Source organism: Dipodomys merriami, unplaced genomic scaffold (assembly GCF_024711535.1).
Source record: "Dipodomys merriami isolate MVZ:Mamm:240054 unplaced genomic scaffold, mDipMer1.0.p SCAF_21, whole genome shotgun sequence".
NCBI lineage: Eukaryota > Metazoa > Chordata > Mammalia > Rodentia > Heteromyidae > Dipodomys > Dipodomys merriami.
The window spans coordinates 31,595,754-31,717,649 of record NW_027203493.1 but is presented as its reverse complement, the minus strand read 5'-3'; the positions used below and the strand labels follow the sequence as shown (position 1 = coordinate 31,717,649).

General features: G+C 38.8%; 2 protein-coding genes and 1 non-coding gene across 4 annotated transcripts; 1 reads left to right on the top strand and 2 right to left on the bottom strand.

The window, feature by feature from the left end:
- Positions 1 to 10,428: 10,428 nt before the first annotated feature.
- LOC138834093 (coatomer subunit beta) lies at positions 10,429 to 56,290 on the bottom strand. Of its 2 annotated transcripts, none has more exons than XM_070032846.1 (22): positions 56,185 to 56,290; positions 55,293 to 55,441; positions 51,645 to 51,874; positions 50,520 to 50,689; positions 48,502 to 48,616; positions 45,089 to 45,181; positions 42,274 to 42,411; positions 39,443 to 39,562; positions 38,193 to 38,300; positions 37,963 to 38,109; positions 36,238 to 36,383; positions 33,659 to 33,755; positions 30,798 to 30,958; positions 27,980 to 28,100; positions 23,756 to 23,983; positions 23,135 to 23,314; positions 19,887 to 20,031; positions 17,579 to 17,698; positions 14,214 to 14,359; positions 13,653 to 13,742; positions 11,468 to 11,623; positions 10,429 to 10,808 (listed from the first exon to the last, which is right to left on the bottom strand). In XM_070032846.1, exons 2-22 carry the CDS (start codon positions 55,381 to 55,383, stop codon positions 10,749 to 10,751), a joined length of 2,862 nt encoding a protein of 953 aa, XP_069888947.1. In that variant the 5' UTR covers positions 55,384 to 55,441; positions 56,185 to 56,290; the 3' UTR covers positions 10,429 to 10,748. The 2 variants fall into 2 exon arrangements, with proteins under 2 accessions (XP_069888947.1, XP_069888948.1); XM_070032847.1 differs by having other exon boundaries at positions 56,153 to 56,267.
- LOC138834252 (small nucleolar RNA SNORA73 family) lies at positions 38,629 to 38,832 on the top strand. Its single transcript, XR_011374023.1, has one exon. It is a non-coding gene; the product is annotated as a small nucleolar RNA SNORA73 family (small nucleolar RNA).
- A 7,110-nt stretch (positions 56,291 to 63,400) lies between the features above and the next one.
- Positions 63,401 to 77,122, bottom strand: Psma1 (proteasome 20S subunit alpha 1). The gene is made up of 10 exons (XM_070032845.1): positions 77,021 to 77,122; positions 75,833 to 75,877; positions 75,206 to 75,307; positions 74,982 to 75,085; positions 73,100 to 73,188; positions 72,322 to 72,392; positions 71,509 to 71,638; positions 69,722 to 69,801; positions 67,079 to 67,189; positions 63,401 to 63,772 (listed from the first exon to the last, which is right to left on the bottom strand). Exons 1-10 carry the CDS (start codon positions 77,021 to 77,023, stop codon positions 63,716 to 63,718), a joined length of 792 nt encoding a protein of 263 aa, XP_069888946.1. The 5' UTR covers positions 77,024 to 77,122; the 3' UTR covers positions 63,401 to 63,715.
- Positions 77,123 to 121,896: the final 44,774 nt, after the last annotated feature.

The following is a 121,896-nucleotide window of genomic DNA, read 5'->3' as shown; positions in this document are numbered from 1 at the left end:
TTAAATGTGTATCAGCACCTGGCTTAGGCTGTTTATAGTTGTGTGCACTAGTGTTTAGGGATTAATACTTATCACTTCTCAATTTTGTTTTCTTCATTGGAGTAGAATTCATGGCTTATCTTTTTTTTTTTTAATAGATGTGGGGGGGAGCACTGTCCCTGAGTTCTTTTGCTCAAGGCTAGCACTCTACCATTTGAACCACAGCTCTACTTCCAGGTATGTCTTTCTTATTACTCTCTTTCTTTTTCGTTGGTTGTGAGGCTTGAACTCAGGGCCTGGGTACTGTCCCTGAGCTTTTCTTCTCAAATCTAGCACTCTACCACTTTGAGCCACAGTGACACCTCTGGTTTCCTGGTGGTTAATTGAGGATGAGAGTCTCATGGACTTTCCTGCTTGGGCTGGCTTCAAACTCTGATTCTCAGATCACAACCTCCCAAGTAGCTAGGATTACAGGCGTGATCTATCGGCATCTGGCCTTATTTTTCTCTTCCCTCCTGCCCCCTCTCATTTTTTGCCTCTTTTCCTTCTTTCTACTCTTTCTTCTGTAAACTTGCAATTCATTTTCCCACTTATCTCTTGAGCAAACTATTCCCCTCACTTTTTTTTTTTTTTTTTGTCGGTCGTGGGGCTTGAACTCTGGGCCTGGGCGCTGTCCCTCAGCTCTTCAGCTCAAGGTGAGCGCTCTACCACTTGAGCTACAGCGCCACTTCCGGTTTTCTGGTGGTTTATTGGAGATAGGAGTCTCACAGTCTTTCTTGCCCGGGCTGGCTTTGAACCGCGATCCTCAGATCTCAGCCTCCTGAGTAGCTAGGATTACAGGTGTGAGCCACCAGCACCCGGCTATTCCCCTCACTTTTTGCTTGCCTTAGAATTCTAATCTTCTCTACTTAGAGTTAAGCTCTCAAGTCACCTCTCCCCATTACAACTGAGCTATATTGAAGAATCTTTACAAATCTTAAACCTGTAAATCATAGCAAAAGATCACCACATTGAACAAGGAACATTCTTTTTATTTTTTATTTTTTGGCCAGTTGTCGGGGTTGAACTCTGGACCTGGGTGATGTCTCTCAGATCTTCAGCTAAAGGGGAACACTCTACCACTTGAGCCACAGCACCATTTCCAGTTTTCTGGTGGTTAATTGGAGATAAGAGTCTCACAAACTTTCCTGCCAGGGTTGGCTTTGAACCTCGATCCTCAGATCTCAGCCTCCTGAGTAGCTGGGATTATAGGCCTAACCCACCGGCCAACATTCCATTCTTGAAAAACAACCACACAGGGGAGGACAATGAAAGAATCATTAAAGCATTGATGAGGAAGATTACTGATGAAATAAAAGAGCAGATCCTCGAAAATCTAAAATACCAAAAGAAGGTGGACAAATAGCAAGACGAAATAATAAAAAAAGTGAAGGACAGGAGAGACACTATCAATGAGCTACAAAGCATGAAGAGCTTTATGAAGGACATGAAAAAATGACATCAATAAAGAGCTAGGAAGCATGAAGAGCTCTATCTCACTATACTAAACAGTTGAAAGCATAGGCAATAGAACAAAAGAAGTCAAAAACAGGGCTTCAGGGGTTGAAGATAAAGCAGAGGAATTAGAACAGTCAAAGGCACTCAGAGCATACCAAAAAAAAGACACTCAGAGCATACCAAAGGGACATTCAAGATCAAATCTAAGTATAACTGGAATATACAAGGGAGAAATAATAAAAACTAAAGGCATTAACCTGTTCAACAAAATAACAGAAAACTTCCCCAAGCTCAAGTAAAAGATTTAAGTAACTAGTGTTCTGATTAGCTGAACTAGTGTTCTGACTGGCTGTTTTGTGCCCATATGCCACACTTTATCTCAGGCTGAGTAACTTCAAAATAGCACAACACTAGATATACAGTAGGTATTATCAGTCAGAACCAAGCTTGCACCTTCTACTGGGTAATGGGAAAAAAATCTTAAGAGGCTGACTGCCAAAACCAGTACATTCTTTTCCAGGACTTTTCCTGAACTTAGCTTCTTCTATTCAATAGTACTCTATGGTACATGATCTAGAAGATTGCATGAGGATTTAAATTGTACAAGACATATAAGCTAGGGGTGTCACCTTTGCTATCTCATGAAATATTGACACATTTAAATTGGTGAATAAAGAACAATTTTGTAGCAAAAGTACATATACAATAATAGAAAACCACCAGGAACACACAGAGCCACAAAAATAAGCTATTAGATAGATCATGAACATTAAGCTAGCCAAATAGTCTCATAATGCTTCTTTAGTGTTTTTAAATTTTTGTAGCAGGTACTAAAATACTAAAAACATTTATAGAGAAGACACATAAAATGAACAAAATTTTCTATCAATTTATGTTTCCTTGGACTTGGGAAAGAGATCACCATTATCTATTTATAGCCGTGTAGCTGTGGAATACTTGTGCTCTAGCTGGGGTAGTTGAAAACCACACTCCTAGTCTAACAGAAAGAACCACACCTTTATTCAAAGCAAGGGGTCATTTTTTTTAAAAGGGTGACCTTAAAAAACTTGTAGAAAGAGAACTGACTATGATCCATTAAGCTCACTTTTTTTTTTATACTGCTAGGGTTTAAGAAATGATTTGCACAGCTTGGTAAAATATAGCCATTTTGCAGACAGACTCAGTCAACTGGGCATTTCCTTATTGGCTGGTTGGTGAAGTCCAGCAGGGTTAGTCTCCACCCTCCCAGGGGAATGCAATGCTTTCTCATAAGAGATGCTAGCTCTCTGGGTGGGCCCAGAACAGGATGAGGTTTCAGCTACTTTGAAGCTGAAGAGATCGAGATCACAGATATAACTGTTTTAAGAGCTGGAATAAGGGACTACACAGATGAAATATCTTAGCCGCACCTAGTAAATAGGGTGGGGGAAATGCCATTAATTTTCAAGTTGTACTAGTGGTATTACTAGTGATCAATTTTCTATTTACTTGGAAAGATTAGCAATATGTCTAAAATACATCCAAATTCATTTTAATGTAAGAGACATATTCTTTTTTTTTTTTTTTTTTGCCCGTCATGGGGCTTGAACTCTGGGCCTGGGTGCTGTCCCTCAGCTCTTCAGCTCCAGGCAAGCAATCTACCACTTGAGCCACAGTGCCACTTCCGGCTTTCTGGTGGTTAACTGGAGATAAGACTTTCATAGACTTCCGCGCCCGGCCACAATCCTCAGATCTCAGCCTCCTGAGTAGCTAGGATTACAGGTGTAAGCCACTGGCCCCCTGCTCGAGACATACATTCTTACAGAATACTTTCTCACAACTATTATTTTATAGGCACATGTTCATGGTGTAATTTGATTCAGTCTTTTGTGGTTTTTGTTTTGTTGTTGTTGTTGTTGGTCATGGGGCTTGAAACTCTGGGTCTGGGCACTGTCTCTGCGCTCTTCAGCTCAAGGCAAGCGCTCTACCACTTGAGCCACAGCACCACTTCCGGTTTTCTAGTGGTTTATTGGAGGTAAGAGTCTCACAAACTTTCCTACCCCAGCTGGCTTTAAGCATGACCCTCAGATCTCAGCCTCCTCAGTAGCTAGGATTACAGGCGTGAGCTACCGGCTCTGGGCTGGTGTTTTTTTTTAACTAGAGATTGAACCCAAAGCCTTTATGATGTGTTGTACTGCTGAACTATATCCCTAGCCTTGCTTATAATCTTTGTGCCTACATGCTTAATTCACTTGGTCATAGGAAAATGATAGGGTTTTATGTAGCCTTCTTAGGCTAGCCTTGAAGTTCCATCCTTCTGCCTCACCCTCCTGAGTATAAACAATGAACATAGGCTTGATATTTGATGAGATATGAGAATAAAGGATAACTGATGGGTTTCTAGCCTAAGTATCTTACAGTTTCCTTTTTCCTTCCCTCCCTCCTCAGCATAAATGACTTACTTCCCCCATTCCTTTCCCTCCCTTCCTTTTTTTCTTCTTTATCTTCCTTCCTTCCTTTCTCCCTCTCTCTGTTTTTTTTTGAGAGCTGGGGAGCAAATCTAAGGCTTCATGCACAAGAGTTCTACCACTGAACTGTACTTCCAGCCCCATTTTATAGTGTTGATTTGAGCTATCTGTGAGAATGATTTAAAATTCTGCTGGAGAGGTAGCTCTAAAAACACAAGGCTTTCTTTTCCATATGGAAACCCTGAAGATTAACTAAACTGCTATTTAATGAGATGGGTTCAGATATACCTGCCTATTTTTGCAAAGTTACTTAGAATATTGGGATTAGAATTGGGTTAGATTTAGGTAGACTCATTCAGAGCTATTTCAGTCCACAGTGCTACATTCCATTCATATATCTTGTTGGTTTCAGTTATTCCAGAATATATACAGTGTAAGTTTTCTTAAAATCCCACAATCATAGGTAGAACCCCAGTTAGAAGGCACAAATCCTACTTGCATTCTTTTGTCATAGCAGACTCTTCGAAGAAATCCTGTCACTGCCAGAAGGATGTGGCTAGATATAAGTAATTTCTCATCAGTGAGTAGCCCTAAATATTATATTGTTTTTATAATCCCAATACGTTATCTTTAGTATTCATTTTTTTAAAGAACCATTTAACTATCATTGTAAAATTAAATAAGGCCTATATGTTCATCATAGGCAATCTACCATATGAGAAATGTGGGTTGTGATGCATAATTTAGCTCAAATAACAAGTTGATAGGTAAAATTCCAAGAGCTTATTAAAATAGAGTTAATACAACAGTTACAAAGTTTAGGGACAATTATACCTCAATTAAAGAATTCTCAAGAAATTAAGCTTCTTTTAATCATATTCCTTGTGTTAAAAAAAAAAAAAAAAAGGAAGCTATGAGGATCACCGTCCCAAGCCAGCTCAGGTAGAAAAGTCTGTGAAACTCTTTCTTCTAATTAAGCACCAAAAAGCTCAAAGTAAAGCTGTGCGGCTCAAATGGCAGAAGGCTAGCCTTGAGCAAAAAAGCTACGGGTCAATGCTCAGGCAGGCGCGCGCGCGCACACACACACACACACACACACACACACACACACACACACACACACACACACACACACACACACACACACACACACACACACACACACACACACACACACACACACACACACACACACACACACACACACACACACACGAACTCAAGGAGGCACACATTTGTAATCTCAGCACTCAAAGAGGATTGAGGGCTTGAGGTCAGCCTGGGATACTTAGTAAGACCAAGTTGCCAGGTGCCAGGGACTCAACACCTCTAATCCTAGCTACTCAGAAGGCTGAGATCTGAGGATTGTGATTCAAAGTTCGACAGGTAGGAAAGTCTGAAACTCTTACCTCCAATTAACCACCAGAAAACTGTAAGTGGTACTGTGGCTCAAATGGTAGAGCACTTGCCTTAACTGATGAGCTCAGGGACAGTGCCCAGGCCCAGGCCCCATGACTGACAAAAAAAGTTTTCAAGGATATAAGGAAGCCAGGTGCTGGTGGCTCACACCTCTAATCCTAGCTATTCAGGAGGCTGAGAACAGAGGATTGCGGTTCAAAGCCACTCCGGGCAGGAAAGTCTGTGAGACTCTTATCTCCAATAAACCACTAGAAAACCAGAAGTGGCGCTGTGGCTCAAGTGGTAGAGCACTTGCCTTGAGCTGAAGAGCGCAGGGACAGTGTCCAAGCCCAGAGTTCAAGCCCCCCAAAAAACCGACCAAAAAAAAAAAAAAAGAAGGATATAAGGAATTTTGAGGGAGGTTTATAAAAAAGCTTTGTTCATATGACCATATAAGCTGATGCTAAACGAAATGAACCCCAAGATAGGGACACAAGAGATTTTATCTTTCTTGCTGTTCTTTTTAAGGTACTTATAATGTACTATGTGATTTTTGTTTCTTTTGTATGTTCTTCCCCCATGGTATAACCCCTGTTGTCACTGTATTGAATTCTGGTGTCCTGCATCTTGTATACACATTTTTCTAATTTGGGGAGGGGAAGAGAAATAACAAAATGCTGAAATAAGGTTACAGGATGACTCATTGTAACAACGAGATATATAAGACACTATGTTGAAAATGAACTTTACAACTTTTGGTGGTGGGGAGGGAGGAGTTGGGGAGGTGGGAAGGAAAGGGATGGTAGGGAAAAAATAACGGAGGGGGTAACAATGCTTGATAGGAAAGGGACTCATTACCTGGCTCATGTAACTGTAACCCCTCTGGACAGTATACTTTCTCTCTCTCTTTCTCTCTCTCTCAAAGAATTTTGAGGGAGATTTATGAACAGTGGGAATAGGTTTCAGGATGAAAATGGATGAACACTTATTAAGGAATATCTATCATGCTCTGAATAATATTATTGTATTTTTCATCAGTTTCATGAATTAGACATCATAGCATCTCACAATAAGGAAACTGAGGTACAAAGAAATGATATAGTGGTAAAAATATGTGACTAGATGCAAGAACACCATGGCTTTATTTCTGGGTTCATTTCTCATATTTAGCCCAGAACTTCTCCTGAGAATGTAATCATTTGTGAGTGATGGCATTAATAAGAATTTTCCTAAAGAGTCATTGTAAGGGTTGCATCATGGAAACAACTCTGAAATGTAATGCCTGGCTGTCACAAGCAAGCAGCCAATAAGTTGTACTATTTTTGTTTTGTGCTGGGGATTCAACCCAGGGTCTAGTGTATGAAAGGCAAACACTCTCCTATTGAGCTATATCCCAGATCCAATGTGTTAGCTTTCTTTCTTTTTTTTTTTTTTTTTGGTCGGTTGTGGGGCTTGAACTCTGGGACTGGGTGCTATCCCTCAACTCTTTAGCTCAAGGCAAGTTCTCTACCACTTGAGCCGCAGCACTACTTCCAGTTTTCTGGTGGTTTATTGGAGATAAGTGTTTCACAGACTTTGCTTCCCAGGCTGGCTTTGAACCACAATCTTCAGATCTCAGCCTCCTGAGTAGCTAGGATCACAGACATGAGCCACCAGCACACAGCTTATGTTAGCTTTTATCATTAGAGTGGCCAAGAAAGGATTCTAAACTGAACTTCTCTACTATAACTGGTAACTTTTATATCTCCTGGAGATACAGAATATTTCCTTTAATTGTGTATAGAATCTGAGAGATGACAATAAAGCAAGAAGTTTGTCTGACTAACCCTAATTTGAGGACAGCATTCAGAACAAAGGATAAACTATCATGTAGAAAATCCTGACAAGACGCAAAATACCAGCACTCATCTTGCTATTTGAAGTTTTTTATTTTATTTTTTTGAGACAAGGTCTGGCTATGTAGCCAAAACTCATGATCTTCCTGCCTCACCTTTCAACTACTGTTATTAGCCAGGCCTGGTGGCTCATGCCTGTAATCCTAGCTACTCAGAAGGCTGAGATATGAGGACTGCAGTTCAAAACCAGCTGGGGCAGGAAAGTCTATGAGACTCTTATCTTCAATAAACTACTCAGAAAAAAGCCAGTAGTGGCACTGTGGCTTAAGTGTAAAGTGCTAGCCTTGAGCAAAAGCAGCTCAGGGACAGAGCCCAGAGCTCAAGCCCCAGGTCTGGCAAACAAACAAACAAAACCCACAAAAACCAAAACCCAAATGCTGATATTATAGGTGTATGCCATGGTGCCTAGCTAAGTTGTTTTATAACAAAAAGGTAAAAACAGCTCAATGTATCTTAATGTATATTTTTATTATTTATGAATTACTTTGCTAATAAAAAATGACCTTACCATTTCTTCTAATAACTTTAAAATACTGATGTCTAATTTCCAAATGAAAATAACTGCATAGAGCTCCCTCTAGTGTCATGAGAGTACTGAAATATAATTTTGTCCTAATATTTACTAGTTTATTCATTCAATACATTAATACATTATTAACATATTAAGCTTGTTGTAGATAATATGTAGTCTCTAACAAGACATTATGGTCCTAATTAGATGGTATCTTCTTGTGTGAACATCTAACACTTCTCAGTGTATGCATATTTCATTCAAATAGAGAGGGCACAGAGAAAAAAGCTCCTCTAAATAAAAGTTCTGCTAAGCAGTTCATCTCACAACCATCACACACATATAGCTAAAAGTAAGCAAATGAAGTAGGCAGCTTCAACTGCAATTAACTTCTGACAACTGCATTAACTTCTTTCCCTTTTATTTTTCCATCTATATATTATTATTATTATTTTAAATTACATTCCTGGGGCTTGAACTCAGGGCCTAGGTGCCGTTCCTGACCTCTTTTTTGCTCAAGACTAGCACTCTACCACTTAAGTCACAGTCCCACTTCTGGCTTTTTTTAGTGGTTAATTCAAGAGTCTCATGGATTTTCCTGCCCAGGATGGCTTTGTTATCCTCAGATCTCAGCCTCCTGAGTAGTTAGAATTAATTTTTTCAAAAATGGCAATGTGCAAAGCCCAGGTACTTATGCTTGTAATCATAACTTCTCAGGAGGCTGAGACCTGAAGATAAGGTCCTTAAGTCTCTTACCTCCTATTAATCACCAAAAAGGCTGGAAGTGGAATTGTGGCTCAAGTGGTATAGTGCTGCTAGCCTTGAACAACAGCAGCAACAAAAAGTTCAGGGATAGCTAATCCTAGCAAAATCCTAGGACGTGGGAGACTGAGGCAGATAGATCTGGTTTGTAGAGAGAGATCATGTCTCAAAAGGAAAAAAAAAGCAACATGAGACAATCTGATAACAACAAGAACATGAGGCATTCTAGGACATATATAAGTATAATTCCTTGAAACTTTAAATTGATTGTGAATACAAGACTACTACCCATATCCTAAGTACATAGGTATTCTAAGAAAGGATTCTTTGGTCAAGCAAGCTTAGAATATTCTGGATTAAACCAAACGAAACTATCTTTACTGTAGGATCTTTCAGAATCTGCATGTAATATGCTAATATTCACAGTGAATCCCCAGTATGAGACACTAAGCAGCTGTTCCCAAATTTACTACTACGAGATCCTTTTTATCCCAGAATACCTAATGATATCTAATTAAACTAATGTTCAACTGAAGAATGTGGGAAATAATCTAAATCCAAATAAAGTTACATTAGTTCCTCTTCTTCCATCATGTCTCTACCCTTTAGATTCAATACATTCCTCTTATCTTTCCTACTTGGTAGCCACTGGTTTTGTATTTTTCTGGCTTAATGATTTTAAAGTGGCTTCGAAGTTTATGACATCATACAAGATAAATCTCCTTACACACAAAATATCATTCTATTCTCATTGAAATAGAAGATGCTGCTTTCACTTTTTCACAGACTTTAATCTATGGACTTATGGGAAATTAGACTGAAGTCCTAGATGGAAACAAAGAATAATGGCTTAAGTTCCGATTCAGCTGAAAGATCAGATTACCTCAATCATTTCTGGCCAAAAAAAAAACAGTGCAAAGAAGGTGGGAAACTCTATTCAGAAACAGACTTGAAATCATAATGGAGAGGGAGGTTGATGTGCCCAACTCTAGTAAAGTGATCAAAAGATAATAAGTAAGGAAGAGGTAATTTGGAAATAAAATAGCTTATTGAATCTTCTAGAGTTAATCTTCCCAGATAGCTTTAGTAATTGGCTGGGACCAATTTGATTTCTAACAAATACAGAACACTCAAAACTAAATGGGAATGACAAAAATATCTATTTTGGATTATCTGCTTCATATTATGACTTAGGATCATCAAGAACAGTTTATCTATTTCAGTCAAGGTTCAAAAAATTTCTTTAAACTAAAGGTGATCTTTTTTTCTTTCAAGTTTTAAAAAAAATTGTTGTTCTGTTTAGTTTGGTACTTTCTCCCTGGAGTTAAGTTTGAGAAAAGACCTTCACACAGGCATTTTAGAGGGACTGATGCTGTAGTATTAAATAAGTAAACATTGATCAAGTAAATCAAGGCTTGGTTCATTTCATATCACTGAGTTTATAAATTCTCTTAATAGGGCTGGGAAGGTGGCTTAGTGGTAGAGCGCTTGCCTTGCATGCCTGAGGCCCTGGGTTCGATTCCTCAGCACCACATAAGCAAAAAAGAAAAAAGCCGGAAGTGGCACTGTGGCTCAAGTGGTAGAGTTAGCCTTGAGCTGAAGAGCTGAGGGACAGCGCCCAGGCCCAGAGTTCAGGCCCCATGACTGGACCCCCCCCAAAAAAAATAAATAAAATTTCTTAATAAAACTGAATATATTAATGATTTAAAAAGTAACTTAAGCTGGGTGCCAGTGTGAAGCACTGGCTGAGATCTGAGGATCACTATTTAAAGACAGCCAGGGCAGACAAACTGGAGAGACTCCTATCTGCAATTAGCCAGTAAAAAAGCTGAGTGAGAATGAGAGGCCCCTGGGTTCAAATCCTGGTACTTTCAAATAAGAAAAAGTAACTTTATAATAGGGATCTAGAACTCAATTAAAAGAAATCCATTGGTCCATATTAAAATTAAGTAATTATTTATTTATAAAGTAACAAAAATTTATGAATAAATCTGTTTATTGTACTGTGAAAATGGTCTTGGTATAGGCAAAAACATTATATACTTTGAGGAGAGCATTAAGGACTGTTAAGACAAAAGACAAATTTTGAACTCAATCTTGATTTAAGGGAAACACTATAAATTATAGGCTAGTCTGCATTTAGCATGAACTCAGCTTCTATATATAACATAAAGCATCAAAGAGTACAAAAGATGATGGAATCCAGTAAGCCCATACCTAAATTTTAACTATAAAGCTTCAAGAAGTTTTTGTTTATTCTTATATACTTGTTTTCTTCTGAGACAAGTTGATTTTATCTCCAAGACTTAAGGCCATTCCCTGTAAAGAAGAATGCAAATATTTATAATTATTGAAAGTATGTATAAGCAGTACATTATTATTATTCCAATTTAACTAAGCCTCTATTCAACGTCACTACATCAAAAACAAAACCTAGGGTGTACAAAAACAGACTTAGCAAAACATTATTAAGTCCATTTTAGTGATAGATTAACATCAGTGCTTTAAAAAACAAAACTATGCAAAATCTATCTGACAAACATCCCACAGCAATCAATCTGGTTTTGGGAAAATTTTCCAGAATAGCCAGGTGCTAAGGGCTCACACCTGTATTCTAACCACTCATGAGGCTGAGATCTGAGGATTGAAGTTCAAAGCCAGCCGAGGCAGAAAAATCTTCAATTAGCCACCGAAAAATCAGAAGTGGAGCCATGGTTCAAAATGCCAGAGCACTAGCCTTAAGCAAAAAACTCAGGGACAATACCTAGACTCTGGGGTCAAGCTCCATGATTGACAACAACAACAAAAAACCAGACTCAAGAGATAGCCATTTTAAGGAAGCAAAAGTAGTATTTTTATTAAATAACATTCATGCACAAAATGTAAATATGACAAAAGATATTATAGAAATAGGAAAAACATAAATTTTTTCCCTTTTGTTTAGTTCAAAGATGCTCTCAAAATAAAGGTATTGTTACCTGACTCTTTGCACGAATTCTTATATGGCCAGTAACAGCAGCATCTGGTCCTTGGTGAATTGGCTTTTCAATGCTGACATTTGCAAGTGCATCCTCTCCAAATATGGAACGAGCATAAAGGTTGGCTGCCATAAAGCCACAGTAACCAGAAAGGGCCTGGGAGGAATTTGTGATAAATCGAATACTTTACTAGCGAACTACCGACTGACAAAACCAAATAGCATAAGAGAATTGCTATTTAAAATATTAGTTACACCAGCCTCTGGTGGCTTACACCTGTAATACTAGCAACTCAAGAGGCTGACATTTGAGGATCTCACTTGGAGGCCAGCCTGGGCAGATAAAGCCACGAGACCCATATCTCCAATTAACCAGCAAAAAGAACAAAGTGAAGTTATGGCTCAAGTGGAAGAATGCTATCCTTGAACAAAAAAGCCAAGAGACAGTAAAAGGCCCTGAATTCAAGCACCAGTGCTAGCACAAAAAAATAAATGTTTCTATGTACCATTTTTCTAATTTTATTTTTATCTCTAAGTAGTTGCACAAATGAAGTTGCCATTCAACAAAGTATATGTATCTCGCATACTGTGGCAGTTACAGGATCATATTATAGTTTGCCAAAATTCTACAAGGATGCATATAAAAAGTATGGATTTCACTGTGTATTATAAACCAATAAACCTGACTTTAAAAACTGTATTTTTTCCAATTTGTATTTGCATACTTTATGATTGTTTAGCTCTTATGCCAAACTCCTTTTTGCAGACTTAGTATTTACTAAATAAACTAACATATGAATTAATCGTGTGTGTGTGTGTGTGTGTGTGTGTGTGTGTGTGTGTGTGTGCGCGCGCGCGCGCATGCCAGGCAAGCACTTTATCATTGAGTTATATCCTCAACCTGACAGGACAAATTTCATTAATGATATGAATATTGTAACACTAACAGAGTTTTATAAAGAAAAAATATTTCTGAATAAGCCTCTATCTGAATCAAGAGAAGGCCAAAAAGAAAAAAACAAATTTGAGAACTCAGTTGAGCCACTGCACCAAGAACGTATAGGATTAATATACTTGAATAAAAAGTTAAGTAGATTTAAACATTTTAAAAGTAACTACTTTTAGGGCTGGGAAGGTGGCTCAGTGGTAGAGCGCTTGCCTTGCATGCTTGAGGCCCTGGGTTCGATTCCTCAGCACCACATAAGCAAAAAAGAAAAAAGCCGGAAGTGGCACTGTGACTCAAGTGGTAGAGCGCTAGCCTTGAGCTGAAGAGCTGAGGGACAGCGCCCAGGCCCAGAGTTCAGGCCCCACAACCGGACCCAAAAAAAAAAAAAAAAAAAAGTAACTACTTTTAGTGGGGTGCCAGTGGCTCATGCCTGTAATCCTAGCTACTCAAGAGGCTGAGATCTAAGGAGCACAGTTCAAAGCCAGCCTGGGCAGGAAAGTCCGTGAGACTCTTATCTCCAATAAACCATTTAGAAAACCGGAAGTGGCTCTGTGGCTCAAGTGGTAGAGTGCTAGCTTTCAGCTGAAGAGCTGAGGGACAATGCGCAGACTCAGAGTTCAAGCCCCACAACCGACAAAAAAAAATTAACAAAAAAAAGTACTTTTAACAGAATGAATTATAACAAGTAGATACTAGAAGAAACATAAAAAAGACAGAAAACGGGCTGGGAAGGTGGCTCAGAGGCAAAGTGCTTGCCTTGCATGCATGAGGCCCTGGGTTAGATTCCTCAGTACCACATAAGCAGAAAAAACTGGAGTGGCATTGTGGTTCAAGTGGTAGAGCACTAACCTTGAGCTAAAGTGCTGAGGGACAGTGCCCAGGCCCAGAGCTCAGGCCCCACCACCACCAAAAAAAAAAAAAAAAAAAAAGCCAGGAAACTAATGTAGTACTCAATCAGGTATAAGGATATTCTAAGCCTGGCACTGGTAGCTTGCTGGTGGTTTATAATTGTAGTCCTAGCTACTGAGGAGGCTGAGATCTGAGGATCACAGTTTAAAGGCAGCCTGCACAGAAAAGTCTCCATGAGACTCTTATCTCCAATTAACTACTCAAAAAGTGGAGCTGTGGCTCAAAGAGGTAGAGAGCTAACCTTGAGCAAAAAGAGCTCAAGGACAGCACCCAGGCCCTGAGTTCAAGCTGCATTCTAAAAACAACAAAAAATTTTCCAGTCAAATTTTACCTTCTCTGGAGTGAGGCACTTCATGTTGGTTGACTTTAGTATGTGCTGTAAATAGTCATTTAGATCAATCATATTGGTGTTAACTGTTACCTGGAGAGGAGAAAAAAATGTATTAAGATCATAAATCATATGATGAGATATTATGAATCACTATTTTATCCCAGAACTTCCAATTATTTATGGGAAGAGTGAACAACAAAAAAGTAGATGACATCTACAAAATCCAACTTGCAGGCTGTTACCAGGAATCTGGTATCAGTGCTTTCAGATGTAGGTAACTTCATAGAAGATGAACACAAAATATACAAAACAATTCAAATAAATCAAAGCTCAAAAGAACAGACTTCCTCAGTGGGTCACAGAGTCTGCAAGGCCTCTTTTGGACATTAGATTCAATGGTAAATTATTGTTCATCCATAAAAGTATAGAAACATATCTATAATGTTTTAAATATTAACTACAGAACTGCTGCTTTATTCTATTTGCCATAGAAAATTACATAACTACTTGCATGATTTCTACATAAAGCTAATTTATAAGAACAGATACTAAAAGACTAACTTTGTTTTCCCATTCAAATTCGGCCCACATCTGACGGAATTCAGCATCGGTGCAAGTTGCTGGCTGGATATAGTCCATAATGTCAATGTGGATATCACTGAGAACCACACAATTTCTGTCACTTGCTGCTCCAGAGACATCATAAACTGTAATATACATGTACAAAAAGGTCCAAAATCACAAATGAAAACTTCAAGTAATTTTTAATATGCCCAAATAATAATTATGATAGCAACAGATATTTATATAATACTGCAAGTTGGGTGCTAGCCAAAATGCTTTTCCAGTATTTTCTACCTTACAGATGAAGAAACAATAGTAGAAAAGTTAAATAAAGTTGCTCAAGGTCACATAAGTGATAAATAGTCAGGCTAGGATTTAAAATCAGACACCTGTTTTTTTGGTATTAAATAAATTTAGTAAATTTAATACATTGAATATTTGTATAGCAATTGTAGTGTGCTAGGTGCTGAAGTGAATACACAAATAGCACCATGCTCCCATAGTAGGTGATCTGCTAATGTATTTTTTTTTCTACCTCATACCTGCCCTCCTTTTTCTAAACTAATTTTGTTTTGGTTTTAAATTTTTATTATTATTATTAACCTTTTTACATGGCACTGAGGAATCAAACTCAGGGCCTCATGCATGCTAAGCAAGCACTCTACAATGAAGCCACATCCCTAAACCCTAAACTAGTATTTTTTAAGTAAATATTGCTGAGCTTAGTACGTATATTTTTTGCTTCTACAACTCTTCCACAGTAGAAAGTTACAATCTGATTGCAGTTTACCTTTTCTCTTGCTATTCTCCCATTCCTTCTATATTCTGTGAAAACAGAAGGTTATCAAGAGTATCTTCTTTTAGTTTCTTTTTTTTTTTTGGGGGGGGGGTCCAGTCGTGGGGCCTGAACTCTGGGCCTGGGCGCTGTCCCTCAGCTCTTCAGCTCAAGGCTAGCGCTCTACCACTTGAGCCACAGCACCACTTCTGGCTTGTTTTTTGCTTATGTGGCGCTGAGGAATCGAACCCAGGGTCTCATGCATGCAAAGCAAGCGCTCTACCACTGAGCCACCATCCCAGCCCTCTTCTTTTAGTTTTAAGCTGTTTCTAAAAGTAAACATCTTTCATAGCAGAGAAGTGCTACCTCTTCTCTTCAGAACTTACCTTCCTGACAGCTGTGATTCCTGTTTCAGTTCAAGAACTAAATTTTTCATTAGTATGTCTTTACCTTTCCATTCCCTTAATAAATTGTGTTTCTTACACTCAAAAAATATACTCAGGGGTCTCTTTTCTTTATTAAAAACAAAAGAAACTTCAAAAAAACAAAAACAAAAGTCTTAGCTGCAGCTGGTGATGCAGGCCTGTAATTCACAAGTTCCAGACTGGCTTGGGCTACTTCTGAGATCCAGTGAGAAAAAAGGAGTTCTATCTCATCTTTAACCTCTCTTCTAGCCACTGTTTCCTCTTATTACTATCAAAGCCAACGTCTTAAAATTGTCAACATTCACTATCTTTATTTCTTCAACTATTTAGCATTCAAGCCACCACCACTACCCAAGACATGCTACACAATGTTTTAAGATCAGCAACTCATAAATGCGAAGGATTCTCTTTCATACTGTAGGCTACCTGACTTTTGAAGTTTCAGATACTTCTTTAAGATTTTACTCTAAGCGTATTACAGAATCCCTTTTCTTTTCTTAATGTTATCTCCTACCCTGACCAAATCTTTAGTATTACCATTGTCTTGGACTCTGTTTTCAAATGTCCTCTTTGTGCTATTTATAACCTTCTCTGGGGGAATTATTTGGTTTCTTTGCTTTTATCTATTTTGTGATGCTGGGGATTAAAACCAAGGCTTCATGAAATTTACCACTGAGCCATTCTCATGTCCTTCCTATTGTTCTCCCCCTCCCTTCTTCCCTCCCTCTCTCTCTCTCTTTCCTTCCTTCCTTCCTCTCTCTCTGTCATGCTAGGAATAGAACCTAGGGCCTTGCACATGCTAGGGAAGCACATTACAATATAACTACAATTCAGACTGCTTCTTTAGCTTTTAAACAAATTATTATTTGAATTTCTTTTGCAAGTTCCAGATTCACATCCAACTGCCTTTGGCTATCTTTAGACACGTGCCTAAAATTTTCTTTCAAATTTTATTTTCTCTTTTATGCTTCCTGTTTTGTTGAATCAAATAAATAACAACAGCCCAATAAATTCAATCCACAAATCAGAGGACTGCTTTAGTCATTTCCTCTTCAGTCAATGATGATTTTCTTAACATTGGTTACAATAAACTCTTCTTGCATTCTTACCACTACTCTATGGGTTTCAGCCTTCTCTTACTTCTCACCTGGGCTTCTGCAAAAATCTACTATTTAATCTTCCTGTCTCTTCTATATTGCTATACAGTAGAAAAATTTAATCACGTAGGCTGCTCATTTATAATTTCCCAATGTCTCCCCTTTATTTCCATGGACAAAGTCTGAAAACCTTATTATGGCAAATAAAATATGGCTCCCAATGACCTTCCTAATTTCAATTTCCTCTCACTATCATCCTCTAATCCATTCTAAACTCCAGGTTCTCAAACTACTTTCATTTGTTACTGCTGTAACCTTATTTATTTGTAGACATCTACTGATTTTTAAAAATTTTAATTAAGAGCATGACCTTCTCTATGCAGCCTTTCCTGACCTTTTCCTCTGAGAACTAGCCAAATTCCTCACTGACTTCTACTCTGCCTAGTATAAAAGCACTTAAGAGTTGTGTGCTGTGAAAAAAATGCAATACATCCCTGTGTAATACTGCACACTATCTATTTTATAAACTATTTTCCCTTACTTGATTATCAACTATCTGAGGCAGAACCCTTTGTTCCTCAACATTGTACATCTATCCTTATGAAGGAAATTTTGAGAAATTATGCTTATTGACTGAACGACACCGCACAAGTTAATCTCTAGAATATGCTTGGCCACACATGCCAATGCAAGTTTTATTCTCAGCTCAAATGTTATCCTTTGATAAGAAAATCCTTTTCCTTTATTTTTTCTATATGACCCCAAAGTACATGGTATATTCACTAGCCTTTATCACAATGAATTGTAATCATTTATCTCCTACCTACCTCCTCATTTTAACTTGTAGTTTCCTGAGAAGAGTGACTCTGTATAGATAATTTTTGTATTTACTGAGTTATGCACCTCCACTTTTATCTAGAACTGAGTATAATGTTTGGTACAACATAGTGCCTCATAAGTGATAAATGGATTCTTGTTTTCCTTCTCATGCCCATAATTAATCACTATAAAAGTACTTTGATAAAAACATTAAAAAAAGTCACAAACCATAAAATAATACCTTACCTATATTGCCAAAAATTATTCCATTTTCTGTTGATGCTACCTTGACATTTGCTTTAATATTTGCAAAATCATGAGGAGCAAGAGTCAAAGGAGATGGTTTTTCCACAAGTTTCAGATCCCCTAAAGGAGAAAAAAAATTGGCATCTTTAAAATAAACATACTAACATAAAACATTGAAAGTATAAAACAGTTTTTAGCTAAACAAGAAACATTGAAAGTATGTGATTCAAATACTATGAGGACAAAATAATTTAATATCATTATTTATATAAGTCTGCACATTTTCTTTTAGAGATAATAGGATTTCAGAGTAACTATGAGCTTGTGAGAGAGGAATACTTTTGAGTCTATCTTTTTATTTTTATTTTTATTTATTTATTTATTTATTTTTGGGTCCGGTTGTGGGGCCTGAACTCTGGGCCTGAGCCCTGTCCCTCAGCTCTTCAGCTCAAGGCTAGCGCTCTACCACTTGAGCCACAGCGCCACTTCCGGCTTTTTTCTTTTTGCTTATATGGTGCTGAGGAATCGAACCCAGGGCCTCAGGCTTGCAAGGCAAGCGCTCTACCACTGAGCCACCTTCCCAGCCCCTATCTTTTTATTTTAATAAATGAATATAAACTTCACAAAGATCTTAAGCCTTAACTTCATTACAAAGAAAGATAAGGATTTGTATATTCTTTTTTTTTTTTTTTTTTTTTTTGTCAGTTGTGGGGCCTGAACTCTGGGCCTGGGTGCTGTCCCTCAGCTCTTCAGCTCAAGGCTAGCGCTCTACCACTTGAGCCACAGCACCACTTCAGGCTTTTTCTGCTTATGTGGTGCTGAGGAATCAAACCCACGGCCTCATACATTCAAGGCAAGCACTCTGAGCTACCTTCCCAGCCCCAGGATTTGTATATTCTTAAAGATATAGTTCATCATGCTATGCTGAAGAAGGTAAAAGTACATTTTCTTTATTGTGCTGATACTAGGGCTTGAACGTAGGGTCTGGGCACTGTCAGTTGGCTTTTTCTACTCAACGCTGGGCCTCTACCACTTCAGCCAGCCTTATTTCCAGCTTTATGCTAGATTAACTAGAGATAAGAGTCTCATGCTTTATCTGCCTGAGCTGGCTTTGAATGGTGATCCTTAGATCTCAGCTACCTGAGTAGCTAGAAATATAGGTGTGAACCACTGGAGCATAGCTAAAGAGTTATTTTGGTATAGTTTTACTGTTATTGTATACATCACTTGGCGTTTTTTGAGGGCATTGTACCATTTCTATAAACACTTCACTTTTTTTGTTGTTGTTGTTGGTTGTGGGGCTTGAACTCTGGGCCTAGGCTCTGTCCCTCAGCTCTTCAGCTCAAGGCAAGCGCTCTACCACGTGAGCCACAGTGCCACTTCTAGTTTTCTGGTGGTTAATTGAAGATAAGAGTCTCACAGACTTCCCTGCCCAGGCCGGCTTTGAACTGTGATCCTCAGATCTCAGCCTCCTAAGTAGCTAAAATTACAGGTGTGAGCCACTGGCACTTGGCTTTTACATTTTAAAATCTAGATAAAGTAGTAGTCAGAAAAAGTCTGACTTTTGACTTTTTTTTTCATTTTTGTTTTTACTAGCATATATTAGTTGTATCAAGAGGTTTAACTGTTATTCCTATGTATGTATACAATACACCTTCATTTGTTTTTATTAATAAGAAAAAAAATCACATGCTGCTAAGTATAATAATTACTTTGGACACATATAATAAGACGCAATATGCATTCAGAAAATACCTAATTCTGCACCAAGGGAAAAAAAATTTTAAGTGAGTATCTTAGTAAATATGTAACTTTAACAGCTCTTGTTATATATTATAAAACGGAATTGGGAATTAAATCCATTTGAATGTGCCAAGATCATAAACAAATCAGTGTGACAAAAGTTTATAAAGAGCCAGGTGCCGGTGGCTCATGCCTGTTATCTAGCTACTCAGGGGGCTGAGATCTGAGGATTGCAGTTCAAAGCCAGCCTGGACAGGAAAGTCCATGAGACTCTTATCTCCAATTAACCACCAGAAAACCACCAGTGGCACTGTGGCTCAAGTGGTAGAGTGCTAGCCTTGAGCTGAAGAGCTCAGGGACAGGACCAAGCCCAGAGTTCAAGCCCCATAACCAACCAAAAAAAAAAAAAAAAGTTTATAAAGCTGGACTTGAAGGTACTTAAAACTTGATTCAAAATATCACAAAATACACAATTTTTATACCGAAATTTGTGCATTTCTCATAATCAATCTATCATTAAGATTTACTATACAAAATACCTTTCCTTGATGATAAATATTCTTACCTAGAGTAGCTAACTCTAATGTGCAGTTCTGCAAAGTATCGCTGGTTTGATTCACAACAAGAACATCCAGGACAATATCATACTGATTGACATGAACATAAGCTTCTGCATATACAGGATCTGAGAAACCTGTCAACTGGGTGACCTGGAAACACAAAAATGGAGACATAGTCAAATGAATTATAGAATTTATCTAAACATATACCTAGCCAAATGATTAATAATTAACAGATATATATCATATTGAGATAAGACTTCATAAAATGAATTTGTAATTCAGGAATGAAAAAAGGAAACTGGAACAATTAGAAAGAAATTTAGCACTTAAAGTTATTCAAACAATATAGAACTTAAAACACTAATTTAAAAGGTGACATCCAAGCCAGGTGCTGGTGGATCATGCCTGTAATCCTGGCTACTCAGAAGGCTGAGATTTAAACCATTCCAAGCAAGAAAGTCTGTAAGACTTTTTTTTTTTTTTTGGGGGGGGGGTCTTTTACTACAACTAATGTATTCTTAAAAAATAAAAGCAAACTCCAAATAGTATGAAGCCATATGTTGTAGGGCATGCCTGTAATCTGAGCACTCAGAAAGCTGAGGCAGGGAGATCTTGAGTTCCAAGTCAATCTAGGCAATATTCTGCTATTTTGTATTACATAGCAAGAGCTTGTCTCATAAAACAAAAATAGCAAGGGAAAGGAAAGGAAGGAAGGAAAGAAGGGAGGAAGAGATAGAAGGACAGAGGGAGGAAGGGAGAGGGAAATGGTGTGGTCATTCTCCAATAAAATTTAAAAAGGAATCATCTTCTGAGGACTGAGAGCATGGCTCAAGTGATAGAGAAGCTACCTAAAAGAAAATCCCAACAATGCAAAAGAAGAATTGCCTTATAACCAGCAATTTTACTTCTGGGTATATACTTAAAATCACTAAAAGCAAACACTTACACAGGTATTTGTGCATCCACATGTATAGCATTATTCACAATAACCCAAAATGGAAGAAATCCAAGTGTCTATCAAAGCATAAATAAAATGTGATATACACAATGTATTTAAAAGGAAGAAAAATGTGAAACATGCTATGAGTGAACCTTTAAGAGATTCTGTTAAATGAAATAAGCCAGTCAAAAAAGGATGAATGGTAAATGGCTCCACTTATATGAGGTACTTAAAATAATCACAATCATAAAAAATCCCTGCTAGAGACAGGAAGGAAGTGCAAATGAGCATGCATTGTTTAATGGGTGTAGCGTAGTTTCAGTTTCACAAGATGAAAAAAGCTCTATAACAACATAAAGTTAATTTATGCCATGAAACTATACACTTAAAAATGGTTAAGATGGCCAGGCGCTGGTGGCTCACGCCTGTAATCCTAGCTTCTCAGGAGGCTGAGATCTAAGGATTGTGGTTCAAAGCCAGCCTGGGCAGGAAAGACTCTTATCTCCAATTAACCACCAGAAAACTGGAAGTGATGCTCAAGTGGTAGAGTGCTCACTGTCAGCTGAAGAGATGAGGGACAGTGCCCTGGCCCAGAGTTCAAGCCCCACGACCGACAAAAAAAAAAAAAAAAAAAAAGGAAAAAATGGTTAAAATGCTAACCTTTATGCTCTTTTTGTTTTTTTGGGGGGGGTCTGGTCGTGGGGCCTAAACTCTGGGCCTGGGTGCTGTCCCTCAGCTCTTCAGCTCAAGGCTAGTGCTCTACCACTTGAGCCACAGCGCCACTTTTTTTTCTTTTGCTTATGTGGTGCTGAGGAATCGAAACTAGGGCCTCATGCATGCAAGGCAAGTGTTCTACCGCTGAGCCACCTTCCCACCCCTAAACTTTATGTTCTGTAATTGTTACAATTCAAAAAAAAATCTATTGCTATCAATTTCCAATTATAACAGAAAATATTTCAGTTTTGCTACTATCTTGAACATAAAAATCGATTTGAGATTGTTTACTCAGTTAACAAATGAAGGACAACCCTAACTCACTGATTCATCTGGGATCTTTGTGTAACAGCTTTCCAAGTGCTGGGATTACAAGTGTGAACCACGATACCTGGGCTCTGATCCTTAAATTTATATATATTTAAAAGAGTAGACTTCAGTTCCTAATAAAATCCTGTAGGGAACTTAATATACTAAAAATATAAAACTGACTATAAGGGGCTAGAAATGTGGCTTAGTGGTAGAGTGCTTGCCTAACATGCATGAAGCTCTGGGTTCAATTCCTCAGTACCACATAAACAGAAAAAGCTGGAAATGGCACTGTGGCTCAAGTGGTAGGGTGCTTGCTAGCCTTGAGCAAAAGAAGCTCAGGGAAAGTGCCCAGGCCCTGAGTCCAAGACCTGCAGAAAAACAACAACCTCCCCCCCCCCCCAAAAAAAAACACCAAAATAATGGAGCTACTCAAAAGCAGGTAAGCAGGGACAGAGCTGAGATCTAGGTGTAGGGAAAGAGGCCAGAACCCTGAATATTCAGCTTCCCTTTAAAACCCTAACTTCTGAGGATTTCCCTAATTCTAATTTTTTTTTTTTTTGGTCAGTCATGTGGCTTGAACTCTGGGCCTAAACACTGTCCCTCAGCTCTTCAGCTCAAAGCTAGTGCTCTACCACTTGAGCCACTGCTCCACTTCCTGTTTTCTGAGTGGTTAATTGGAGATAAGAGTCTCATGGACTTTCCTGCCTGGGCTGGCTTTAAACTGTGATCCTCAGATCTCACCCTCCTGAGTAGCTAGAATTACAGGTGTGAGCCACTGCCACCTGGCCCTAATTCTAATTATTAAGTTTATGATAGATATACAACTGGCTCACATAAAATTATCTAGTAGATTTACAGTAGTATCATATATAAGTACTTTGTCAGTTTTTCGAAATTCAATTAAGCCTTTGTTTGTTGGAGACAAAGTCTCATTATGTACCCCACACTGGCCTGGAACTCACTACCACAATCCAGGCTGGCATCATACACATAATTTTCCTGACTCAGTCCCCCAAGTACTGGGATACAAGCATGTGCCATTACACCCAGCCCATTTTAATTGATTAGCAATCACAGTGACTTGATAAAAACAGATGCTAGAGCTGGGAGTATAGCTAAGGAAGGCCTTGGGTTCAATCCTTAGTACTATAAAAAAATGAAAAACAAAAGATCTGATTTTACGTAACTACTTTCCTTTTAAAAAAAAATAGGAGCAGCAACTTCCTCATTGCTTTCTTAATTAGCAAATTTAAATAATTTATAGCATATCTGATATTTTGTTACCTTGTTAAGTTTAGATGCTAGAGGATCTGCTGCCTCTTTCCTCTGTGTGTTACCCATTGCTGCCAACAAACTCAGCTGAAACTGATCTTCCTTGCAGTTCATTTCATTCTTAGCAGTTAGTTGCATGAAGGAAATAGGGTCATCAGGTTGAACTGTCACATTCCTCTTTTCAGATTCTTTCTGTGTTGAAAAAACAATACATGTTTCTTTATATGGAAAGAATAAACTTTTGCAGGCCTTTAATATGAACAGCTTTGCAAATGGGGAAAGCCCCAAATTGATAACCCACAACACTTTATGGCCTTATTATGTACACCTTACCTTTTTATTTTTTATTTTATTTTATTTTATTTGTGAACATACTGTACAGAGGAGTTACAATTACATGGGCAGGATAATGCATACATTTCTTACCAAGCATTGCAGCCTCCTCCTTTGTTTACCCTTCACATCCCTTCCCAGCCTCCCCCCTCCCCCCCAATCCCAATCCTTCTCCTTCCCCCCTCTTCCCCCCCCCCCCCCATGCACCGATGTTGTAAAGCTAGTTTTGGACATGACAACTTGTACTTCTCATTGTTGCAAAAGGTCCACCTGTATCCTTAAACAACTTGTACACCTTACCTTTTGAGATAGCTTCTCTTCTTCAAGTTTGGCAGATAACATATGAGAAAGAGATTGTCTGCATTCCTTATTGAAAATGTCATTCATTAAAGGTGAACATTCAGACAAAACCTTGAGGCACAGGGATATTCGGTCTACATCATCATCAGTAATTGGCTTCTTAGGAAGAGAGGATTTTCCCAAATGAAGGATAGTTGCCATGAGCAGCATAGCTTCAGCAACAAAAGACTAGAATAAGAGAAACTGGTTATTTAATCATTCTCTAGTTACAGTGATGTCACTTTATTATAATTCACTTCAAGAAATACAGGTAATCTTTTATTTCATTTGGATAAAATTTTAAATCCTTTAGACTTTATTTCTGTAACATCATTTTTAAATTTTTAAAAAGTTTTTGTTGGTCGTGGTGCTTGAACTCTGAGCCTCGGTGCTGTCCTTCAGTTCTTCGGCTCAAGGCTAGTGCTTTACAGCTTGAGCCATAGTACCACTTCCAATTTTCTGGTAGTTAATTGGAGATAAGAGTCTCATGGACTTTCCTGCCCAGGCTGGCCTTGAACCACAATCCTCAGATCTCAGCCTCCTCAGTAGCTAGGTTTACAGGCATGAGCCAGAGGTGCCTGGCTCTATAACATCATTTTGCATCTTCTTTCTACTTTTACTAAATTATCTCAAAATATTTTTTTTTGGGGTCCGGTTGTGGGGCCTGAACTCTGGGCTTGGGCGCTGTCCCTCAGCTCTTCAGCTCAAGGCTAGCGCTCTACCACTTGAGCCACAGCAACACTTCTGGCTTTTTTCTTTTTGCTTATGTGGTGCTAAGGAATCAAACCCAGGGCCTCATGCATGCAAAGCAGGTGCTCTACCACTGAGCCACCTTCCCAGCCTTTTTTAATTTAATTTTTAAATCCAGGATCAACTTCATGAATTTGATTTGACTATTATTATGAAGGACTACTTAGTCCTTTCTAATCTAGACCAATTTTCTGCCTGTTTTCAATCACTCACATTTTATTATTTACTTATTGCTCCAGAGAATTTTTAAAAAATTATCTTTACAGAAATGGTTGTTCAAAGGGTTTCCAACTTAATATGTCAGTTTATGAGTACAATGTATTTTAATCAGAGTCAATCCTTCCATCATTCTCTTCCATTTCTCCCCAACACCACTCTCAAGTGACCTGGTTCCATTTCACATATGTACATTGAGTATTATGGGCATATACTTTAGATCTAACATCCACATAGGAGAGAAAACACGTAATCTTTGTCCTCTGAGTCTTACTTAGTTCATTTAACATAATTTTTTCCAGGTCCATCCACTTCCCTGCAAATACCATATTTTTCTTCTTGAGGAATTATATTCCATTGTATGTTTGTTTATATATATACATAAGTATGTATGTATGTATGTATGTATATCATATTTTCTTGATTTACTCATCCACAGTAGGGCATCTGGGCTGTTTCCATAACTTGGCTATGGTGCATAATACAGCAATGAATATGTTGTGCAAGTACTATATTGTGACTTGTAATTTTTTTGATAAATTCTGACAATGATATTGCTGGATCATATATATATTTAGTTTCTTGAGGAATTTTCAAACTGCTTTCCTAGTAGTTGCACTAGTTTACCTTTCCACCAACAGCACAATAGGGTTCCTTTATTCCTACATCTCCAACATGTTTGTTGTTCATATTCTTACTCGGGTGAAATGGAATCTCAGTGCTATTTTGATTTGCATTTTCCTTATGGCCAGACATGTTCAACATTTCTTCTTGTGTCTATTAGCAATTTTTATTTTGGAGAAATTTCTATTTAGCTGCTTTGCCCATTTATTAATTGGGTTATTGATTCTGGATGGCATTTAGTTGTTGAGCTCCTTTTATATTCTGGATATTACCCATTTGTCAGACGTATAGCTGACAAAGGTTATCTCCCATTCTGTCGGCTTTTTAGCTTAGTAACTATGTCCTTCACTGTACACAAAGTATTTACTTTGATGCAAACCGATTTTTCAATTCTCTTTCCTATTTGCTCAGTCCATGGAATTCAATTCAGGACATTGTTGCCTATGCCAATTAAGTTCTAATACAAACAACAAATATTGGTGGGGAATCAAGGAAAAAGGAATCCTATTATACTGTTGGTGGGAATGTAAATTAGTATAAGGCAATTTGGAGATCTCACAAAAACTAACCATAGAACTACCCTATGATCTAGTGATACCACTCTTGACCATTTAAGAATAGGAACATCAAGAATACAAATAACAAATGCTAAATATAAGCTGAGTGCTGGTGACTCACATCTGTAATCTTAGCTACTCAGGAGGCTGAGCTCTAGAACATCTCAAGTTCAAGTCCAGCCTGAGCAGAAAAATTCATGTGACTCTATCTCCAAAAACTAAAACAAAAAGCAGGGCTGGAGGTATGGTTCAAGGGGTAGAGCGCCAGTCAAGCAAACAAACTGAGTAAGTGGGAGACCCTGTTCAATGAATATGAAAAAAAGGGACAATGTTGGTATTATAAAATGCAAATTTTCCTACTACGGGAAAAGTAATTTTAAACTCTTTTTGGAGGAAGGATTTCTATTATTCTTACAATCTTTAAAAAAAAATCTCCATTACAGTATTAATAACATTTGTACTTAAGTGCTTTAACAAATAATTTTTTCTCTTTTTTTTGTGGCACTGGAGATCAAACCACTGCCTTGTGCATGTTCTGTTTATTTTAGGAACAGATTTAAAAATAAAAATACAACAAACGCATAATTCTACCATACAGAGATTGGGTTGGGAGGGGCATTTCTGTGCATTGCCCAACTCTACCACTTGAACCACAGTTTCACTTCTGGCTTTTTAGTGATTAAATGGAGATAAGAGTATAACAGACTTTCCTGCCTGGGCTGGCCTTGAACCCCAATCCTTAGATCTCAGCATTTTAAGTAGCTAGGATTACAGATGTGAGCCACTGGTGCCCAGCAAGATTTTTTAAGATAAAAGCAAAGTAAGAGTTTTGAGTAAATGAAAGCAGATAAAATTCCTCTTCTTTTCCTTTGAGAAGGAGCCGATTGGTCTTGATTTTGTGATCCTTTGCCTTAGCCTCTTGAGAACTAGTATTATAGTGCTCTTTCACCAATATACTTGTATCTTAAGAATGATTAAGTTGCTTGAGAGGAAAAAAAAACCACATGTAATTACAAATTTATACAAAGAAATGAAGTTTACTTTAAATTGTAAATATGTGAGTAAAACTAAGACTTTCTTCTCATTTAAAAGAACATATTTTAAAAATAATTATGACAAATGGAAAAAGAAAATATAATATTCAAATATATAAGAATGTCCCTTCCCCATTTAAGACCAGAGATCTGAAAGAACACCACAGATTTCTTTTTAAGAAAATATTTCTATTTACAAGAAAAATAACAGTGTATTATAAGGCTTAAAAAATGATATGTAGCCAGGCACTAATGGCTCACACCTATAATCCCAGCTGCTCAGGAGGCTGAGATTTGAGAATAGTGGTTTCAAAGCCAGCCTGGTCAGGAAAGTTCATGAGACTCTTATCTCCACTTACCTACCCCAAAACTATAAATGGGAGCTGTGTGGAGCTGTGTGGAGCTGTGTGGGACAGCATCCAGGCCCTAAGTTCAAGCTCTCCAACAGACCAAAAAAAAAGAAAAAAAGGTATGTGGGTGTGACATGTAGGACAAAGGATGGGAGCTGAGGTGGTTGGGAAGGAAATATGCCTTTTATGATACTTAATATACTAATATTTGATATGCTAACAGTTAATATTAATTGCTAATAGTTGTAACATATAATGTGCTATTACTTATAATATAAACAAATGCTTACAAGCTGTGATAGGGTACGAACTATTGGTGAGAATTATTTAAAAGACACAGGATAAAACAGACAATACATAACTATATGAATATGCTGGAGGACTACAGGCATTCACTTTACTGGTTCTTGACTATTCCTAGCAAATATTGAGTTTGCAAACCCTTATATCTCCTTTAATAGACCAATCACATGATGTTACTATTGCATTGCTCAGCCAACTTTACAGTCGTATTACCCTACTGTTCCATTTTTTTCCCTATTAAACATAGCTCTTTTTTAAATTGGCGTGAACTTCAGCATTAACTTTTTAGCTTTATTATTCAACTACACATAATAGTCAATTATTGTGTAGATGTAGAATAACTGAACTTACATTTTGCTTTTTCTTCTCCTGAACCAAAGCTACATAGCGCAATGCAATCTTAGTCAGGGTTGTAGCAAGGGAGGCAGCAACAAAGAAATCTCCATCCAGAAGGAATCCTCTCAGGGGAGGTCTGCAAGGTGATCAAGAAAAACAAAAACTTCCAACTTCTTGATAAGGAACTCAGTTAACTCTATTCTTAGTTCTCAAAAGGAAAATGAAAAGAAAGATATGACTTTTAACATTTGTCTTCAAATGACTGAAGAGCCAAATGAATGGAAAGGCAAAGTAATTAGGGTGTGTGTACTGAAGGAGCTACTTTCAAATCCTAGATTCTTTGTTCACTAGGTAGGTTATAGACTAAGTCTCAAATTCCTTTCCATTAAATAGAGGTTGTTTTTAAGACTATATGAGCCGGGATGGGGAAAGTGAAAGCAACTAAGGATTGTTCTGAGCAATACAGGCACATCTAAAATACCATAGGGAAACCCTTTGATAGAATTAACACACAGTAAAACAAGCTCTGATTGGGGCAGGTGGGGAGAGGGGTGGTGGTACCAGTTGGAAGGCAGAGAGCTTGAGAAGAGGGTGAATGAAGGTGAACAGAGTCAAAGTAGTTCATTTGCTTGTATAAAAATAGAACAATGAAACTTGTTGAAATTCTTTTAAGGGGGAGTGGGATAGGAAAAGATGAGAGTGGGTTAAGATGAGAGTGGGGTGAGTTTCACATACTAGGATACATTGTATTATGTGGAAATGGCACAATGAAACTCCGGTTATACAGCTAATGTATGCAAAGTTTTTAAAAGACTTATGAGACAGATTCCTTTTGAGTATTAAGTAAAGTTTTAATTATCATTTTCATCTTCACTATAAAAAGATAGCATAATAGAGAATAAAATATCAAAATTTTATTCAACTGATTAGAAATGCTAAATCTTAAATCAGGCACTGGTGCCTTATAGCTGTAATATCAACCACTTTCGGCCGAGATCTGGAATATCAGTTTGAAGCCAAATTAAAAAATAAGTAGAATAAAAAAGAAAGAAGAGCTGGGCGCTGGTGGCTCACGCCTGTAATCCTAGCTATTCAGGAGGCTGAGATCTGAGGATCGAGGTTCAAAGCCAGCCCAGGCAGGAAAGTCTGTGAGACTCTTATCTCCAATAAACCACTAGAAAACCAGAAGTGGCGGTGGCTCAAGCGGTAGAGTGCTCGCCTTGAGCTGAAGTGCGCAGGGACAATGCCCAAGCCCAGAGTTCAGGCCCCACGACCGAACAACAACAACAAAAAAAGTAAGAAGAGCCCAAAGAAACATAGGTCCCATGGTTTCCCTTATTTAAAATAACTAGTATACGTCTAGGACAAGCAGAAAAGGTCAACCGCTATGAACATATGACCATATAAGAAGATGCTAAGCAAAATTAACCCCAAGATAGGGACACAAAAGGTTTTATCTTTGTTGCTGTTCTTTTTAAATGTACTTATAATGTACTATGTGATTTTTTTTGTTTCTTTTGTATGTTCTTCCCCCATGGTATAACCCCTGTTTTCACTGCAGTTGATTCCAGTGCCTTGCATCTTGTTTATACATTTTTTTCTAATTTGGGGAGGCCTTGCATCTTGTTTATACATTTTTTTTTATTTGGGGAGGGGAAAAGAAATAACAGAATGTTGAAACAAGGATACACACTGACCCATTGTAACAATGAAATGTACAAGACACCATGTTGAAAAGGAACTTTACAACTTTGTGGGGGTGGGGGACAGGAGGGACAAGTTGGGGAGATGGTAGGGGAAAACAAAAGGAGGGGTTAACAATGCTTGATAGGAAATGTACTCATTACCTTACTTATGTAACTGTAATCCCTCTGTACAGTATCTTTACAATAAAAATATATATTAAAAAATAAAAAGAAATGCTGTTAAATATTGGGGTGGGGATATTATTAAATGATAAGAATACCTGCTTAGAATATGTAAAGGCCCTGAGTTCCTGGGATCAATCCTCAGAAATATATACCATTAAAAAAAAAAAAAAAAAAGAGCCAGGTGCCAGTGGCTCATGCCTATAATCCCAGCTACTCAGGAGGCTGAGATCTGAGGACTGCAGTTGAAAGCAAGGCTGGGCAGGAAAGTCTCTGAGACTCATATCTCCAATTAACCACAGAAAACCAGAAGTGGCACTGTGGCTCAAGTAGTAGAGCAATAGCCTTAAGCTGAAATGCTGAGGAACAGTGCCCAGGCCCAGAGTTTATGACCCATGACCGACAGAAAAAAAAGAAAGAAATGTCTAATTATCTCTCCAGATCCTTTAAAAAACAACCAAATCTTAAATGTCATCTTTTAAAATGTCATCATTTGAATGTCATCAAACACCAGTAGTGTTTGAACTTAGGACCACAGGCTCACTAGGCTCAAGCTGAACTACTTGAGCTGTATTCCTACAGCCTGGATTTTTGCTGGTTACTTTGAAGATGGGCTCTAGTGAACTTTTTTTGATCTAGTTGGCCTTGAAATCAAAACCTGCAGATCTCAGCCTTCTGAGTAGTTAGGATTACCGACATGAGCCACTGATGCCTGATTACAATGAGCATTTTCTCTGTAATATAATTTTATTAGAACCCACTTATTTCGGTGAAAACAGACAGAAGTGAACAGAGGACATAATTACTAGGGAGAAAATTTAAACATTTTCCTCTTTCAAATATCTTAATTGGCTAACATTTTCATTTTGACCATAAAAGCAAACTAACAAATCATGTGACTATTTTCTACACAAGAATAATAAAGCAAATAGTTCAGGTGGTAGGGCTCAGGTACTGTAAGTTACCTGTCTTCCTCTTTCTTGGTTGGTCTAGAACTGCTGAGAGCACTCTGAGTTGCATAGGTACCCATTTCAGTAACCAATTTCTGAACTGGCCCCACAGTTATTTCTTCTTCAGGTTTTAATTCACCAGCTTCTTTCTTTATTTCTGATTCTACAATTGGTATCTAAAAGTCAATTGAAAATAATGATTTAGTAGTAACATAACAGCAAGCAAAATTACACTTAAACAATCAGAAGGATGACTGTTGTTTTGGTTGAAATTTCCAGGAAAGAGATAGAGAAGAGGAATAAAACCTAAGAAGCATTTACTTTGTGCCAAACACTTCCTAAACATTAGGTAACTTGTACTGAAAGAATTAAAATTTCCATTTAAGAGACTCGCCTTGAGCTGAAGAGCTGGGGGATAACGCCCAAGCCCAGAGTTCAAGACCCACAACCGACAAAAAAAAAAAAAAAAATCCATTTAACAGTTTGTTCAAAGACTGAGGCTTGAAGTTGTTTAATTACTTTGTCCAGAAACATAAAACAAATAAATGGTAGAGTTCAAACCCAAGAAATACAACTTCAAAGTTCTGTTCTTCCCACTACACTAGCCTGGAAAAGATTAATTGAAAGCAGAGTTCCAAATTCCAAAATTCCCATTAGGAGAAGCCTTTTGTATAGAAAATGACTTACCAACTACTCTTTTAAATGTTCAAGGCTTTCTCCTTGCCCCCCAACCCTCCTGGGTACCAGGGCTTGAGCTCAGTGTCTCATGCTTGCTTGACTTTTTTTTTCCAAAGAGAAATGTTCTCTTTATTTGACATATGTAAGAATAACCCCTCTGTAAATCACCTTTATAATAGCAATACTTTTTTTTTTTTTGCAAATTCTTTATTATGATTAAGTGATTACATAATTTCACAAATTTCACAGTATTGTGGGATAGTGATGCAAAAAGTCAAAAATACATTCTAACTCATGGGGCAAATTGTCTATTGTGGTCTATAAAGCTTATGAGTTCTATGAGCTTTGATAATACAGTTATTTCTTCCATATCAGATGATACGTACATTTTTTTCCTTTTGTATAGTCAGCTGTTCCCTCTTTCCCACTTGTTCCCTCCCTCCCATCGCTGCCATTGTGTTGCTGAGTTCATTTTGATCAATGTCCAGTGCACCTGATGGGTCCCATTGTTGTATGTTTTTTCCTGATTCCCTCTAGTTCTGTGTCCTCCTCCTAGTTTCCCTATGGTGTGCACATATATACCACATATGTGACTTCATAACTGGCACTTTACCACTTGACCCATTCCTTTAGTTCCTCTAGTACTGGGGCTTGAACTCAAGGCCTTGTATTCTTTTTTTTGTTTTGTTTTTGTAAGTCATGGGGCTTGAATTCTGGGCTTCGGCACTATCCCTGAGCTCTACAGCTCAAGGCTAGTGCTCTACCACTTGAACCACAGCACCGCTTCTGGTTTTCTGGTGGTTAATTGGAGATAAAGATCACAAGAACTTTCCTGCCAGGGTTGGCTTTGAACTGTGATCCTCAGCTCTCAGTCTCCTGATTACAGGCATGAGCCACGGCGCCCAGCTATTGTATTCTTGTATTCTGGCCTAGCTGTAGATGGCTACATCCTTGAGCAACATCTCTAGTTTTGGCTTTTTGTTGGCCAATTGGAGATAGGAGTTGTTTGAATTTACCTAGGCTGGTTTTGAACTGGAATATCCTCAGATCTCAGCTTCCTGAGAAGCTAGGATAACAGGTGTGAGGCAATGGTGCTTGGCTTAGTTCCAGTTTTTTGCTAGTTAATTGAGTCAGGAGGATTTATCTACCCATGCTATCTTCAAATTGAGATCCTCAGATCTCTGCCTTCTGAGTAGCTAAGACTAGGCATGAGCCAATGGCAAGTCTTGCTTCTTTTGTTGATTATTTTAGAAATGGAGTCTCACAGACTTCTCTGCCCAAGCTGACCTTGAACTTCAATCTTCTGTATCTAAGCCTTCTGCAGCTAAGATTACAGGTATCAGCTACCAGTGCCTGGCTTCTATTTATTTCTAATACTAGTCTATTATCTATTACCCAATTTAATAGTTTAAAATTGACCTTTTTAAAATCTTTGATTTTATTTGTGAAAAAAACTTAAGTCCAACATAAGGTTGTTCAGATGAGGGAATATCGCAAGTTTTAATATATAAATATTAAAAATCCTGTTCTAAGGCATTCTTTCAGAACACACGGCTAAAGCAGAATTTTACCATTTTTCCTTTTTCTTTTTTCTAGTCACAACAATTTTGCTCTAACAAAATCTTAGCTAACAATAAGTAAGTAATATAGACAGGTGGGGAGGGAAGGGATGGTAGGGGAAAAACAAAGGAGGAGGTAACAATGCTCGGTAAGAAATGTACTCATTACCTTACTCATGTAAGTGTAAGCCCTCTGTACAGTATTTTTACAATAAAAACATACATATATAATATATAAAGTAATATAGACAGGCATTATGGTTCTTGTGGGGGCGAGGTATATCTTAATTTCCCATAGCCAGTGAAACTTAATTATCTGGGTAATTCAAATTCATTTATTTTAGTGTTTTGAAAAAGCAAGGGCTAGGCTAGTATGGCTTAAGTGGTAGAATGCTTGCTAGTAAACACAGGACCTGAGTTTAAATACCAGTATCATCACAAAAAATGAAACAAACAAACAACATCCACAAGAACAAATCAACACATAAATGTCAGATGTTTTTAAGGTGGAGAGGTGGTACTAACTTTTGAACCCAGGGTTTCATGCATGCTAGATAAGCACTTTATCACTAAGTTACATATCCAACCCATCATCAGCACAAACTTCCATACAAGTAGATTGACTAAATTGAAATGTACCTCCCCAAGGGACCTGCGGACTTCAGTCATCACACTCTGAATGTCTTCTTTGGTACTGCAATATTCTCCCAGGATCCATAAGGCTCCTCGATAAATCCTAAGACAAAAATACAAAATCTGAAATACAGACTTGGAATATAAGTGTAAAAGCAGAGATTTGTGTGTGAATGTAAGCTAAAACAAGAATACAAGATTCTGTGGTTGTAAGGGACTATGGAGTTCATTTCAGAAAGAATACAACAAACAGTAAGTTTCATTTCTCTACAAAAATTAAAATAAAAATAATTGTTGCCAGGCACTGGTGGCTCACACCTTTAATCCTAGCTACTCAGAAGGCTGAGATCTAAGGATCACGTTCAAAGCCAGCCCGGGGAGGAAAGTCTGTGAGACTCTTTATCTCCAACAAACCACTAGAAAACTGGAAGTGGCACTGTGGCTCAAGCAGTAGAGTGTTCACCTTAGCTGAAGAGCTGAGGGATAGCACACAAGCCCAGAGTTCAAGCCCCATGACCAACAACAACAACAAAAATGTTCTCCTAGGGCAAAAGAAGGGGTTACATTGTTCAAAAAAGGAAATGTACTCATTACCTGACTTATGAAATGGTAGCCCCTTTGTATAACACATTAATAGTAATAATAAAATTATTTTTAAGCCAGGCACTGGTGGCTTATGCCTATAATCCTGCTACTCAGGAGGCTGATATCTGAGGATCACAGTTCAAAGCCAGCCCTGGCAGGAAAGTCCGTGAAACTCTTATCTCCAATTAACCACCAGAAAACTGAAGTGGCACTATGGCTCAAGTGGTAGAGCACTAGCCTTTAGCTGAAGAGCCCAGGTCCAGAGTTCAAGCCCTACCACCAATCCCCCCCCCCCAAAAATTTTTTTTTAAATAGTAATTGTTCTCAGTTGAGCACTGGTGGCTTGTACTTGCAATCCTAGCTTCTCAGGAAGCTGAGATCTGAGGATTGTAGTTTGAAGCCAGCCTGGGCAGGAAAATTTATGAGAAACTTTTTGTTGTTGTTGTTGTTGTTGTTGGTCATGGGACTTGAACTCTGAGCTTGGGTGCTATCCCTCAGCTCTTCAGCTCAAGGTGAGTGCTCTACCGTTTGAGCCACAGCGTCACTTCCGCGTTTCTAGTGGTTTATTGGAGATAAAAGTCTCACAGACTTTCCTTGCCCAGGCTGGCTTTGAACCCTGATCCTCAGATCTCAGCCTCCTCAGTAGCTAGGATTACAGGCGTGAGCCACCGGCGCCCAGCTCATGAGAAACTTTTATCTCCAAATAACCACCAAAAGCTGGAAATGGAGCTGTGGCTCAAATGATACAGTGCTAGCCTTGAGCAAAGGAAGCTAAGGGACAGCACCCACACTCTTAGTTTGAACCCCAGGACTGGCACAAAAAAGAAAAGCAAATTAAAATATGCACCACACAATAAAACCCCAATTTCTTTGTACAATTAACATATGCTAGTAAGTGTTAAGCTGAATAGTCTCTAGTCATCTTTTCTCAAAAGATTTTTGTTGAATTTACTAGAAAAATCCAATTATAGAGGCTGAAGTGGGAAATCTTGCTCATCTGTTTATCATCACATTATCACATTAAAACACTTTGTACTGTCTTCCTATCTAAGCAGACATACTACAAGACTATTATCGTGTATCCATTAGATGACTTAAATAAAGCAAAATTTATTTCTATAATTCTTTATTAGCAATGGCTAATCTAAAGGGAAGTACAGATCTGATTTAGGTTGCATTTTCAGTCTTTTTCTTTAATAAATGCTAAAGAAGACATAAATAACAATGATACCCCAAAATGATGCCACTTAAAAAAATGTGCACCTTAGTTTAAGATTCACAATGTTGGGCTGGGAAGGTGGCTCAGTGGTAGAGTGCTTGCCTTGCATGCGTGAGGCCCTGGGTTCAATTCCTCAGCACCACATAAGCAAAAAGAAAAAAGCCGGAAGTGGCGCTGTGGCTCAAGTGGTCGAGCGCTAGCCTTGAGCTGAAGAGCTGAGGGACAGTGCCCATGCCCAGAGTTCAGGCCCCATGACCGGACCCCCTCTCCCCCCCACCAAAAAAAAAAGATTCACAGTGTTGCCAGGTGCCAGTGGCTCACACCTGTAATCCTAGCTACTCAGGAGACTGAGTTCTGAGGACTGCGGTTCAAAGCCAGCCTGGGCAGGAAAGTCTGTGATTCTCATCTCCAATAAAGCACCAGAAAACTGGAAGTGGCACTGTGGTTCAAGTGGTAGATCACTTGCCTTGAGCTGAAGAGCACAAGGACAGCGCCCAAGCCCAGAGTTCAAGCCCATGACTGACAAAAAAAAAAAAAAAAAAAAAAAAGATTCACAATGTTTTGAAATCAGAATAGAAAAATCTAGCTAAATTAACTAAATTTTTTTCACTTACTAATTATGGATTGAAGATATAGTAATGCTTGCTGTTATTCTTACTTTATCTTAATTTGGCTTGCTTTGAAACATCTCTACATTCTATTTTCTATTAAATTACTCTTTGAAAACAAAAACTGATTAAACACTTACTTGACTATACATTTAAATATATTTTAAACTTACTTGACAGATTTAATAGCATGAAAGACTTCAAGCATCTTCTCAACAATCAGCATTCTCAGGTTATCAAAACGCTGAATGGCCTCACGAACAAACTCCAAGACATCAGCAGCTGCTGCTTCATTATTGTCACTAAGAAATTCCATTAACTAAAAGAACAAAGGGAAATAGGATTTACAGTTTATACAATTTTCAGGAAGAAAATGATCTAAACCAAGAAATAAATGAACAAATTTATCCAGGCACCAGTGGCTCACTCCTATAATACTAGCTACTCAGGAGTCAGCTCAGGCAGGAAAGTCCTTGAGATCCTTATTTCCAATTAACCCCCAGAAAACCAGAAGTCAAGCTGTGGTGCAAGTGGCAGAACACTAGCCTTAAGCAAAAAAGCTCCCCAAGTTCAAACCCCATAGAGGACCAAAAACAAAACAAAAAAAAAACAAGTTTAAAATATTTTTAATTCTCATTATCATAATTTACAAATATATAATAAAACATAAGTTGAAAAATAGTGTTATGCAAACAGAAGTTACAAACGGTTGTATTAAGTAGTAAAGCTTATTAGAAAATTCACTAGAGATCTACAACTTAAAATACTCAATTATAACTAAAATTGGTCATTTTAGAAAAAAATATTCAAAGTTTAAAGGCCAAACTTCAAATGACAATAATCTATTTTTTTTTTTTTTTTTTTTTTTGTCAGTTATGGGGCTTGAACTCTGGGCTTGGGTGCTGTCCTTGCATTCTTCAGCTCAAGGCGAGTGCGAGTGCTCTACCGCTTGAGCCACAGTGCCACTTTCGGTATTCTAGTGGTTTATTGGAGATAACAGTCTCATGGGCTTTCCTGCCCAGGCTGGCTTTGAACCCTGATCCTCAGATCTCAGCCTCCTGAGTAGCTAGGATTACAGGCGTGAGCCACCGGCGCCCGGCTTTTTTGGGGGGGAGGGAAGAGTTAGTCTTGGGGCTTCAACTCAGGGCTTAGGTGCTATCCTTGAGGCCTCTTTGGGCTCAAGGCTAGCACTCTGCCACTTGAGTCACAGCACTACTTCCCATTTTTTCTTAATAGTTTATTGGACAGTCTCATGGACTTTCCTGCCAGGCTGGCTTCAAACTATGATCCTCAGATCTCAGCCTCCAGAGTAGCTAGGATTGTGGGCAAGAGCCACTGGTGCCCAGGTATCTACTCTTGATAGAAAGCAATTACATGATTTTTTTTTTTTTACAACTAATTCAATTTTATTAGTTAAGTTTTGAAAGAAATATATGGAAGAAAAATATGAATGCTACATATATTTATAGCATGATTTTACTTGAAGCAACATAAAAATCAATTGACATAATAAAAAATATGAATGCACCCTCATTTATAACATTATTTTACTTTGGGTAACTGTAATAAACATAAATCACTTAAAATAATACGTGAAGCTATTTTTCTTTTAAATTGTGGTGCTGGAGACTGAACGGAGAAATTCACATATGTTAAACAAGTACTCTATCACAGAGGTACATTTTTTTTTTTTGACCCTGTGTTTTTTCTGCCTTTTTGATAAAGATGTAAGTAAAAGAAGCCCAGAGTTTTTATCCTTCTTAGCTTAAGGGTGAATATAAAAATCACTTCTTACTGTGAGATGTAATGATTACAGGTAAGATTTTAGTTTAACTTTTAACAAATAGAATTTTTCTTTTCTAGAAAATTTAAAAATTAAGGTCTTCAGAAATACATACCACAGGAATAACATTTGCAGCCATATCTGGAAATCGGACAGAACAGGAATGCAATGTTCGTACAAGGAGTTGTCTGTATTTGTCAGTGTCTTCATGCTCAGATACATTATTTGTTTTAATTACTTCCTTCTTCAAGACAATAACCAGCTATAGGATGAAGTAAAAGTAAGTGAAAATTATGTCATATTTGGCCTGACTACTTACAAAAGGTCAACAGAGTTTTACTTTACCTCTTCAACATTCCTAGAAGACACAAGATCCAGTGCTAACTGAAGAGTTTTCTTGCGTACTTCTAAGTCTGGTGTGGTCAATACTCTTAGGATGTCCATTACCAGATCCTGAAAAAAAAAAAAAGCAAAAACTTGAGCAATAACAACAATTTTCTGATCACAAGAAAAAAAATTTTTTTTTAAAGTTTTAGCAAGGATTTATTTTGCTACAATAAAATTCATGTAGGAAGAAATGGAGAAAAAAGAGAAACATTTCCTGCTCCCTATACAAGAAATGGGAGTTAAAGACTTCTGATCATAAGAAAATCTTAACTGCACATTGATGGGTTATATCCATTACATCCTTAATTTTTGATTAATAATAAGATTCCTAGTGGTAGAAGTATATAGCCTGGGTCTCCTGCTGTAATATAAAGTATTAATATCACACAGGCTTCCAACATGGACATCCAGGGAGGTCACTCTCCCTGGGCTCTGTCCTCGTGGCCTAGGGGAGCATAGGGCTCTGCCCAATGATGTATAGTCCCTTTCCACAATGTTGGATATGAAGCCGGGCTTTTTGTCTGCACCTGCATATTCCTACAGCTTCCCAGAGTCCTGTGGACAATGACTGGGGAGATAAACCATGCAGGAAACAGTGTAAAAAAAAAAAAATCGCACAGGCTATATTCAAATTGAAGATTGTATATTATGACTATCAACTTTTAGATCCAACTTACATTTTCTAGGAAATATAGAAGTGAAAGGAACAAACTAATAATACTACAACAGAGTAAGCCACATGCAAAAGAAGAAACATTTTTTGGATTATTGGCCTGGTCTTTTCAATGAATCAATATCATGAAATACTACTTAAAAAGCTGTAATGATTTGTCTGTCTATCTCTCTTTCTGGCTTTCTGAGGGTTAAGTGGAGATGGAATCTTCCACACTTTAGTGCCAGGGCTGGCTTCAAACTGATATCAAGAGACTGATATCTAGAGACATCAGATATCAGATATCAGATGAGATTACAGGTATAAACCACTGGCATCTTGGATTTTTCTTTTTTTGGTGCTTGAGGTTCAAACCCAGAGAGTCACATGTGCTGGGCAAAAGTTCTATATCTTCAACCCTAGAATTATACTTCAGATGACTACAGTTTTAATTGCCAAGTCTTCAAAGTTTTAAGTTAACTAAAATGGCAAGGCTTAGAAATGATCTAAATTTGAAAATATTTCACTTTGGATCTTTCTTTCAGGTAACACTTACCTGGAGGACTCTTTCATGAGCAGGATGCTCTTTTAATTCTACTAATCGGTCTAGAACTATGAGCTTTACATTGTTGTCACTTTCCTTTATAATTAAATCGATGTAACACTGAGCAGCAGCCTGTATATATATATAAAAAAGAAATACATTTTAAGACATAAGCACAGAATCTGAAGATAAGCAAAAACATGTCTCTAAGAAACCAAAATACACTCACTGGCATTACTACATTAATGTTTATGCATTTTGTTCAGAAGAATAAATATCTTTTTTTTTTTAATTTTTTTTATTGTAAAGATACTATACAGAGGGTTACAGTTACATGAGTGAGGCAATGAGTACACTTCCACTTCCTCTTGAACATTGTTACCCCCTCCATTGTTTTCCCCCTACCATCCCCTCCCTCCCTCCCTTCCCCAAGGTTCTTTTTTTTTTTTTGATTGTGATTAAGTGAGAATAAATATCTTTACTTCTTAAATTTAATAAACCTTAGTATTATTTAATGAAAATATGATCCAACCAAAATCTTATTATTACAAAAGATTAGAAGCATTACAAATTAAAAAGAGGCTGGTATAGGCAAGAACAGCTATTTATAGCCAAAAATTAAAGATTGAAACTAAGAAACAAAGAAAAGAACAGCTAGAAAATGCCGATCAATATAGTTGTTAAACCTACTTCAACAGAGGATCAAAGTTTAATATACCCAATACAGAAAAATCAGGGTAGAGGCATTGCTCAAACAGTAGGATCTAATAAATTTAAAGCCCTAAGCTGAGAGGGCACATGCTTGCAAGCATGATGCTTTGAGTTCATAAAGTATTTTAGTAGGTGTTTAGAACAATTACATAAGAAAAAAAAATGTGTATTTTAGAATGACTTTTTTTGTGTGTGTTAGTCCTAGGGCTTGAACTCAGGGCCTGCGTGCTGTCCCTGAGCTTCTTTTGCTCAAGGCTAACACTCTACCACTTGAGCCACAACAGTGCCACTTCTAGCTTTTTCTGTATATGTGGTACTGAGGAATCGAACCCAGGGCTTCATGAATGCTAGGCAAGCACTCTACTACTAAGTCACCCCCCCCTTTTTTTTTTTTTTGCCAGTACTGGCTAGGGCTTGAACTTCATCCCTCTTGCCTTCACTTGGCTGTTTTATTTAGAGCTGGCAACCCACCACTTGAGCCACATCTCTAGTCCACCATCTTGCTGATTAATTAGAGAAAAGAATCTCTCAGATATTTCTGCCAGGGCTGACTTCAAACCTTACTCCTCAGATCTTTTTTTTTTTTTGGGGGGGTCTGAACTCTGGGCCTGGGTGCTGTCCCTCAGCTCTTCAGCTCAAGGCTAGTGCTCTACCACTTGAGCCACAGCACCACTTCCAGCTTTTTTTTCTGCTTATGTGGTGCTGAGGAGGAATCGAACCCAGGGCCTCATGCATGCAAGTCAAGCGCTCTACCACTGAGCCACCTTCCTAGCCCACTCCTCAGATCTTAACCTCCTGAGTTGTAAGTATTACAGGCATGAGCCATCAGCACCTGGCTACAAAATGACTAAATGTAAAAGCAAAGGATAAAGGAAAAGGCTCTCAATAGCCAAAGTGGGAATAATTCGATAAACAAAATAATGATAATACCAGATTATGATCCATAGAATAAAGTATTCATACTGATAGAAAGAAGAAAAAAAGAAAGGGAGGGAGGGACAGAGAAAGAGAGGGAGAAAAAGAAAAAGGGAAATGAAAGGAAGAAAGAAGACAACTCTTCCTTACATAAAATTCCAATTAATAAGTATAGAATGAAGTAGAAAACCAACATTAGAATAACATGCCAATAATTGTTACTGAAAAAACTGATTTATAGGTGCTCATATTAGTTAGGTTAAGTTTGAGGTACAACAGTATATTAGCAGTTTCAATGTCCCTTTAGTGTTTATTGATTATAATGGGAAAAATCTGGCAGACATATTAACAGTCTGATCAAGGTTAACACCACCAGTAGTAACATATATAGAGATATTATGTACTCCCTGATATAATAATATAAGGAGAAGAGTTATGGAAAAATGCCTGACCTCAAAGACTAGGAGAAAACAGACAAACTCAAATTAAAGAATATTTTGTAAACAAAACAGACCAGTATTCTTCAAATGTGTCAAAGCATGAAAAAGAAGGAAAAGCTGAGGAACTCTTACAGAGTGGAGAACTAGGACAACTAAAAGGGATCCTGGATTGGATCCTGAAACAAGAATGATATTAATGGGAAAACTTTGAATAAAGTCTTTAGTTCGGTTAACAATATTTTTCAAGGTTAAACTTCTTAGTTTTGAATATATGAGTTACACACAATATTATGGGAAGCTACATAATACATGGGAACTCTGTCTTTTGTAACTTTTGTAAATTTATTTTAAAAGCTTAAAAATATTTTGAGTGAGAAAAACAATCTGATATTCTAGCATTCCCTGAATATATTAAGACGTTCCTGATAAAGTCTCGATGAAGTAAATTAAAGAGAAAGTATCTCATTATGGAAAATCTTTACTTGATCCTTTTCAGGAGTCATGTGGTTATGTAGGATCTAGACTGATTTTCCCTAGATCTAGTTTTTATTGTGATTAAGCATAAAGCGAGGTCTTTTAAAAATATATTAGTATAATTATCCAAAAATCAGAAATTCTCTGACTTGCTTTCCTGACTCTTTTTATGTTCTTGTATGTATGAAAGCAGGAAGTTAAACAGAAGAAAGGTTGAGCTATATAAGGAGAAAAATCCATAAAATTTGTAGATTCCTCTATATGACACATAACCAAATAGTGAACTGTAATGTCCAATAATACCTTGATGGCAGTTGGTGCACTTGAAAGTGTTACTAATGTCCCAGCAGCTTCATATTTTACAGCAGGGCTAGATGACTGCAATAGGTTATAAATGCACCTAATAAAACGAGCCCGTTCTGATGGATTAGCATGACAGACCTGGAAAAGATAACATTTAAGCTTTAACTGATTTTAGGGACTGTCTTTCTTTCCTTTCTTCTCTTCTTTCCTTCTTTCTTTTCTTTCTTTGCCTGTCTGTCTGCTTTTCTTTCTTTCTTTTTCTTTCTTTGTCTCTCTCTTTCTTTCCTCCTCCCCTCCCTCCATTATTCCCTCCCCTCCCCTTCTTTCTTTCTTGGACTGACTTAGAGCCTCATGGATAACAGGCAAAAGTTCTACCACTGAGCCACAATCCCAGCTCTGATATCTTTTTCAAATGGAATACGTTTATAGATGTCAGCTTATGGGACACCAGAGATTTTTAATTTAAGAGCTAAAAATAATCTTATAAAGACATAAAAGTATTGGCCAAAATAGGAAGAGATAATATGACACAACACAAGTAATTTCAGAAAGAAGTTCTATCTGAAGTAACTGTTACGGCTACTTTTCATTTATTTATTCAACCATAAATTTATATTTTCATTGCACTATAAAAGGTAATAATAAAGATATTTCAGTTGTACATACTAATATTAACCAAGTATACAAATATTTAGTATAGTAAGATAGTACCAACAGTCCTTAAAATACTCAATGTACTCTTAGAACAGTAAATTTGATTTTTATTCTCAGTGTCATATCCAAAAGGAAGACATGATGGTTGACATGTCATCAGTTAATAAAAGGAAAATATAGTTCTTCAAGCAAGATAAATATTTTCTTTGGTTATTATTATTTCTCATTACTATTTCCTATCATTTGGGATTACATTCATTACTAGAAACTAAAAACTTCTTTCCAGTTAAAAATATACCTTGAGACCATTTTTTTGTAGAATAAGTAATTCTCATAACCTTTTAGTATTCATACTAGATTTTTCTAAAACATATACAGCCAAATATCTATTACTTGGGTGATATTTAAAAACTATTTTCTCTTCATAGAACCTAGACTCCACTAAACAATGAAGTCACTGAATAACACAGAAAACCTATTTTTGAGAATCTCAGTGGCATGCTCCAACAATGCACATGATTAAAAAATCTCAGTCTCACTTTAAATTCCAGTTCTAAGAGACTGACACCTTGTGTTGAGTGGGCCCCTTTCCTGCAGAAGACAAGACAGCTGTAAATTGTCAGGGGTATCTGCTACTATTGATTTCATTAGAACACTAAAGCAATTCTTCCAGTGGGCAGAGCAAATTAAAGTGCTGCTAATCCAGGAAGCTCCCTTGAGTCCTGGAATTCAAAGCCATACTGTGACCTTGCCTTAAAGAAATGCTGCTAATAAAGTGCCTTTTATTTTTAAAAATTAATGTTTTGGGCCCTGGATCAATTCCAGGGTCTTGTGCAAGGTAGGAAAACGCTTTACCAATGAGCTCTCTGTGTGTGTGTGTGTGTGTGTGTGCGTGTGTGTACACACATATACATACATATATATATTATACACACATATATTATACACACACATATATTCATACACACACACACACACACACACACACACACACATACACACACACACACACACACACACACACACACATATCCTTAGTTCCTGAGCTTGCTCCTTTTATAAGAACTCAAGTTTCAGGAGAACTACCTTCATCCCTCTGAAGGCAATGTCCCCAATAACCTCCTACTAGGCTTCGCCTCGTAAAAAGTTTCATTACCTCCACATTCCTACACTGAGGTTTATACTGATAACACATGAACTTCTGGGGGTTATGCTCAATCTACATTGCAATCATAACACCAAGTTTGTGTGTGTGTGTGTCAACTTTTGGGGGTTATGCTCAATCTACATTGCAATCATAACACCAAGTTTGTGGTGTGCTGGTCCTAAGACTCAGGCCTATGTGCTACCTTTGAGCTTCTTTTGCTTAAGACTAGAGCTCTATCTACCACAGCACCACTTCTGGCTTTTTCTGAGTAGTTTATTAAAGATAAGAGTTTTATGGAGTTTTCTGAATGGGATGGCTCTGAACTCCTGAGTAGCTAAGATTACAAGCCTGAGCCACCAGTGTCTGGCCCATTAAGATTTTTGAATGAGAGATGTCTCTTTTCTTTCACTTGAAAAATTAGTGGGTACTTCAGAGTTATTATCTGTCCTATTTTAAAAACAAGGAGTACAAAAAGTATGACTTTTGTACTTGTTTTGAGTGTAGTCTAGTGTACAGTTAAGAAAAATTTTTTTTTGTTTTGTTTTGTTCTTGGGTCCAGTCGTGGGGCCTGAATCCTGGGTCTGGGTGCTGTCCCTCAGCTCTTCAGCTCAAGGCTAGCACTCTACCACTTGAGCCACGGCGCCACTTCCGGCTGAGGAATCGAACCCAGGGCCTCAAGCATGCAAGGCAAGTGCTCTACCACTGAGCCACCTTCCCAGCCCCAAGAAAAATCTTTTATCCTGAAGTTTACTTCCCAGTCTGTCAGTGAATTGGGCAGTCTACTATGATTTCTTCACAGCTGTACTGACCAAACCATGAATGTTTAAAGAATTCTTTATATACATTTAGAAAGGAAATAGGTAAATATGTGGACTAACAAAGTCAAAATAAAACCATACTATAAAACATTTCTATAATTAAAATACATTCTCCTAATGACTAACTCTACAGAAGAAACTAGTCTTCTCTTAAAACTCTTGTGTTTGTTTACCCATCAAAAACTATCATTCTTACCTTATAAATCAGTTCAACAATAACTAATTGTAGAATGTCTCCAAATGTTTGAACTTGATCAATACAGGTACTTAGATAATCCAAAGCTCGATCCTTTAAAAAAAAAAAAGGTATTTATCATACTCCCCCTCATTCAACACAATGACTTAATGCAGCTTAAAATTATGTAAATATAAAATAAAAAATCAGGGCAATGAGAAACTAATTGGAGAAAAACAGTGAAGTAAGAGTTATCAGACAAAATGTAAGACAAAAAGTCAAGTACATGGGACAAAAAAAAAATGTTTTCTCTTTTGAGCAATTTCAGATTTATACTAATATAAAAGCCTGAAGTATAACAAGCTGTTTTTTCCTTTCTGGTTTTTTTTTTTTTGTCCAGTCGTGGGGCCTGAACTCTGGGCCTGGGCGCTGTCCCTCGGCTCTTCAGATCAAGGCTAGCGCTCTTACCACTGGAGCCATAGCGCCACTTCTGGCTTTTTTCTTTTTGCTTATGTGGTGCTGAGGAATCGGACCCAGGGCCTCATGCATGCAAGGCAAGCACTCTACCACTGAGCCACCTTCCCAGCCCTGTTTTTTGCTTTCTGGTAGGATTGGAACTCAGGAATTGTACTTGCCAGCTAGGAGCTCTACTACCTGAGCCATATCCAAAGCCCTTTTTGCTTTGGTTATTTTTAAGTCAAAGTCTTACATTTTTGCCTGGGCCAGCCTGAACATGGACATTCTTTCTTAAGTTTCTCAAATATGGATGACAGGCACATACCACCCCACTCAACTTTTTGTTAAAAGGGGATTTTGCTAACTTTTGCCTAGTTTGGCTTTGAAAAATTTCCAATTTCTGTCTCCTAAAGTAGCTAGGATTACAGGCATGAGCCACTGTGCCCAGTCTAGTGTCTAAATTTTTTAGCAACTACCAAAGGGAAAAATACTATGCTTTACGTAGTTCAATATATTCATTCATTGAATCTAAAACCAAAAACTAAAAACCAACAAACACAAACACCAGCTGTTTAAAATTATAGTTATTTATAATACTGAGACCTAGGAGAAAAATCTTGTATGCGTTCTCCTCTATCAGAAGAAGGCCTTAACATTTCTCTGGTAAAAATATTAATAAACAATCCAACTATTTCTGATTACATTCTTTATTATACATAAACATCATAAAACCAAAAGTACAGGTTAATAAAATTCTACAAGAGGGCAAACACTATGGCTCATATTAACAGCTTTTTCATAATACTGTTTAGGGAAATAAATGACAATATCTTAATATCACCTCTTAATCCTTAAGATAGCTAGTATAAAAAATTAAGTTGGCAAGGATATGGAGAAATATGGAAATTTTGTGCACTGCTGGTGGGAATATAAAATGGCATAGCTGTCAAAACAGTATGGTGGATTAGGTCCTCAAAAAAATGAAGAATTGGCCACGCACTGGTGGCTCATGCCTGTAATCCTAGATACTCAGGAGGCTGAGATCTGAGGATCACGGTTCAAAGCCAGCCTAGGCAAGAAAGTCTGTGAGACTCTTATCTCCAATAAACCACCAGAAAACTGGAATCGACATTGTGGTTCAAGTGGTAGAGGGCTCGCCTTGAACTGAAGAGGTGAGGGACAACCGACAAAAAATGAAAACGAGAAATGCCATAGTTTCAGCAGTTCCACTTCTGAGTACATACTCAGGACCTAGAGTAGACATTTGGATAACCATTTTGAGAGCATTATTTACAACAGCCCAACAAACCACAGAAACCCAAATATCTATTGACGGATGTATAAATAAGATATGGGTCATAATAGAGTATTATTCAGCTCTAAAAAGAATGGAAAATTCTGATGTTATAACACAAATGAACCTTCAAGACATTATGCTAAGTGAAATAAGATAGTCTTAAAGAATGAACACAAATGACTCTACTTTCTTTCTTTTTTTTTTCTTTTTTGGTAATGGGGATCAAATCCAGGATATTGCACTTGCTAGGCAAGGGCTTTGCCACTGAGCTACATCCCAGCACCATGACTCTACTTTCAAAACACTTAAGAGTGTTAAAATTATTGAGACAGAAAGTAAAATGGTGACTGCCAGGGGCAGGAGTAAGTGGGAATTCCTTTAATAAATTATTAGATAACACTGAACTTTACACTTAAATATAGTTAAAATATGATGTCACATGAATTTTATTTTTAAATTTTTATTTATTTATTTTTTTGTCGGTCATGGGGGCTGAACTCTGGGCCTGGGCACTGTCCCTCAGCTCTTCAGCTCAAGGCTAGCGCCCTACCACTTGAGCCACAGAGCCACTTCCAGCTTTTTTCTGCTTATGTGGTGCTGAGGAATTGAACCCAGGGCCTCATTCATGGGAGGCAAGCACTCTACCACTGAGCCAACTTCCAGCCCAGAATTTTAAAACAATAAAAAAGTTAAAAAAAAAAACTTATAAAGGAAGACCTGGGGTAATGACATTACTTAAGATTTCAGAGAAATGAGATTCTTTATCTTTCAGTCTTCATGCATTTTCCCAATTTTGATAACAAAAACTAGATAGCAAATGCTTCAATAGATGGACAGAATACTGCTAACCTAAAAGGGATTTATGTATTTTAACTATCAGCAGAGACATATATGGAGTAAGCATCTACTTATGAAAATCAAAAACCTACTAAGGATACACGTGAACATGAAAGGCCAGCCTACTTCATAAACATGCCTAAGGGTATACCCTATACAAAATAATGTTTTTCTCTATTGAGTAATTTCAGATTTATACTAATATAAAGAAAAACAGAAAATCTAAAGTCCTAGAGTATAGTACATAGAATACTAACCATAAAAATTTCAATCCGGGGCTGGGGAAGTGGCTTGGTGGTAGAGTGCTTGCCTACCATGCATGAAGCCCTGGGTTTGAGTCCTCAGTAACACATACACAGAAAAAGCTGGAAGTGGTGCCGTGGCTCAAGTGGTAGAGCGCTAGCCTTGAGCAAAAGAAGCGCACGCACAGACAGTGTCCAGACCCTGAGTTCAAGCCTCAGGACCGGCAAAAAAAGAAAAAAAATTCGATCAGGAAAAATGATATAATGAAGTGTGAAGGATAGCTCAAGTGTAGCATATGCATTAAACCTGCACTAGGCTCGGTATTCAATCCTCAGAAACAAATACCACTCCAAATTCCCAAACTATGAAGAGCCTGTTCTGAAATGCCTCTTTGATTATTTACTTTAAAGCAGCATTTAAGTATTTGAACAGTAGAAAAGGATTAAGAAAAAGAATTTTGTACAAATTTAATCCAAACATCCAAAAAAGCACAACAACAAAAAAAAACCACCAGCGATAGTAACTGAAAACACAATTAGGCCTATGCATTACTTCCTATTTTCACTTACAGTCATGAAAGTATTTTTTAAAAGTACTTTACCTGATCCGCATGAATTAGCATCATAAATGCATTCCTTTTGCAACTGGCATCCTTCTCATTCACCAGAAAATCATGTATCAGTTCAGGAGCATCAGGTATAAGATGTTCAAAATTTCTTTAAATAAAACAGATTATATCCATATTTAATCAAAATCTACCTTGCTATTTTAGCATCTTTCAGAACAAGACCAAAATTTTGACTTTATAACACAACTGATTCTTTGCTTCTGGAATTTTAAATCAATTACAAGTTGGAGATGAAAATAATGTTGTATCTTCATGTATTACCAAATTATCACTTCCATTTCAATACAGAAAAAAAGAATTATTCAACATATATTTATTAATTTTCAAACTGTTTTATATGTAATTTAGGAATAAAGTATTAAAGTCATTATGGCCATTAATTCACAAAGTTTCAACCATTTCTTAATAATGATTAGAGAAAAAAAGTCCTTTGGTTTTCCTAACTGAACACTATAGACACTTAACCATTTATTTACTAACTTAACTTTTCATTTTTATTTTCAATACATAGAACAGATTAGCAAAAATTATTACCTGTTCTTGCCAATTATTAATTTTTAACCAGTTTTGTTTTACCTATCTATATGCTCTGCCTACTTTTCCCTCACTCATATGTAAGTAAACATCTGTCAAGTTGTAATCTACTGTCACTTTATATAAAACACTTAAACTATCATCGTATTTTCAAAATTTAGTAATTCCTAACTTTTAGCCAGAGTCAATTCACTGTTTTAAATTTCCATTTGCTTATAAATGTCACTATTTTTATGTATGGCCTACAGTTTAAATTCTGAAATTTGTAGACTGTATGGTAACAGGCAAACAAATATATTATTAACCAGAATACTATTTTGCTTAGCAAATAAAGCCTAATGTTTTCAATAGTAAGGTAATTATGAATTACTTTTCAATCAAATAGTATAAAGGTGCTTATAAGAATTATATTCTACTTTAAAACAGATCAAAAGTAGTGATCATAAAAACCAAATATCTTACCTCCCTAACTGGTTCAATTGTTCTTGAACTCTAAAATCGGGTTTGTTTTTTTTATTTTTGGTACTAGGGATTAAGCTCTACACATAAGTGGCAAGAACTCTACCATTAGACTCTATAAGGCCTTTTATTTTTTTCTTCCATTGCTTGGGTTTGAACTCAAGGCTTTGTGCTTGTGAAGCAGGTACTCTACACTTTGAACCACTCCATCAGCCCAAGCTTTCTCTCAATCTTTCTCCCACCCTCCCTCTCTTTTTTTTGGTGTCATTACTGGGGTTTCAACTTAAGGTCTAATACTTTCACTTGGTTTTTTCACACAAGGCTGGCACTCTACCATTTGAACTATAACTCCACTTCTGGATTTTTCTGGTTAATTGGGAGATTGTCTCATGAGCTTGTTTTTTCTGTTTGGACTGGCTTCCAATCTCAATTCTCAGATCTCAGACTCCTGAGTAGCTAGGATTACAAGTGTAAGCAACCTGCACTAGGCTCTAAGACCTTTGGAGGATCTCACTACAAAGCCCAGGTCAGCCTTCAACTTGTCACTCCTGCCTCAGGCTCACAAGTTCCTGGGATTACATGTGCCAGTAGTCCAAGCTAAATCTTCAGCTTTCTAAGAACAAGAATTAGTGAAGAACTGCAGCCCTTCTCATTAAAAAAGCCTCTAAGTGCACAAAGAATAACACCACACAGAAACAAAATTCTAAAACATGGTTAAAAAAATCAAGTCTTTAGACTGGTAATACAATTGAGAATGATAGGCAATGCTTTGAACTGTAAACTGAATGATCTTAAATTGCACTCTTGTTGTGCTTCTAGAAGCTAGGGATCAGTGTTGCCAACAGACTTTTCCACATTCGCAAGTTAATGATAGTAAGGAAAAAATACTATGCTGTCAAAAGGTATTTGCAAACATCTTAGATATAATCTGAAATTTGGAACCCTCTGCTCTCACAGACTAAAATGTTTTCACAGAGAAAAGCCACAGGAATATTTACCTGTAGATAGTATAGATAGCCAAAACAGCGTTTCTCCTAACATAGCTGTGTCGATGTTCCAAACAAGCACGAATAGCTGGCATTAATGGTTCAAGCAACTCTGCTTCCTTCAATTTGCAAAGAAAGCGAAGAGTAGATCCTCGAATAAATTCATTAGGATGCTGAAGATCCTAATGTAAAAATTAAAATATGAAATGTTGAGTGTCAGCTTTTATAAAAATCCAATTTTAGGGGCTGGGAAGGTGGCTCAGTGGTAAACTGCTTGCCTTGCATGCATGAGGCCCTGGGTTCGATTCCTCAGCACCACATAAGCAGAAAAAGTCAGAAATGGCACTGTGGCTCAAGTGGTAGGGCACTAGCCTTGAGCTGAAGAGCTGAGGGCCAGAGCCCAGGTCCAGAGTTCAGCCCCCATGACCAACAAAAAAATTTAAATTAAAATTAAAAAATCCAATTTTAAATATAAAACTTAACAACGAAAAATATCAGTTTGAGGAAAAAGACCATTCCATTCCATTGATTAAAACAATTGTTTTTAACCTCTTACCTGCCTTACATACTACATGTGTCATTTGTTATTAACACATATAAAATGCATAAGAAATTCCTAAAAAGAAGCATTAGAACATTTTACAATAACTCTTTACCCTCTCAATTCCAAACATGTATAGCTTTCCTCGCTTCAAAGGTCATGTTCAAAATCTACCACAAAGTTCATTCCATCACTTTTGGGTTTTTTTTGTGGTTTTGTTTTATTTTTTTTTGCTGGTCCTGGGGCTTGAACTCAGGGCCTGGGCACTGTCCTTAGGTCTCTCTGTGCTCAGGGCAAGCATTCTACCACTTGAGCCACAGTGCTACTTCTGGCTTTTTCTGTTTATGTGGTACTGAGGAATTGAACCCAGGGCGTCATGCATGCAAGGCAAGCACTCTACCACTAAGCCACATTCCCAGCCCCATTCCATCACTTTTATTGTGTATTTTTAAGGGGAGATAATACTATGGCTTAACCCAGAAATCAGAACCTTGCACTTAGTAGGTACACACTCAAATATGATACATATTCAATCTAATTTTACAATGATTTTTAAATATTCACAAATGTTCAGAAATAATTATGGTTTGGTTTACCTTTCTGTAAGCATCACATACAAGAATCATTTCATGTAAAAGTCTCCCATCTGGGGTTGTTTTAGGAACAATTTCCCAAAATACCAGAAGTAGTTTTTTGATGGTGTGATCTTGAAGAGGTAGCACAAAGCGAATGATGGTCATCAAAAGCCCAGGAAGCTTTTCACCATTCAGAATCATGATGATTACTTTCTTCAAAGCTTCTGTCTTGGACTTCACATCTCCTTTTTCTGATTCAAATATTAAAAAACAAACACAATTATTCAAAAGAAAGTTCCTCATGTAATTTAAAAACCAACCAATTTGAACCACTACCAAATATCCCCATGCTGCTGATCACATATATGGTATATAACATGTGAGCACCGTTATATATTACAGACTGTGATAGACAATTTGCTCCAGGAAAGTTAGAATGAACTTGTGACTTTAAACGAGCATCATTATTCCACAATACTGTGAATTACCGGAAATTAAGTAATCACTTAATCACAATCAAAAAAAAAAAAAAAAAAGAACCTTGGGGAAGGGAGGGAGGGAAGGGATGGTAGGGGGAAAACAATGGAGGGGGTAACAATGCTCAAGAGGAAGTGTACTCATTACCTCACTCATGTAACTGTAACCCTCTGTATAGTATCTTTACAATAAAAAAATTAAAAAAAAATAAATAAAAAATAAAAACCAACCAATTAAATCATACTTTACTCATACTTTACTATTGGCAATTAATATTTTTGCCTTTCATATTTGATTTTTATAAAAGGCAATAAAGGTATAAATCCAAATTGCAAGGTTTTGCCACTTGGCTCTACCATAAACAAGTTGCATATCTGTGTGTGTGTGTGTGTGTGTGTATGTGTGTGTGTGCAAGTTCTGGGGCTCTCCTACTTGAGTCACAGTTCCACTTCTGGGTTTTTGGTGGTTAACTGGAGATCAGAGTCTCATAGATTTTCTTGCCTGGGCTGGCTTTGAATTATAATCCTCAAACTCAGACTCCTGAGTAGCTAGAATTACAGGCATAAGCCACCAACGCCCAGCTTAAATTGTGTATCTTTGCACAAATCATTTATCTCTAAATCTTAAGATACTTTACATACAATATGAGGAAAAGAATTAGAATTAGTGAGAAGTTACCAGAAAGCAGAATTAGACTTAATGTGAGAAATGATTGCTAACAACTAGAGCTAAGAGGCGATAAAATAAAGAGTTCCTCTTGTCAAAGAGACATAGACTATCCATGACCACTTGGTAGGGCCACAGGAAGGACTTAAGCTTCAAAGGAATCAATCTAGGCAAACCAAAAGTTATTTCTTGCCCTCTAAGGCTCTATGGCCATACTAAATTATTATGGTATTTTATATGTTGCAGAACAGAGAATACCCTCTGGTTATATGTACTAATTAGGCAAAGTTCTAAGTGGCTAAAGTGGTCACTGAGCCAAAATAAATTTGCCAAACCTTTTTATTTTTCTTTTTTTGCTAGTCCTGGGGCTTGAACTCAGAGCCTGGGCACTGTCCCTGAGCTTCTTTTGCTCAAGGCTAGCAGCGTACCACTTGAGCCACAGCACCACTTCCAGATTTTTCTGTTTATGTGGTACTATGGACTCAAACCCAGGGCTTCATTCATGCTAGACAAGCATTCTACCACTAGGCCACATTCCCAGCCCTGTTCCAAAACTCTTGTTCTAGCTTTGTTTTGTTTTGTTTTGTTTTGTACTGAGGATGGAACTCAAGAACTTTGGCCATGCTAGGGAAGCATTCTACTGTTGAACAACATTCCCATCCCTCTTTCAGATTTTTAAATGCTTTTTCCTTACTGTTTAATAACTTAAGCAATACAAAGTCTAAAAGCCATAAAACTGTATTACTATGACCTTAATGGCTTTTTTTCTTGCACCAGTGTTTTGTGTTTTTTGTTTGTTTTTACTATTTTTCACAAACAAGTATATTCCTACAAGATTAGAGGTCCACTACTATAAAAAGTTTAACAGCAACCTTATAAAAAAATCTATACAATTTGTGTTTTAAGCACCTCACTCTAATTCCCATGTATTTCAACAACTCAAATTGAAAAGGTAAGCCAGGTTCCAATGGCTCACGACTATAATCCTAGCTACTCAGGAGACTGAGATCTGAGGATCTCAGTTCAAAGCAGAAAAGTCTGTGAGACTCTCACCTCCAATTAACCACCAAAACACAGAAATGGCGCTGAGGCTCAAGTGGTAGAGTGCTTGACTTGAGCTGAAGAGCTGAGGGACAGCTCTCAGGCCCAGAGTTCAAGCCCCACAACCAACCAAAAAAAAAAAAAAATAGATCTTTTAGGTGCTGGGGAGGCAGCTCAGTGTGATAGTACAATTGCCTGGCTTGAGAGAGGCCCTGAGTTCAATCCACAGTGCTGACAAGAATTAAAAAAACAAACAAAAACCCCAGACCACAATAGACATCTAATTTTAAGTAAACTAAGACTGGACAGCAGTCTACAAAGAGACAAGATTAGACAAGTAAAATATTGTCTCTCTTCCAACTGCAAAGTACAAAGATATTTTCAATATTTAAAGCAAAATTTTCATTCCACTGTTTAGAACAGTGTGTAGCGTTTAATTTATATTTATTTCTCATAGTTCAACTGAAAAATTATTATTTTATAAAGTACAATACTTTTTTTTTCTTTACAGAATCACATTTTATACCTGCAAGGTGGTACAAGGGCTACAATGTCAGCTCTTGGGAGACTTGAACAGGAGAATCATGATTTGGAGGGCAGCCTGGGCGCAGTGAGATCCATGCCAGGATGAACTACCTAGCAAAATTCTCACTCAAAAATAAAATAGGGCTGGGAATGTGATTTAGTGGTAGAGTGCTTGCTTAGAATACATGAAGTCCTGGGTTTGATTCCTCAGTACAGAAAAAAGCTGGAAGTGGTGTTGTGGATCAAGTGATAGAGTGCTAGCCTTGAGCAAAAGAAACTCAGGGACAGTGTCCAGGCCCTGAGTTCAAGCTCCAAGACTGGCAATAAGTAAGTAAATAAATAACTCCCCACCCTCACTCCTTGCTTCAGTAGTAGGGACTAGGCATCAAACCCAGCACTTCTTGAGTGCTAGGTAAGAAGTCAACCACTGAATCACACCAGGTTTTTAAAATTTTAAGACAGTTTAAAATTTTTGAGACAATTTTGCTAAATTTCCCAAGCTGGCCTTGAACTTGTGATCTCTTGCTTTAGCCCTCTAAGTAGATGGATTTGAGGTAGCTCAGATGAGAATCAATATTTCTAATAAGACACATGAAACACAAATACTCTTATATTTACTCTGTCTCATTCCCAAAATATAATTAAGGTTTACCTAGATCATCATAAGTTGAGAGTACAACAATAAGTTACCAGAGGCTGGGATGGGAATGGGAGAAGGCAGAATGGGAAGACTAAAAAAGAGCAAGAAATTGTGCAAGATGACTTTAGATAATAAATATGTACTGTACATAGTATTTTCACTATAAAGAAACCCATGAATGAGTAGGCATGTTTAACCTGATTTAACGTAAACATTATAAAATGTACACATATATGTACACCATTAATATGTTCAACTTAATGTTTTAATATCCTAGTTAAAAATAAGTTCAATTTAAATTAAAAAAGAAAAAGCCTTACCTAAGTCATTTTTTAAGCTAATTTCAGATGGTGGCTCTGAATCCATTGGCACGTTAATTAACGTGTAACACACATTCTCAGCAGCCGTCATGGTTTCTGGTTATAATCAACCCCAAAGCAAGATTCAAGGATGACAGATGCCAGAAAATCTAGAAAAATAAATACCGCGAAATCATCACCTATTGTAAAAAGTCTCACAGTCGTGATCTTTACTGTCTGAAAGTTCCCTTAGCTTGGCATGTCGATTGTAAATTGGAGGGGGGGGAGAGGGGTTCCAATCTGTATTATGTTCCCCCAGAAAAATACATTCGAACGGAAACCACACTTGTCAGCCCCGGGCCGCGGTCTCTCACCCGCCGCCCCTTTCCCGCGGGCCGACCCTGCAATGGAGGACGTCGGAGAGCAGAATGAAGGCCCGCAAAGCGGTGACAACTCCCCACTCCACGCCGCCGGGCCCACTTACACAACGGCGCTTTGCAGGACAACACACACGGTGCACGGCACACCTCAGAGAGGCCGTGCACGCAGACGCGGCCACGGCCGCCCCGGGCTTCCCCGCGGCCTTCGGTGGGCGCTGACGCCGCCTCCCCGGGTGCCCCGGCCCGTACAACGGCACCCCCGCCCGCCCGCCCGCCCGCTCGGCCCTTCTCCCACCCCAGCAGGCCTCGACCTCAAGCGCCAGCTCCCGGGGTCTCGGGAGTGAGGGGATGCGGAGCCCGCCGGCAGGCCCGGCCCGCGTCCGGCGGAGAGTCCGGGCCTCCGCCCTCCGCTCCCCTCAGCAGGACCCGGCGCGAGGCCTAGCCGCTCCCGCCCCGCTTCCCTCCAGCCAGAGGACGTGTCTGTGCCTCGGCGTGACCCACCGCGCCTCTGCCCCGGGCTCCAGGCCCGCTACCTGGCTCCCTTGAGGCAGCGGCGGCGGTAACCGCGGGCCCGTCGACCTCCACTCAGAGCTGCCCCGGCCGCGAAGGCTTCCAGGAGTTCTCGGCTGACGTGGAGGTGGGTGGGGCAACGACCCAGGCCGCGGCCACCTGGCGTCTACGGCGACGCAGAGAGGACAAGCCTGTTCCATCCTGCGGCTGCGCACTACAAGTAGCTCCGCGTGCCCCGGCCCCTCCCTCTCTAGAGTTGGATGGTAACTCACAGCACTGTGGAAGATCGTTTGGTTTTCCCTGTTATGAGTGCTAATTTAAGCACCGTGGTCATTTAAGAGTTAACTGTAAATTGTTCTTCTAGGAAGTAAAATGGCCAAAGGGAAGTAAGGGCTCGAAGAAGGACGAACAATTTTACAGTGCTATTGTGGTCCAGCCCTGGACTTCTGGGAGCTGGAGGTTCAGGGAGCCCTCTTCCTGTTCTCCTACCAATAAACTGGGAAAGTAATTACTATTGGGCAATTAATTTCCCGTTGTTTTTTTTAAAAATAAGATCACTCGATTATCTGAAACTCTATATCAGTTCTTAACATATTCAGTGATTTAAGCCAGCTCCTTTTCAACTGAGCTGGAGTTGCTTGAAGCTCAAAAGTTGCTCTGGTATAATTTCTGCAACATAGTAATGATCTATGATTTGAGCATCCAGTAGTTTGCATCTCTTTTATGCATCAAGGAAAATAGTCATCCTTAAGTGGCTTTACTTATCTCCAAAGCCCTTATAGATAGAATCAACTTTACAAAGCAACTTAAATTTTGCTCGTGTTTCCCTATCTCACTTTTTGTTGCCCACCCTACCCCTCAAGAGTTTTCTAGTCAGTTATTAACTTGAAAACATGAAATCTTAAGCTGTACACGAAAAACATCTGATATAACCCATCTTTATTGGAAAGGTTCAGCTCACTTTGAGAGTCTGAACACAAATAGCTCATCTATCTACAATTACCTTGAGATTTCTCTTATTTGGAGCTCTCAAGCAAAACAATTACTTGAGCACCCAAAAAGAGCCATGTATTAACAATAATCATGGATGACTCCTCTAATCCCATACATGAATTTTTTTTTTTTGGCAGTACCAGTTTTGAACTCTGGGCTCCCATTGGCTTGGCTTTTATACCTGCTCAGCAGCCTTTCTACCACTTTAGTCATGACCAGCTGCCACGCCGTCCCGAGTAGAGTCTGCTTAGCATGGGAAACCATCTATCAGACCATGATAGGGGCCTCGAGACCTATCTCTGAGTTTTGGGACTTCACCGAAGTCTACCTCAGAGAATGGGGCTTTACAGAAACCTATCTCCAAGTTTTGGGACTTCACCGAAGTCTACCTCGGAGAATAGGGCTTCTAAGAGGCCTACTCCTGGGAAAAGGCTGGAAAAACCCCTGGGAAAAGATGTGTTTCTGTCTTTCTTCTCCTCATAAGAGTGCCTATCAATCTTTTACTGTTTCTGCTGTTCATTGTACTTACTCATTGTCAACGTTCCCTTATTCAAAGCTCTTTCTTAAGAGTGTTGACGACTCCAATATCTGATGAGTGTCTTAAAAATATGACTAACTCACCAGAGTTAAGTGCTACCCTGAAACCCCTCTTATGGAGGCTAGTAGACAAATATAAGTAAATATAAAAGTATTGGAGGTTTCACAAAGTCACTCCAGCAGAAGGAATTGTAAGAAATTTACAAGAAGCTGTAGGTGCGGCTAGAACAGAAAGAATGTATGGCAATTGCTGAGATAACTACTTAGGAGAAAGAACTTCCTGGTACTCTCATTTACTAAGAGACTTGCTAGATCTAGGCCTCCGTAACCTTATAATTAAGGCCTCTATAGAAATAAGGTAATGGTGAGATGGTGACAAACGTCGAAACCCATTATATTTCTTAGAGATAAGCCGGAAACAAGTGCCTTTCAGGCGACCAGCTGGTGACCACCTAAGAATGAAGCCTTGCAGCAAGATTGTGTAACCTTTTGCCCCTTTTTCTTATGAAGACTTCTGTTATAAAAGTTTGTTATCCTCTGCATTAAATCGCACTCAGCATCCACTCCTAATGTGTGTGAGTTGTCTGTTTGCCATCTCCCCATCCTATTCCAGGTTCCTCCCCTAGGTATCCTCCGTCGTCCCGACAGAACCCAGTCCGCGGCAACCAGCTCTGCTTTTTGCTGGCTATTTTGGAAATGAAGTCTCACAGACTTCTCTTCCAGGGAAAGTCTCAAACTCAGATCCTCACATATTAGCCTCTTGAGTAGAGAGGATTACAGGCATGAACCAGAATCCAGCCAGCACCAACTATGTTTTGCTTGTACCAGTCTGGAGGCTTGAATTCAGGGCCTGGACACTGTCCCTCAGCATTTTTGTTCAAGGCTAGCACTGTACCACTGAGTCACATCTCTTCTTCTGACATTTTGCTGGGTAATCGGAGAGGAGTATCATGGACTTTACAGCCTGGGATGGCTCTGAACTGAAATCCTCAGATCTCATCCTCCTGAGTAGTTAGGATTACAGGTGTGAGCCATTAACATGCATTAGCATGCATTGCCTTTTTAAAAACTTTTTAAATTGTAGCAATGTGAATACAGAAATCACTTATACTCCCCAACCAGTTTCTACCAATGGTAACAATTTATACAGGAAGCAATTAACCCCTTGCCATTCAAATTTCACCCGCTTTCTATGCATGCATGTTACTTAGTTTTAGTTATAACTTTATCATGTTATCACCAACAGTCAAGATGCATAATGGTTCTTTAGGAACCCCTCAAACTGTTCCTTTTTCAGTCACAATCACATTTCTCTTTAACCCTGGCAGCTACTTATTTGTTGTCCAATTTTGTCACTTATCTTTCTTTTACTCAGAGTAATTCTTTGGGATTAATCCAAGATAGGTGTTTAGGTTAGTTTCTTTTCTGTGTACTCATTTTTGAAATTAATTTACTAGAGGGATTACAAGAGTCAGCTAATGAGTACATTTCATTTCCTTTGGTACAGTATCTTCTGTTCCCTCACTCTCTCCTAGTCCTTCCCTCCTGTCTCCACCCACGAGATTCACTTTCATCAGTGTCCAGGGAGTTCCACTGCTGCACTTTTTCACCCTTTTTTCTTCGTGTATACTCATTTTTAATATGGAATCTTCACAGATGAAGTTACCTGGTTTCTGAATCCATTTAATTTAACAAAAAGTGACAAACCATCAGCAAGAAAAGAAGCCAAAAATATATAAGACTAGACTTACCAATAAGAAAGGTTATCAGAGCAGGACTAACACAAATTCTGTTTTAAACTTTAAGGTATATTACGATCCTCAGTCATTAAGGAAACTATTATAATATGAAATGGCATTTTAGGTCTACACATAAATGTCATTGTTAGTGTGTATGTTATCTATTTTTAAACACAGACTTTCTACTCCAAGGTTGAGATCGGAGGATCTCAGTTCAAAGCCAGCCCTGGCAAACAAATCCAAGTGACTGTTGAGTGTAAATGCCAACTCAGAGTGAGGCTCTGAATTTCACTCCCAGTACTGATACACAAACACAAACCCTTTATACAGCTTCACCAATTCTTCCTAACAAGTGCACTTCTTTCCTTACTGTACTTCATGTTTTGGTACTTTTCACTTTATATTATTATTATTAATATTGTCAGTTGTAGGGCTGGAACTCAGGGTCTGGCTGCTGTTTCTGAGTTCTCTTTGCTCAAGGCTAGAACTCTATCACTTTGAGCCACTGCCCCACTTCTGGTTTTCTGGTGGTTAATTGGGGATATGAGTCTCACTGATGCCGAGTATAGATGGCTCACACCTGTAATCCTAGCTACTCAGGAGGCTGAGATCTGAGGATCGTGGTTCAAAGCCAACCCAGGCAGAAAAGTCTGTGAAACTCTCATCTCCACTTAAGTTCCAGAAAACTCGAAGTTGAGCTGTGGCTCAAAATGGTAGAGCACTAGTAGAATTTCCTACTGGAGCTAGGTTTGAATTTGATCCTGAATTCTCAGCCTTTTGAGTAGCTGGGATTACAGGTATGAGCAACTGTAACCAGGCTGGTATTTTTTTACTTTTGCATTTAATTATGTAATTTTGAATGCTTTGCAAATTGTAACTTGAGTACAAAGACCTTGCTATGTATCAAGAATCACAAAAATTTTGAAGTCTAAGAAACCAAGGCCTAAAAGGAATTTCCCCAATCATGTAATTATCAAACACTAAAAGAACTAGCACTGGAACCTGAATCTTGTCATGTACAACCTTTTAGTTGTTTTTTTTTCTTCCTGTTTTTTGTTTATTTGTTTTTGGTCCAGTTGTGGGGCCTGAACTCTGGGCCTGGGCACTGTCCCCTCAGCTCTTCAGCTCAAGGCTAGCGCTCTACCACTTGAGACACAGCGCCACTTCTGGCTTTTTTATTTTTGCTTATGTGGTGCTGAGAACTCGAACCCAGGGCCTCATGCATGCAAGGCAAGCGCTCTACCACTGAGCCACCTTCCCAGCCCCAACCTTTTAGTTTTTAACCATGTTCAGAGCTACATATATAGATGCTCAAAAAATTCTAAGTGAATTGTTCACCTTTGTCAGTGAAAGGACACAGATGACATTAGAAATCATTCTGCTCAAAATTTCTCAACATTATGGAAAAACAGTTCAACAAATGAAATATAAAAGCATCAAATGAATCTACAATAGTATGGTTGGTTCTCGTGAGAAATAATTTTAAGTCAGCGCATAGGACTAAAAATCATGTTAAAAAAAACTAAAATTGCACCTATGGCACAATACAAACCACTGTTTTTTGTTTTAAGCTGAGTTCCAACAAACTAGTAGCTGCATTTAGAGAACAAGTACAAAAGATAAGCATTAGGGAGTTAAGCTAAGGGCTACACAGTTAAGGGCTACACAGTGAGATCCTGTCTCAAAAAAGATACATAATCTTTATCTTTGTGTGTGTTTTGTAGTACTGGAATTTGAACTCAAGAGACTCAGATTTGCTAGACAGGCACTCTACTACTAAGCTATGTCTTTAGCTAGCGATTTTGAGGTAAGAGTCCTGCTGGGCATATGCCTGGACTGTGATTCTATTTCATGTTTCCTGCTGTAGCTGAGATGACCAGAGTGCTCTACCACATCCAACTTCTTCCACTGAGATGCAATCCCATGACTGCTTCTGCCTAAGTCAGCCTTGAACCTCAATCCTCTTGATATTAGCCTCCCTAGTAGCTAGCATTATCAGTATGAGTCACTGCATCAAGCTAAGTTGGGTTTTTTGTTGTTGTTGTTGGCTGTGGGGCCTGAACTCTGGGCCTGGGCGCTGTCCCTCAGCTCTTCAGCTCAAGGCTAGCACTCTATCACTTGAGCCCCAGCTTTTTCTGCTTATGTAGTGCTGAAGAATTGAACCCAGGGCCTGATGCATACAAGTCAAGCACTCTACCACTAAGCTACCTTCCCAGCCCCAAACTAAGTTTCTTTTGTTTGGGGGGTATTTATCAAAGTTATATACCGTTGATAGAACTCCATTGTACTTCATATACCCACAAAGTATTTAAATGGCAGGTCTGTGAGGCTACTCCATAGCACAGACTAACATCTCATACATTCCAATACTCAAAAGGGGTTCGTCCGATAAAACTGCCAACTCATTTTACCATTTTCCCTTAAGAAGTTACAGAAGGACTTAAAAAAAAATTTTTTAAGCTGTGAGAAGCCTAAAAAATATTTATCATTGTTTGAGGTTATATTATAAATTTTCTCACTTCATACTACAATAATTCCCCCAAGGGTTTCAGTAAAATAGAATTAAGAATTTTTAAGCCATTAGCAGCTAAGTAGTAAAATTAGATATAAAATCTGGGTTAGCCGGGAGCCAGTGGGTCACACCTGTAATCCTAGCTACTCAGGAGGCTGAGATCTAAGGGTCATGGTTCAAAGCTAGCCCAGGCAGGAAAGTCTGAAAGACTCTTATTTCCAATTAACCACCAGAAAACCAGAAGTGGCACTGTGGTTTAAGTGGTAGAGCGTTCACCTTGAGCTGAAGAGCTCAGGACAGTGCCCAGGCCCAGAGTTCAAGCTCTGTGACTGACAAAAAATAAAATCTGGGTTACTACCTATAAATACATACCTCTAGAAAGATGTACTACACCAGAAAATAACTCCTATAAATTGTATAGCAAACAGCAAAATTCTGGGGTTTTTAGAGGATGGGTGGGAAGAGAGCTTGCTTTGCTAGTTTAGCTGTTCTACCACCTGAATCACTTCTCTAGCCTGGCTTTTTGCTGGTTATTTTGGAAATGGGAGTTTTAAAAACTTTTCTGGCTTCCTGCAGATCTCAGCATCCTGACAGTAATGACTATAAGGCTCAACTATCAGCACCAAGCTAAACTCTGGATTTCTTTAAAAAATGATTTCATAGAATTTCATTTTGAAAGGTCTAAGACAAAAATATCCTCTATAGTACCTGAGTACATAGCTCATGGGAATAGCAGAAAGAACAAATGAAAGTGGGGCTGTGTAAGAGCTTTGAGATTAAAATATCCCAGTTGGTATTTTTGTAAAAGTTCCCAACAGACTAAAGTTACATCCATGGCTATCTGCTGGACAGAAATTGTTCAAATGTTAATGATCTTGCCATTTTCTGTTGTGTATTGAGGACTGACCCCATGGCACAGTTCTGGCTAAACATGCACTTTTCCAGAGCCAGATCCCAGCTCAGTCTTACCATTTTTTATAGTAAGTACTTTTGTGTGTGTGTGTGTGTGTGTGTGTGTGTGTGTATGTATATGCATGCGCAAGCACTGGGAGCTTGAAGCCTTGAGTTCTTGTGGTCTACCAATTGAGCCATACTTTCACTTTGGACTTTTGGCTTGATAACTGGAGAAGTCTTGAGGATTTATCTGCACAGCTGGCTTTGAACCAAGACACTCATATCACTGCTTCTTGAGTGGCTAGGATTTTAGGTGTGAGCCATTGGTGTACAGCTTTCTTTTTTGTTTTAATAAGAATAATCTCCAAACTTGTATCTTGAAATTTATATTCTGAAATATTCATGGATTTTCATGTAGCCAATCTCCACAACAGAAAATTATTATAAGGATGTGGTAGCTAAGAGGTATCCTTCTGTTTTACTAAAAATAAAGCAATATAATCTGGCAAATGGCCAGTTGCAATACTGGACTTTATATAGTTGAAGTGACTTAAAAACCCAATACAAGAGGAGGTGAAATAATTTTATTTCACAAATTATTTCACAGTTGTCTTTAAAATCCCAAAGACACTATTTTCTTCATATAAAAACATTGGTATAGATATCCATATTTTCTAGAAAATGATAACGTAGTCCCTCAGGAAAAAAAAATGCACCCAATTATATGGTTTCAGGGAAGTTGCTTGGGAAAAACTCCCTCTGGACTGATTCCTAAAACATGCCATTCCACCACTATGCATTTGTTGGTTCAAAGTACAGATTATTGTCATTAGTATGCACTTCTGCACTCTCATACATCTGATAACACACTTTTATCACTTAATGTTCCATTGGTTCATCAGCCTTTTCTGCAGGTTCATCAGCAGGTTGTGTAGGCTTAAAAGGAAAAAAAACAAGCAAAGATTGTAAAATCAACACTTCATCAATATGTACTCCTAACCATAAATATTATGGTTAGGATAAATATATACGTAAATATATTACATTATAAAAAAATTAGAACACAAGTTAGAAGGTATTTTTGATAACCAGTTTTCATGTATTGTCCTGTTAAAATTTCTGAAGTTTTATAAGTTATACATAATCTCAGTTCTGAAAGTCATTCAATAGTAGTTCTATATATCACACTTTGTCTTGCTCAAGAGTTAAAAGCCTTTTAAAAAATATTTTATTATTATTACTAAGTAGTTGTACAAAGGGATTAAAATTCTGTAAGTCAGTTTATGAGTACAATGTTGCTTCTTCTTTTTTTTTGGTCAGTTGTAGGGCTTGAACTCAGGGCCTGGGTACTGTCCCTGAGCTTCTTTGTGCTTAAGGTTAGTGCTCTACCACCTGAGCCACAGCACCATTTTTTTTTGAGTGGCTAACTAGAGATACTCATGGACTTTCCTGCTCAGGCTAGCTTTGAACCAGGAGCCTCTCAGATCTCAGCCTTCTGCGTAGCTAGGATTACAAGCATGAGCCACTGGCACCTGGTTATAGTTCATTTTTTATATAACATACACTGGCTATAAAGATTGCATTTGCTTGTCTTCCTCCCTCCTTTCATGGGCCTTCCTTTTCCCCCTCCCCCACAAAACATGTTTCCATTTCCTGGTATTCTTTTGATAAACAATATGTAAGTTGGATTCCTCCCTTAGTGTTCCATCCTTTCATCAGTTTGTGTATAAATGCATAGAGCCCTGCACGTTATAATGCATATTTGTATTTTAGATTTAGCTTTCCATATGAGAGAAAATATGCGCCCTTCATCTTTCTGAGTCTGATACTTAAAATACAACTAGCACTTTTAAACATCCTTTACCAACAAACATAGCAAAAACACAAATCAGCTACATATTCCAAAGCATTCTTTCCAGCAGGCTAATTCTTACCAACAACTGCAATAATGAAAATCTTAGCTCTCCAAATAATATTAACAATATCTTTGTCAAGTTAAAAAAATCACTCATGAAGCCAGGTGCTGGTGGCTCACACCTGTAATTCACTCAGGAAGCTAAGATCTGAGGATCAGGGTTCAAAAGCCAGCCTGGGCAGGAAAGTCAGTGAGACTTCTATCTCCAACCCACAAATAAGCTGGAAGTGAAACTGTAATTCAATTGGTAGAGCACTAGCCTTAATCAAAAAAGACCAGGGACTGCATCCAGGCCCTGTGTTTAAATCCCAGGACGGAACCCAAAAAAGAACAAAACCAAACACAAACAACAAAAAACCCTCATGAGGTTGGGAGAGATAGGGGAGAATCATGAAAGGGGTGATACTGATCAAGATGTAGTGCACTATCATGTTGAATTGAAACCCTCTATACAATAACCCTTTGTACTTAAGGACAAACCCCCCTCAAAAAAAAAACAAAACAAAACAAAAACTAACCCTCATTGCTATAAAAGAATTTCTGTATTAGACACTTCTGGTGGTAGTGAAGTTTAAATAAGGGCCTTGTGTATGCTCTACCATTTGAGCCAAGCTTCCAAGCCCTGGTTTTTGCTGTAATTTGGAGATAAAGATGCTAGTGAACTTTTTTTGCTCTGGCTAGCCTCCTAAGTAGTAAGACTTAAAGGAATGAGTCACCCAGTATAAGGCTACCACTTTTTATTTTTAATTCCATAACTATTAAATAAGCTTTCATTGATAGAAAATACGAGCCTGTTATAGAGGACCAGCTGTAATCCCAGCACTTGGGATGCTGAGGCAATAGGATCATGAGTCTGACATTAATCTGGAATATGGTAAGACCTTGGACTCCTCCTACCTCCAAAACATAGGCTACAGGTGTAGCTCAAATGGTAGAATGCACCTAGTAAATACAAAGCCCTAGTTCAAACCATAATTCTCCCCCAAATAAAAGGATTAAAAAAAAAAGCAATAGCCTCAAAACCCAGAAAAGATTACCTAACACTTTAATTTTTCACCAACAGTTCCTGATGCTCTTGTTATTATTTATGAAGACCCAACTTACTGTTCAAGGATGGCCCCAATATGCACTTCTTTCAATGTCTACTCATAAACAATCTGGTTAGCCCTGTGACTTACTTTTACCAACAAAATGTGCAGAAGTGATGCTGTTGGTCTGGCAGTAAGGCCCAAGTGGTATAATATGTGGCTACCAAGTATGAAAAACTGGCTTTAATGTCCAGGACTCAGGAAAAGAAAACAAAAAGTAACATTTGACCAGTCTCATTTAAGAATGCCACTCTAGGGGCTGGGAAGGTGGCTCAGTGGTAGAGCGCTTGCCTTGCATGCATGAGTCCCTGGGTTCGATTCCTCAGCACTACATAAGCACAAAGAAAAAAGCTGGAAGTGGTGTTGTGGCTCAAGTGGTAGAGCACTAGCCTTGAGCTGAAGAGCTGAGGAACAGTGCCCAGGCCCAGAGTTCAGGCCCCACGACCAGACCCCCCCCCCCCAAAAAAAAGAATGCCACTCTCAATTTCTACTTTTTTTTTTCTCACAGCTTTCACTTTTAAGCTTTTGCAAATTCTTAGCTTTTTCCACCTTGTTTGAGAGGTTCCTGCGACTACAGGACAGAGGCCCAGTTACTCTAGCAGAGGACCCAGCCTTCTAGCTACTCCTCTAGAACCTCCTCTAGAATAGTAAAGACATGAGTGGCTGCATTGAATTTCCTGCCCTATCCCAAAATTTGAATACATTTTTGAGATCTCAAGTGAGAATAGCAAAAGAACCACCTAGCTGTGCCTCAGCCACAGAATTTTGAGAAATTCTTGTTTTAATCCCCTAAGTTTTATTTTATTTTATTTTATTTATTTATTTATTTTAGGTCCGGTCGTGGGGCCTGAACTCTGGGCCTGGGCACTGTCCCTCAGCTCTTCAGCTCAAGGCTAGCGCTCTACCACTTGAGCCACAGCGCCACTTCCGGCTTTTTTTCTTTTTGCTTATGTGGTGCTGAGGAATCGAACCCAGGGCCTCAGGCATGCAAGGCAAGCGCTCTACCACTGAGCCACCTTCCCAGCCCCTCCCCTAAGTTTTAGTGGTAGCTCAATGTGTGACAATAAACTCACAATTCTCCACTGACCCTCCAATATTTTAGTTTTCTCAGTTCTTAATTTTCTTATTCCCATTTGAACTATAAGTCTATCTCAGTAAAGGACAAAATTGGTAGGTTCAGACAGTTGTGATGAGAATAACACCTTCTAGAAAAACCCCTTTTGTATTAAGAATGATTACCTGTGCCTTTCTTTGAGGTCTTTCTTCAAGACCTTCCAGGAATGGGGACACATCATCGTCATCATAGATTGTAAACTCCAAGTCTTTACCAACAATTCCAATGGAAACATTCTGAGGGGAAATGACAAAGTGAACAAAATAAGTCACAAAAATGAACATGCTACAATGGGTCAAAATAGAAAATTTTCAGATAGCTCTTGAACTCAAGACTTTAAATACTGTCTATAAAATGGTACAAGCTATAAAGTTTCATATAGGTACTATTTACCCAAAGATCATAAAAATGGCTTTATAATTTTGATTAGGCATTAGTGGCTTTTTTTCTGGATCATATAATACCAGTTCCTATATCATTCAGTCTTTTTTTCCCCCATGCTTGGGATTGAACCCACAATCTCAAGCATACTCTCTAAGTGTTCCACTGATAAAACTATACCCCTTTATTCCATTCTTCCTTTCTTCTTGACAACAATTTGCAACATTCTCCACTCTCCACAAAATCAACAACAACAACAACAAAAAAACTGTTCCTATTTCACTAAGAAAATAGAAGCATTTGGAACAGACAGCATTTCTCACAGCTTCTAAGTTTTACTTTACTTAGGTCTCTAGATTCTCTCCCTTCCTGTTACCATCAATATTAACTTCAATTTCCTTGGAAAAGCTAAAAACTCCATTTGTATACTGTCAAAGGACATTGTTCTAGCCATTTTTACCTAAGTTCATCACTTCACACTGATTTCTTTCATTGACATGCAGTAAATATGATGTAATTTTCCCCATCTTAAAAAAAATCCCAACCAATGAAAAATCCTTACAACCTCTTCAGTCACCAGTTCATTTCTCTGGATCCTCAATAGAAAAACCTTCTCCAGAGAGCTATCTCCAATTCTCTTTCCAAGGATTTCTCTTTATCCAAGTTTTCCTCCTTCTCTAACCATCTCTGAGTTTCCGAGATCTCCCAATCTCTAAAGGCTAAAATGTCTTCAGTTCAGTCCTCAAACTGCTTGCCTATTTTGATTCCTTTAAGAACCGTATCTAGTCTACTCTTTAAATGTCATTTCTATGTAAAGATTTCAAAAATTTGAACTCTAGGCTAAATCACTCTCCATAGAAGTCTAGGAAGTACTGATAATAACGGCTTGTCTATATTGCTAGACAAAGAAACAGCACTTGAAATTTTACATGCCCTAAACTGACTACCTAATCTGCTGTACTCCTAATATAAAACTGGTTCCTCCTTCTACGCTCTTATGAATCACAGCTAATCAAAAATCTTTCCCTCCAAGTAAAGACCTTGGAAGCAATACCTTCCCCAGATTTGTTTGCAAACTTGTGTGCTCTAATTTCAGAACTTACCTTTATCACTCTGCTGCAGGCACCATCACCTCTCACATGAATCACTGTCTTAGTTTTAAAACTGTATTTGCCCAAGCCCCCACTACACAAAAGTCTCTTGTCAAAACGCCCAAGTGTCTTAAAAGCGAAATCAAATTAGGGTACTCTTAACTTAAATGCTTAAACTCTAAGAATAAAATACAACATACCCACAATAAGAGATATGCAATATGACCTCCATTTTATTTCTCATTTTTTTTCCTTCTCTTGATCACCCGCCTCACTACTTAACCTCCTTACTTATTAGAAAACTCTTTATTTCAGGACTTCTGCACCTGCACTCCTAAGAATAATCTGGCTTTAGACATCTGTATGACTCACTTACCTCCTTTAGATCTCTTCTTTAAATGTCACTTTCTTGGTGAGGTCACCCATGATCACTCTATTTTAAATGACATCTTATAACACTTACTCAATTAGTCATTCTTTCACCTGTTAAACTGTTTCATTTTTTTCTATAGCTTTATAATCTATAGTTTATATGTGCATTTTTTCCTATCCCTGCCCTTTTAGATGAATCTATGGTCAATAAGGCTTTTTGTTATGTTTCCACATTTTCAATGCCTATAAAGTGTCTATAAATGATAGGTGCTCTGTACATGTATTTATTAACAATATTAGTACAAAGATTTATCTACCTGGGAATACAAATGGGACTTTTCTGCCCAGGCTGACTTCAAACCGCAATTCTCAGATCTCAGCCTCCTGAGTAGCTAGGATTACAGGTGTGAGCCACCAGTGCCCAGCTTCTACTTTTCTTTAACAGAGAACTGTTCCCTAAAGTTTCTGTTCTGTCTATAATCTACCAGGAAGAAATGTAAGAAAGGCAGAAAAGCAGATGTGTGGATGCATAAAGTAGAATGAAATTTACTGTTTTTTTCCTTTGCTTTATACCAAAAAGAACTGTTTTAAAAAATGACTATTCAAATTTGTATCACTTAGTAAAGAACCTGAAAGGAACATAGGAACCCAAACATTTTCCAAATTAAAAAACATAAGTAAAGATGGGCATGGTGGCTCATGGCTGAATTCCCAGCACTTGGGAGGCTAAAGCAGGAGGATCTAGAGTTTGAGACCAAATTGTGTTACATAGAGTTCTATGCCAGTGAAACCTTATCATGAACAAATAAATATCCAAGCACCATTCCTCCCTCCCCCAAGAAGTATACACTCTACAACTTGTAATATTCAACAGAAGATTAAACTGGTATGTTAATATCTACAATTGGAAAACATGACATATACCTTTGTAGTTAGGTCCTGCTCTGCAGGAAGTGTCTCCCTTAATGCACGTAGACCATGTTTAACCAATTCATTTAAATTACCTATAAAAATACATGAATAATTACTTCTTAATTTCATCATCACATTCAGCCTCTTTTATTTATTATTTCTTTTATTATTTTATTGAAATAGAGCTTTTAGTTTCACACTAAACTTACCAGAATAAAAATGGCTAAAAATTAATGCTAATGGTACAATCTTCTAGTAACAACTAATAACATTCATAACTTATTTTAATGAGTGCACAGGATCAGACCTATAAAGATCCTAGCCAAATTACCATTATTTAAAATGTTCAATTTTAATCCAGTACTTCTAAGCTCATTTGGTCCTACAACTCCATTTTCTCAAAGTTACCTATTTTCATCCTACAACAAAATTTGCTTCAAATAATGTTAATAAGATAATTAGCCAGGGGGCCTGGGAAGGTGGCTCAGTGATAGAGCGCTTGCCTTGCATGCACGAGGCCCTGGGTTTGATTCCTCAGCACCACATAAGCAAAAAAAAAAAAAAAGAAAAAAGCCGGAAGTGGCGCTGTGGCTCAAGTGGTAGAGTGCTAGCCTTGAGCTGAAGAGCTGAGGGACAGCGCCCAGGCCCAGAGTTCAGGCCACACAACCGGACCAAAAAAAAAAAAAAAGATAATTAGCCAGGCACTGGTGACTCAGGCCTGTAATCCTAGCTACTCAGCAGGCTGAGATCTGAGGATCACAGTTGAAAGCCAGATCCGAGGAAAGTCCATGAGATTCTTATCTCCAATGAACTACTCAGAAAAAGCCAGAAGCGGCACTAGCCTTGAAGCTTAGGGACAGCATCCAGGCCCAGCAAAAATGAATAAATAAAGGTAATGATTCTCCACTATATTCATTGATCCTTAGGTGTTTCCTTCACACTACTATATTACAAGAAAACTTATAAACAGTCACAGGTGTCAAGGTCTCACATTTATAATACTAGCTACTCAGGAGGCTGAGATAGTGTCAAGGTCCAAAGACTGCCCTGGGAAGAAAAGCCTGCAAGATTCTATCCCAATTCATCAGCAAAATGTTGTACTGGAGGCATGGTTCAAGTTGTAACGTGCCAGTGGTGAGCAAGTAAAATGGAAGCACAAGGCCCTAAGTTCAAGCCATGGTACGGCTTCCTTTAGCTTAGGTATGAAGTCTTTTACTCATCTATATATAGACTATTTAATGCAGAATGTTTATGTGGCCACAGAAAGTAAAAGTCATAAACATAGCATGTAGTACAGTGGGTCTCAACTCTAGCTGAGGCATACTGAATCAACAATTTTCAAGCTATCTGTCTTTGGGAGAGTAAGTTAGGGGGGGACACAGAAATGTAGGGACAAATGGTGAACAAATGCAGCAGTGATATATCCACTAGAAATTGCTGAAATGAACTATACAATGGATGAAGAAGGGAGGTAAAAACTGGGAAAGAGAGAGGGAAGGGATTACACTGTCCAAAAAGAACTGTACTCCTTACCTGACTTATGAAACTGTAATCCCTCTGTACATTACCTTTATAATAATTTTTTTAAAAAAACAATGCTTAAGGTTGAGGATACATCTGAAAAAATTCTATTGGTAAACAGAAGAAGTAAAAACTAGTAATTGTGAAATTAACAATAAATACTTTAAGGGCTTCATTTAATAAAGAAATCCTCTAAGAGTAGTATTTTTCTTAGGACAATACATTATTCACTATACAAAGACTGGAGGAGGCAAAACAAAATGGAAGTTATTACTTACACTCTATAAACTCAGACATATGTCTCTCCAAGTAAGTACGAGCTGATTGAGAACGAGCTCCAATGGACATAGCTCTGCAGTCAAAATAGTTAGCAGATGGACAGGTTTGGAAAATGTGAGGGCCCATATCCTACAAATAGAAAAAAACAAAACAAAACAATTCTTGACTTTATGTATTTTCTGTGTAGTTGTTTTTGCTTATTTATTTATTGCAAGTCTTGGGGCTTGAATTAAGGGCCTGGGTGCTGTCCCTGAGCCTCTTTGTACACAAGGCTAGCACTCTACCACTTGAGCCAAAGTGCCACTTCTGGTTTCTGAGTATTAATTGTAGATAAAGAGTCTCATGGGGACTCTTCTGCCCAGACTGGCTTTGAACTTTGATCCTCAGCAATCAACCTCATGAGTGGCTATAGCTAGGATTACAGATGTGAGCCACTGGTGCCTGGCTGTTTTTATTTTTTCTTATTTTTGTCGGTCATGGAACTTGAACTCTGGGCCTGGGCGCTGTCCCTCAGCTCTTCAGCTCAAGGCTAGCACCCTAGCTAGCTGTGACTTGAGTCACAGCTCCCACTTCTGGCCTTTTCTGTTTATTGATGCTGAGGAATCGAACCCAGGGTCTCATGCATGTGAGGCAAGCACTCTACCACTGAGCCATCTTCCCAGCCCTGTTTTTGTTTTAAGACAGCATCTTACAACGTACTCAGGCCAGACTCTAGTTTGCAATCCTTCTGCCTCAGTACTGGGATTACAAGCATGCATTATCATGCTCAGCACTATAGTTCTTAAAATAGTGAGAATGCTATATAAACTTACATCATAGCCAGCAATGAGCAGCCCAACACCATATGGTCTTCTGCCATACCGCTGAGTTGGTATCTGGGTCTCTTAAACTAGTTAAAGAACTTGTTCTAAACAAAGAATAAAGTACTATCTTTATTTTAAAATTAAACAAAACCAAGACTGTTAGTATCTTCCTAAATTACTGTGTAGTCCACAAGAAATAAAATAGAACAGTATTTTTTGACCTCATATTATAAAATGCGTAACATTCCACCCCAAGAATACATGTTAGCAAAATGATTTTTTTTTTCCCATGTAGAACCTCATTTGTTTTGGCTTCAGAGGTTCAAAGCACTGGGGGACACCTAGAGCAATAAGAAAATTTAAATTTCTGTGAAAATGGTGTTTGGACAGTTAAATTCCAACTGTTTAAAAAGGCTAATGAAAAACTTCCAATTAAAGCTTTTACAATCTTTTTTTTTTTTTTTTTTTTTTTTTTGGGTCCGGTCATGGGGCCTGAACTCTGGGCCTGGGCGCTGTCCCTCAGCTCTTCAGCTCAAGGCTAGCGCTCTACCACTTGAGCCACAGCGCCACTTCCGGCTTTTTTCTTTTTGCTTATGTGGTGCTTGGGAATCGAACCCAGGGCCTCAGGCATGCAAGGCAAGCGCTCTACCACTGAGCCACCTTCCCAGCCCATAAAGCTTTTACAATCTTATCTATGGTATTATTACTTCCTAATAAACTAACACAAGGATTAAGTACCAAAGACTTTTGGAGTTTACATTCGTAAATGTTAACATAAAAAGGATACTGCTTCCAATTAGAGAAACAAGACGAGACACAGGAAGGGGTCTGTCAAATACAAATCTGGAATCCAAACATTCCTGGCGCATAAAATTACTAAAAGAGAAACAAGAAAATTAGTAATCTCATATCACAGAGAGCTAATTTAATAAAGCAGTTTGATTCACTTTTCTTTTTTCTAAACATTTTCATGGGTTACACCCATATGAACAAACCAGAAAGACAAGACAAGGTCATAAGGATGTATTTTTACATTAAGCAGGGAGGATATGAAGTTTTTCTTTTTGGTGGTACTGGGTGTTTGAATTCAGAGCTTCCCACTGTGAGAAACATAGGTGACATATAGGTATCTCTACTGCTTGAGTCACATCTCCAGTCCTTTTTTTTAACTTAGGTTATTTTTTATAGGGTCTTGCTTTTTCCTGAGACTGGCCAGGACACTGTGCATTCTTGCCAAGCACCCTCCCACTAACATACAAATTTAGCACCTGATGAACAAATGCTGACTAAAGGAACTAAGCTATTTCTTCAGTATTTTTAATTTGCCAAAGCAGTCTAAACCTGACCATTTTGGCAGTCTCTAACCACATGAAGCAACTGAGACCTTCAAAAGTAACTGTGATATACTGTGATATACTGTTAAGTATAAAGCACACAACAAATTTCAAAGTCTTAACACCAAAATATATACAGAATCTCACTAATAAAGTTTTTATGTTTAACTATATGATGGCATGATAATATTTTAGATCTAGTAGAATAAATAAAATGTGACAATATAACATATTTCACATTTATAGCAGACAGAAATCTATGAAGCCATAGCTATCTTGTTGACTTAAGAGATTAAGGTATAACTTAAGAGCTACTTAAAAATCTTACCCTCCGAACCTACCATTTATGTTTCTTCCTTAATCAAATAATTAAAGAAATTAGCTTTGACCACTTTCTGTTCACATCAACATGTATACATGTGTGTTTTCATGCTCTTTCTAAAGATACTTTGTTAAGTGTTCTACCTGTAAGTCTTCGTTCTTATATAAAAGAATAGACTGGAAAAGTGTCTATTTACCCAATCTCAGACACTAAGGGATGGGGTGAGAATTCAGCCTATAATAACAAATCCACATCTCTTCAGTTACATACTGCTTATTAACCAAAAATAATCTTAACATCCTTATGCTAACAAAAATTTCCCTTTTACTCTCCACTTCTGTCTAGATAGACTAGACCTTAAGTTCCTTGAGGACAAAATCTATGTCTTAGTCATTTTTCTACATGTCATAATTACCTACTATTGAGCTTTGCCAAAAATAATTGTTTTCGTTTTGTTTTTTGTGCCAGTCCTTGGGCTTGAACTCAGGGGTTAGGCACTGTCCCTGAGTTTTTTTGCTCAAGGCTAATAATGCTCTACCACTTGAGCCACAGCTGCACTTCCAGCTCTTTGGTGGTTAACTGGAGATAAGAGTTGCAATGACTTTCCTGCCTGTCCTGGCTCTAAACAGCAATTCTCAGATCTCAGCCTCCTGAGGAGCCATCAGTGTCCAGAAAAAAAGTTAAATAATTTCTGATCCAAGGGTCTGGTTCATTCTTAAGTATCAAACAAAAAATGTCAAGCCGTTTTTAGACATATATACAATGTACTAACAACCACACTATTCCGTGACGTCTCTAAAGTGGCAAAAATAATGTAATTTTAGTTACTAGTGTAAAAAATACATAGAAATATTTAGTAGCTAATCCAAACCTTATTGAGATAGTTACAACCTTAATTATAATTTATAAATATTCTAGTGGACAACTTCCTAAAATATCTGAGCTAGACTTTTTCTAGAAAAGTAATCAGTTATGATAGAGATATTTGTTTTGTTTTTCATGATAATACTTACCACAACAGTCTAGCATCTGCAGTAAGTCCCGCAATTGAAATACCAATATGGTTGTCAACATGGAGAATTTTTTTCTGGTGAGCTGCAAGTTCTGATTGTGCCCTCTAAACAGAGACATTATAGGATAGTAAGAAAAATGTACATATTTTTTGTTTATACAGTGAAAATTTCACTTGGTAGTTCTGTTCTCCAAAGGAGTAATATATATTTATTTCTTTACTTACTTTTAATGCAACCAACACTGCATGAGTTTTTGATTTCAGACCAACTGTGGCTGAACCTTGTTTAACAGCTTCCATTGCATATTCAATTTGATGAATCCTTCCCTAAAAAGACAATACAGTTTAAATTTAGGAGACTTTTATAAATTAGAAATGGTTCCAAACCTTAAGTGAGGATAGTTAAGGATCAAATGACTTAATTAAAGCCCTACCTCCTGAGCAGCTAGGATTACAAGCAGGAGCCAGTGTCACCCGGCTTTTTTTTTTTTTTTTTTTTGAGACAGGGTCTTAGTAAGTTGCTCAGACTGGCCTCAAACTCAGCAATCTTCTAGCCTCAGTGTCCAGAGCAGCTGGAATTAAGGCCTTCGATCCTCATTTACAATCTCTAAATCTATTGCAAGTAAGAAAAAAACACTTTACAGACATAGGATATAGGGGCCTGGTCATGGCACACCTGTAATCCCAGCACTTGGGAGGCTGAGGCAGAAAGACCTTGAGTTCTGAGCTATGTTTCAAAATCATGTGGAAAGAGAGAGACTGAAAGGAAGGGGGGGGGGGGAGAGAGGGAGAAAGAGAAAGAGAAAGGGAGGGTACAATAAATAAAAATGGAATGAAACTTATCTTACTTACCTGAGGGCTCCAAACAGTGACATCATTATCATACTGGTTGCGAAACTGAAAGAAAAAAGATCTCTTAATTTAAGAACCAATCCCAATTTACAGCATTAACAAATGTTTCACATGTTTCAACTCAACGTTAAAGCAGTTCCATTAATGCAACTCTGCTGGAACATCACCAGCATACTGCGTGGTACCTACGAGCTGGTGGAAGGGGCAGCAGCATTTTAGGTATCCAATCTTATCTTTCTGCTCTGTCACTCTCTATAGCACTCAACTTGGGCAGTCAACCGGTAAAGTTCGCAGGCACCGACTTTTCTACCTATCTTGGCTTATATGTTGTTCTCTAACAAATCCCCCTGAGACTTTTACTTTAAATTATTCCACAAACCTGTCTCCTGAAGTCTTCTCCATCTTTTTCTCTAAAATGTACTCCAACACTTCCACAGTTCCTTATCTACATATCTACATATTACCATTAGGGATAAGCCTGACTTAGATTTGAAACTAACTTGTGCCAATCAGTATTCATACTGAGTGAATAAACGCAAAGATGTCCTCGGGAAGTTAAGAGATAAATAAAAATAGCTATAGGGACAGAAGTATTAGTGCCCTAATAATGTTATCAAGTTGGGAAGAAAGTCATGGGGTGAGAACTGCAGTGGCAGACCCAAGGGAAGCGAGGGCCGGACACTGCACCTCTGAGCACCGTCCATCACCAAACGACAGAACAAAGTGCTTAGAAGGGGCCTTTTCGTGCCAAGCGCTGGGGGGACGGAGAAGTTAAAAGGACCCACAAAGTAAATGGTCGCGGGTTCCAGGAACCGAGGGGTCCGGTGCACGGTGAGGCCTTTCCTTCCGCTCAGAGCCCACTCACAGGACGAGGGTTCAGCTACGGACTACCGCGAATCCCCGCCAGTGGAGGAACTCTGCTCAGCGACCGCCAGGCGAGTGGTTGGAGGCCCCGCGGAGGCCGCACAAGAGCGTGCAGCAGGCCGCAGCCACTGCCGGCCGCGCCGTGACGGGCCGGGCCTGGCCCGGAGGTGCTGAATCACAGCCCGAGGCTTCCCGAGTCTGCAAGGCTCCCCCGGCCCTCGCCCGCCCCGGGTCTCGTGAGCAAGGTGACAAGAGAGGCCAAACACCGACCCGCGGTCAGCGGACCTTTGCCTTAAACCTCCTAAGGACCGAGATTCAACGCACCATAGCTCCGGCGCCGACCTGGATGCGAGAGCCTCTAGCAAAGCTGCGAGTGGAAGAGCGCGGCTGAACCGAAGAGCTCGGCGATCGACAGGGAAAGGCTGCGTGGCTTAGACGACAGCGGCCGACGCAGGGAAGGGCTGTCTATTCCAGAGCTATCGATGGGCTCCTACTGTTTTCCCCGCCCTCAAAACACCCCCAAGGCCTCAGGGGTGGAGGTGGAGCTAGGGAAAATAGCTGAAGTGGGCGCGGTCTCTGGAAATCCAAGAGCCGTGATTGGCTGGGAACCTTGGACCACAATTGCCGGCCCGCGGTGGTCTTGCGAGTCGTGAGACCTCAGTTTTAGACTTAGTGTGTGGTGGCATCCGATCCCGCCAGTTCCCCATTCTTGTAGCTAAGGACTGTGCCAACAGTTGGGGGTGACCTGAACCTGCGGCTGGACCTCTCCACGGGCACAGTCTTGGGAAGTTGTATAGTTGAGAAGAACTAGGCTGCAGAAAAGGCCACACAGTAGTGGTATAGTTGACGCTTGAGCGTGCCCACCTTGCCCTTCCTTGAGTAGGTTGTGTACAAGCTTTCTTAGTCTGGAATCCTTTCTTATTATTCCCTGGAGAGCTCATGTAGTCCAATGCTCAGTTATCACTGAACGCTCATTTTTTATCAGTTGCTTCCGCCAGACTTTGAATTTCATTTTCTTGTGAATTTCTGTCTTTTTAGGGCATCTGTTGTTAAATCCTCAAGTGATATAAGTTAACACAGCTCTGCGAGCAGCTGCCAATCTAATCTACCCCCTGCTACTTCCCCTGGTAAAGGAGAAAGGAGGAGTACCTAGCAAACATAGCAGTAATTGTTTAACATCATTAGTAAGCAATATCAGGACTTTTTGTTGTTGCGGTTTTTTTTCAGAATTGTTAACAGTAAATTTTCTGAACAAAAAACAAGTTGATTGTTTCCCCCTCTCCCCCATAGACATATAAATCTCACTGTGATATTCTCTTAATTGACTATAACTGGTACAGTGAATAAATGACACGTGAAGAGTACCAGGTACAAATAACTTGATTATTTTCTTTCCCTCCATATGTTAACATACACCCAGTGAATTTAATTTCTCTGCTTGCTCCTTGAATGTAATATACTACAAATGTAATGACACTTCTAGTTAGTCAAGTTGAAGGAGGCTCCTCACACATCCATCCCAGGGGACCACGCAGAGGCAGGCAGGCACAGGAGAAAGATTATTAAGGCTTATTAGAGGAGCCAGTTTCCCCCAAGAGGGAGCACATGGCACCTGTCCCTACCCAGGTAGCAGGAGGGTCTGAGGGATAGGAAGTGAGGTAGATGGGAGTTCAGGTGGGTCTGGGCGGAGAGAGGTAGGGGCCAGCTGTATGGAGGGAACTCCAGGAATGGGAGGGGTGCCCAGGTCTGGGTGGAGCTGCGGACCAAAGGTGAGCATAATAGTAACACAAGTAAAAATGACAATCAGTCTATAAAATTAAATCTCTCAATTAGTGATCTCAAGTCATTAATTAATACTTTCAGTAAACTAATAAAAAAAATAAGGGAGAAGCCTTGTAACTGCACTGGTGACTCATGCTTGTAATTCCAGCTGCTTGGGAGGCTGACAGTGGAAGGATCGGTGTTGAAGCCCAGCAGAGACTGAAAAGTTCATGAGACCCCCCCTCCTTTAATTTTATTTTTTTCCAAATTTTTTATTGTGGTTAAGTGGTTACATAATTTCACAAATTTCACAGTATTGTGGGATAGTGATGCTTAAAGTTACAAACTCATTCTAACTTTCATGCAGCAAAATGTCTATCATGGTCCATAACATTTATGAGTTCTATGAGCTTTGCAATATAGTTATTTCTTCCAGATTGGGTGATATGTACATTTCTTTTGTTTTGCATAGCATCAGCTGTTCCCTCTTTCCCACTTGTTCCCTCCCTCCCATCGCTGCCATTGAGTTGCTTAGTTCATTTTGGTCAATGTCCAGTCCAGCTGATGGGTCCCCCCTCCTGTCATTTTAAAGCCAGCCCAGAAAGAAAAGTCCAAGAGACTCTGGAGGAAAGCTGGACTTGGGAGTGACCTGTCATCCTAGCAAGAATGAGAAGTCTAAAATAGGTAGACTGGTGTTGTGTACCCAGGGAGAAAGATATCTTATCTCAAAAATAACTAATTATATTAAGAAAAGTAACCCTGACCCAAAGAAACATTGATTGCATGTTTTCCCTCATTTGTTGTAACTAGGAACTGCCTAATGTAAGTAAAATACTGGATGGTAAAAGACAAAAAAAAATACACTTGGACATGATAAATTATATAGTAGTCTACACATTCATACAGTGAGATCAAAGGAGGATATTCTCAGGAGAGGACCACAAAGGCTCAATAGCTATGTGCATATGATCATATAAAATTATGCTTATGGAAATGAACTTAAGAAATGAAAACAAGTGCTTTTTTGTTATTTGAGCTTTTGTTTCATCGTTACCTTTTGTTTTCTGTACCTTTTGTCTTGTATGTAAGTTTTTCTGTTTGGGGGATGCTAAGGGGAGCACAGAAATGGTGGGACAAAGGGTGAACAAATGCAGCAGTGATACTCACTAGACACTATGTTGAAAATGAACTATACAGCTTGTGGGGAGGATCAGGAGGGAAAAGCTGGGGAAAAAAGGAGGGAAGAGGGCACACATTCAAAGAGAAATGTACTCATTACTTGACTTATGTAACTGTAACCCCTCTGTACATCACCTATACAACAACAATATGGGGGGAAAAAGGGAAAAATAAAAATAAAATAGTAAAATATATATTAAAAAAACTGGCCCAAGAAGGGCTCAAGTGGGAAGCTCTGAATTAATTCAAACCCCAGTGCTCCCACCCCCAACCAAAATAAGGGTAGGGAATGAGGTAAGGGGGAAATAAGAATTAAAAAGAAAATTTATGGCCTTGCGCCAGTGGCTTACTCCTGTAATACTAGCTCTTACCTCCAATTAACCACCAGAAACCCAGAAGTGGCACTGTGGTTCAAGTGGTAGAGCACTTGCCTGCCTTCCTTCCCTTTTCTTTCTTTCTTTCTTTCTTTCTTTCTTTCTTTCTTTCTTTCTTTCTTTCTTTCTTTCTTTTGTTTTGTCAGTCGTGGGTCTTGAACTCTGGGCCTGGGTGCTGTCCCTCAGCTCTTCAGTTCAAGGCTAGCACTCTACCACTTGAGCCACAGCACCATTTCTGATTTTCTGGTGGTTAATTGGAGATAAAAGTCTTATGGATTTTCTGTCCCTGGCTAGTTTTGAACTGTGGTCCTAGATCTCAGCCTCCTGAGTAGCTAGGATTACAGGTGTGAGCCACCAGCACCCAGCTTCCATGAGACTCCTATCTCCAATAAACCACAGAAAACTGGAAGTGGCACTGTGGCTCAAGTGGTAGAGTGCTCGCCTGCAGCTGAAGAGCTGAGGGACAGTGCCCAGGCTCAGAGTTCAAGCCCCACAACCGACAAAAAAAATTATGAATTGGTAATAGTCTGAAACAAAATGGTTCAGAATACAATATGCTCAGGCTTTGCTTGTATAGAAAAGTGGCATAAACAACCTGAGCTGGGATGTAGGGCAGTGGCAAAGTGCTTGCCTAGCAAGTGCAATGTCCTGGGTTCAATCCCCAGTGCCAAAAAAGGAAAGACCAAAAAAAAAAAAAAAACAGTTAAAAAAAAGCAACCTGATTGGGCTGCAGTTGGCATCTGGTTTATATGATGATGGCTTGGCAGGTCTGACTGACTGCAGGTTGTTAGACTATGATACTCCCAGTTACAGTAGCTGTTTTCATATCAAGCAGCATTACAGTTCACTATATATTAAGAAACACAAAGGCTAAAGTTAAAATTAGTACAAAAGTAGCTTTAGGTCAGTATTACATCACAACATTTTTGCTTGTAGTGTGTGTGTGTGTGTGTGTGTGTGTGTGTGTGTATGTGTGTGTGTCTGTGTCTGTGTGTGTGTAAGTTTTTTTGAGAAAGAAACTTGCTATATAACCTGCCGCCACCTCCCAAGTGCTGAGATTGCAATTATGTGTTGCTGTACCAGCGTGTCACACACTTTTGGCTGTCTATAAGACATTTTGTCAAATGTCTATTTCATAGTTTATTTGGCCATTTTTTTTTTTTTTTTGTCGGTTGTGGGGCTTGAACTCTGGTCCTGGGCGCTGTCCCTCAGCTCTTCAGCTCAAGGCGAGCTCTCTACCACTTGAGCTACAGCGCCACTTCCGGTTTTCTGGTGGTTTATTGGAGATAGGAGTCTCACAGTCTCTCCTGCCCGGGCTGGCTTTGAACCGAGAACCTCAGATCTCAGCCTCCTTAGTAGCTAGGATTACAGGCATGAGCCACCAGCACCCGGCTATTTGGCCAATTTTTGAAAGCTTACTCTAAACTAGCATTACTTACACTTACTCCAACCATTTTCCTCCTTTCTCTTTTACTGATTAATTAGAAGTGAGGGTTTTCTTTTGGTAAGAGCTAACACTTGGAATAAAGCAAACAGGAATTAATAGACATTCTTGAGAAGAAGAAGAATTCAAAGCTGTATCCAAATTGTATAATACAATTTCCTTTTCTTAATGTGTGACCCAAAGAGATGTCTGTGAAAATCCATTGGCACATGTGAGTGGTTTAGAAAAGAATTTCCAGACATGAAACAATTCTTTCAGCATGTCATGTAGACAGTTAAGAACAATAAATGTTACATGGCTATGGGAAATTTTTAGTTTGGTTCTTAAAGACGTTTTTAAATTGTAAAAAAATCCGGAATTAATTAACAAGTCTCTAAATTGGAGAAGTAGTGTTGTTGTACTGACCTATTCTAGAATACCCTTACTGGTCAATTTTGCAACTACTTGTTAAAAATCAAAGTAATCTGAACCAAATCTTCAAATCATGTTTAGAGGAGCTCAGGATACCAAATGTCTCATTTTCTGGTCTATAAGTAGGACTTTTAGATACTCTGAAGGGTGTACTTACCATTTTCACTTCCCATGGACACTAATATGTATTTAAAATGAATTGACAAAAAGGATAAGTTTTGTAGTCAGACATTTCTCATTCTTTCAACTATGTATTTGCCAGCATTATTACTAAAATACTAACAATACTTAAGTAAACAACATAGAAAAAATTCCTTGAAGGAAGATGAAATCATAGAGGCCTTATTTATTTATTTAGTAGGGCCTTTAAGGCATGATAAAGATGTTAACTCTGAGTGAGATCAAGTTTCTAGAGGATTTCAAACAGGAATGGCATGCGTGACATCTGAGAAAGATCATCCTGACTCTTGCATTGAGAACAGAAAATAAGGAATCAAGCATGCTAACAACATCAAGGTTCTTACAGTAATCCAAGAGAAAGATGACAGTATTTTGGACCAGAGTTGTGGCAGTGACTTTGTAGGAAGTGGTTGGATTCTGGATATGTTTTGAAGGCAGAGCCAACAATACTTTCCTAATGAATTGGGTATGGTGTGTAAGAGAAGGAGAATTCAAAAATGATTTTAGTGTTTTTGGCCTGAACAAATGGAAGAACAGAATTACAGCGAACTAAGATTAAGGAGAAAGAGGAAGAACAGATTTTGGAGAAAAGACATTGAACATTCTTTTATATTTTGAATTTGGGATGTCAATTAGATATTCTGGAAGTAGTTTATTTATTTTGTTTAGTTTCCAAGTTTCATGAAGCAAAATAACAAATGATTTCTCTTAAACTTAAACACTCAGAGTGGCTAACTACTTCAAAAATAAAAACATGGCTAGTGGAATATGAAATAAGGACGTCTTTTTTTCATTGTTTATTTGTTTTGTCTGGAAATTATTATTCTGTGTGTGTGTGTGTGTGTGTGTGTGTGTGTGTGTGTGTGTGTGTGTGTCTATCTGTCTGTTTGTGTGCTGGTATACCCCAGGGTTTCTACTCAGGGCTAGATGCTGTCCCATTTGCTTTTTTGCTCAAGGGATAGTATTCTACCATTTGGACCACGGCTCTACTTCCAGCATTTTGGTGGTTTAATTGGGGTAAGAATCTCATGGACTTTCCTGCCCAGCCTAGCTTTGAACTGTGATCCTCAGATCTCAGCCTCCTGAGTAGCTAAGATTACAGGTGTGAACAAGTGCTTGTTTTGAAAATCATTTTATGCCTTGTAAAATGTCTCATTTTCACAATAAACATACTCTTATTGTCCTAGCACAATAAAATATATTTTGCTTTCATTTTAACAGAAATCTAAGATTATTTGGGAAAATGCTTTCTGTATTAAGAACAACTATTTCTCCCTCTAATAGGCCACAACTAGGAATTTTTACTGTCAGGAATGACTCCAGAATTTATTTTCCTTTGGCAAAGATGGCAATTGAATAGACATTTTTGTTATTATTTTTTTTATTTAAAAAGAGATAGCTGAGTAAGAACAGCAGCACGCACGTGGTATTCAGGTAAGGGGCTGGTTTATTCATCGTTCTGGCTGGCATCAGGCCATCTTGGTCCTCCACGCAGTGGGGAAAGGCCTGGGAAAGAGAGAGCTGGGAAAGAGAGAGAAAAGGACTAGAAAAGAGAGAAAAGAGCTAGAAAAGAGAGCATCTGGGAAAGGTGGGAAAGAGAGAGCTAGGAAAGAGAAGAGAAGGAAAGAGCTGAGAAAGAGCTAGAAAAGAGCAGAGAGTGAATAGACATTTTTGGATAAAAAGAATATTCTTAAAAGTAATCCAAACTGTAATCCCCCTGTACAGCATCTTTACAATAAAATAACTTTTTTAAAGTAAGCCAAACATTTTCATTTCTTTTATTTCTCTTTCTTTTCCCAAGACAAGAAAAAAAATCAATCCCTGATCCTTCAATAGGCTAATAATTCTTGAGATAGGTTTTTTTTAGGTTTTCAGTCCCAAGCTAACTATGCAATTCCCTTCTCTACTGCTAGGTGGCAATTAATGCCTTGGAGTGAAAAAAGTCTTTTTTCCCCCATATACACAGCACAGAGAAAGAAACATGCATTTTCTCGTCCTTAAGGTAAACTTTTCTTAAGGATAATATCCCCCACCCTTGTGCTTTGTTTTGTCCAACTGAATTTACATTCAGCTTTTCCTTTAATTGTTTAAGAATTATGCATACAAATTAAACATAGACTGCTATGGCTAAGCAAGAATAGAGCCTTTGAAAGTGAGTGGTTTCTAAACGGAGTGTATGTTCATGAATCATATAGAGTAGGAAGTTGCCACAATTTCCTCAGGAATTTTTTTTTTCAATTTTACTAGAGAAAATTTCCTACAAAAGGAATAACATCTGTCTATGTTAACATTATGCCCAATGCAATTAATTATAAATGTGACAAGATTAAATGTAAGAAATGGAGAAAGAATAATTTTTTTATGCTGGTCCTGAGGTTTGAACTCAAGGCCTGGATGCTGTCCCTGAGCTTCTTTTACTAATGGCTAACACTCTACCACTTTCGACTTTTTTTTTTTTTTTTATGTCCGGTGTGGGGCCTGAACTCTGGGTCTGGGCACTATCCCTCAGCTCTTCAGCTCAAGGGTAGGGCTCTACCACTTGAGCCACAGCGCTACTTCTGGCTTTTTCTGCTTATGTGGTGCTGAGGAATCGAACCCAGGGCCTCATGCATGCAAGGCAAGCACTTTACCACTGAGCCACCTTCCCAGCCTCTCACTTTTGACTTTTTGATGGTTCATTGGAGGTAAAAGTTTCATGGACTTTCCTACCTGGACTGGCTTTGAAATGCAATCCTCAGATCTGAGTAGCTAGGATTATAGGCATGAGCCACTAGCACCTAACTAAAAAGAAGAATTTTTAAAACAATTCCAGTATGAAAACATTGCTTGTTCAAGTGTCCTTAGGAAAAACAATAAAATAATTTTTTATGAGTGACAAAAAAGTACAATATAAAAAAAACTATTTTTTTCAGATAACCAATTCAGATTCCCATTTTTAAGTCTAGCAAATCTGGCTTACATCTGTGTCTAAGATTGTTGTTCTTGTTTTGCTGGGGCTAAAACATGAGTCTTTGTGCATGCTAGGTAAACATTCTACCTCTAAGTTATACTCTTAATTCCATTTTTTCTGAGTATATTTGATTTGTGTATACACTGTTCCCTATGACTTTCTTTATCAAACATAAATATGTATGCATACATATATGTGTGTGTATATATATATAGTATTTGCTTTATATAAAATTCAAAACATCAAATCCCTGTTCAAAGAAAAATCTGTTTGAGTCTTAAACCACTCTCTTTCCAGGCTGGACTCAATGAGGCCTAACACCAAAGAGAAAAGCTGCTGCTGGCATTCTAGGCTTTTCTTGCATCCAGATGGCCTGTCTGTAGCCAAGCCAGAACCAAACCCTTCCTGCTGCCTGCTCAGCTGGCTTGGATGACAGCCCCAGGCTACACCAGCTTCCATACCCCTTTAACTCTTGAAAGCCCAAGATTTTTAATAAGAGGTGGTACTTCCAATGTGAATTGGAAGGGTGAATCAAGTTTTAGGCTTGAAGAGGCGCTTATAAAATCTTTACCTAGTCATCTCCCCTTACCCATCACAGGCTTCTTCTCTCAGCAGCTCTGCCAGCCAATTGGCATGAGAGAAGCACCGTTTTGAAGGAGTATGTGGGCAGGCTGCAGGTGAGAACAGGGCTGCCAAGGCTGGCCATGCGGTTTGTCCTGTGCCTACACCAATGCCTGACTTGGGCCTTTCCAGAGCATTTGTATACACAGAGCAGTTCTGCTGTTTGGGGTGTGGGTAGTTTTTACAAACCAAACAACAACAACAACAACCTTATTTAAAAAAATAAGCTTGTTGACAAGAATAAGGCTTAGCATTCAAGAATGTATAATGGCAGATATAAAATGGCCATACATGGATTTAAGTGGGAACCTCTCTGAAGCAGTTGTGCCAGGAAAACAAATCTGTCTACATCTGAAAAGTGCCCTGGGACATTTTACTAATAGCAGCCATTGTTTTTACTTTGACTTGTCAAAGTTTTGTTTGTATGTGGAAATTTCACTGAAAGGTAGTTTGTAAGAGCAAACTCCACACTTGAGGCAGAATTTCCCTATGGTTTTGCTTTCCTCCACCTAGAAAAATTTGCAAGGGTGTTTCTCAGATGGCTAGAATAGATATTTCAAGACAAAAGCCTTACTCCATGTCATGTTTTGTCTTATTTTTCTGTGCTTGCTGTTATTTTAAAATTATTCTTGAGTGTTGCCAAGTGATACCACTTGCCACAGAGATAGAGACCTGAAAACATAAAAACCAACATAAACTCCTAGTTTATAGATCAAACTTAACTAAAGGGAACAAAGGCCTTCAAAAGGCTAACTTGTAGACTGTTTTCATAGGAAGAGAGATAGAAGGGAAGGGAAGGAGAAAAAGAGGAAGGGAGGGAGAAATGGGAAGAGAGGAGAGGGGATAACAGAGGAGGGGAGAAAAAAAGAAAAGGAAAGAAGAAATACCAAAGAAAACCAGAGTTGTAAAGAACAGAACTTCAAAACAGGACTAAATGGGAGGAAGAATTAAAGGACAGCAGAAACATATAGTCCAGAGATAAAAGGAAATTACATAAAAGAGAGGATAAAACAGATTCTGTTTACTGATTTCAGTGCTTAGCCTGGAGTGATGGGTGGCTACATTAAGCTGCTGAACCGCTGTCAACAGCCAACATAAAAGGCTTCCATTTGTGGCTTTAGCACTGAAATGCTTCCCTTGACCCTCTCTACCAGCCCAGCTCAGATCAGATCTTCACTCCCTTGTTTTCAGCTTCCCTACAAGCTTCTTGGCCTCTGCCCCTCCCACAAATGCACAAAGTTGCCTTCTGTGCCCTGACCTTGTCTCCTTGCAAGTAAGATGATGAAAATTTGGACTGTGCATCCGGTTATGTTGCTCTCAGGCCATCCTGGCTAACATTCCTCCCAGTTGGACCCAATCCTCAGGATTCTTTCCTCTGAAAAACACAGTGAACTAGACAGGCATTTAGGAAAGATTATGTTCTCAGGAGAGAGTCAGTGTCACTGTGGTTCCATGCACACTTCCAGAAAATAAACCCAGTTCACCCAAATGTGTAAAGAGCAAAAAAAGTTTGTCATTTCTAAATATCAATGTCTCTCCATTAAGTTTTACACATACTTTCTAATACCTGACACCTGGTAAGTTTGCAATTGTTCTTTTAAAATTTATTTGTTATTATCTTTAAGTAGTGGTACAAAGAAGTTACCATTCAACAAATCTGTTTATGAATACAATACATCTTGATCATTGTCACCCCTTTCAGCATTCTTCACATCATTAGGTTTTTACAGAGCAGTAAATCACTACTCCCACCAGAAGGGAAATGGGAAAAAATTATGAAAATAAAAAGAGAACATGTGGAGTTGGACATAAACTTTTTCTCTTAGAAAATCTGACTGTTTTAGATTAAGTCAGCTAATGTTGGTTCACAGTTTGTGTTCTAAAAGCACACCTTATTTTTGTGAAAAGAATTTTACTTTTCTTTCATGAGGATCATGTGCAAAAACTTAGGAGTCACTTTTCTATGTTGAAATAAAAAAGAAAACGTTTGTTTGCATAAGATATGTTATGAGTTAATATGCAACAATAGTTTTCCTCTTTAATTAAAATGTTGTGTTTTCTTCTACGTTTCCAATCACTGTGAGAAGATTCTATCTATCTATCTATCTATCTATCTATCTATCTATCTATCTATCTATCTATCTATCTATCAACATCCTTGCAGCAGGGTGCTGGTGGCTGTAATCCTAGTTACTCAGAAGGCTGAGATCTAAGGATCGTGGTGCAAAGCCAGCCCGGGCAGGAAAGTCCATGAGACTCTGCCTTCCAATTAACCACTCAAAAATCAGAAATGGCGCTGTGGCTCAAAGTGGTAGAGCATTAGCCTGAGTAAAATAGCTCAGGGACAAGGCCCAGGCCCTGAGTTCAAGCTCCACAACTCTCTCTCTCTCTCTCTCTCTCTCTCTCTCTCTCTCTCTCTCTCTCTTCTCTCTCTCTTTCTCTCTCTCTCTCTCTCGCTCGCTCACTCGCTCTCTCGCTCTCGCTCTCTCTCTTACACACACACACACACACACACACACACACACACACACAGAGTCATCCTTGCATAAAATCATAAAACCCTTTGACCAGATTTCACAACTCTTATGCTAATAAGATGTCTTTATTTAGTTTCAGTCTTTCCAAATAGGCTTGTAAGTTTCTGATCAGCACGTATTAGTTTGATCCTTTGTCCTCTGTCCCTTGACTGCTTGGTGAAAACTGGTTCAGTCTGTTTACCTACAAAAGGGGAAACTAGACCCTGTGTTTACAGAGCATTTTCATCTTGTGCAGGGTCTGCAGAACTGTGTTGCCAGAGCTCCTCTGTGGCCCAGGAAGGAGACAATTGGCTGCCATCCAGTTTTGCCAGCTCAAGAGCAATTCCGTTTCCTTGCCCTCTCACTGACTATCCCTTCTGAGCTGACCTTTAACTAACTGGCAGAGCTCATGAGCTCTTCCCCGGATTCTTCACTGTCCCCACTCCCCTTGGTACCTCTTGGAAGGGAGCCTGAGGGAGAAATGCTGGGAGAGAAAAGTGGGAGCCCTAACTTTGGATATTCTTGGGATTTCCCCCCCTCTTGGATAAGGGAGTAAGAATATTCATTTAAAAGATTGTCAAAAAAATTGCCATACCCCAGTGGCTCATCAGTAATCCTATCTTCTCTGTAGGCTGAGATATGAGGAACATGGTTCAGAACTAGAGTCTTATCTCCAATTAACCATCAAAAAAGCCAGAAATGGAGCTGTAGCTCAAGTGGTAGAGCATTAGGCTTGAGCAAAGAAAACTCCAGGACAGTACTCAGGCCCTGAGTTCAAGCCCAGGACTAGCACTACAATAATAGTAACTAAAATAAAATGAAAATTTGCCACCACATGGAGAATTTAGATGGTCCATACATCAGAATGGCTGGTTTATTAACATTAGGGATATATGATAGTCCTTCTACAGACATTCCTTTTTGTTGTTATTTTTCTATTATTGTTGTTTGTTTTAGTGGGTCTGCTACAGATTGATCCCAGGGCCTAGTGCCTAGTGCCTGCTAGGCAAATGCTCTATTGTGAATTTCTATCTCCAGCCTGACCAAGGTCTTCTAAAAATGTGATTAAAAAATATTTTTGAGCTAGGCACAGTGCCTCATTCTCCTATAATCCTAGAAACTCAGGGGAGTCTAAGATTGGGGGAATTGCAGTTCTAGGCCAGCCCCTTCTCAAACAGCTGGTGTGGTGGTGTTCAGCTGTCATCTCTGCTACAAGAGGAAACATGGAATAGGAGAATTGAAGTATAGGTTCAAGTATGGGCAAAAGTGAAACCCTATCTCAAAACAACCTCAGGAAAGGGAGGAGACATGGCTTGGTGGTAAAGTATCTGCCTAGCAAGTGTGAAGCCCTAAGTTCAAATCTTAGTACTGCCAAAAAGAAGGAAAAAAATTTGATACAGGATCTTGCTGTGTTACTCAAATTGGCTTCAAAATTGTTATTCTCCTGCTTCAGCCTTCCAAGTAGCTAGGATTACAGGCTTGTGCCACATGACCCAGCATTAAAATTCCATTCTCAACAAAACATTTGCAAATGTATATACTTAGCCTTTTATTTATAATTTCTAGTATTTCTACTGTGCAGAAAGAGATTCTAAGAAGAGTTACTATGCATACAATAAATTGCTTTTAGAATTTGGACCTAAGGCTTTTGAAAATAAAAATTATCACAGGAATTTTAATTCCTTTTTTTTTTGGTGTCAGTCCTGGGGCTTTAACTCAAGACCTGGATGCTGTCCCTGAGCTTGTTTGCTCAAGGCTAGTACTCTACTCCTTGTGCCATTGCACATTTGGACTTTTTGGTGGTTAGAGATAAGTCTCATGGACTTACCCTACCCGGGCTGGCATTGAATCATCTCAGCCTCCTGAGTAGCTAGGAATACAACTGTGAGCCACAAATAGATCTAACCAATCTTTATTTTTAAATCCTCCATGACCTATTTTTTCTTCTTTCTTTCTTTCTTTCCTTCCTTCCTTCCTTCCTTCTTCCTTCCTTCCTTCCTTCCTTCCTTTCTTTCTTTCTTTCTTTCTTTCTTTCTTTCTTTCTTTCTTTCTTTCTTTCTTTCTTTCTTTCTTTCTTTCTCTCTCTCTCTCTCTCTCTCTCTCTCTCTTTCTTTCTTTCTTTCTTTCTTTCTTTCTTTCTTTCTTTCTTTCTTTCACTGAGTCTCCCCTTTGTAACCCAGGCTGGCCTCGAATTCATGATCTTCATGCCTCTGTCTTCCAAGTGCTTGGATTGTAGGCCTGTGCCACCATGATCAGTGACAGTTTCTTTAAAAAGAAAATAATGTGGAGTAATGATTATAAAATTGAAGAAATCGGGGCTGGGAAGGTGGCTCAGTGGTAGATTGCTTGTCTTGCATGCATGAGGTCCTGGGTTTGATTCCTCAGCACCATATAAGCAAAAAGAAAAAAACCAGAAGTGGCGCTGTGGCTCAAGTGGTAGAGAGCTAGCCTTGAGCTGAAGAGCTGAGGGACAGCGCCCAGGCCCAGAGTTCAGGCCTCAGGACTGGACGCTCACTCCCTCCCTCCCTCCCTTCCTTTCTTCCTTGTTATTTTGGAGAGTCTCACAGACTTTGTTTACCTGGATTGGCTTTGAACTGTGATCATCTGGATCTGTCTTTTGAGTGGCTAGGGTTATATGTGTGATGGGTAGCAGCTAGCCATGATATGCACAAAATCTAAAATTGAAAATTCTTCAAGGCCTTCAATCCTTAAAGGGAAAATTTCAGATACCAGAGAGATATAAATGGTGATCATGGGAGGAAGAAATCACAATGTATCTGCAAGAAAACATTTTTTTTTCTTTTTTTGTTGGTTGTGGGGCTTGAACTCTGGGCCTGGATGCTGTCCCTGAGCTCTTCAGCTCAAAGTTAGCACTCTACCACTTGAGCCACAGCACCACTTTCAGCTTTTTCTATTTATGTGGTGCTGAGGAATCGAACCCAGGGCCTCATGCATGCAAGGCAAGCACTCTACCACTCAGCCACCTTCCCTTCCCTGCAAGAAAACATTGTAATTAAAACTTCCCAACTCACAGATGACCTCTGCCCTGTAGGTTGGAACTAGGTATAGGAATTTCTTACAGCTAGTACAATAAGTTCTAAAACCCCAAAGACTAATGTTGTCACTCTCATCTCACAACTAACCTGCTTCCTACCTATTGAAAGTGTATTTGTAACAAATAAACTGTTTTAGCTGAAAAATATTGGGCCCATGAACTAACTAAAAGTAGGAGAAAACTTTGGCATCTTTGCTTCTATTTTTTTTTTTGCTTTAAGTCATTCTGTCTATCCAGGAAGGCAGGACTTAGAATCTAGGAAGGGCAGGACTGATCCATCACATCTTCATGATAAATGACTGAAACTATCTGTAAGGAACAGCAGAGCCTTGAAGGACAGATCCCCCCCCCCCCCCCAAGTGAGGACAATTACCTACAATATGGAGGCTGCACTCCGTAGTAATCATCTCACAGGAACCAGATTGCTCTCCCAGATGATGCCAGTGATAACAACTTCTCTGGAATCCTTCAGAGCCAGAACCAAGATAGTCACCTTACAGGCCATACCTCTAACTATGCATCCCTTCCATCCATTGCCCCTAATTCTTTCACTTAAACCTAAAGCTCATGTCTGTAGATGGAAGATAGCTGAAGATGAACTGAAGTGTGTTGTTTTCACATGGCATGCCCATGGCACATGATAAACCTCTTTTCTCACTCCTTCATGATGGCTCTTTATTTAATGTACAAGGGCAAGTGGCCAGACTTGACATGTGGAATCCCAAGAGTTTGGGCCTGGGTCTAATACTCTGGTTTCATATTCTTTTCCTAATTGATTTTCACTGCAGTTCTCATCTTTTTTTTTTTTCAAGTCCTGGGGCTTGAACTCAGGGCCTGGGCACTGTCCTTGAGCTTCTTTTGCTCAATCCAGGGCTTCATGCATGTGAGGCAAGCACTCTGCCACTAAGTCATATTCCCAGCCCCTGCAGTTCCCATCTTGTCTGAGCTTTTCTCTTGCTGGACACAAGGACTGAGATAGCTGTGCTGACCTTCTGGTAATATTTGAAAGCTGGGTATGTATGGTACACTCATTTACAATCCTAGCACTTGGGAAATGGAGGTAGGGTTTCAAGTTCAAGACCAACCTAGGCTACATATAGGGACCCGGTCTCAAACAAACAAGCAAATAAATGCACCTTTCATTGTATTCTTGGATTTTTTGGGTTCCCTTTTGATGGCTTCAGTGATAGTGATTCAGTTCTATGCTTGACATGTCTCCTGATCATTTTGTACACACAATCCCCTTCCTCATTTTGAAGTGCCTAAGCCCACTCTAATTACATTCCCAAAGCTGCCGTTTGTCTGTAGCCACAAAACAAAACAAAAAAAACACACTTTCCAGTTTGTTGGTAACTTCAGTCTTCAACAAGACTGCTTTTCAAGAGAAAACGTTTCTTTCCCATATTGTTGTCTACTCCTAACACACTTCTCAAAACTCTAGCTGAGACTCCTGCCATTGCCAGACAATGGCTTCCTTTGCACAAACAAAAATGACTTGAAAGCAGCTGATGTCACAGACTTAGGTATTTTTCTTTAAAGACTCTCCTCTCCTCTTTTCTCATCCCCTTCCCTCCCCTCCCCTCCTCTATGTTTTTCCTCCTCCCCTACCTTCCCCTCACTTCTCCCCTGCCTTCCTTTTCTTTCACCAAAGAGCCAGAGGAGCTTCTCAACTCCATCCTGTCCATGTGTTTTATAGAAGAGGAAACCCAGGTCCAGAGAAGTAAGTGAATGTATATAAAACATAAAATAAGACACAGGAAGTTAGAATCTTTTCTTAAAAAATCATTAAGTTTAATATAACATGTATATTAAAACTGAATATGAGTGAAACCTATGCTAGTCTTAGAAGAAATCATAAAAGTAAATATTATATTGTGTGTTAGGTAATAGGTTGCCTTTTGTGTGTATGTGTGTCTGTTGTGGGACTTGAACTTTAGACATGGGCACTGCCTTCAGCTCTTTCGCTCAAGGCTAGCACTTTATCACTGGAGCCCAGCACCACTTCCGGTTTTCTGAGTGGCTTATTGGAGATAAGAGCCTCACAGACTTTACTGCCTGGGCTGGCTTTGAACTGTGATCCTCAAAAATCTCAGCCGCCTGAGTAGCTAGGATTACAGCTCCTGGCTTATAGGTTGCCTTTTTAAAAGATAATTTTATTAAAATATAATTCATATATCATAAAATTACCTATTTGAAGTATATACCATTTATGTGTGTGTGTGTGAGAGAGAGAGATTGAGAGAGAGAGACAGAGAAAAGGAATGTGTGTGTGTGTGTGTGTGTGTGTGTGTGTGTGTGTGTGTGTGTATAGAGGCTTGAACTCGGGGCCCTGAGCTCTCACTTGACTTTTATGCTCTTAGCTGGCATTCTCCCACTTCAGCCATGCCTTTTTGTTGGTTAATTGGAGATTTTGGCTCAGACTGGATTCAAACTATGATCTTCAGATCTCAGCCTCCTGAGTAGCTAGGATTAAAAACATGAGTCAACAGTTAACCTAGTTATCAGCCAGCACTGGAGTCTGATTTCTCTTTGTTTTTCTAAATAATGAGAATTTATTGGCTCATGTACAAGGAAGGTCAAGCAATGATACCAAGGCCTAGATCTTTCTGCTTATTTTGTTCTCTGCCATTTTGGCTTTTTTTTTTTTTTTTTTTAACAAACCCCTTTACCTCCCAGCCTTTTTGAGATTAATCCATATGCAATATGATTCATTCATTTATAGTGTACTATTCAATAGCTTTTTGGGATATTGCCAGAGTTATACAGCTATCACATAAACAATGATTTTTTGGTCTGACATCAAAAGCTCAAGTAATAAAAGAAAATAATTATACTACCTCAAAATTTTATGCTCCAAATAGCACCATCAGGAGGACAATCCACAGAATGGGAGAAAATATTTGTAAATTATGTCTCTGATAAAGGATTTGTATGCAGAACATATAAAGAACTGTTGTGGTATAATAATAATAATAATAATAATAATAGCAGCAGCAGTAACAGTAGTAAACAACCCAGTGAAAGGGCAAAAGATTTGAATAGATATTTCTCCAAAGAAAATATACATCATGACTAATAAGCACACAGAAAAATGCTAATCATTATTAGCCATTAGTAAGATGCAAAGCAAAACTACAATCGGATACTATTGCATACTTACTAAGATGATTTTTAAAAGTACTAATAATAGTTGAAGAGGCTATTGAGAACCTTTAAGTAGTGCTGGTGGAGATGTAAAATGATGCAAACACTTTGAAAAACAGTTTGGCAATACTCAAAGGTTTTTCTTTTGTCAGTCATGGGCCTGAACTCTGGGCCTGGGCTCTGTCCCTCAGCTCTTCAGCTCAAGGCTAGCGCTCTACCACTTGAGCCACAGCACCACTTTTGGCTTTTTTTCTGCTTATGTGGTGCTGAGGAATTGAACCCAGGTCCTCATGCATTCAAGGCAAGCACTCTACCATTGTGCCACCTTCCTAACCCCACTATTCAAAGGTTTAAACATACAGCTACCATATGAGCTACTCATAAAAACTTGTGCTTATTACAGCTTGATTCATGATGAGCCAGATCAGAGGGATCCACCTTTCCCTAGGCCTCTGGGGGTAGTAGTTAAATATTGCTAAACATTCTATTAGTAAGTGCTTTTAGAAATATTAGTTCTGTGTTGATTTTTGTTGTGTTTAATTTAATTTACATTTTAAGTTTATTGTAAATGTTCTTTAAATGTTTTCTGTGAATAATTAAAACAGTCCATAATTAAATAATTAAATAATTAAAACTTGGCAGGGCTTTCCCTTATACCTGTGTAGGGAAAATGGGGTAAATCAGGTTCCCTCCTTAATGCTGTACTTCTCATGAATTAAGATTCAGCATATTCATATAAATTTGAGACCACATAGGAGCATGCTTCCATATAACCATGTTTGGCAAGATGCCACTTTTGTCTAGTTAGAATATTAACATGTATTGCTGCTGGACAGAGTGCTGGTAGATGTGTGCTGTTCTGTTGCCGAGCCTGTGGATGAATAAAGCATGGCCACCGTTCCTACCATGTCATACATTTTTTTCACCTGCTTGAATCTTGTTTCTGTTTACATGGAGTGGAGAACCTGTACAACACTTTGAGTGTTTGTACTGTCTTTGTATTGGCAACCGGCTAGACTGCCCTAATAACAACTTGGCAGTTTGGGACCCTCTGCCATGGTAGGTGGCTATGCTAAGTCAACCAGTCCAGACAGATTGCATTGGCCTTGGAAAGCTCCACTCTAAGCAAGACATCCTCTCTGAACTTTAGATGAACCCACAGTTATTTTCATTCAGGCCAAAAGGGAAGCATTTCCCCTAGTGGCCTGTGATTGGTGCAAACCCAATCCTTCATTTTCAAGAAGGGCAATACTGTGAATTGTGCAGGCAGCTTTGTCCCACATCTGTTTCTTGCTGTTTAAGCAGGCTGTTTGACTCACTTTTCAAGTCAGCCAGGAGAAACCCTCTTGTGCTGCCCCCTGGTGTTGTAACATTAGGCCCAGGAAGAGGCTTCTCTGAAATGGTCTGGCCTATGTTTGATCTTTATCATAATCTAAGAGATCTGAACTACACTAATAAAGAAGAGATGGTGGAAGCCGCAGTGGAACAGTAGAAGCAGGAAAAGTGGCAGTAGCTGTGGCAGCAAGCATTGGCAGTAGTAGCTGTAATCGAGATGATGGGCATCTGAAGAGTTCCAGAAAGTTGACCAGAAGCTGGGAGCAGAAGCAGCAGAGATGAAGGAGGCTGTGAAGAACTGAAGATGAAAACTGTGGGTCATGGTCACTCTAAACGAGTTCTAGATGGTACTAAGTCTTTTCTTTGGGGTGGGGTGGAGACAGTGCTCCAAAAAATATAGTACTGTCTTAAGAAGCCAAGAATCCTGACACCATGGGCATGAAATTACATTAGCTGCACTAGGAGCTGAGCATTCCAACAAACTCAAGGCCCATTGAGGAGCTGGAACTAGCAAGTACTGCCTGCTGCTGCTAATCACTGAGGCTGGAAGCGGAGGATTACAATAGCTGCCTAATGCTAGGACTAACTGTAGTTAAAGTTCAGAGCAATAAGCCTCTGACCTGAGAACCTAAAGCCATAGTTCTCTGGCTTCTAAAGCCTACAGTGATTGGCTTATGGCCCATAGAGCTATAAGCTTCCAAGGGCCAGTCTCTATAGAGCCAGTCTAGTTCCTAGGCCTTAGACACGGAAGGACCAGGAGCTGCCAAGCCTGGCAGGGCTTCTCCACCCTCACAAATAATTTCTGTGTGGGCCAAAACAACCCAGTCAGTTGTTGGGTAGCAGTAATGACTGCAAAGTAGAAACAACCTAAATGTTCATCAACATAGATGAACAGAATATGGTATATAATGAAATATTACTTGGCAAAAAGGAAAAGTGCTAAAGTCCTGAAAAGCTAAGGGGTAGAAGGGAAGAGAATGGTAAATGACTGCTAATGGGTACAGGTTTATTTCTGTGGCAATGAAAAATGTGCTAAACATTAAAATATGAAGATAATTTCACAGTTCTGTGAATATATAAAAGCCATTGAGCTGTGTGCTTTAAGTAGGCCTACTCTATATTATCTCTTGATAAAAGATGTTAAAAAATACCTGAAAGTCCAAAGGGGACAAATTCTATTGACATCACATGATAAGAATATTAAAACAATGTGTTATATTAAAATGAATGTTCTAATGTATTTCTTTATTAACAAATTAAGTTATAAGATGTAGCAGTGAGCCTATGTACTTTCAAAGTGAATATAAAGCAATAGGAAAATGTTTGTGATTTTTATGTGTGTGTCATTCCTGGGCCTGACCATTCAGGGCCTTAGCTTTTTTTGCTCAAAGCTAGTATTCTACCACAGCTCCATTTCTGGCTTTTTGCAGTTCATTCAGATAAGAGTCTCACAGACTTTCCTGCCCTGGCTGGCTTCGAACCACAATCCTCAGATGTGAGTCTCTGGAAAAACAAGATTACTGGTGTGATCCACTAGTGCCCAGCTAAAATGTCTGTAATTTCTACTGGAAAAAGTTACAAGAATTGCTAATATCCTGAGGTTTCTTCTCTATGTTAAGAATTGAGGGCAGGGAAGGTGGCTCAGTGGTAGAGCACTTGCCTTGCATGCATGAGGCTCTGGGTTCAATTCCTCAGCACCACATAAGCAAAAAGAAAAAAGCCAGAAGTGGCGCTGTGGCTCAAGTGGTAGAGCACTAGCCTTGAGCTGAAGAGCTGAGGGACAGCGCCCAGTCCCAGAGTTCAGGCCCCACAACCGGACCCCCCCCCAAAAAAATAAAAAACAATTGAAAGGTTTTATATATGGAAGCTAAATCTAAAATACATCTGGATGTGACAACTTATACAGAACTCTAGCACTCACACACAAACGGTCTGATTAAGGAGGATACTCTTAGAGGAGGAACCCAAAGGTGTAACTGTTCTGAACAGTTAAAATCCTATTTATTGAAATGGAAACTTTTTTTTGTATTGTTGGCATTGATTTTGCTTTTGCTTTTTTTTAAGTGGGGCAAAGAGAGGTACAGAAAGGGAGGGAGGGAGGGTGAACAAACACAGTTATGTTATTCAGTATCTACTATATAAAAAGTGAATTTTTACTACCGTGAAATTTTTACTACCATGCTGCTGTGGGCAGGTACAGGAATAGGAAACTGGGAAAAAGTGAAGGAAGGGGTGACATTGTCCAAAAAGTAAATGCACTCATTACCTGACTTATGAAATGGTAACTCCTCTGAACAACACCTTAATAAGAACAAGGAAATTACATTCAAAAAACTGGAGGGGTATATGCCAATTTAAATCTATAGATGAGAGGGGACAAAAACAGGACAAAAGTAGGAAGACCCTGAAGGAAATACTAGGTTTATTAGAGGTAAGTAAAAATAAATGATGTAATTTTGTTTCCAAATTCATACATACCTTGAATCATGTCTGTGGACAGAATTCTTTGAGGGAGGATAGGGATTCCCATCCCTGATTAAAGGTCTCTGTGGAGTGTTAAAGTTTAAAATTCAGGCCCCTTGAGTTTTAGTCTAGTGCTTTTTCTACCCAATTAGACTATTTCCCCCTATTTTAGTAAAGGGGATTAGGAGCAAGAGAATGAATTTTAAACTGTTAGAGTCAGGTCTAAAAAGATGGCAGGAGTTTTGTTCCCAAGAGTGTTCATGAAGTGTGTGTGTGTGTGTGTGTGTGTGTGTGTGTGTGTGTGTGTGTTTGGCCAGTTCTGGGACTTGAACTCAGGACCTGGGCACTATCCCTGAGACTGTGTGTGTGTGTGTGTGTGTGTGTGTGTGTGTGTGTGTGTGTGTGTGTGTGTGTGTGTGTGTGTGTGTGTGTGTGTGTGTTTGGCCAGTTCTGGGACTTGAACTCAGGACCTGGGCACTATCCCTGAGACTCTTGTGCTCAAGCAAGGCTAGAGCTCTACCACTTGAGCCACAGCTCCACATCCAGCTTATCCTATTTATGTGGTACTGAGGGATGGAACCCAGGGCTTCATGCACGCTAGGCGAGCACTCTACCGCTAAGCCATATTCCTAGCCCTATGAAGTGTTTTTGACTACAGCCCTCACTGTCCTCTTCCAACCATCCACTATAGTACCCAAAGAGCCCACGTACAGCTAAACTTGCATTTTCTGTCTTGATGGAGCATGTTAACGTCGAGGAATGATGGTTGTCTAGAGCTCTAGCAAAAATGCGAATTTGGAAGTTTACTTAGATGGAATATTTTCTAGAATTTGCCTTTGAATGCCTGGCAAGACAGAAGAGCTACTGGAGAGCTGGCGTCAGTTGGAGATAGGGTGACGTAACCCAACTCAAACTACTAATTTTAGATTTTGCAAATTCACTCAGTCTTGGAGGGGAGCTTACTAGATCATGCCATTAAGATTCAGATAGACAGATGCTAACACACCTCGTCACCAAAAGGTGGAAAGGAGCAGCAATCACATTCTTTGCCTCTATCCTATTCAAAGGGCAGCCAAATGTCAGATAGTAATGTTCACACATAGAGTAAAATAATTTTTAAAAATAAAAATGGAGTGTGTGATGATCTGAACATTATTTGAAAGTGGGGGCAAAAAGGTTTCTGGAAACTCCTTTTTTTGTTGTGATGATACTAAGGATTGAACTCAGGGACTCTCAGACTACATCCTTACCCCTTTTTTGGTTTTAGTTTATATTTTCAGAAAGGACTCATGCTTTTGCCAAGGCCACCTTGGGTCTGGGCGCTGTCCCTGAGCTCTTCAGATCAAAGCTAGTATTCTACCACTTGAGCCACAGTGCCACTTCCGCTTTTCTGGTGTTTAATTGGAGATAAGAGTCTCATGGACTTCCTGCTGGGGCTGGATTTGAAATGAGATCCTCAGATCTCAGCCTCGTGAGTAGCTAGGATAACAGGCATGAGCCACTGGCACCTGGCTTTGTTTTTGAGATGAGAATCTCACTAACTTTCTGCCTGGGTTGGTCTTGAACAAGGTCCTCCCAATCTCTATCTGAGAGATGGGATTATATTTGTAAACCACTATACCTGGACCCGAATCCTCTTCTAAACTTGTTTCCACATTACTTTCAACACGTGGTAGGGTGCTTGTTAGAACAATAGAACCTAGATTGTGGTTTAGAATTTGAATTACCTTCACAAAATGTATTATCTTGATTTTTAAAAAAAAGAGAGGAAAAGATAGGATTTAGAAGTGAAGTCAAGTGGTAAAGCATGCGCTTAGCATATACATGGCCATTGTTTCCCATCCCTATCACCAAAATTAAAAAAAAATTGTGTTTTGACTATGGGATTTTTGAACTTAGGAAGTACTTGTTATAAAAAATGTTAAACTAAATTTCAATTTAGAAAAATATCAACACAATACTGCTTTAGTTGTGCTTCAAGATAGGTCACTAAGTTTGCTATGTCATTACTGTTTTTTTTTTGCTTTTGCTTTTTAAACTTAGACTCAAAGTCGCTTCTGAAAAAGATGCATTACAAAGTCTATTTCTGGTTTCAGATGAAATGTGCCTATGGGTTGTTATGAATTTTAATATGAAATTTATTGCCTGGGATCTGTACAACTTTTTTGTTGTTTAATTTAATAAAATCCTCCAGATGCAAGTTAACTTCCTTTGTTCAATGTTGATTATTGTTTCACTGCAATGAAATAAGAACTGCAAGCATTTTGATAAGTGAGTTGAAAGGCCACTAAATCTCACTTTAGTTCCTTCCATTAATGTTCAACAATCTGATTTTGTTGTTTCCTGTAATGAGACATTCTTGCCACCTTATATTCCATAGCAACCGTAGGCAGGTGCCCTTGGGCCTACTGAATCCTCCCTGCTGAACCAGTGTTACAGCTTGTGCTGGAGGCTAGAACTCTTGCTGGGGTCATGACAGTGTGAACAGTTTCTGTCCTAATGTTCCAAATGCAAGAGGATGGAATCAGTATATAATATATGTGGGATTTTTTCCCTCTCTTAGCAAAACAAAATAGGTTAACTCTTCTTGGTCTCATCTTCCCTGTTTTCTATTGTCCTATATTTAACAAAATGTACCTTGGATGCAATGGTCATCTGCTCAGATTCTGAGCATAGTCATTGCTTTTAATCATGCTGAAAGGCAGTGAAGGCCATGTAATTGTCCTTTGTGTCTGTGACTGCATTTCTGCCATTTCAAAGGACAGGGTGGAATGCAAATAGCAGATTATTATTATTTCAGATTTACATAAATAAAAGGGCCATTATGTCTGTGTTAGAGGCAGGCAGAACTGTAAACAAATATAGTCATGTAATTCATAAACATTTGTGTGTCGCATCAATAGTCAAAGTAGAAAGTAAAAATAAAATAGCACAATTCGATAGGAACATTATGCTAAGTTTATCCCCCAACCAGGTGAAATGAACTTTAAACTTAATTTTCTCATATACTGCATTAGGAATCCTAAAACTTTAGTTCAGTCACATCAGAAGTTTTAGGGTGCTGTAGCAAATCCATTTATTATGATACATAGAGCTGACAAAAAAATCAATCAGGAGGCTTATTGATTGGAATATTTTTTCTAGCTTTATTGGACATAATGGATTGATTATGTTTTGGAAGATCTTATTAGTAGTAATGATAAATATCTTTTTTTTTTGGTCGGTCATGGGGTCTGAACTCTAGGCCTGGGCATTGTCCCTCAGCTCTTCAGCTCGAGGCTAGTGCTTTACCACTTGAGCCACAGCGCCACTTCCAGGTTTTCTGCTTATGTGGTGGTGAGGAATCGAACCCAGGGCTTCATGATGCTAGGCAAGCACTCTACCACTGGTCCACCTTCCCAGACCCATGATAGATATCTTGCTTGTGACACCTAAAGAAGACTATAGATGAAAATGATCAGATGTAAGGCAAGCAAAAGGATACTAGGAAATACAGGGAATTAAGTGGTGTCTAAAGTGGAGGACTGGGGGTTGGGAATATGGCTTAGTGGTAGAGTGCTTGCCTAGCATGCATGAAGCCCCGGGTTCAATTCCTCAGTACCATATACACTGAAAAAAACCAGAAGTGGGGCTGTGGCTCAAGTGTAGAGTGCTAGCCTTGAGCAGAAGAAGCTCAGACCCAGTGTCCAGGCCCTGAGTTCAAGCTTGGCCCAGGACTGGCAAAAAAAAAAAGTGGAGGACCAGTCTGAATTTTATTCTTGCTATATGAGTGTTAGTAGATGTTAAGCTTATTATGAGAAAAAGAGCTTTGTAGTCTATTGGTTAATTATATTTTCTTACTTTCCTATAAAATAGGAAAACAGTATTTTCCAATGTAAATATAGATGAGGAACTAGATAAGATTGTACTTACGCATTTTGCAAATTGGGAATATTTTATTAAAATGTTTATTATTCTTTGCCCAGAGTGTGATGAATTAGTTATTAGGTTATGATAATTGAGTTATTGACAAATCCAGGGTCTCGATATCTCAACTCAGCACATATACTACAGTTCAGAAAATTTGCACAGTGAAATCCCTCAGCATTTAGCTGTGATTGAACTTTTTAAAAAAATCTGACTTCAGTGACATTACTGTGGGATCATTTGCCTTGAACAGATTTAATTTTCATTGTGTGTACAGCAATAAATCCTCAATGATAATTATGATTTTTTTTGTCAGTCGTGGGGCCTGAACTCTGGGCCTGGGCGCTGTCCCTCAGCTCTTAAGGTCAAGGCTAGCGCTCTTCCACTTGAGCCACAGTGCCACTTCTGGCTTTTTTTTTCTGCTTATGTGGTGCTGAGGAATTGAACCTAGGGCCTCATGCATGCAAGACAAGCACTCTACCACTGAGCCACCTTCCCAGCCCCATCATGATATAATTTTTAAGTGTATAATTATTTTAAAATTATTTAAGGTAGTTTATTTGGATGTCTCCAGTATTTAGAAGCCAGACATAATTTTTTTAACATAGTTTTTTTATATGCCATTCAGGAGGTGGTAGCTTTGGAAAAGCCAGAACAAAGACATTATTTGATTTGTTGAGGTCAAGTTAAAGTCTCTGGGTAATCGATTAGAAAAAAAAAATCTATGCAAAATCATGTGAACAGGAATGAATTCTAGGCCTGCAGTAGTTATTTGTTACTCAATGCAAAGAATATTCCATTGTGGAAGCACAGGAAAAGAATAGTTCCTAGGAAGAGTGTTAGTAAAGTTCATCAATGAACCTTCTGGGTAAACCAGGCATGGTAGCTATGCCTGTAATCTGAGCACTCAGGAGTTTGAAGCAATAGAATCATGAGTATGAGGCCAACCTGAGCTGCATAGTGAGACCTGTCATAAACAAACAACAAACAAACAGTATTCCAGAGAGAGAGAGAGAGAGAGAGAGAATGAGAGAGAGAGAGAGAGAGAGAGAGAGAGAGAGAGAGAGAGAGAGAGAGAGAGAGAGAGAGAGAGAGAGAGAGAGAGAGAGAGAGAGAGAGAGGAAACACTACCCAAAGTCCTTGAGGATTGCATCTATCTTGGCAAGGGCATTCTCAAAATGAACATAGATTCAGGGCATTATGGCCAATGAATTTCCCATGTTGTAAAATTAATATTTGGCTATGATGTTTTCTTCCCTTACCATACAAGGCCCATTAAAATGTCTCAACAATGGAGATTCATCATGTTGCCCAGGCTGGTGCCAAACTCCAAGGTTTAAGCATCCTGCTATTGCAGCCTCCTGATGCTAGAACAACAGGCATAGTCCACTAAACTCAGGATATCTTTTTTTTTAAGTTCTTAGATATGCCAGGCATTATTTTGCTTGTTTCACATGCATAAATTCATGAAATGCTGTATAATCCTGAACTCCTGCATAATCTTCATGAAACCCTATGAAATCGTTATATTTACACCCACTTCATTGATGAGAAAACTGAGTATAGGGTAATTAAGTAACTTGCCTGCGAGATGGATTTGGAACCCAGGCTATCTCTAACCATTGTGCTTTATTGCTTCTTTTAACTGAACACATTTTCATCTCTTCTCAGAATTGCTTTCGTTGGCATTTCGCCATGGATCTATGTTGAGAGACATGATAAGAAACAACTCTGTGGAACTGATTGTTACATGTACTGTGGGAAAGTTGATAAGGATGTGGTTCATTATGTCACATGGTGTCCTCCTTAGGTAGACAAATGGGAGAATTGTCTCTCAGATCTCAGTACCAGAAATAGATATCTTTCCCCTGAGTAAGTGGTTTGTTTTTATCTCTTGGACATTGTGAAACTGTAGAAATGATTACATTTCCTACTTTGTGCTGCTGCTAAAAAGCTCAGTACCAAATTTTCAGCCTATCTTTAGCAATGATGTACATGGACCTTGTATTACTTATTATTTCATTTTATTATGCTCTATGTGAATATTATTCGCCCTTATTTCCTCCCAATCTATTCTTTGATTTTAAAGCCCAAATACACAAGCAAGTAATTAACAAGTCAGATATAAAGTATTCAACTTTAAAACAAAATGGCAGTTCCTTTGACCATCCTATCCACTCCTGACTTTTCCACATCTGTAGTTACTGCTTCTGGTGCTTGTATATTTTTCCCTCTTAACTTCTCAGTTTTGGATGTTATCTCTGGATTTCATAATATGGAGGTTAACATTTACTTTCCTGACATTACTCTCTACAACACATACTTTTTACCTGTTCCCATCCTTTCATTATATAATCCTACGATACAATTTTGGCTTATCTGTTTTTAGTATTTCCACTTATTAAGCCTATGAAAATATTGTTCACAGGTGAGCTACTTGCTCTTAATGTCATTTCATATCTGAGACAGTCACTTTGCTTTTCCTGAGGTTGATAATTGTCTTGTCTAAACTTCAATATCCATGCCATAAACACTAATTTCTCCCCAAACATTATAATAAGAGGTGTTTTTTTTCCCCCAGAGATATCTTCCTTGAATGTCAATGTGGAGTTCTTCACTATGGTTTCTTTTCCTTTTTTGGGGGGAGGGGGTCCGGTCGTGGGGCCTGAACTCTGGGCCTGGGCGCTGTCCCTCAGCTCTTCAGCTCAAGGCTAGCGCTCTACCACTTGAGCCACAGCACCACTTCCAGCTTTTTTTCTTTTTGCTTATATGGTGCTGAGGAATCGAACCCAGGGCCTCAGGCATGCAAGGCAAGCGCTCTACCACTGGGCTACCTTCCCAGCCCGATATACTTCCTTTTTATTTGATCTCCTATACTCTAAGATCTCATATCTTCCTCTTGGTTTATTCATTGGTGTTCATGGGGCTCACCCTGTAATAATTGTCTGAGCAAAAGTTCATGGAAGGTAAACATTTTGTCTGAAAATGTCTTTGCTATTACACTGGAATTATAGTCTGAGTATAAACTATTGGAAATAAGTTTTCCTCCAAATTATGAAAACAGTGCCTTTTGTTCCCCTAGCTTTCAATATTGCTATTTAAAAGTTTAACATTAATACCTTCTATAAAATTTGAAGAGAATTTGTTTTTTGCCTGTACTCAGGCCTTCCTGAGGGTTTTTTCCTCACTCCTGGCACTAGAGCTACACCTCTAGTTCTGCATTTTGATATTATTTTGGAGATAAGGTTTCAAGAGCTTTTCTCTCTGAGTGAGTTTTGAATCTTCAGATCTCAGCCTCTTAAGTAGTGTAAGTTACAGGTATGAACTACTAGGGCCTGATTTTTTTTAAAACAATAATTTTGTTTGTAAATTTTTAGATCTTCTATTCCTGAAGTTTCATGATGATGCATTTTCCACTGTGAAGAATGAACTCATACCTGGCCCCTTCCAATCTTTAAAAAATGTATTTATTTACTTATTTTTTATTGGTTGTAGGGCTTGAACTCAGAGCCCGAGCACTGTCCCTGAGCCTCTTTGTGCTCAAAGCTAGAGCTCTGCCACTTGAACTTCAGCTCCATTTCCGGTTTTTGAGTGGTTAATTAGAGATACGAGTTTCACGGGGACTTTTCTGCCTGGAGTGGCTCCAAACTGAGATCCTCAGATCTCAGTTTCCTTAGTAGCTAGGATTACAAGCATGAGTCACTTGATTTTTTTCTGTTTTTTTTTCTTTTGTTTTGCTTTGCTTTAAGGTATATTCTGTTCTTGTTTTACAGATGCAGTATTGTAAATGTTTACTGTGGGTAGGCAGAGTTTACTAACTGGGGCTTCACGGGAGTGTCATATTCCTTTTAGGGAGGGGGAAAGGGACCTCAAAAATGTTATTATTTGAGGATCTCTTAGACTACTCCATTTGCTTTCTCATTAGCAGATTCCTTTCCTCTCTCTCTGTCTGTCTGTCTCTGTCTCTCTGTATGGTTAAGGGTGTTCATAAATGTAACTTCCAGACTTCTGAGGCTGAAGCCTCATAAGGAGAGAAGGTCTTGAAGGATAAGGAAGCCCAACATAACTTATGCAAACTTGTATTTAAGCTTCATTTTCAATTGAGCCTGGGGCACCAAGCCAAAATATTTGACAAGGCCTTTCATGAGATTAAATCTCCAGAATTCTTCCAGGGTGTTGAATCAGTAATCATCTGGCTGTAGTATATTTGGAAGAAGAGCTGGGCATCTAACCAGTCATTATAAAGACTATCAAACAACCTCTTTCTACACACAACCCATACTCCCACCTTCAGTAGTGCCCTAGGGCCTTCATTCAGTTTTCCAGGGTTCTGTGAATGAATATGTCATTATTCCTTTAGATTTCTCTAGCATATCCCAGTTTGATTGAGCCCAAAACTCTGATTCAAGAGTGCTAGAGTTTGAGCATGGCTTGTTCCCACCAGAATCATGTTGAAACTTGATTGCCATGTGGCAGCACTAGGAGACAACTCCTTTAAGAAGTGATAGGTCATTAAGAAGGATTGAAATATTTTTCTCAAGTTATACATTCATTCTCAGGACAGCTAGTTGTTATAAAGCAAATCAGTTCCTTGTGCTTTGTCTGTGTTCCTTGTGGTTTGTCTTTTAACCTTCTACCATGTTATAACACTCTTGCTAGTAATTACTGCTATGCTTTTAGTATTTCCAGCCTCCAAAATAATGAACCAAAATAAACTCCTATTCTTTTTTTAAATCTTCTTTTCAGTATATTTTTTATTGTAAAAATGCTGTACAGAGGGGTTACAGTTACATGAGCAAGGTAATGAGTACATTTCCATTTCCTATGGAGCATTGTTGTCTCCTCCTTTGTTTTCCCCCTCCCATCCCTTCCCTCCCACCTCCACACCTACCTCCCCAACCCCCACCCACACTCTGCCAAAGTTGTAAAGTTTGTTTTCAACATAGTGTTTTGTACATCTCATTGTTACAATGGGTCAACGTGTATCGTTATTTAAGCATTTTGTTTTTTCCCTTCCCCTCCCCAAATTAAAGAAGTGTATATACAAGATGCAGGGCACCGACATCAAATTCAGTGAAAACCAGGGTTATACTGTTGGGGAGGAACATACAAAGAAACAAAAGCATATGGTACACTATAAATATATTAGAAACATTAGCAAGCAAGAAAAAAAAGGATATTTATGTCCCATGTCCCTATCTTGGGGTTCATTTCACTTAACATCATCTTATATGGTCATATGTACCTAGCTTTTGGTCTTTTCTGCTTGTCCTACTCATGTACTAGTTTATTGTAAATAAGGGAAACCATGGGATCTATGTTTCTTTGGGCCTGGCTTACTTCACTTAATATAATTATTTCCAAGTCTTTTCATTTCCTAACAAATGAGGCAATGTCATTCTTTCTGATGGAGGTATAGAATTCATATATATATATATATATTAATATATCTATCTATCTATCTCACATTTTCTTGATCCATTCATCTACTGAGGGGCATCTGGGTTGGTTCCATATCTTAGCTATGGTAAATAATGCTGCAATAAACATAGTTGTGCTGGTAGCCTTAAACTCCTATTCTGTATAAATCACCCACCCTCAGGTATTCTGTTACTGCAACAGTAAATGGACTGAGACAGGAGCAAAATGAAAGATTGAAGTCAAAGCCAGAAAAATGGTGCCCATAAAGTCAGGTACAGCACAAAAAAGTCAGATGAGCACAAACAAACTTTCTGCAAGTGGAGGAATAGTTATATTAAAAATCTCAAGCTTTGCTCTCATCTTTTCTACACATTTCTATACATTTGTAAAACCCTAAGAGAATATGCTAATGAGTATTAGTAATTCATTTTACTGCTATGCCTAGAGAGAGAGGCAAATCTAGTATTAGCAGAATGGATGGTAAGCTCAGAAATCTGGAGGCTCCAGAATGGTTGCAAAGTATGTCCAGGCTTTAGGACTAAGGTCAACAACAATGTGAATGAAGGTAGTCCAGCTTCATGTGTTTTTTTAAATTATTATTTAAAAGTGTACAGGAGGGCATGGTGTCTTAAAGGAGTCACTGGAAAGGGACTGGGTTGTTTGACAGAAAAACTACTGATTAGAGACATTACACGGTACTACACTGAACACAGTGGGCTTTTACAAAACCTGGTGCCCTTCTTACATAGAAAGAATACAGTTAGTAATCTCTCTACCCACAGGCATGAGCTCCTTGCTATTCCAGAGGGACATGCAAGACAGCCAGACCAGTGATCTGCTGCCAACCTTGGCTCCTAGTGCAATTTGGAGAGGAAAAGTTGTGTCTGTAATAACTTTTTTTTTTTTGGCCGGTCCTGGGGCTTGAACTCTGGGCCTGAGCACTGTTCCTGAGTTTTTGACAAGGCTAGCACTCTACCACTTTAGCCACAGCTCCACTTCTGGCTTTTTTTCTGATAGGCTAGTGGAGATAAGAGTCTCATGGACTTTCCTATATGGTCTGGCTTTGAACCATGATCTTCAGATCTCAGCCTCCTAAGTAACTAGGATTACAGGCATGAGCCACCAGCACCTGGCTTCTAATATCACATTTAATAACCTTAAATAGGCATAGGTAAAACCTAGCTTCACTTAAGATAGATGAACTTCACTTAGAGTTGGTGAACAATAAATTTGCTGAGAAAAAGTAGGTAGAAAAAGGAAGGATGGATAGAAAAAAGGAAGGAAGGAAGCAAGGAAGAAAGGAAGGAAAGGTGAATTTAGTTATTTAGTAAATTTAGTGAATTTAGTTCCCTTTTAGAGCTTTGATATTCAGAAGCTTGCAAGTGTATGAAGTCTCATGTGTGGGGATTCACTATAAAAAAGGTGTTGAAATCCTAATGGGAAAGCAAGTTGAATATGCAGCAGGATCTGGAAGTAACTTTCTAATCATGAGAGAATGGGGCAAAGGGAAAACAGGAACAAGATGGTGACTGCTGGTCAGAGGAATGTAGGTTCCCAGCAAGCTGAAGATTCCCACAGCTCTCTTAATCTGGAACTCATTTATTTGAATGTGGGTGGAGGGGGACAAGTGCAGCTAGTGGGCCCAGTGACTTTATGGAAACATGACATGAGAAAGCTCAGAGTCTGACACAAGCAGAGAGCTGAAGGAGAAAGGAAATGACCACTAGACAGAAACAGTCAGTATTTGCCAGGAAAAAAAAAGTTCTCCAAAAAGAGAAAAAATAGTTTCAGTGTTGCTGGTGAGGTTAATGAGGCTTTCTGCACATAGATCACCCAGGAATTCTTAATATTTATATACTGTTACACACTTGAAGCTTTGTGTAAGTGTTAAATAGTTTTTTTTCTATTAAAAACAAAAGCAAAATGTGTGTTACAGTTGTAAACTAAGTTTCCCAGAAATAGACTCTGAAATGAATATTTGCATATAGAGAGTTTATTGAATGAGTACCCAGGGATTTAATACCAGAGGAGTAGTGAAGGAAGTAAGATTGGATGGGAATTGAGCTGTAATGAGATCACAACACAGTCTCTCAGCCTATCCTACAGGGAGTGCTGGAGTTGATCTGCTTTGGAGCAAAGAAAACTGGGCCTTCCTACCCAGGCATTAATGTGGGAGACTGTCTGCAAACCTGGATGAGGCGACTTATCAGCTGAAAGTTAGTGTGTTGAGCAGCTTGAGGGAATGAACAATTATTTCAAAAGGAGAATCTGAGCTGGGTAGTGGAGCATCAGTTACAGCCACCCTTTTCACTGCTACTGTTTATTTTGTATGGAATTGTAGGAATAGCTCTCCAATATCCTGTTTGGACTCTCTGGGGAAACTTACAAGAGAAGGGTGAGTGGGACAACCTAAAGCTACTGTTAGTAGTGTTCCTGGTCTGACAATTGTGACTGATAATCACCTTAGCTTCCTTCAACTTCAGTTCTGCTGTTTAGGTGGTTGTTGGCTGGGCTTCTGGTTACCTTCAGTTTTTTGAGGAAAAGGCTGCTATTTTATTTCATTTTGGCAAAGGAATTACAAGAGATGTCCCAGTTAATCCAAAGATCTCTAAATTCATGGAGTCCAGAGTTTCAGGGTCCCTATGAAAAATGTTAAGTAGAGTCTAAGGCCACTCCTCTTTCTTTCCCTTGAATCCCAGAACTGTGTTTAGACCTATAAAAAACACAGGATCATATAGCAATTTTAGATTTAGGGTCTATGTGATGCATGCTGTAAGATATCATTCCATCTTTATAGGATATCACTTAGAAAGTGGCACCTTGGTTGTAACTGAAAAGCCATTTCATAACTATCATGCTGACAATTCCCTAGACAGAAACTGCATTATATGAAATAGAAACAGTGAGTACCATGGCCATATGGCCTTGCTTACTACTCTGTTGGGAAGTAGATTTTCAGTATTATGTAGGGGCTGGGAAGGTGGTTCAGTGGTAGAGCGCTTGCCTTGCATGCATGAGGCCCTGGGTTCGATTCCTCAGCACCACATAAACAAAAAGAAAAAAGCCGGAAGTGGCGCTGTGGCTCAAGTGGTAGAGCGCTAGCCTTGAGCTGAAGAGCTGAGGGACAGTGCCCAGGCCCAGAGTTCAGACCCCAAGACCGGACCCCCCCAAAAAATATTATGTAGGATTGTGATCTAATGTGAGAGCTGAGTACCTCAGAGAAGGAAACACAAATCCGAATCTAGAATATTTATTTATTTATTTAAAATGGACCACACTGCTCTTTCCAGTGTAATCAACTGTCCATCAGGCTGATCTCCTGGAAGAACTAGAAGAAAGGTGTAAACATTTTCTGGTCAATGTTTAGATTAGAGGGAAGCATAAACAATAAAGTCACTCCCAGCTCTTGTGTTGAGATGATCAATCAGAGATGTCCTTCCTTGAGTTTGACCTTATATCCTTGTCCTCATTATTGAACAATTATTGGAAAGTGCTGTACCTAAGAAGAGGGATGTGAGTGACTCATTCTCAGCACAAATTTCTAAACACTATGAAGAATGCCTTTATTCATGTGATTGTACTTGTTTTCTTTAAAAATCTTTATTATTTTTTGACATCCTATTTGCATAGTCCTAATTAATAAATATATTCATTATGTTTATTTTCACTTTCCACCAATACATATTAGATGAACATTCTATCACTGAGCTACTGTTACCTTATTTTCTGTTCGGAAAAGTAAATGATTGTATTGCTTTCCATATTTTATTATATTATCTTCCACATTTTATGATAAGTTATTTGAATTTCTTACCTTCAAAAAAATAGGTGGCAGTTTGATGATTAAAATGATCTTAATTTATCATGGCATATGGAATAAAGTGTGGTTATACCTTTCATTTTCTTTTTTTTTTTGGGTCCGGTCGTGGGGCCTGAACTCTGGGCCTGAGCACTGTCCCTCAGCTCTTCAGCTCAAGGCTAGCACTCTACCACTTGAGCCACAGCGCCACTTCTGACTTTTTTTTTTCTTTTTGCTTATATGGTGCTGAGGAATCGAACCCAGGGCCTCAGGCTTGCAAGGCAAGCGCTCTACCGCTGAGCCACCTTCCCAGCCCCTACCTTTCATTTTCTTATTTCTGCCTATGGAATAGGTGTAAAGTTGGTCTTAAAGTATATGTATTTGGGACCATAGACTTACTCAAATAAACAAACATAAAATACAGAAGGAAAATTTAACAGAAGTTAGCCTCAAGTAGTTGGATTATAGGTGGATTTAACATTTTTGTTTTCATTTACCTATGTCCGCAATCAACACAAATTGTTTTTTCTTTTGGTACTGGAGTTTAAACTCAGGAGCTGACACTTTTTAGCTGTTTTACAGCTTGCCTTCATTATTTCTTTCACTTTTCCCCCCAGAACTTCTTGGAATGCTATCATGCTATTTATGCTTTGGACATAACTGGGATCAGAGGTGTGAGCCACCTCACCTAGCTTTTTATTCCTTGAAATGGGGGCTTGTGAACTTTTTTTGTCTGGCCTGGTCTTGAGCCATCCTCCTCCTGCTCTTAGCCTTCTGAATACCTGTGATTATGGGTGTGAGCCATCTCACCCAGCAGGAGAAATTTTAATTAAAAGGAAAAAAGTAATAATAAAAACTGTCAAACAAAAAAGACAACTGTAAGAAAATAAGCGGAATTCAGAGTAATATGTCCTATCAGGGCAAATCAGACAAAGGGCATTTGTTCCCAAGTCCATTTCTGTGACTATTCATGATCCCTGTCCAGATCTTTGTGTAAGTACAGCTTCTGTAGTTGCTCGCTGACATTTCTGAAATGCTCACTCTGTACTCATCTATCTCAGTCCTGTCCCTGGAATCTCTCCTTGTGATTGCAACTGCCTCTGTCTTTAGCGTTTGACCTCATTGGTTTCCACTGCCACTACTGGTCATCAATCCCTTCCCTTCCCATCCCATTCTTTCCCTTCCCTTCCTCCTCCCCCTCCCCTCCCTTCCATGTTCCCCTCCCTTCCCTTCCCTTTCTTTCCTTTCTTTTTTGTCAGTCATGGGGCTTGAACTCTGGGCCTGGGAGTTGTCCCTGTGCTCTTCAGCTTAAGGCTAGCACTCTACTACTTGAGCCACAGGGCCACTTCTGGTTTTCTGGTGGTTAATTGGAGATAAGAGTCTCATGGCCTTTCTTGCCTGGACTGGCTTTGAACTGCAATGATCCTCAGATCTCAGCCTGGATTACAGGCGTGAGCCACCACCATCCAGCTCACTAATTTCTTCTGTAGTTTTCTGTTAGACTTTGCTTTTTTGTATGTTTGTGTATATTTCTACTAATCTCTGTAGTTTTTCTTCATTTATTAGCCCTAAAATAAGGACAATGTTGAAGCTCACAATGTATCAGTCAGGGTCTAAGGATAAAAACAGAAACCACTTTAGAATAGTTAAAGCAGAAAGGATTTATACTGGGAGTTTGTTTCACAACTCTTGGGAAGCTGGAAAAACAAAAAGGGGAAGCTAGGGAAATCAGAGGTTTATATTCAGAGGGCTACTACTGCCTGGGAGAACAAAAGTGAATAGTGAGTATGAACCTTCTTCCAGAGCTGCCTTTGCTTCAAGCTGACAGTGCTAGGCTCGTGGGATGTGGGGTAAGGAGTCACTCACATGTTGCTCAGACTTCAGAAAGGGCCCATGATGTGCTGTTTTGTTTGTTTGTTTGCTGGTACTGGGATTAAACTCAGGGCCTCACATTCACTCAGCTGGCCCTGTACCACATAATTCATGCCTTCAGTCCAATATTTTCCTGGTTAATTAGACATGGAGTCTTGCAGACTTTTCTGCTCCAGGATGGCTTAAAATTATGATTCTGTGGATCTCAGACTCCTGGAGTAGTTAGAATTAGAGACATGAGTCATCAGTGTCCAGTGTGGGGAAAGTTCTTGAGATACGATGTGCTTTGCTTTGGTTCATAGTTTCAGAGCAGTGAAGTCCAGTTCCTTCTAAGACCTATTATTGTCTTAGAATCTGCCTGTTTATTTAAGGCTCCTTAAAGGAAGTCTCTGTGTCTTGCAAACCAAAAACCCTCCCCACAACACTCCATTTACCCGGGAGTGGGTTTTAGCCCACACCTCCTCCAAATGTTTTCTTTTATCATGCTAATTCAGAAGAGCTCCTCAATTTTAATTGAGTTTTGATCACTAAGGCTTTATAATATCACTATTTATTTTTATTTTTTTTTGGTGCCAGTCCTGGAGCTTGAATTCAGAGCCTGAGCACTGTCCCTGCACTTCTTTTGCTCAAGGTTGGCATTCTACCACTTGAGCCACAGCGCCACCTCTGGCTTTTTCTGTTTATGTGGTACTGAGGAATCGAACCCAGGGCTTCATGCATGCTAGGCAAGCACTCTACCACTAAGCCACATCCCCAGCCAATCATCACAATGTTTTAAAATCCATGAAAAAGTTCTGTTGCATTGTCTTTTTCTTCATGTAACACTAACAAATATGTTTTGAGTCAAACATGTTTGATTCACTTATATTTTATAATCATTTTGCCATTTTCTTTTTTTTTTATAGTGAAAAATACCGTGCAGAGGAGTTACAATTACATGGGCAAGGTAATGAGTGCATTTCTTATCAAGTATTGTTGCCTCCTCCTTTGTTTGCCATTTGCTTTTATAAAATTCTTAATGTCCTGTTACACAAAACACTTGAATTAAATGGGAAGTATTATGCAATTACTTTAGTCTTTCCAGTTATGAGCAGGAATTGCTATCCATTAGTCTGATTTTATTTATAGTACTAGTATGGTTTTGAAGTTTTCTTAATTCTTGTTAACTTCACATTAAACTGTTTAATGGAGATTTAGAGCCTCTATTTTTAAGTGGGATTGCTTTTTATACTTTCATTTCTGGTTGTTGATTGTAACAACTATTTAAAAATTTGTTTCTATTTCCTAGTGACCACTTGAGGAAATGAGGAATTGTCCAGTGTGAGGAGGAGTGCTTAGCAGAGATGGATTTTCATGGCTTGTTTACTTTCACATGTTTGTGTCTCTTGTGGACAATGTTTGAGTAGTGCCTGGCCCCTGTGAGCGAGGCAGGCAGTGTGCAGCTACCATTTTCCTCTATGAATACGGCAAGTTAATTGATCTGTGCAGAGATTAAATCTATGTCCTTAAATCCTCTAAAGGCACTGACAGCAGAGACCTTTGCTTTCAACAGCTCTCATCTCAAACAATTAGAGCTGCCTGGGTTGCTTTGGGAGCTGTTGGTTTCTATGATATTAAAGACTGAAATGACTATTTGAGGATTGATTGTAGGTTTTCAAGCAATGGATTATGGGCTATTCTGACTAATGTCATAAAATGTTCTATGCCTTTGAAATTATGTAAGTAGTACATGCTCACTGTAGGAAAATGAGAAGATGCCGATAAGCTTTAAAAATAAAGAGTGCCCACTTAGAGATAACCACTGCTAGAATTTTTGTGTCTTTTCTTTCAATGGTTCTTTTTGTGGGATGTGTAGAATTATATAAGTAAAGACACCCATTTAATATATTTTCTAGTTTGTAAAGTATACTTTCCCACATTTTAACATTTCTGAAATTGAAATGCAGTCTTACAATCAATGATTAAATATAATAAAGTGTTTTTTGTCTCCCTTAAAATTACTACCATTAAATGTTGTTCTTGGTATTTTATTTATTTAATTAATTTATTTATTTTTGGGTCTGGTCGTGGGGCCTAAACTCTGGGCCTGGGCGCTGTCCCTCAACTCTTCAGCTCAAGGCTAGCGCTCTACCACCTGAGCCACAGTGCTACTTTCAGCTTTTTTCTTTTTGCTTATGTGGTGCTGAGGAATCGAACCCAGGGCCTCATGCATGCAAGGCAAGCGCTCTACTACTGAGCCACGTTTCCAGTCCCATGGTTCTTAGTATTTTAAAGCTGGTGTTTTTTTGTTAGTGTGTGTGTATGTGTGTGTGCATGCGCACGTGTGCACGCATGTGTAAGCCGGTATGGAGCCTGGGCACTGTCCCTTAGATATTTCATTCAATGCTAGCACTCTACCACTTGATCCACAGTATAACTTCTGGCTTTTTGGTGGTTAATTGGATATAAGAGTCTGATGGGCTTTCCTTCCTGGGCTGGCTTTGGACCATAATCCTCAAATCTCAGGCTCCTTATTAGCTAGGATTGCAGGTGTGCTTCACCAATAAACCAGCTAAAATTGGTGTTCGTTTTTCCTTTTCTTTCCTTTTTTTTTTTTTTTGAGGTTCTGTGGATCGAATTCAGGGATGCATGCATGCCAAGTAACTGATATACCATACAGCCTCATCCCTAGTCTAGGAGATTTTTAATTACTTTTTTATTTTTAGATAATTGTAAAGTCACATGTAGTGATAAGAAATAAGACAAAAAATTCTCTTATATCCTTTACCTATTTTTTCCCAATAGTAACATCTTGCAAAATCATAACATAGCATCACAATCAGCATTTTCACATTGTGTAGAACATTTTCATCACTACAAGGATCTTCCTGTTGGTCTTTTATAATCACACCCACCTACTTCTCATTACCCAGTGGGATAGTCTACTACCCTGAAAACCATCAATTTGTTCTCCATTTTTAAAAAATAATTTTATCATCTCAAGGGTATTTTATGAATCAAATGTGTAGATTTCTGACAGTTTGAAACTAATTCTCTCATACTTTTCTCATCCATTTTTTACATGTCTCACTAATATGTTCTTGTTATTAAAATGTTATGATATGGACACTCCAAACTTTTTAAAATTAATTCATTGAAATATATCTGGGATACTTCCAGTTTTTGATATTACAAATAAAGCTTTTTATAAACATTTGTGTATATGTTTTTATGTGAATATGTTTTCATTTCTCTCAGGAGTCCAATTGCTGTGATATGTAATTCTGAAAATCAGTTTGGAAGTTATAAGCATAGTACCCTGATAGAACATAAACTTCACAAAGAGATATTCAACTGTTTCATTCCCTGGTATACTCGGAAGATTATGTGTTTATTGTAATAGTTATAAATTGAAAATAGGCAAGCCTTGTGGAGAAGGTGAGATTTGAATAAAGATCTACAAAGGAGTTAATCAAAGCAAGAGCTATAAGAGGTGTTTTAGACAGCTGAGGCAGCTAGAGCAAAGGCCTATGTGGAAGCATGCCTGGAATATCTGAGGAAAGGCAAGATCATGCGATTGGAGTGGAGTGAGCAATGGGAAAAGTGGTAGAGATGAGGTCAGAGGTAATGAGGCCCAGGACATTGGCTTATACTCTGAGTGAATGAGCAGTCACTGACAAATGACACAACATGACTCAGTTTAAAAAATATTAGTAGTTTATTATATTGTTTAAATATAATCTGGCTGTTGCTTTGGCTGGCCTTGAACTTGTGGGCTTAGGTGATTCTCCCATCTTAGCTTCACAAGTAACTGGATTATAAATACATATCAACGAACTCTGTGAATCTGATTTTAAAAATCACTCTGTAATAGAGATAGACAATGGGTAGGAGCAGGTGACCTTTGAGCAGACTGTTTAAGTTATATAGGTGCAAAGCAGTATGTCTTAGAATAGAATGGTAGCATTGCATTATAATTATAGTTTGATGGTAAAGCTAACAATTTCTTCATAGATTAGATATGAAGTAGAAGAAGAGAGATGTCCGGATAACCAGTTTGATGCAAGTCCCTAAACTTCGAAGACTACATTGTATAGCATCTGTATGTTCCAATTCCTTCAATTCTATTACCCACTTGTTGGACAATGGCTGGCCCTTGTCTAGGGGCAGCTGGTAAATAGGCTGGATGTGAAAATTCTGTCTAAACATATACCAGTTAACTGTGCCAATAAGTTTTTTCTTTAGGAAATCAACACTGGAAAGATAAGGAAAAAATCAGTGAGGGTAGAAGCTGAAAGACATGGAAAGCAGTATTCACACTTCATGAGTAAGCAGAAACTATGAATAAACAGGAGCTCTGAGCAAACAAAAGCCACAAGGCAGCAAAAAGATACACAGAGTAATGACAGAAGCAGGAGATAACCAAGACAGATTATATTCTCAGGAGAGAGGTGTGTGTGTAATGTGTGTGTGTGTGTGTGTGTGTGTGTGTGTGTGTGTGTGACAGAGAGAGAGAGAGAAAGAGAGAGAGAGAGAGAGGGAGAGAGAGAGAGAGAGAGAGAGAGAGAGAGAGAGAGAGAGAGAGAGAGAGAGAGAGAGAGAGAGAGAGAGAGAGAGAGAGAGAGAGAGAGAGACCAACCTTGGAGCCAGAATGTTGTAAACAACCATTATAAGAAGTGAAGACTGGTGCTAGACAGGCAGACATGACAATTGTGCCCCAGCCATAGAGTGTCTGGCTGTCATCAATATCACAGAGAAGCCAGATCCACATAAGAGCCAAAATTACAAGGGTGAAAGGAAGCCAGAAAAGGCAGAGGAAACCTGTCTGCTGAGAAGCAGAAAAGCATCAGCAGATGCTCAGAGAGAAGCACAGATGGTGGAAGATGCAACTCCGTGAGAAGAGGAACTGCTTCTGGTCTGTGTCATGCTCATCCTGGGGTGGCCTGGGTGTGTTGTTACCAGCACTTTAGTGTCCTTAGAGATTGCCTCTTGTTATCTGTTCAAATCACCATCTTTTTATACATTAGCTAATATGAGTTCATTTTGGTTCATGGTCCAAGGATAAGGATGATAAAATTTGGCTTGAAATTTCTTGTTATCTACTTATCTCTCAGATTGGAGCATGGCAGATAAAAAACAAAAGGGAAGTTATTTTGGTCTAAGAATCAACTGGAATCATAACACGTATTTTACATACCTTTTCTCATTTAATCTGTAGTGTTGAGGGATGCCATTACTGAGATCCACATAGCTGATCCTCATTATGGATCCTCATTTATGGATTCTGTGACTGCACACTTATTTGGTAGCATTCATTTGTGAACCAAAAGGGCTCATGGAACTTCTGTGGTTCTTCACAAACATGTGCTGAGTGGTCAAAAGTTCTGGTTGTCCAATATGCACATTTGCAGTTGAGGTCAAACAGAGCAGATCTTGCCTTCTTATTTTAGCTCTTCCACTATAAAGAAGATCCTTTTTTGCAGTTTATTCAGTGGTATATTTTCAATAGCCCAACTGTAGTACTAAAGGGCTGTCTCACGTTCCTAAGCCCAAGAAGACTAGATGTGCCTTACAGACAAAATAAATGTGTCATCTAGTACTGTAGGCCATGAGTTCAATGTTAATGGGTCAAAACTTGTGTGCACATGCATATATATATGTATATACATAATTTTATTTTATTTTATTTTTTGAGACAGATCTTGCTATGTAGCTTAGGCTGAACTCAAATTCACAATCCTCCTGCTTCAGCCTCGTGAGTACTGAGATTATAGGTGTGCTCTATCATGTCCAGTCACAATATATTGTAAATAAGTAGTCAAAAATATAAATAAAACAAAGTCAAATATTGATCGATGAAAATGTGATCAGAGGCTTGCATGAATGTAACTTGGTATTTTCATAGTAGTAATAGTGCATCAGCAAATGCTAAGTCAGAGTTCCCAAAGATCTTTTTATTGATGGTATTTGAATTTGAACTTACCCTGTAAGGGAGTCATTATACCACTTAGGCCATATCCTAAGTCCTCATAAAGACTATGTAGAACATAGTCTATGAAAAAAATGAGCATGAACTGGGACTTATCTGTGAAAGTGTGCAGTATCATGCTTGTTCAGAACCATGGGGATTCTGGGCACATTATGGGATTCTGTCTCACCATGTTTCTTTCTGAAGAGAAAGAAAAGCTCTTTGGCTCAGCTTCCAGTGATCCAACTGCATTATGCTGCCTTTCCCAGAATGTGTTAACTACTTGAGAAATGAGCAGGCATGAAACAAATTACAAAAGATGTAATTTTCTACTGAGACAGTAATGTGTGGCACATTTGTCTTTTGTCCTTTCCTTAAATTGTGGCAGACAATACCACGCTAGCTATCATAGCTCCTTTTCCTGCAGGACATAGACAGGGTTTCTTGCTAACACAGGACTCCAAGTAACCACTTTGAGTTGGTCAGAGTTGGCATTCAAGATAAAATTTTATCTTCCTTGTATAATGACCTGTGTCCTTGGAAGATCAAGCACATAATAACATATCAGACTTAAATCAATTTAGGAGTAAAACAAATTCTTCAATCTGTTTCAAAGCTTAGACACTTACAATAGCTCCAAAAGTCTCAACTATCTCTACTCTGGAAGGACTTTATGAAAAACTTTCTTCCATAATGTTCATTATGATGGGATATCTTTTCTGTTCATCTCTACACCATCTATGCCTAGAACACTGTCTAGCATAGAGTTAGTGCTCAGTATGTATGTTGAACGAATGCTTAGATACCTAGAATGACTCTTGTGTTAGATCTGTCGTGCTGCTACTAAATGCCTTAAATAACAAACTTGAGGGGGAAAGGACTTATTTTGGCACATGGGTTCAGTTCACATTTGACTAGTCTTATCATTTCTGGGTCTCAGGTACAGCAAAGCATAATGGAAGACTGTGGTAGCACAAAGCTACCCACCTCAAGGCAACTGGGAAGCTAAGAAAAACAGAGGAATAGACCTGGGACAAGTTATAGCTCCCAAAGCACACCTCCAGTAACTTGCTTCCTCTTAACTAGGCCCCACCTCTGAAGGACCTCAGCTAGAGACCAAGCCTTCAGCATGTGAACCTCTTGAATGACACTTCATAACCAAACCATAACTTTGTTTTCCCCAGAGAGAAAGAACTCTGATATGAACTGACAACAGAATAGAAACCTTAGGAATGCAGGATCAAGCCAACAAAGGAAAGGGTAAAAATGTTCAGAGAAGTCAGTCAAAGAGATTGAAAATAAAACTGGATTGCACCAGCATTCTATTGACTTTTTTTTTACTTCCTCTTTTCTTCTTTCAGTTTCTTCTCTCTTACCTTTTCATCTCTAGCAAGGTGTATCAGGGAGTTCTAAGCAGGGATGGGGTAGAGGCACACAGGGAAGAGGAGATATGGCATGGATTGCTTAAGTCTTAGCTCAGAATCAAAGAATTGATATTCTACAGTTGTATAGTTCCTACCTGGGCTGGGTACCACTGCTATGCACTACGACAAGTGGATTCTTATCCCTCTATCATATTCACCCAACTCCTTTTCTCCTCTCTCCTTCTCTTCCTTTCTCACTATCACTCAGGGCAAGTGAGGTTTGAGCGGACAGAGGGAGGAGGGAATGGGAATTAGAGCAGGAATAGATGCACACATTTGTTTGAGAGCCACTTAGGAGACCGATGTAGCAGGAAGTCTGGAGTGAAAGGATGTTGTTGAATTTCTGAAACATGTTTGTTATTTTATTATTAGCAAGAATTCTCGGTCTCAATTTCTTCCTTGCATTAGAATTCCCAGGAGCTAGAGTCCTCCAGCCTGCACCTGGTTCTGCAGTGGTGTAGCGTCTGATGTGCTGGGGGCTGTGGCAAAGCACAACAGGTCCGGGCTTTTGAGTAAGACTGAGCTGTACCACTTGCCCTCTGTGTTCTGAGGAAGCCTCCTTAATTGATCTTAATAGTTCTTTGATTTGTAAGATGTATTTTATGGGATCGAGATAGTTAAAAAGAAATTTGACTCTATGACATATGCTTATGAAACTCAACTGGCATCTGTTGTTAGCATTAGTAATATGATTGTTTTGTGGTATTTGCTTGTAGGTGGTGAGGCTTTTTTCTTTTCCTCTCAGCTAGGAGAAACAACGCAAAGCAGGCTGAGTTTTAGGAATCTATGAGGAAGATGGTCACTGGCAAGGATGTATAAACCGTATCTTCTATACCAGAAGCAATCCAGGAACTGTAAACACCTTAAGTCTGCAGAGGTTTCCCTAGCAGGAACTAAATTGCAGGGTTTTTTTTTTTTTGATACTGTTTGTTCCCAATAACAGAGGAACTGACTAGGAAAAGCATGAATGGCTTACTTTGGGAAAGTTAGTCCACAATTCCTGCTTTTCTACATCTACAGGTCTTGAGGGTAAGTGGTCTTCTTCAACTGAACCAAGGGATTAATCAATAAGTCCGAAAGATGGTGACTAAACTACTTTAAGCCTTGGCATATGTATCTTTACCTTGTCATCTTCTTTGAAATGTTTCTCCCAATTTGACTCAGTTTACCTTTATACTCAAACACTGTCTTGTATGTTCACCTACTGTTTGCCTATCACCTAGAGCATTAGTTTTCTACTACTGTTATAACAAATTATCACAAACTCAGTGGCTTGAATAACCTAATGTAATCTTACAGTTGTGGACATTAGAAAACCCAAATGGTTGAACTAGGCTAAAATCAAGTTGTCAGTTGCTCGGAGATCTTTTCTAGAAGGTCTGGAGAAGACAATCTGTT

Coding starts and splice junctions, on each gene's coding strand:
- LOC138834093 (XM_070032846.1), bottom strand. CDS start 55,383: ATGACGGCTGCTGAGAATGTGTGTTACACGTTAATTAACGTGCCAATG. Junction 51,875..55,292: donor TAGCTTAAAAAATGACTTAG/GTAAGGCTTTTT, acceptor TATTTGAATCAG/AAAAAGGAGATGTGAAGTCC. Junction 45,182..48,501: donor TGCTAATTCATGCGGATCAG/GTAAAGTACTTT, acceptor TTTTTTTTAAAG/GATCGAGCTTTGGATTATCT.
- Psma1 (XM_070032845.1), bottom strand. Junction 72,393..73,099: donor TGTTTCTCTAATTGGAAGCA/GTATCCTTTTTA, acceptor AACTAGTTTAAG/AGACCCAGATACCAACTCAG. Junction 67,190..69,721: donor AGCAGGACCTAACTACAAAG/GTATATGTCATG, acceptor ATTTCCCCTCAG/AATGTTTCCATTGGAATTGT.